The 144,179-nt window shown below is 47.2% G+C and overlaps 1 long non-coding RNA gene across 1 annotated transcript; it reads right to left on the bottom strand.

Moving 5' to 3' along the window:
- Positions 1-68,381: 68,381 nt before the first annotated feature.
- Positions 68,382-125,416, bottom strand: LOC144166138 (uncharacterized). The gene is made up of 3 exons (XR_013321600.1): positions 125,297-125,416; positions 101,840-101,903; positions 68,382-68,573 (listed from the first exon to the last, which is right to left on the bottom strand). It is a non-coding gene; the product is annotated as an uncharacterized LOC144166138 (long non-coding RNA).
- Positions 125,417-144,179: the final 18,763 nt, after the last annotated feature.

Here is a 144,179-nt window from a genome sequence, read left to right as displayed (position 1 = left end):
GAACCCTCGTAATGCATTTTGTAGAACAGAGACGTACGGGACGAGGGATTCCGTAAGGACACATATGAAAGTTGCAGTCCTTATTGCCAGTGCTGTTTGGCGTTTTTAACAGTGTTTTATAGTGCCGAATGAGGTATGATTGCCTTTTTTTTATGCAGGAATAAATAATAAAAATTCAAGTCGAGAAAAAATGCGCCGTTTTTTCCAGAAGCGGGAATCGAACCCACAGCCTCCGCATAACGCGTGCGGTGCTCTATAATTGAGCTAGTTCCGCGGCGTCTCCCCTCTCGACTACACCGCGGGGTTTTGTATTTACGACTGCTCAGAGCCCGGTCAACTAGCGCCGCCCCTCGACCACCGCGGGAAGACGTAGAACGTCTTTTCCCAGCTGCCGCACGTAAGACGTGGTCGAAAGTCGGTGATAGGCAAAGGCATTTCAGACTGCTGAGGCCAGAACCCTCGTAATGCATTTTGTAGAACAGAGACGTACGGGACGAGGGATTCCGTAAGGACACATATCAAAGTTGCAGTCCTTATTGCCAGTGCTGTTTGGCGTTTTTAACAGTGTTTTATAGTGCCGAATGAGGTATGATTGCCTTTTTTTTATGCAGGAATAAATAATAGAAAATTCAAGTCGAGAAAAAATGCGCTGTTTTTTTTTCCGGAAGCTGGAATCGAACCCACAACCTCCGCATAACGCGTGCGGTGCTCTACCATTGAGCTAGTTCCGCGGCGACTCTCCTCTCGACTATACCGCGGGGTTTTGTATTTACGACTGCTCAGAGCCCGGTCAACTAGCGCTGCCCCTCGACCACCGCGGGAAGACGTAGAACGTCTTTTCCCAGCGGCCGCACGTAAGACGTGGTCGGAAGTCGGTTATAGCCAAAGGCATTTCAGACTGCTGAAGCCAGAACCCTCGTAATGCATTTTGTAGAACAGAGACGTACGGGACGAGGGATTCCGTAAGGACACATATCAAAGTTGCAGTCCTTATTGCCAGTGCTGTTTGGCGTTTTTAACAGTGTTTTATAGCGCCGAATGAGGTATGATTGCCTTTTTTTATGCAGGAATAAATAATACAAAATTCAAGTCGAGAAAAAATGCGCCGTTTTTTCCGGAAGCGGGAATCGAACCCACAACCTCCGCATAACGCGTGCGGTGCTGTACCATTGAGCTAGTTCCGCGGCGACTCCCCTCTCGACTATACCGCGGGGTTTTGTATTTACGACTGCTCAGAGCCCGGTCAACTAGCGCCGCCCCTCGACCACCGCGGGAAGACGTAGAACGTCTTTTCCCAGCGGCCGCACGTAAGACGTGGTCGGAAGTCGGTGATAGCCAAAGGCATTTCAGACTGCTGAAGCCAGAACCCTCGTAATGCATTTTGTAGAACAGAGGCGTACGGGACGAGGGATTCCGTAAGGACACATATCAAAGTTGCAGTCCTTATTGCCAGTGCTGTTTGCGGAGGTTGTGGGTTCGATTACCGCTTCCTGAAAAAACGGCACATTTTTCTCGACTTGAATTTTCTATTATTTATTCCTGCATAAAAAAAAGGCAATCATACCTCATTCGGCACTATAAAACACTGTTAAAAACGCCGAACAGCACTGGCAATAAGGACTGCAACTTTGATATGTGTCCTTACGGAATCCCTCGTCCCGTACGTCTCTGTTCTACAAAATGCATTACGAGGGTTCTGGCTTCAGCAGTCTGAAATGCCTTTGGCTATCACCGACTTCCGACCACGTCTTACGTGCGGCCGCTGGGAAAAGACGTTCTACGTCTTCCCGCGGTGGTCGAGGGGCGGCGCTAGTTGACCGGGCTCTGAGCAGTCGTAAATACAAAACCCCGCGGTATAGTCGAGAGGGGAGTCGCCGCGGAACTAGCTCAATGGTAGAGCATCGCACGCGTTATGCGGAGGTTGTGGGTTCGATTCCCGCTTCCGAAAAAAACGGCGCATTTTTTCTTGACTTGAATTTTCTATTATTTATTCCTGCATAAAAAAAAGGCAATCATACCTCATTCGGCACTATAAAACACTGTTAAAAACGCCAAACAGCACTGGCAATAAGGACTGCAACTTTGATATGTGTCCTTACGGAATCCCTCGTCCCGTACGTCTCTGTTCTACAAAATGCATTACGAGGGTTCTGGCTTCAGCAGTCTGAAATGCCTTTGGCTATCACCGACTTCCGACCACGTTTTACGTGCGGCCGCTGGGAAAAGACGTTCTACGTCTTCCCGCGGTGGTCGAGGGGCGGCGCTAGTTGACCGGGCTCTGAGCAGTCGTAAATACAAAACCCCGCGGTATAGTCGAGAGGGGAGTCGCCGCGGAACTAGCTCAATGGTAGAGCACCGCACGCGTTATGTGGAGGTTGTGGGTTCGATCCCCGCTTCCGGAAAAAACGGCGCATTTTTTCTCGACTTGAATTTTCTATTATTTATTCCTGCATAAAAAAAAGGCAATCATACCTCATTCGGCACTATAAAACACTGTTAAAAACGCCAAACAGCACTGGCAATAAGGACTGCAACTTTGATATATATATATATATATAGGGAGTAGTAGAACTTTGAAGATGGTAGAGAACACAAGAGAAGAAAAACTTCGAACAAGGTAAAAGCACGATTGTGGCCTACGTTTCAGAATATATATACATACATATATATATGTATATATATATATATATATATATATATATATATATATATATATATATATATATATATATATATATATATATATATATTTATAAAAGGGGGGAATGCGGTAGGTCATACAAACAGATACAAAACAAGAACGTGGTTGGGAAACAGCCCCGCCGGTAGCGTGGTGGTTATTGTTCCTGACCGGTATTATTCAGGTTGTGGGTTCCGATCCAACCTGGCCGGCATTTTTTTATCACTTTCTTTCTAGTTCAAAAAACGCATCGGTTTTTGTGACCTACCGCATTCCCCACTTTGCTTTCTGAGGTTTTCTTGACTGCCATCCCTTATTCTGTCCTAATTCACCGAGCCCCTCAATTCCCATTTCTGATTCGATACAGGCATAACGAGCGCTTTTGTTCTGGCAGTCTTGGTGCCAATGGAAGCTCAAGAGGGTACAACGCTGGTCGACCACTCTCTGCATGTCGTAGACACTCGAGTCACGGCCCCGGGGGTTAAAAAGAAGGTCCCCTTCACCCCGAGTAGTCCGAGTGGCGCTGGCTACCACCCCCAAGTGCAAGAAACAAAAAATACCTTAACATAAATACCCGAGACAGTGGTGGCGAAACAGCTCCGCCGATATCGTAGTGGTCATCGCACCAGACTGGTATTCTGGAGGTCGGGGGTTCAGATCCCACACGGGCATTTTTCCCCACTTTCTGTCTGACTCAAAGTATTCTTCATGTGTTTTTATGACCTACCGCATTCCCGAATTTGCTTTCCGAGGTTTTCTTGACCGCCATCCGTTAATCTGTCTTAATTCACCGAGCCCCTCATTTCCCATTTCTGATTCGCTAATGTGTGTATACACATACTAGAGACGTGACGCCACATGTTGGCATCTACAGATAATATGGCGGCACCTAGGGTTTCCGCTGGATACTACATTTTTCCCACCCTGGGAACAAACAATCATTAGACAGTTTTGTCTCCGAAAAACAATCACCAATACGGCCATTGTCTGTACGCAGAAACCACCGATACAGTCACTGCCTGTATAAGCCCTGACAGCTGTCATATCACTGCACGTAATCTTGGAAGCGCACTGGAAGCCTGCGATATCCTCTGGGCCGGTCAGGTAATGGCTCGGCATCGAGTGCATTTTCCTCTACCCGTACACTGCACTGCTAAGTGTCAGAGCCAGGAGCCAGACTTTGTGGCTGCGTACCTTGCAGCTGTGGTGGGCTCGATGCCACTTGTGGTGGCACAGTGGTTGAAGACCTCAATTGATCTGCGGATGAACTCGCAGACTGTGTTTGGGGCGGACCCCCCATTATATAAATTCTAGAAATTCGAGCTGAGCTGGTGGTAGATAGCGGCATTGCAGTTGTAGAGGATAAGTGAAGTGAAAAATGTTTTGTGAATGTCACCTGAATGATTTCGGTGCCACATGTTTTGGGACTTACATTGTAAGATGAAGGCTATCATTTATGTTTTAGGCACCTGAAATGCAGCCTAATAGAGCATGGTGTTAAGAGGTGCCCCATACCCTCCACTGCACCACCAAAGTGACGTGAGCCTGGTCCCTGAACCACTTTTAACTGGTACGGAGAATAAACAAAACAGTTCGCAAAGGACAGCCAACAGGTGCAGTTTAAATTTAACGCTCTGTGTATCTACTTTTGCTGCCTACCTTTCAATGGTAGGCATAAAACTGCTTGCTTGTCTGCTTAGCACGTGACTGTTTGCATTTTTGATTAGCGCTCACTTCCTGCCATGCGCATGAAGCTCGGAAACATTATTTTTTCGGTGATATTAGAGCACACATGTTTTGTCTCATGTTTTGGATGTTTTGTCTCATTGTACCTTTAGACGCTGCATCATAGCGTTGATTCTTGCATGTTCTTCTTCCGGCTCAAAGAGCTGATTTTTGCATTACAAACTGTCCTTTAAATTTTCAACGAATTCTATTTGGTAATAAAGGTCTCTTTCTGGATGTAAATCGCTAGGTTTATGCTTTGTCGTTGCTTTAGGCGGGCGCATTAGCCCTCCTCACGCCCGATTCCTGGCTAATCCCCCAAGTGGGTATGTGCCAGGTTACCAGGAACAACAAAAATGAATGGCCCGGTGTGCTTTAGTACGTGTTTTTGCCCGCGGGGATGGAAAGTTCTAGCGCCAAATGTAGAAAAACGAGTGTCCTGGTGTTCTACTACCGGGACTACAACAACGAAGATGACAGGAGACGACGACGACAGGAGAAGCAGATAGCCCAAGACCCTAAGGGGTTTTGCAACCAAAAAAACAAAGTAAATACACATTACCTAGTATGATGAAGTAGTGATTGCGAATTGAACAGAATCATACAATTGGCTCTAACCTACCATAACTGACATTCAGTGTATCAGGTTCTAAACTCAACAGTGTATACGCAGACACTGTGCGAAACAATGTAGCTATCCAAGGTGGCACAAATTATTATCGCACAGCTAATATCCAAGGCAAAAACCTTCCATCGTGTGTATGGACCAATAGCGGTGGTTTCAAACAAGTAAGCCTACAATAAACCGCCGCCACATAAATGCATTTCATCGAACGGCGTTTGGTAGGCGGAGGATTTTGTCAAGACGTTTTGTTAAAATAAATCGCACACATTTGCTGAAACGTCGTTTGCGTGTATGGACAGATAATAGGGAAGGTTGTTGTATTAGCGATCGCTAATATCTTAACGTTTATTGGATTGTAACTCGGTATTTGGACAGCAATCGTGTGTGTTCTTTTTTTCTTGCACACTATTCATACCCAAGCAGCTGATTTATTTCTTGCAAAACAAATTTATACCCTTGAAGGGCTTCCATCTTTAGGCTTCTAGGGGTAGTTGTATGCCTTTAATAGGCGCGGTACTATTGTTTGACTTTTTTTAATTAGTGCCTTTCAAATCTTCTTTGCAAACACGGCTCCAGGAAAACAATAATCGAAGCTCCTCTCAGCGAACGAGGAAGACGGCTGAAACACGATCCTTTCTCTTGTTGAAATGAAGAAAAAAGGCGTTTACGATTAATTTTTTTGCACTCGATATATCGAGAGGTTAGAGTAGCTTGGACTATGATTAGATGGAGCAAGCACGCAGTTCATAACTATTCATTACAGATGTTCTTGCTCGCAATTCTCCGTTATTTTAAGCCAGCGGATGGGTAGGCGACCTTGCCAAAAATGTATATTTATTTGCGGAATATCAGCCAGAATATTTGTATCTTTGAGTTCCTCTTATCGTTCATTATTTTTTCTTGTTGCTATTGTCCCTAGTATTTTATAGAACAAATCAGTGACCGTATCATCATGTTTTTTTTTAGTCGTTTCTTGTAAAGACTTATTACCATAATGTTTACGAAGATTAGGGACAGTAACTATTTCTCATCACTTTGAGGAACCTGCGAGAGCAGCTGAGTAATATCGTGCCACGGCATGTGTAATTGATGTGAGGGAGTGTTGAAAAAGTGTAAAAAAGGTTAAATAATGAAGACCGATCTACAAGCAATCCTCAATACATAATCACAGAATATATGTTTAAAAAAACGCAATAATTGCGCTATTTTAGATGCGACGCATCTCTTGCTCTGAGGCATGTCCCTCCTGCGTCGTCGCGCCGTCCGTCCGCAGCCCTCCTCCGTTCTTCTCTCCCACAGCTGTGTGCAACTCATCCCGCTCATTAGCATAGCACAGCTGGCGCGCTTCTTTGGGCGCGCTTCACTGCGTTAAAAACTGCTCCGGTGCGCGCGGTGTGCGCAAGTACGCGCATGCGCTACTTTCCTCCGCTGTCTCCTCTCCTTCAGGCGCTGTGCATATAAAGCGGGTAGCGCGCTGCGGCGGTTCTGTCAGCGCTCGCTCTCGTTCGACTCCGCGTGTCTTTGCTTGACGACTCCGTGATTGACTTGATTCTTCCGATGAATACGTGATGGAAGCGACGGTCCCTTCAGCGAGCGGGCTGACACAATCCAATACCAGCGTCAGCACAAACGCTCAAGGCACCGTTACGACTAACTGAACCCCCCGATGCGTCGCATCACATCAGGGTTCCCTCCCGGGAAGATGGGCGTAATTTTTTAACATGTTTCTAATGTTATTTCCCCTGCTTAATTATAGCATATGTATAAGATGCACACTTTTTATTTGAGGCAGTCATTTTTGTAATATTGTTCTTTCTGTTCTTGTGGGTTCAAAGCTTTTTTGTACCAACAGTCTCTAGTTACACTGTTAAAAAGGTTTATTTTGACAGTTCGTCTATTTGTGCCTGCTTTGTATGCGTGTATATTTTCGTTGCAGCTGCAAAAGTTTCGGTAGCTTTATCGTCACTGGAACGCCGCAGATGGGAGGAGGTGGGATGAGGGAGTGCAGGTGGTAGCCGAAGCACGCGAGGGAAATATGTCAAAGGAGAAATAACACGACATTTCAAAAATGAGATAACTATGTAAAATGCTTTCTTTTATCAGCAGATATCTCCAAGAAAGTTTCAGCAGTACCCGTTCAGTATACATATTTCCAATCATTTTTTAATCTCTGCCCGCCACAGAAAGCCCAGAGCGGGCCAGGAAGACATCATCTGCTACATGCCCGATACTTTCGACGTCCGTGCTCCCGCGACATAGCCAACGTGCTGGCTGCGCTTGGCGCGCGCTGCTGCACCTTGGGTACACTTCATGGTTTTCGTACTGACGTCATGCTGCCTAGGTGCGCGGGGAGGCTGAAAACCTCGACCGGTGTGGGGTAGCGTGTGCGCTCGCTTGTACCCGCATCCAGATCGGCAGCGGTGCGACAGGAATGCTGCCGTCAGGTGCTAGATGCTGTGCGTGTTTCCGTCTCTAAAACGCTGCAGTGTCGAAACTTCCGGTTACGTCACACAAAAATAAAAAAACAAAGAACATATAAACAGAAGACGTTTATTCATCAAGTAGAAATACCGATGATGATAAAAAGTAAGAATATTGCGCCGCGTGCAAGCATTTGCAAAAAAAAATTTAACGCGTGAACGAATCTGGGGCGGATGCACCAGGAGCGTCTTCTTGTGGTAGCAGCAGTTGTTAAAAAGAAAATAAGTAAGCAGCGGACGAGCCCACTTATACAGGAGGCGATGCCGCGCTGCTTGTGTTTACATTCTCGAGTGACAAGGGTTGTTTTCTTAATGATTTTCAGGAGTGTGCCACACAATTCACATGGACCATATGAGTGCGAATGCTTGCCCCGATCCCGTCGGCTAAGCTGTAATTGTCGATGTAATTATTTATGGTATTTACTAATTAACAATGAGTGATAGCGGTGGGATAATAATGAACACAGAGTGCCCCCACTGCGAGTTGTGTGCTGGGCACGCTGTTTGGCGGAACGCTAAGCAAGGGCTTTTACGAAATCCCCTATGCCGTTCCTAGACATGTTAAAGAGCCCATAGTGCATGTGTAGTTACTATTTTAGTCAATTTACGTTCATGAGCCAATTTAAGTTCACAAGCCTCCGAAAAAAATGTAGTTCCGAATATTGCATTCCTGAAATGCAAGGGTGGAAAGTACATTACACGATGTCGTCTATTATTACTTTTTTTTCCTCAGCCAGCTAACGAACGGCGATATAATCGCAGCAATAATATTGGTATAATACTGCAGCATCTGATGATGGTACCCTTTTTACAGGGTCTGTGCTCACATTTCCCGAAATTTTTACTTACCCAGAACGCGTATGCTTCAAAATTGAAAGGTAGGCAGCAAAAGTAGATAAAGAGAGCGTTAAGCCTAAACTGCACCTGTTGCCTGTCATTTGCTGTTATGCTTATTTTCTGTTCCAGTTAACAGTTGTTTAGGGACCAGAGTCACGTCATTTTGTTAGTACATTGGAGGGTATGGGGCATCTCATAGTACCATTTCCTAGTAGGCTGCATTGCAGGTGCCTAAATATAAATTATAGCCTACATCTGAGAATGTAAGTCCCAAGACCTGTGTCACTAAAATCATTCAGGTGCCATTGACATAACAGTTTTCACCTCACTTATTCTCTACAACTGCATTGCCGCTATCTACAACAGCTCAGCTCGAATTCTAAAATTTCAATATTTCGCGACAGTGCCAGTGTTTCAGTAAACCACTTATGTCCTTCATTTCCACTTTCCAGTTTTCGCTACAGTATGCTTAGACTTTTTGTCCAATTAATTGCAATTTTTTAGGTGAAGGTGTGTGATAGCACTCTCCTTTTTGTAGATTGATTTGATCAATCACGTGGGTGCACAAAAAGAAATGCACATTCAAACCACCTCATTCCATAGAGGCAATTTCCTGTACAAGTCGGCTCAACTTTCCAAGCGTTGATCTGACATGCCAGGAGCATCTTCTAGTGGTAACAAGGGCCGAGTGCCAGGGTTGTACCTTTTTTCCCGATAGGTGTTCGGCACCACCGAGGCACACGAATGCACATGGTGACTTCCACAGCTACGCTGGACACTCTACTCGGTAACCGCCTGTGGTAGGACATGGCGCCAGACTCTTCCACCCCCCCCCCCCCCGGCAATGCGGTGTTGTAGAAGGTGGGGCCCCCACCAGATTGACAAAGGTCAGAAGCCCTTCACAACGGTAAATGCAGCTTTCCAGTGATGCGTTATCCTTGCGAAGGTGCGGACTCGACCAGGGACACCTGTACCCATAAAAGAAACCAGTGGGTGCTCGGCGGTTCGCCGAATGAATCCCCATACTTCCCCCATTCGAGGAAGGTACAGTACCTCAGAGCCATTGCTGATGAGGCATAGCCACATTAAGCCCTATTTACATGGACGCGAAATCAAGCGTCGCGCGAGAGTCGGCGTCGTTCGCCGGCAACGCGCAGACTCGCAGGAGAGGGAGCATAGAGGAAAAAATAATCAGGAGAGGCCCCTAGCATCCCAATGCATTGCAAAAAGTGTGGAGGAAGTGACGTCAGTTTTGTTGAGACCATGGACAATGTTGCTTACTTGTTCACAAGTGCGGCGGCCAAATATGAGCAAATAGAACGGACAAATTTTTAAGGCGCTTAGTATGGGGCTGCCTCGCTACGCTTGCAAATCAGCGCAGTCGCTACGACAAACATTTTTAGATTAGGTCAGTTTGAAAACTCCGCCGTCAGAGGCAGGCTTAACTCGTACCCCGGCCACAGCGGCGCTTATGTCTGGTCAAGATCGGCGGCGCGAGCCGCTGCCCCCGCCGGCGACCTGCCGGGAGCCACAGTTCGTTCTTTGCTCCCTTTGTGTTTCTTCGTTGTGAAGTGAAGTTAAATTTATCCCTGCTGAGACGTAGCGCGAAAAGACCGCAGTGCTGTACGACCCCAAACAATGCTACCGTCGTCTGCGTTCGCCATCTCGTGAGCCTGTTGCTATGACGACGACGAACGCTACTTTGCCAGGCTCACGAGCTGAAAAGCCGTCCTTCTGTCTCAAAATGAAGGCCGTTTTTTGATTGATACTTTAGGTGAGGGTTAGAATGGGCAAATTGAAGGCGAAATCAACAGCTTAGAACATGACATCGCACGGAGGAATTAGCGACGAAGCTGTTTTCGCTTCGAAGTGGGAGGGCAGGGCGACGTCATGTTAGTCAAATCAAGCCGGAGACAGCAAAGGATGATGGGATAGAGTGCTGGGGTCCGTGGGCTCAAGTGATGGTGGGATTTGGCTTCACAAATGTGACGTCAGGGCCTCTGCTAACCTTTTCTTTTCTCCATGAGAGGGAGAGTAACCGCATGGGACCGGCGAAGTCGCGCGCCAGTCGCTGCGTCGGTAGGCGTCGCTAGACACGTATGCCATCTTGTTGAAGTCGTTTATGAGCAGTTATTGTCGATTCTTGAACTGGAATTATCAAGAACCTAGCTTTAGCCAAAAAAGAAAAACTCACACGGCGTTTTTATTCATTGTAAGTATGTTGACAGGAAAATATTTAAATGCTCAGAAATGTATCTCGAGTCAGCTCGGTCAAATCAGAACAAAATAAGATAGGATTATAAACCAAGACGCACTTCGCGCAACTGCTTTACTTGCTACTTGATTTAACCTTCATGTTGTGTACCGACTGCACGTTCGTGAAATCAAAGTGTAAGCAAAACAAATTTCAGCGCTGCCTTGATACCCAGGTTGCCGTCGAACGTCATCTGTGGTTTAAAATGCAAGGTACTTTGGCAAGCTGTCCACCAATACGGTGGGGTGTGCTTAGTTTTGTTCGTATTTGAGAGATTTGAGCAGTGGTAACCATTGTTTCTTGCGCACCGATCTTGGAGCCGAGGACAATAATGCTAGTGCTACAAGCAATGAAACCACAGCTCCCTTATTTGAGTCAAGAAAAGCTACCGCACATCCCCGGTCTCCCCTGCGCAAGCCACGGTAGGTACGAATAGAATGAAATGTGCCGCTAGAATCCTGGCGTGATAACGCTTGCTCGTTACGCACCAGTCTTACAGAAAACCCGTATTATTCTAATAATAGAAGTGATGTAACCAGACCTCTCTTATTTAACCCACACAAAGCTATCGCAGATCCCCGATCTCCCCGATAAAAGCAGAACAAGCCACAAACGAATGAGCGCTAGCGAAGAGAGATAGCTTGCAATTTGTCTCAAGGCAACGGATTACCGCAAGGTAATTAAAAAGCAATTGATTGGATGCTGCCCGGACGGTGCCGGACGCTTTCCGATGCTCTCTCGCGCTGCTTCGAGGCCGATATCTGGCGAGCGTATACATCGGCGTCGCTCGGGCGTCAGCTCGCGTCGCTATGCATTTTTGGCGACGCGCGATAACATGCGTCGACGCGGGACGACGCCGACGCGAGAAAACGCTGAAAGTACGCTGCATGTGGTTGGGTCTTTACGTGTCTGCAGTGCGCTACAGAAAAGTTGTGTCCACGCAATCCAGGAACCCACTGACCGCCAGGCTCATAGGTTAACAGCAGAGGGTTTTCTGACACCAGTGTTTAAGTTGCCGAGGTCCTGCGTATCAAGTTTAAAGTGCAGAGGCCCAATGAATACATGGTTAAAGTGATGCCGTGTCTTGATAAGGCGTGACAGAACATAAAGAAAATTGTTTCATGGCAAGGTATTTGAGTAGTGTTTTCCGCGACATGAAATCTATCCAGGCTATGCACGCAGGTTGAAAACGCCAATACTGAGATAGGCAAACGTGATTGCGGAAGGGTGGGTCCTATATAAAAATTACACTGGTGTGTGCATGAGGAGCACCAAATTGACAATCTGAAGCCTTGCATGAATACATTGTAAAATATTACGATAAGCATCTTTAACTCTAACCGCAGCTTCATGGCTGTAAACAAGAGGTGTGTTTGAGAAGCAGCGGCTTCACAACCCGAGGGACTCACATGAATCCATTCCAATGTACTAAATATGTCTGCAATTCTTGCCGTAGCCTTCCTGCCAGAAGCGACCGCCCACTTTGGCAGATGGTCGGCATTAGCACCTTAACGGACAGACATCCAGCCATTGAAACCTGCCTGGCAACTGTTTCCTATTCTTACTGCAGCTGCTCAGCGAGAATATGCTTGAAAAGCAGCGACATGAAGCACTAAGGTCCTGAACTATTGTGTTATGCCGAATCATTTTCTACTCTTACCGCAGCTGCATAATCACATGCAACTGTGCATGCTTCAAAATCAGTGACACGGCACTCTGAAGCACCTCCTACTGTACTCACAGTTGCTAGAACCATAGCGACATCCAACTGTGTGGAAGAGGTAATGAATCTCAGCAAAGTAAAGATTGATGGGAAGTCTGTGAAAAAATTGGCCCTCTTGGTAGAATAACGGCTCGATCATTGCAAGAGGACTCTGGACACCTGACGACTTGCCAATACACTTCGTAAACTCCTTTGGAAAAATTTATACTCTACTGTTAAACTGCACAAGCACCAAAATGTAATCACAAATCTTCAGCTACCACTATGAAACACAATTAAAAAAAACACATTTTTATCGCTCACTAAGGCACTTCTGCAAACTCTGAAAAAAAATAATGGAAAGACAAATTGCTGGTTCGTTCCTGCGAAATTCACTGCACAATTGGTGGGCTGAGCTCCTTCGGCTACCAACCCCATTGGCTAAACAGATAGGGGTTATTAACTCGAGAAGACCCGACGCCGCGCTACCGTTCGGAACACCTTGAACTTTTATTTCTTCCGATTAAGCACGATCGCGCGCACAAGCCCCTGCGCTTCTTTTTTCTCTTCTTCCAAGTGCGCGCGCACGCGCTCTCCCCCGTGCTCGAGAATCAACATCCTCCCGCGGCCGCGGTTGGCTCCAAAAGGCAGAGCCGCTGAATGACGCGTCGGATTCGCTGTCCATTAGGTAGGAGAATCTCGTGGTAGCGCTGGACACTATCTTCTCCCGTAAATGACTGGACTACACGGCCGATCTTCCAGCTCAGTGGGGCCACGTTGTCATCCTGAACCACGACCAGGTCCCCTACGTGGAGTCTTGACGGGAGCGTTGAAGTGCCGTGATGCGCTGATCCCAGAAGAAGCCGATATTCTTTCTTCCACCTGCTCCATAGTCGACGTACTGTTTCCTCTCTGTGCTTAGCACGTCGGCGCAGATCGGGTGCACCGGACGTTGGCATGATTCACTCTGTTTTTAAGGGCACACTGACCGCGCGCTTCCCGATGAGGAAATCAGAAGGTGTGAGCGCCTTAATTTCGGTACTGTCATCGCTAACTGGAACGAGTGGACGGCAGTTCACAGCCGCCTCAACCTCCAACAGCATAGTCACCAACTCTTCCTAATCAAGACAGTTGTGTCCCAGACAACGTTTGAGCGAGTCCTTGAAGGTACGGATGACGCGCTCCCAAAAACCGCCCCACCATGGAGCACGCTCAGCAATAAAATTCCACTCAATTCGCTTGGAGCGGGCATGATCTTGTATCTCTCGTGTAGACAGCACTCGAAGCTGTCTTGCGCAGCATTGGAAGGTCCTGGCGTTGTGCGAATATACAGTCGATTGTATTCCGCGTCTCGATGTAAAGCGCCGGAATGCCAGAAGGAAGGTTCGTGTGCTCAAATCCGAGGTTAGCTCTAAGTACACTGCACGAGTGACTGCACAAGAAAACACAGTGATGACCAACTTCGTAGATGAATGGGAGCTAGTGCGTGAGTAGAGGGGCCCACAGAAGTCCACGCCTACGACGTCGAATGGTGAAGTCTCTGCTAGGCGATCCCTTTGGCAATGGTGCCATAGGCGCTGACTCGGAACGCAGGCGCCTACGGAGGCACAGTAGACAAGACGTCAGTACATTTCGGACAGTCCGACGTCCCTTCAAAATTCAGAATCGTGAACGGAGGTCGGCCAGTGTAGTCTGAACACCCGCGTGTAGAAGGCGGACATGCGTTGCATCGATCAACAGTCGGGTGAATCGGTGATCATCAGGTAACAAGACGGGACGTTTCAGCTACTCCGGGCTATATAGTTCATGTAGACGACCACCCACTCTAAGTAGACCGTCCTCGTCGATATCGGGTTGTAGAGTGAGCACCCTGGAGCTCGAGGAAAGTGGCTGGCCTCCACCACGTGCGGCGAGCTCGGAAGGAAAGGCAGTGTGTTGAACGAGTCGCAACCAGTACAGTTCTGCCTCGTTAATTTCCGTTGCTTGGAGTGGGCCAGAAACTGACGGCTTGCTTGGGGCGGCATTACGGTAGAACCGCGTAACCCACGCAGTAGCTCCCAGTAGCCTGGAGAGGCGACTATAGTGATCGAGATCTAGCAGGCCGGCCGACTGAAGTTCCGGCCCTCGAACAACCCCAGCTGGGCACACGTATGCAAGCTCTGGAGACAGGTCACTCGTTGGCACCAGTGGTAAAGTTGTATTAGGCCAGTCCTCTTCAGGAATTCTTAACCACTGTGGTCCCGTCCACCAAATCGTCTTTCGCGTTAGAGCCAGAGCCAAATCTCCACGTGTAAGCAAGTCAGCGGGATTGTGAGCACTCGTGCAGTGCTGCCAGGGAGACCGTCTTATTAATTATTGAATGTCCATGACTCGATTTCTTACGAAGGTCTGCCAGCGACTTGAGTTCCCCAAAATCCAGTGCAGCGCTACCGCTGAATCGGTCCAGAATAAAGCAACACAATCTGCGACCTCCGGAACTTGTCGTATGTAGCTGCACAGCCTCGAAGCGAGAAGACATGCTAGTGGCTCCAGTCGGGGAAGGGAAATAGCCTTCAGTGGTGCGACACGGCTTTTACGCATAAGAAACTTCGTTGTAAAGCTGTCGTCCGAGAGTTGTTTCCGGACATAAACAGCCACTCCATAGGCTAGAGGGCTTGCGTCAGCACAAAATGCAACTCGAATTTTGCACGGCCCTGATATTCTGGGTAGCTGACGCATCTGTGAAGTCGCAGAGCAGACAGGGCGGGCGGCTCTGTTACCCACGCTTTCCACAGCTCTCCCATGTCTGGCGGTAACGGATCGTCCTATGCACAGTTGTGTCACCACAGACGTTGAAAGATCAGTCTAGCTCGGATGTGAAAAGGGCTTATCAAGCCTAGAGGATCAAAGAGCCGTGCAAAATCTTCTAGCACAGTTCGCTTGGTGTATGACTGTTTCGAAACGTAGGAAGACACGGCTTGAGTTGTCTGTAGTATTTCGTCCGTTATGTGATCCCAGTGCAGCCCAAGAATCTTCGAAGTTGGCTTGCTTTCTCCAACGTTCTGAAGAGAAACAGAGTCCGCAACGAAACTGTCATTAAGACCTGGCGTTTCGATCATAAGTGGCATTACGTATCGACCATCTTCCTTGTAGAGTCCATTCAGAAACTTCACGAACGCATCGTGGCTTCAGCTTTAGACTTCTCAGGAGCGTCTGTTATCCCTATGGCATCCAACCTTCAAATTTCTGAGGGATCAATAATTTGGCAACTTTCGTCTGGTCCGTCAACACAACCCAACAACAGAGCATTCATGCTGCTGCTCCTCACCAGCGAATTGTGGGTACTGGAGTAAGGACCCTGGAGAACCCAGCCAAACACTGCTTCAACGGCGCAAAGGCAGTCGTTGATGCGCTCGATGCGTCCGCTCACGAGTCTCCAGTAGCTGTCGGAGCCCACCAGTACGCTTATAGTCGGTGTTTGTGTCTGCCCCTTTTCAGGTTCGTCGGCAAGGAGTAACTTGCGGTCGCGAAGTAGCTTTACCACTTCGGTTTCCACGGGTGGACCCTTTACCGTGCAGACCTCTGGCACTTCAAGAGCATCGAGGGTAACTGGACTCGATTTATAGCGGCTTCGTAAGTTGATCGCCACCTTCCGGCACTGGTACGACCGCGGATGGTTCGAGATGCCAAAAGTAAACACGGCCAAGGCCTCCACTCCAGAACCACGCAGGGCCAGCTGACGACACAGGTCACTGTTCACGAAGGTTCGTTGGCTCCCAGTATCGAGGAGTAGCCGGACCAACACCGTCCGACCGCAGTCGCCAGATGCCCGCACTGTACCAGTTTGGACCAGCACCGACGAGGAGCACGTGCTGCTGGCAGGACCTGTCGTCACGTTACGATTTCGTTGTGGAAGTTGCTCACGATCGGTGTCTCCGTCACGGCGATCAGCAGTCGTGCAAGTGGTACCCGATCACTCCCAAATGTCACAAAGGACGGTTATGTGAGGTCCCGAACAAGTATCACACTTGAGTGTCGTGCTAGAGGGCCAGCTGCGTGCCATGTGTCCTTGTATCGCGCATGTAAAACTGCAGCGGTTCTTTGAAAGGCGGCGTCGCGTCTCTTCCACCGTCAAGACAGATGGGCATTTCTTTGCCTTGTGGCCCTGCCGATCACACAGGAAACACATCAGTGGTCCTCCCGGCGGCGGATCCGTTGAACTGGATACAAACCCAGCCGCCAATGCCAAGGCTGTCGGCAAAAGAGGAGATGAATTTCTGGGCGCCTGTCGATCTGGTGACTATTTCGACTCAGAATTTGACCTCAAAGCCCGACTCTCCTCCCTGCTTTCCACCTGCACCTTTAAAAACGTCATGATGGCCTTGACGTGCTGCTCTCGAGGCGTTGGCTCGGCGTTGGCGTCGCTGGCTGTCTCCTTCATGCGCTGGCGGTATTGAACTGCCAGGTCTTCTGGCAGCGAGAGCATGAGGACTCGGTTCAAGATAACCGCATACTCGGAAGCTGGAACGCCAAAGCTCTCGAGACAGCCAGTCCTGAATTGTACCTGCTCGTACAGGTCTCGGAGGCGTGCCACTTGCGTCGAGGATTAAATCGGCGTGATGTCGAGTAGGCTGTCTACGTGGTCGTCCACGAGAAGTTCTGTGCGTCCAAGCCGGTCGGTGAGGATCTTCACCGCCTGCCGGTAATTTGCGTCGTTTAGGCGAATCCATTCAACTGCGTGTTTTGCGTCTCCGGTGAGGTAAGACCTTAAATACTTAAATTTCTCTATGTCGGGTAGGTGCGGGTGGTTATGAATGGCCGCCTAAAAATGCTCCCTAAAGCCCTGCCATTCGCGTGGCTCGCCAGAAAAGGGGAACTTCCAGCGTCGGCAGGACAACCCGCGTTGTCAATGGACGAGAGCCGACGTGCGGCGGCGGGTTCGGATGGGCTGCAGGGCGGACGCCTTCGACCTCCACGTTCTACGGTTGAACTGGTGGTGGTTTCCCTGCAGTTCCTTCGCCGGAAGCTCTCATGGGCGTCCGCAGGTCATTCAAGGCAGAACGCAGCCGACTGGTCGCACGACATATGTTTTCTTGATATTCTATAACGTCGGCAATATACCAGTCGAACTCATCACCTTCGAGTGCTTGCCCGATCTTGTCATCCAGTTCTTTCAGTGAGCGTTCTGTATTTGCCAGATGGTCTATGGCCTCTCGCAGGTCATGCAAAGACTGCGAGGGGCTTTCGTTGATCTCGGCGGCTGCCTTCAGCAGCCTCGTGATGGCTCCACGGATAGCGCCTCGTTGACGGCGGAGCTTGTTTATTGGTCAGGACACGATGCCAGTCTTCTCCCGGGTTTCACGGCACCAGAAATATTAACTCGAGAAGACCCGATGCCGCGCTACCGTTCGGAACACCTTCAACCTTTATTTCTTCCGATTAAGCACGAGCGCCCGCACAAACTCCCGCGCTTCTTTCTACTCTTCTTCCAAGTGCTCGCGCACGCCCTCTCCCCCATGCTCGAGAATCAACGTGGGTGTTACTTCTGCTTCCACATTGTGTAAACTGGGCATTGCAATATTGAACACAACTGTCGCAGATCTCATCACACCTGCCTATGCATTTTTTCTCCTTACAATGGAAGAAAGGGAGGAATGTCTGGGCTGTCCATGATATGCGTGACTTGAAGAGTTAATTGTATATGGAGCGACGGAAGGCGAAGAAAGAGCGATTCCTGGAGAGCGGGCGACGTCGATATGACCGGGACGCGTGGAATGATAAAGCCATCAAGCTGGTTCCTAAATGGTGGCGATAGACGCCAACGATACCAGTCATTGTATTCTCATTCTCTTCTCGTATGGTTTTTCGTTGAGTATTATTTTGAATTTCAATGGCACATCCGTAGCACTTTCATGTTGAATTCCAATGGCAGATCCGGAGCACTTTCGGGGCAACTTTCCTGCCCTGTCTGGAGCAGACGGGTTTCAAAGGCAGATCGGGAGCAATGAAATCCCCTTCCAATGGCAGATGGGGAGCTCCGTCGCAGCCAAGATCGCTCCGTGGAGCAAGAAACGTTGCTCCGCTGAGTTCGTCGGAGTCGGCCCAAACTCATTAAGGCGATTACATTTAGCGTGTGTCCCCGCCAACGTCGCACCCGTCTGCGCTTCCGGCCAGTGCTTGGCTTCACCGCCTCCTTTAGCTATGGTGAATGCTTGGTAGCGGATGCTCTCCGACGCCGAACGAAACAGAGATGCTGCTAGTGGAGTTGCGCTCGCGCTATTTCTGCATGAGGAGAGCGAGTCCGAGGCAAGCAGTTCAAGCGCGGACTCAATTAGCGAGGACTTTAGTTCCGACGATGACTGATATGGACGTGACGTGTGAGCGCGCCTTCGCTCTTTTCTTCCGCATATCTGCGAAGAGGACCGAAAGTAACGGGATTCGTCGAGGCCGTCGTTCATCAGTATTCGGTTCCGGAGGTAAGACACAGTACAAGGCAGGAACAAATTGAAGCGCTAACAGTTCTCATTCAGTTTTGTAGGCACTTCGGAACGTCACGGGCTTCGGCAAGCAAGACGATTCTCAGCTTCACCGCATATCCTCTGTGCCCGTCTAAGTGGACACTGTGGAGTCCCAGCCAAATCAGCGGAATGTCACATTTCGAGCTTTATTTCATGAGTTAGCGTAGGCAGTATAAATTTGTTACATAGGTTGTTTGTATAACATGCTCTGTCGTGTAAATCGCGCGGCCTTTCCACATTGCTTACGTCACCCACGAAGTTGCGTGTATACAATGCTGATTTGTATATTATCTCTCGCATTTTCTTTTGCAATTTTTCCCACCGCGTTTCACCGCCTTGGCTCTCAATAATGTACGTAGGTCCGCGTGTTTTTGGTTTCTTTCTGCGCTGGTATTTTGTGTTCCCACAGACGAAATTTCTGTTTGCTGCCTTTGTATGTAAGAACTGTTTTTTTGGCTTTTTTCCCCTTTCTGTTCATTTCGTTCCATACACGCCGTTTTGTTTGTTTTTAGCAAGCATGTACAGTCGGTAAAACGCTTGTCTATAACAGCGACTTCAACTTCAACTAGCTATATCCGAAAAGTGCTGAAACATACTCGTTCCAAACATGAAGGAGGCAAAAGCGAAGGGCTAAGACTTCAGAGAACCTCAGTAGTTTTATTCAAATCCCGCTCTGGTGGGGCAGGTTAGGGCTGAGAGTGCCAAAGCTGTGTTATAGACAAGCCTTTTACCGGCTGTACATAAGATGTCACGTACCTATTTAGTTAATCTAAATCAGCTCTTAGTCAATCAGCTTATCAATGATTTGTAGTGTAGGATCATGAACAACCCCCTAGGTCATGACTAAATAACTTCAGGCCTTAGCCTACTGAAAGTACTCAAATCCTTTTTTTGTGTAATATTAGGCCAGAAGGTTGGGAGGGGGGACTTGGTTGATAAATTGTAACGGGCGACTAGCACTACAAATGGGTCACGTAATAATTTTGACAGGATACAAACAACCTGACCTATGTTTTGCTTGGTGGTTGTTGTGAGAATGTATGAGCCAGCTCAATCTCGTGCACCTTGTTTAGTGGTAATTAAAAGCTTACTGCACTTTGACATGTCACCCAGTGATCCCGTGTACGTGATGGCTGTGTGTGCATAAGTTAGAACTGTTGTGGCAGAGAAAATATGTTTGCTTGGGTCTTTACAAGTTTGCTGCCAACAAAACAAGCATGCGTGCAGTGGGCGGCAGGTTGGACTTGTCCGAAAGCACAGTCCATAGGATACTGCGGCGGGTGGCCAGCTACATCATCAGCCCCGGTCTGCCCACCCTGGCGTTTCCCACGGAACTGGGAAAGCTTTCAAAATACATTGAAACGGTTAGCCAACAGACCCAAAGTCAATATCTCTGGCAAATACGTGATTTTTTTGCACAGTACATTTGTCAAAAACAAGCAGCTGAAGTAGTTCTCAATCATAATTTTTGCAGGTGTATAAGAATCCGGGAGGGATGGCTCATACATCAGCATTTAGTGCCCCCCCAAAAAGATACCGTCGACTTATTGCAATGCCACCAAACGCTGTCAATGACTTTGGAGGCCGTTTGATAGCACGGGCGTTCGTGCACCACGCCCCTCCAGGTACGATCGCCTGCTGCTGTCTTTCGGAAAAAATGCGGCCACACTTTAATTCGGAACCCACACAGGAGTGGGAGAACACCAAATTTAACAAAAAATGTGAATATAGAAAAAAACGTCAGAAGAAAACAGCGGGTACAAGAAACACGGGTAGGTAGGTAAGACAAAAATCACGGAGCCCGAGGGCAAAAGGAAAACCCGAGAAAAGCGGGAAAATGTAGAAATGAAAAAAAGTTTGAAACAGACCCGAAACAATTGGTTTCGTATGAGCTGACATGACGCAAACATTTTTGTGTTTTCAAGCAGCAGGTGTTCACGAGGAGATGTGGATTGGGGACCCGCGACTGTGGCTCTGTGGCTAAAGCGTTCCGCTGCTGAAAACGAGGTCGCGGGTTCGATTCCCGGCAGCGGCAGCTGCTTTAGTGACTGAGGCGAAATGCACAAACGCCCGTGTGTACGAGATTTCGGCGCACGCTAAAGATCCCCATGTGGTCAAAATAATCCCGAGCCCTCCACTCCAGCGCACCTCATCGCCGGCATTGCGTCGGCGCGTTAAACTCCTCAATAAATCCAATCAGAGACGTTTAGGGGGAACAAGCTCACACTGGTCATGCAGGACTTAGCACACAAAAAAGAGTAGTTGACAGTTAAGCTAACACACATACAAAAAAACACCATGGCCACATGTGGCTCTTGAAGAACATTCGCGGAAGATCCTGTGCATTGCATAAACCAAACAGAGACCAAATAAATAGAATGGTAGGGAAAAACGTGAAAAGGGAAAACAGAAAAGGAGTCAAGCTGTGCGGTACATAAAATTGAACGTGAAACTGTGCACTGCATAAAAAGTCCGACTCTATTTTGTCCATCAAAATATTAGCCTAGTGGCGTCTTATCCTTGTTCCTGTCGATGTTCCATTGACTTGCACCTAAAGCGTGTTGTGGAACTCAGAGTTGTTTAGCTTCGACGCAAGCTTAAGAAGTACTCCGAGCGTTTCCCCATCAAGTATCGTTGTCTTGGGATGCACCATTGCCGCGTTGATGGAAGATATGACGACTTTTAAAGGGACACTGAAGTGATATGTAAACATTGCGGGATTACTAGCGCAAATTGTAGTACGGAATCCCCAGGCCATGTTGCGACCACTCTAGGCGCGTTTACGCGATTTTATTTAGTAGAAAAACTAATTCGAAAATGCTGTCCTCCTCTCTTTACGCTCGCCCATTTTCTGTGGCGTTTTCGTGTGACGTCAGGAGGGGATGAGCTGGCAATTGGCTGCGCCACGGCTGCGCTACTGCACGGCTCCCCGGCCGACAGAGTCAGTCGGCCCAGCGTTTCGTCCGCCGGCCGCCGGCAGGTCGTCGCAATCAAGGAGGTTAAAAAAAATTGCTTGGTCGCAATTCGTTCGCTTAGTTGAAACGAAGCCAGGACACGTTTGTGAATGGAAGAATGTGCCTTTCTTTACTTGGTTTGTTTGTACACTGTATCTCGCTCCAAGTCAAGTTCGCTTCACACAAGTGCTGCACAAGCGCACATGCGACGCTTCGCTGACTGGTACGCCAGTAGGAAAATATAAGGCCACTTGAAGGCGGGAGAAGAGTCAGCGAAGTCAATATAGGTACTAAGGAAAGAAAATCAACTGATATTTTTACCGTACAGCGTAAAACTAGGGCGCGGGAAGCACTTTTTTGCGCTGGGCGAACAAGCACAGCGGCCAGCAGCACGACTACGCATCTGCGAATGTTTTTCCGTCTACGAAATGCAATTGCTAGACGTGAGTGAGCTACTGTGGAAACTCGGGCGACGCTTACTGCACGATCGCAGTACAACAAATAGTCACCTAAGCTGCTTGAAATTCCAAAACTAAATAAAAGTGTAAACCGGTTGTACAATATATACCCTATATTAGCATTGCCTTCGCGTCCCGCTCCGTGGCTCAGTAGTCTGGGGCGATGGGTATGTCACCGTAAATGTTTTGCAAGTCACGAGTTCGAGTCCCCGCGGGTACGTGCTTTTTTTTTTTTGTAAGTTAACTTTTTTGTTTTCTTCCGATGTTTTCTATATTTAGTTCACCTTTTTTGGGCCGCAACGTTCATGGCTACACGAACTAGTTCACAAAACGCGCACAGGCTGGCACATGCATGGCGCGCTAGCGAGTTCTCGTTGGCGTGCTGTTGCCATAAGCACCGACTGCTTGAAGGCAGTGGGCACAGGCCAGAATGAACAGACCCTTGGCCTGGTGCGAACACGCTTTTTACGATACAGGCATGAGGGAGGCAAGCTCCAATTATGGGGGAAAAGCGCATGACATTTGGGCGTCTACGGGTACGCGGAGGGCGTTCATGCACTGCGTAGGTTTCGGCTAGTGAATGCTACGATTCCAAGCCGTCCTAGGAGGCTTATCTTTATGCATTTTTACAGCTGACAACATGGCAGAAGCGCGGTACGATGATTACTGGGTCATTGAGAATGCCCATCCAACAACGCCACCGGTTGTGTTTTACAGAACCGAAACCGAAACCGAAACTTGTTTGGTTGCTCACCTTGGGCATCGTCCAATCACGGTGCCCGCTCCTCCTAACGTCACAGCTTTAGTTGGTGCGGCCGCCGCAAACCGCGCATGGTAGTTTTTCTTTTTTCGCGCTTTGTAAAATAATTACCGATTTGTCAATCGTAAAAACGATGAAAAGTGTGCTAATTTGAGCCAGTCTACACAGTGCAAGCAAAAACGGGAGATGACAAATTCACTTCAGTGTCCCTTTAAGTGTGGAATACTTTTAAGAAGGAAGCAACGTCGAAGGTGTCTCGCAGTCTATCTTCCGGTATAGCTAGATCCGTAATATCAGCCAGAATGTGGTTTGTATATTTCATATAGGAGGGTAGTGTGGGTGAAATGTATTTGAATCCACTACGGATAAAACTAAGATCCTTCCGGTCACCATTCATTTATTAGAAATGGTCGGTATGCCTGAATGCGTTGCTTTTCCGTAATTATTTGTATTTACCAGGTGTCATTATTATCTGGCGTAATTCATTACTGGACGACATCACTGACTTTTGACTACGACGACATTCCTGAAGCACAAAGGCGGCTGATCCATACTTCCATCTATAGGGCAACCGACACCTATCTGAAGTAACGTGCAGCCCCTGTTTCCAATGGCACGTTTTCTCCGCCATGCTCGTAGGTATCGCTAATCTATGCGCGACAAAGTAGCTAGCCGAGCACGCTTTGCAGCCGGAAAGATGCACTCAACCATTGTCTCTCCCGTTGCTTCCAAATCCTATCCCAGCTGTTTTTATTTTGCACATGCTTATCTGGTTGCGTCATAGTGTTCCGCGTACAGAGTACCCCTGTTCGTTTCGCCTATCACGTAAAGCTTCACTTTAAAACCCATCACAAAGGGAGGGAGGTCAACTCAGGTAGTTAGAATGGGAACCAGTGCGCAACCCACTCCGCAATCTTGGCACGGTCGCACAGTGGAACCATAAATAGCCAGATTACGGCCGCGTAACCGATAAAAGCCAAGGCCCATGAGGAGAACAGATTGACGCGGATGATGTGTTTACCGTTGGGCAGCTACCGCGTAAATTGCGGTCAGTTGAACTGTCGGAGTAATTCCTGCCAGAGTACAAAGCAAGAAAAGAGAAGCAACACGATGCAGCTTTAAAGAAGTAGGTTGAGCGCAGGACTTTTGCTATTCGAACCAGGTAACCAAACCTAAACTTCCACAGATATGTTGTGTCTATTTTAGTAATATAAATAAAGACATAGGACGGGCACATGAATGGATGGATAGATGGATAGATGGATGTAATAAGGAATGAAGAGAGAGATAATGAGCGCATCCAAAGTTACCCGACAAATTAATGTTTCATGCGTAACCATGTCCCCGATCAGGCGAATGTGAAACGTTTAGCGGCGTTCAGCCAAGTTCAAAGAATACGCGAGGCACCAGTTTCTCATACTTTAGAGTTTTGGAAAATTTCGCAGATTGCAAATAGCACCAGCTACGAATATAAAGGGAGACGGTTAATATAACTGCCCCAATATATGAGGTGCTTCCACTGCTATATCCCGGGTTTTTTAAACAGTTGAAACTTTTCTGCAAAACATGGTCTACCTAGGTCAGGATTGAGATGCCAGGCGTCATTGAAATTGTAGGATTGCAGATTAACATAACCGCCATGATTCGCTTGCCTAATAAGGGTATAGTGAGCGTACAAAACGTGTCGTGCACTAGTATAACCGAAAAAAAAGTTTATTTGCATATGTAAAAGATTACCCCTCCACCTTTCAGCAAGAAATGCAACGTGCATTTGTTTCTCAGTTTTTTTCTTTCGGTAAAGGTGTGCTGAATTAAACATTATCAGTCGCCAAATCTTACTGACCAATTTAGCCGTATGAAGCACTTTTAAGTGCACAGCAGTTTAGGGGCTCGCCTTGTCGTCGTAGCTCGCTGTAACGGTCGATGTCAAATGACTGCCTGAACCAGGCGGGGCCACAAGATAACGAACCGAAGTAGAGCCCGGCGTTTCGTCATAGGGAGTCTTTTTTTATTTTGTCCTGCTTGGCGACAAAAAAGCGCGTTGCACAGTACACAAATCACTAGCTCCAGCTACCAGTCGGCTGGAGGGGGTGGCTTAAAGCACCTTAAACTCGCTAGCACATGCAGAATGAAAAACCAGTCAGGTTCTTCCGACATGACTTTCCGCCAGTCTCGTATATAAGCAGCGGCTCATGTTGAGGTGCGGTGCATGGGCTCCCGTGTAAATCCGCCGAATCTTCGGTTAAATCTGCAATCCGGTGGATAAATTGGCACCACCCAATTCCTCTCCATGAGAGCCATCTGACAAGCCTGCACTGAAGCCGGTAAGTGGACCACGGGAAATTGTACGACGAGTTAAAATTCTGAGGTGAGGATTCCCACGCCAAGTAGAGAAGCCACCAGAGGCTATTGGCGGTGAGGGCGACCACAGGCGGTGCTCCAAAGGGCGCCTCCCTGACGTCGGCTTAGGGATCCTCGCATTTGTCGTCTGCTTCAGTTGAGCTCGCTCTCCCTGATGTTTCTTTGCGCTCGGTTTACGTCTGGTGCTTGTCCGCACCTGATTTTGCGTGTGCGTAACTTTTTATCATAATAATAGACTTAAAATAGCTTATTCTAGCTCAAGGCGTGAGTAAAGTAGTTTTGGATGCCGCTACAAAAACATTACCGGGGACAATCCTTGCGAAGCCGGTCCTGTGCGAAGCGCGAGGATTCGGAGCTAAAGGTCAGCTTCTGTATTGAACAATCTTTCGAACAAAAGGAACAGCCAGCTGCTAGTAACCGACCGACAACAACTGAAATAGAAGACCAAAAACCAAAACCAATTCCAGGCCTTCGGGGCTGTCGGCTTTGGCCGGAGGTATTACGGTTCCCCGTAATCATATGTAAGGTACCACAGTTTTTTTTACCTTGCCGAACGCTCGAAAGTATTGTATTACATCACTTTATGTTCCCATGCATAAAATTATGCCGACATGTTCTATCGGATGCAAAAACTGCAGGTGGAATTCCAAATAACCCACTGTGTGTATATGCGCGTGCTGGATTTATACCCGGCTTCCAAAGTATGAAGGTTTATTGAGCAAAACGAGTCACGTCTACGGTAAAGAGACACTAACACTACGTTTGTTTAAACCAGGAGGGATATTACGGTACATTTCCCTCAGATATATCTTCCCAATATTCAGAGATGCGTTAGAGGAAACCTGCACCCAAGAGGAGGAGGTGCCGCAGGAGGAGAAGAAAACTTTATTTAACTGTAAAATCTACCTGATTGTGGACGGGGTCCTCAGTCCAGGACAAGAGAGTAATAGTAATTTACTTCAATTGATAGAGCGCCTTCCTTAGTAGACCAGGGTTTGTTCTTTAGGCCTGGAAGGGTTGGAAAACCATAAAGAGCGGCTTGGACATATTCATCGGTTTCAATTCTTGTAAGATATGCACGTATACCATTCATTGCATTTGTTATCGAGCATATCAAGCCTCCAACACCGTAATCATGTCATAATTGTTCGGGTTGACAGTCAGTTCGGTGTAACAATTGCTATGATAGAAATTCCGAGGTCAAAAGCCGCCTTCAAGTACTCTGAACAACGTTTTCCGGGACGCGATTGCGGCTGCGTAGCACAAACCTTCTCATTGTATATGCATGTGAAAAACGCACGCGGTAGATATGCACGTTTTTGCACGCAGCCATTACGAATGCCAATTTGTGAAGAAGGGAATGTATGCCGTACTGCCTGAAGAAAATATCCACAAGATCTTGTGAGCCCCTCAAACATCCCAAACCGACTAATACGACGTTTGTGACGGAGCATAAAAATTAATGCGTTGGGCACAGAAAAAAAAATATCTGATAGAAGTCAACAAGGACAAAATAAGTAGAAGACAGCACTTTATTTCCTGCTCTGCGGAGCGAGTGTAGGGGCCCGCTGCTTGGTACGTAGCATAAAACTATTCAGTCATGATAATAGCATCTTAAAAATACTGTAAGGAAGCTTACGCATTTCGAATACTTATCGGGGTGCTCTGAGCGCTGCACGTCGCGAAAAAGCTAGAAAAGACGAGTTAAACACGGGCTTCTGGCCGATGCTCTGAAAAAATTTGTTCTGTCTCTCCTCGTGTGTTGCTAACTTGTGGGGGATGCAGCTTGAAGTTATTCAGATGTGTCGATAGCTGCAAAAAATAACTGAATTGCCAGAAATAGCCTTTTTAATGCGCTAAAACATCAAAGTGGGTAATTTCTGGCACAGGCACTGCTGCCCCTCACAAGTGGAGTGTAGCAGACGACAGCTGCTCGAGTCCCTACGGCGACGTCAGAGCCACGAGGCACCGCTCACACATCTGACCGCCAATAGCAGCCACCGGGGTGTGCACCGGAGCCCGCCGTGGCCGATCGCCACGTGCTCGCTCTTCAGCCTCCCAACACCCCTGAGGAACGCTTTCGCGCTGAAGTGATGGAGGTCGTTGCAAACGGTAAAAAGCACCCTCCCCCCTTTCCGACGAACTCGCAAGCGAGGAATGAGCCGCCCTTCGGTGCAAGCAACGAGCCTTGAACCTAGAGAGGACCTCAATAGCCGGAAATGCCAACACGTCGCCAGAAGTGGCTTCAGCAAATACCCACAAAAGCCGGCCGCTACGTATCCGAAATCCACCGATGAAGCACTTGTGCTTGCCCAGCAGGGCTCCACGATAAGGGCACGATCTAACGAGGAGGGCTCTATCTAAGGTCGGTAGTGCCCGCAACTATGGCCAGTACCATTTATAAATCGGCAACCGTCCCTCTTCATCTAGAAGACCAAGTTCGGGTGCATCAAAACTCCAACTACGTTCTCATCAGTGCCCCTGACCAAATGCGTGCCTTCAATTTTGCAAACATCAAATTGCTTCTTCTTAACAACAAGCACTACGAGATGTATACGCAAAAATTACCGAATACGATACTACCGAAGAAGTAACCCGGAACGTGGTAGACTTCAACCCAGACCTGCCCATCCCATCGGGCAATCGTATCGGAAGCACAGACGCCGTTCAAATTTTGTCCGACGCATACAAGGGTCCGTTTTGTATTCGATACGGCCACACCATGTAGCGCTGCACACCGTTCCGGAAAAGAAGCTTGCGCGTATGCTGGCAGCAAGGACCCAGAGCTTACGTCTGCCCGAACCCAACGACCAGGTGCCCCAAGTGCGGCATAGCCAACCCCACTGAGAGACACCCGTGCAAGCCTAAGTGCATTGTGTGCGGAAGAGCCCACCTCACGGGGTCTGCAGAGTGCCCGCAGCACGTCGAACCACGTGTCTCCCTGCCGCCGCCAGAAACAACAAAGTACCGGAAAGAAAAGGAAGACGCCCCGCTGAACGCTCGAATGCTGCAAGATTGGACCGCCCTTTTAGGCTGTGAATCCCCCAGGACACAGACCCCGGCAAGGGTAAGAGCCCCGTCGAGATCGCCGTCCAAACACAAGGGTAGATATCCATCGGCCACCCGCTCCAAACCCAACTCAAAGAGGTGGGCCAACCCTCTGTTGACACCACAGAAGACGGCCGAAAACGAAAAGTCTGTCAGCTTCGATGCCGGGGCCTGCCACCACAGCACTTGTCCCCAGCCCCCTCTAAACTTCTATAAACCGCTAATCGATGTAATAACTAACATCAAAGCAGACATGGCAGCTCTTAGGAAAGAAAATAATGACCTAAAACAGAAACTCCTCAGGGTGGGCCACTGGAACGCTGCAATCTGGCAGCCTGATTCCACGGATCAAGAAACCTGCCCGCCCCCCGCACCCAAAAAACGAGGGATTGCGACAGCCTGCGTAAAAATCTCCAACCATGTAGAAGAGGCCCCATTGCAACAGGAACTTGACCATAAAATAATCGCTCTTGGGAGAAGCAATGCTGAACTGCACGAGCACATTACCAGCATGAAGAATAGTATAGAATATTTCCGATCCGAAGTGAACTTGTACAGATCGGAACTACACAGCTTCATGCAAGATATGTTGAACAAGCTCGGTATAGCTTCCAATCTGATGCCCCAACCTAAAATACACAATGGCTCACAGTAACACTAAATACAATAACCCTATTAGGGTCTGGCAGTGGAACGTCCGAGGTTACAAACGCAAAAGGTATCGTTTACGCATGTACCTACAAAGCTTAGACTCGTCCCAGAAATTATAGCACTACAGGAGACACGCCTTCGTCAAATTGCCCGGTTAGAGGGCCTTTCAAACTGCGACAGACCTGAAAATGGCGGTCTTCCTAGAGAGGCATATAGCAGCTATAGGAGTCAATTGGACAGCGTTGCCATTCCCCATGACTTACTTTCCTCCCACGCAAGAGGGGGGTGAAAGACAGTATTTTAAATGTATATTGCACCCCTAAAAAAAGACAGATCGAATCAACCACCTATTCTCACTCACGAGGATGGAGGAGGGCGTAAGCGCACTGACCATAGTTTGAGATGTTACTGCTCGTAACACGTCCTACGGATACCCACCCTGTGAGCCAATGGGACAAGACCTCTGGGGACACATCATTTTACGCTAGAGAATGGCATTCAGACCCGTACACGAATCGGAAACTGCGCACAACGCAACACCACACGGAATCTTCCTGTCTCAATGCACACAAACAGGGTAACATGGGGACCACCCAACCAATACTGGGGAGCGACCACCTTATATATTCGAGATAGTGATTATACCCAAACACCAAATCCCTAGAACCCTCCGATAAAAAACCATGACAGACTGGGATAAATTCTGATCGATCCGAGAATGCAAAAGCAACCTTGCGAATGATTGCGCAAGCGCGGAATACATTGGGGATATAAACGAATGGATACAACAGCTACGTGTAGACATTAAAGCAGTTACAAAAATCTAGATTCCGACGTCCTTCCGATACTGTAAACTTTCGTCTCAATCACCCTTGGGAGACGTTCGATGAGTGCAAAAACGATGGCGCTGAAATAAGACCAATCGCAAACTTCGGCTACGGAGATTGATGCGTACGTGGTCTTTCTCTCGCACACGCAATGGAACCAGATCTGCGAACAGATGCAAGGAAACTTTGGAATGAAGAGGACGTGGCAGATACTTTGACACCTTCTCGACCATGATCAGAACAAGACAGAACAGAGAAACCGCATAAGCAAAATCATCCACACAGACCCAGGCTCTGACGACAAACTCATAGCACAAATCAAAGACACGTACCTTCCGATGGGACCAAAGATAGAACGTACCCCCGTACGTGGGTCAACCCGAAAGCTAGATGCCAAGAGGCATAATTGAAGCCGAGGTCGGATTGGCGGTTCGCAAACTTAGGTCCGGTTAGGACGCAGGTCCTGACCACATTTCGAACGGGGCGCTACGAAACATGGACGATTTTAAAATCACCGCAATCAATGCGTTTCGCAACACATGCTGGAGAGCGGGGCGAATTCCGGAATCGTGGAAGCATGCCAAGGTGATTCAAATCCTTAAGCCAAACAAACCATTCACAATCGAACACCTCCACCCCTTTTCCCTTACGTTGAGATTAGCAAAACTGATGAAGCATGTAATCCTAGCCTGCCTCATGAATGACACGGAACGTTTCCACCACAAAATGAATGGCTTCAAACCTGGTATCTCAATTCAAGATATACTCATACAGCTATCAGAATAATGATGAAACCACCCATCGGCCTAGACACATCGGTGATACTGGCCTGGACCTGACAAAAGCATTTGAACGTCGCGCACGAGACCACAAATTCGGGTGTGGGATTGGTCAATCTGGGTGGGAGAACCTAGAATTAAATTAGGAACTTTTTGTAAAACCGGACAGCCGCCACACATTCCCGCTAGGCAGTCGTGGCACTCCTCAAATATTCGTACTGTCACCATTTCGCGTTAACCTAGCAATCGTAGATATCCGCAAGAAATTGGCGCTGATCCCCCACCTCTACAGGAGCCGCTACGCAGACGATATCACCCTCTGGACGAGCTGGGGGAGTGATGGGCACGTCGAATAAACACTGCAAAGAGGAATAGAAGTGGTGGTTGAGGAGGCCAGGAGAGCGGGTTTGGCCTGCTATCCGGCCAAGTCTCACCTACGTTTCACTCCCCTGAACAAGAAATAAACAATTCCAATGCAGTATTAAACTCCACATTGAGGGTAGCGAGATTCCAGAGTCCTCGGCACTCCGAGTACTAGGGCTGCACATACAATACAATACACCAAATCACAAATTTCTCGAAACAATAGAACGGCACTTAAACCAAAGCATTGGATCACCAATAGAAACTCAGGTTTGACCAAGCAGAACAGGCTTCGCCTAATCGAAGCCTTCGTGGTGAGCAGAATAGTTTACTCGATTCCATGCCTGAAACTAACACCTGCTGAAACCAACAAAATTGATGTCCTTATTGAACGCGCCGACAAGGCAACACTATGTCTTCCACCTGGCACGTCCACTGCCAAACTTGAAGGGTTAGGCCTTCAAAGCAAGGCCAGCGAACTAGTTAAAGCCCACCTAATGGGACACTACAAACACCTTGCTCGTACCCTCAGGGAGACACATACTCAGCAAACTAGGAATAGGAAACCACACACTATATCAGGACGGGAAAACAGTTCCCCCTAGCATTCACTGTCACATTGTAGACAAAACACTTCCCCGCAACATGCACCCCACGTACCAGTCCGAGCGCACAAAACAACGAGCCCGCGCCCTGTACAAGAACTATAGAACTGGTCCGCAAGTCGTGCACGTCGATGGAGCAGAGTACAGACACAAGGAGGTTTTCACTTCAATCGGCGTTCAAAATTACCCCATCACCACCATACTGGATTCTATCACACTCGGATCGCCCATCCCAGAACCCGCGGAAGAGGCGCAATAGCGCTCGTCCTTTCACTTACCTCCACACCCGCAACAATCATTGCAGATTATAAAACTGCTCTCCAAATTTTCCCGCTCGACGCATATCTTCAACGGCGCTTAAACGTTTCCTCAAGAACACACCGCAATCCCCAGCAGAAGTGATGTGGATCCCCGCACATCCCGGCTCGACGGAAACGAGGCTAGGATTTACTATTCGGGGTCAGCAGAACCCGTATGCTTACCACGGAGCCCGGTCCGCGCGGGATCGCCTGACCTGTTTTTATGACATTACCACGTACTACATCTCACCCGCAGGATCTATCTTCGGGGGGAGAAATCCCTCTCATTAGACACAAAGTCACGTCTGGCCCCAACTTAAGATGGGACTCTTTCCCAACCCGGCCACAATGACCCATATTCACCGCAGCCTTTATCCTATCTCAGCGTATGCCCCCATGTGGCGGCCATGCCAACCTGGCCAACATGTTGTGGGCATGGCCCAAGAAGCCCTTCTCCCACATCCCCTCTGAGGATAGGTGGGAGGCCTCGCTTAACAGCGCCGACCCGAACTTACAGGTCCGCCTGGTCAAGGGGGCAGAAGAGGTCGCCGGAAGGCACCAGCCTACGGCTATCACGGGGCCACCAACCTAAGTCAAGGAGAAGAGCCCAGCAGGGGGAGGGCCTTTAGCCCGTTACCTGCCACCACCATTCAGACTTCAAATGTCCTCGAGGCACTTCCTCCAAAAAAGTTTATCGCTCTCTTTCTCTCTCGCTCTCTTCGGCATTTTTAACAGCCATGCGAGTTTACCCCATACAATGCAGATTAAGTATCATGACCATATCGTAGGGCACGCCTCCATAATTGTTTACGGGCTAAAAGCGAACGCCAGAAAATTTAATATGCACGTCTTTTTTTCAAGGTTCGTCGGATGATGTCCCAGTGGAACACCGCATCGCAACAGTCCAGAAACATGTGCTCGACTGTCAGGATTTTTACATAGGCGGCAGCTAAGTGTCCATGGATGAACATATATTTCTTCTTCCTGCCGCCAGGGATTTACTGGTAACATGCCGCTATCGAGTTTGAGGAAGGAGTATTTAACAGATGGAAGTACTGCATTCGTTTTACTCTTTGTACAATATCGTTTCCTGAACCTACTCCAAAAACCTGACAATAGACCGGAACAGGTAAACACAAATCAACCTATCTTTCTACAAACGCTTCCGCGGAACTCTATTCAAATATTCGGAGCGAAACCTAACCCTCAAAATCCTAAAGCATCCACGACTTCACGCAAAAAACCAAGCAGATGTACAAAGCGGATTTCAGAATTTTAAAATATCATACTCTGCAATGAAATTTCTTGATTTATTTATTTATCTATTAGTCTTTACAAAAGTGGGAGGTCACCAGGGTAAAAGCCTTTCTGCGACGGCTTGAGGGTTTAGGAAACAGTTTAGAAAACAGCGATGGAATCGGCATATGACAAAATTTTAGCTTCACTGTTTTTGCAAACGGAACACATGTATATTTTCATTTGCAAGAATCGCTAAACAAGAAGGCTCACGATAATTCGCAAACAAGGGGCTCAAGGGGAACCCCTGCCGCACAACCGACAGTATATGAAAACTTCCACTTTTTTTCACAATAACACTAGCTGAGCACGGAGCGTACGAGATCTTTACACCTTCGAATATGACGGATCCTACGGTAACGTGTTCTAACACTGAGAAAAGAATGTTATGCACAACATGGCCGAAGGCTCTGCAGACCAATTTGATTAACACGCACGTGGCCCCCTAGAGCGTCACAACACTCTAATACGCTTCTTGCGACATGAATATTCGTAAAAATAGATCGTCCCTGGATTCCATATGTTTGATTAGATGGTTGGTTGGAAAACGTTTACCGTACTATTTTTTCCCGCAAAAATACGCCGAAAAATCCCAGGCGCCTTAGAATCGGATACGAAACCGAAACTGCCGAAACAGATGAAATTTTGTTCCACCCACCACCATCGCAATCTCAAGATGGCGCCAAAGCTCTTAGCAACAATTTTTTGGATCTAGGCGCCTAGGCTTTTTTTTGGCGTTCACACAAATCGTCAAATTATTCCACTTGCGCGTTTCATAACAGCAATGGCAGCAGCGGCAATGAAGGTGCGCCGCTTCAGCGGCTTACGGGCGGCTCCCACGCGTTCACAACGAGCGGTTGGCTGAAGCATATGCCTCTGGAGAAGCTCGCGGGATGGGCATAGGACGTGTGGGCCACGATCCCATCGAACATGGTTGAACGTTCGTTCAGAAGTGTGGCATCGCGAACGTGCTTGACGGCACCAATGACGAGATGTTGCGGTCAGCGGAAGGCGACAAGGAGCTCTCGGAGAGAGACGAGGAGTGAGATGAGTGAGATACTTTTGGGAATAAATCGCCCGTTTCTCTCGCATTCGTTTTTCTTGCTCGCCAAGTTCCATGCGCGTTACAAACGAAGGTGCAAGTTTTTTCGGTTTTTCGCCTGGAAAATCAGGTGCGCGTTAGAATCGGGGGCGCATTAGAATCGGGTAATTACGGTATTCAGAAAAAGGGAGAGGGGAAGGGAAAGAAAGAGTTAGGAGCGGTGGTTGGCGATCCTATTCCGGTAGGTCGCGCAGGGTCGCCGCTGCCTTCGCCCAAGAGATCGGGGCTTCCTAGTCCGCGAGCTGGCAACTGCTAACGTGCTCTCCCATCGCTCTATAGAAGAGGGATCGGGTGGTGGGGGGTTCTGTGGGCACATCCATACAAGGTGCAGCGTCGTATAGGGAGTGTCGCAGCGTGCGCAGTTGGGTGCATAGCTGGTGGGGGAGATGCCGTTTAGGGCGACGTGGTTGCGGTGTGTGAGAGTTTGAAGTCTTCGCCATATGCGGGGGTCCGAAACTGAGAGCGAAGGGTTGGGAGGGGGAGAGGTGCTTCGGGAGGCCCTGTAGTGGTACAGGATGTCGGTGTAGATTTGTTGTAGGCGGTCAGAGCAGAGGGACCGTGGTCTAGGTTGGGGTGGCAGGCCTCGTCTGGGAGGGCCCGGGTAAGAAGATCGCGGGCCGTGGCGTGAGCCACTTCGTTCCCAGGGAGGGTTGTGTTTCTCGCTGTCCACACGATGCGGGTAAAGGCTAAAATTGTTTTTTATGAATCCTTGCAGTCTGCTAGCCAAAAACTCTATAAAAATTTTGTAATCAATATTCCGTAAAGTCGTGCGTCAAAAGTTCTATTCCTTTTGGCACTCGACAGACGAGCCAAAATGACTGGTTTATAATCGACAAAGTGGTCACTGTCTTGGTTTTCATAGTTGATAACATGCCTTTAAATATTGCATGCGCCACATAATGTCATCGCAAATGGGTTCAGGTGCATAAAATTATTTCGTGTATGGAACGTTTTTTTATTGCACTGAGAGGTTCAACTCTCAGGATGCCGCTTCAATTGGTGCAAGGGCTTTTTATGAACAGCAAGGCCCGTTTGTATTTTGTATACTTCACTCGAAATATCAATTCTTAACTTTATAATAGTAAAGAAACAACGAAACACGATCTAGAACACAATCGGGGAAGGTGATATCCCTAGCAGTTTATAGTTTTGACACTTGCTGAAAAACTTTTAAGAGTCAAGCTGGCATACACAGGTAGATCATATTGGTTTTGATTTGACATCGGCATTTTCAGTACACACGCTACTATCTTTATGGCTATCAATTACGTGTACCGTAAACCCTCGCTTTGAATGTACACCCTGTAACAACGCCGTGGGGGACTAAAAGTATCCCATCTATTACAAGCCCCGCATGGGCGGGTACCGTTTAAGTTGTGAAGGTGCCTTGCACACATCAGTGCCCACTGGACAGGCCGTACGAGTTGTGCAGGCATGCTAGGGGCACCGTCACTGCAGCCAGGAGATGCTGCAAGAGATAGAAATAGAACATAAAGACTGAAGGAACGTTCACGGAGAAGGAAATAAATTATGTACGACTACCGAAAGCAGACCACACAAGCAGCGCTCCTGCCCTCTATTTTTTCCTGATCATTGCCATTGCATTCCCATCAGTTATTGAACGCCGGCTGGCTTCTCTATTAAACATGAAAATACCTAACGAAGTATCTTTTGGCAGGCATGCCCGGAAACCAAACGTAAACGCGGTGAGGAGGTGAAACAGGCTAAAACACCGTGCTACAATGCCGTCACGAAGATCACGCACTCAAGAAAACCTTGCCCACAGCGTTCTGTCGTGCTGTAGCTTTACGCATAGAAGTCACTGCAAGTTCCGTTTCACTATAAGATTATTATTGGTTAGCACGAAGTACAGTGCCCTAAAATAGTAGAGGATATCAAATGGTCTTATAAACAACCCATTGACAAAGAGACAAAGAAACACCATGGGCGACAGAGTTTGCATTCCAACGAGAGAAATATATGAGACTGGTTTATCGAGCCGTACAAAAACCCGCCAACAGCTTACGGTTCCCGACAGGCGCGAGAAGAGCAACATCAGAAGCGGGGATAATTCGAGACGATGCGAACGTGCCCGCAAGAGTTTCATAAACGTAGGTATTATAGCTGTCCGGAGCATAAAGCAACCTTTTCGATAGTATATGCGAACTGATTGCAAACCCGCCAAAAAGTAGCACTTATTTGGCTCGGCCTAGGCTATATATTGTTGTACGCCCACAGCTGACTGCAAAGCCATAGTACAAGAAGACGCTGGAAATCTTGAATGACGATCGACTGGTCGACAACTAACACCTGGGTAAAAATTCTTGCGCCAACCGCAAGCGTCGAATGCGTATAATAGAATCCCTGTGGCCGTACGCCGTGAAGGGGGTCTTCGGGAAAATGTAAACACACGGCGCGGAAACACTGGAAACAAGTGTAGCGTCACATGTGGCTAGCGGTCCTGCTTACGCTCCGAAATTATCGTTAAATTCGTCCCGTTAAGGGCAGGTGGCATCATGAGGAGTCCTGCTCGCACGGTGCAAAGAGGAAGACAAAAAGAGGGAGAATCGCAAAACATATAAAATAATCCCACTAATACTCATCGTTTTAACGAAAGTCTCGAAGTAGGTAAATACTAGAACACTGGAATAATAGAAAATGTGAATAATCAAGTGTGGACAAAACCTTTCTCTGAGCCCGTTTACCCTTTCGTGGGCTGCAATGAACCTCCCCGAAGCCCTGTTGGGTTTTTGGGCAACGCTTTCTACCTTCACCAGATCATGGGTTTTTCTTGGCGGGCGGGACAATAAACTCCCAACAGGCGGAGGTGGGGGGGGGGGGAGTGGATCACTCAAGGAGGACACGGTAGATGCGCGGTGAATTTACCCAGCCTTCCCCGCGCGCCGAACCTTCTAACCTGTGCGGTCGCGTCTGCGGAACCGTTCCATCGCTTTTGTCGTCTGCTTTAGTGACGGTTGCTTGGGGTGATCGAAGGTCATCTATCCAGTCAAAAGGCCAGACTCAGCCGAACTACAGATGGAAGAAAAATTCTCCTCAAGATAGGGTGGGCGGCCCTCGACGCGATCCCGCACGTACAGATACCAACCTCCTGGCGCCAGTCTTTAATTATTCACCCACTGCCAAGAAACATGCACCCCACCCATCACGAGGCGAGAAGAGCAGCGAGAGCTCGAGCGCTCAACACGAGCTTTGGAAAAGACCCCGGAGTCGTATACACGGACGCCTCCAGCTGTAGAGGCAAGCCATACGCAACAATAGTGGTATCGACCAAGAACAGTCTCCTTGTAAGCGCAACAGTCAAGACCACGGACATCACCCAAGCGGAGGAGATGGCAATTGCTCTGGCCCTCACACAGACGCCGTCACAAACAATTGTCACCGACTCACAGCAAGCATGTCGGAACTACAAATCAGGATGGGTGTCACCAGTGACCCTTAGATTGCTGCAGAACAAAATAGTAAATAGAAAAATCAAATTGGCGTGGACGCCTGCTCACGCCTCCATGGAGGGTAACGAGTTTGCCCACCAATAAGCCTGCGCACTCGCACCCCAGGCTGCGGAGGAAGGCGTGGAGTACTGCCCGCTTATCACTTTCAGAGAAATCACGCATCACTACCGGCTAGAAAGACAGACACTTCCTCCACCTCATCCTAGCCTCTCTAAGTAGCAGCAGACAGCCTTTCGCCTCATTCAATCTGGATCCTTCCCCCACCCAACAAGGCTACGCCTCATGCTCCCGGAGCAATACTCGGCCGAATCCAAATTTTGTAAAAAACCAGGATCACTCCGCCACATAATTGGGGAGTGCGACTTCAGCTCAGAAAATCCACCCCTCCTCCATCCCCCCACCCCCTCTTTTAGAGAGCAATGGGAAATTTTGATGTCCAGCTCCTCCCTGGCGACCCAGCTAGCGCTGGTCGACCGGGCGCAGGCGGCCATGACATCATATGGGCTCCAGTGAATAAGGAACCACTCCCAATTTAGACGCTCAATAAATGTATTCTCTCTCTCTCTCTCTCTCACTCTGTTTTGGTGCAGCTTCGCTTCAATTGCGCACTTTCTTCGCACTGCTTCAATAAAATGTTCGACAAGACCTCCTGGTTAACCCGGACCCGACGGAATTACACGGTCGTTCGGCAAAGATACGTTAAGCATTGAGTTCCAGTGCGGGAAAACAAAATATAAAGACCACATACAGACATCTGGCCGCTGGAGAAACGCTAGAGAAACACACGGCTTGCCACGAATGGGACCCCATTTTCTAAATTGGTGAATGCCAATGAGGTTGTGTTTCAACAGGTATTACAAAGGCGAAGGGAGAAACTGGTTTTGATAAATAGCGATTATAAAAGTTTTCTCACCTTTCTCGTAACTCTCAAACTCACTAAACGAACAAGTTTAAATCGGTATAAATTTGAAGCACTAAGCTCACATCCGCTGTCCCCCTTCGAAAGAGTCTCCTGTTTTCCAATTCCCAACTCACACCCGGACTATAGCGATAGCGTCGCCACTCTAGCCCGGCCGTGGTCGACGCTACTGCGCTGTTCAGGACGCTGCCACCGTAAAATCAAGGTAATGGCTTGCAGAATATCTGGTTTCACTCTTTGTAGAGCCACGTGTGTAAAATCAAGTGACGTCCTATGGGAAAATTGTTGTGGGTGTCGTTTAAAGCTTTTCTTCGAACCACCTTCACAGCGTGGATTGGAGCCGATGTTTTGGGTGGGCGGGGGTGGTCTTTGCTAGAATTGTGGGGTTTTTCACGGGCATGGGGCATGCCTGCTTCCTCTTGCACTGCTGATGACACATTCGATGATGCTGGCTCGGACCAGCCGTGGTGGCTTAGTGGCTATGGCGTCATGCTGCTGATCACAACGCCGCGGATTCGGTTTCCGGCCACGGCGGCCGCTTTTCTATTGGTGGCTCAATAGCAAAACCCGTGTATTCGAGATTTTGGCGCACGCTAACGATCCCCAGGTGGTCAAAATTAGTCCAGAACCCATCACTATGGCGCGTCTCATCGCCTGTGTAGCGCCGGCACGTTCAAACCCACAATCAATCAATCAATCAATCAATCAATCAATCAATCAATCAATCAATCAATCAATCAATCAATCAATCAATCAATCAATCAATCAATCAATCAATCAATCAATCAATCAATCCTGACTGTGAAACTGGTAGCATGCATGATGCATCCTCGTGTGTTGCCTGCTTGTCTGCCCCTTGCACTGTTGACATAGCTGGTACTTGTAGCTAAATGGATGCCAAGAGTTTATATTTCACGTGGCTTCGAGGTGTTTAGAGCAAAATTGTATTTTCTCAACTTTCAGCGCATGCACATGCTCATCTACACAAAGGGCTTTAGCAGCGTAAGATATCCAATACCTCTGACTTTATCATGAAGACCAAGCAGTTATTAGGGGCTTCTTGTTGCCGTGTTGAAGTACCTATATAACCAAAGAGACGATACACACACAGCACACAAGGGGACCTGACAACAATGACAAAGCGCTGTGTTTTAACAAGACGTGACTGTTGCAGCTGCCTTAAAGAAAATAAATTTCACCACACAAATATGGATGAGTGTTTTCAACCTATTCCTAAACACATTCAGTATAACGAATGGATGAAGTCCGCTTGTGTAGTATGTTAAAAATACCCCAAAGGCACTGCTTAGTTGTTGCAATTTAAGCGAGCATCACCTGGTCTGCAAAATTCATACTGATACCTTCTCACGTAATTTAAAACTATTTTCCCTCGGTTCGACACGCTTGTACCGGTGTCACGGGTAAATTACATGAGCCTTCAATAGCGCATGCGTATCCGGCTAAATCGGTGCGGTAAACCTAATTGACACTCTGTCTTAATGCGGGTGGAGACAAGTTATTATAACAGAGTGGATTCGTGGGCGTGTAATGTACACACGCGTGTACCCAATGGAAACAATATACAGTCCACTTCTCAAGTATTATTACCTGCCTGTCAACCTCTCTCAGCACTTCCGCGGCGGAAGTGTGCAGTTCCCGTTAAGGACGTATGAATAACGTTTTCATGCGGGGCCCGGTAAGGTCCCTGCTCGGTACATTTTCTGGCCCCACCATAAAAACTTTACATTCGCACAGAAACCTCAACAGTGCATCGGGACATAAATCCATGCATGAATAGCAATGCAAACAAAGAACTTCACAAACCATACAGTCAGTAAACCATAGTCTACGTGTTAGCGACAAACAGCACTGTCACGTACGGTCGTGTTGAATGTTATCGCTTGTTTGAGGCACCAAAGAAAATGATCAAGGCTTACTCAGCGTAAACTAAGAGCCCCACCACAATTTTTTCTCCAGCGGAAAATAAACCCAAAACAGCACACCCCCTTGCTTCAGCGGCACGCAATTGCCGACTCGCAAGTAAAATACCAAACGCTTTGCCGCTGAATCGGCAGTGCAGCCAAAGTCAGCCCTGCATGATTTTCACGAATCTTTTCTCTTATAAATATCCAATTATTTCAAATCTCTACACGTCGTTTACACGAGTAATAATTTGTACCCTCTTATATTTCATAGTTGTCGTGTTTCAAAAAAATATTTGAAGACAAATCAAGATAACAGCTGGGTGAAGCCAAGTTTGAGAATGACTTACCTTCCAGGCATACCCGCCTCCGGGGAGGTTGTAGCCGCCATTGAGCGACTCGCATAGACACTAGCGCCAGTGTGCCCTCAAGCCTACACTCTAAACGTCCTCCGTCACGGGGTACCCAAATGGGTACTATAACCATAAAGGCAAAAGCTTTCTCCCATTCGATATTCGCGCGTCAAAAATTGTTTCCCCGCAAAAAGCAGGCCTTGCTTTCTTCAAGCCCCCTCCAGATGGCGCTGTGTGTAAAGTCATTTCTGAAGAGGCAGACGGCAAAATTTGCTTTCAACGTCCAAGCGCTCCAAAGCGTCCACAGGGCAAGCAAGACCCAGAGTACCCAAAGGTGTACCATCAAATTTTATTACTTTCGTTTGTTTATTATTTTATTTTGTTTGCGTTTATTTCTATGAATACTGAACCGAATAAAAGTGTATTGTAGCATTTTCTTAGCGTTTTTGAAGCATTGTAGCAGTTTGTTTTGAAAATATTTGTCCTTGCATTCCACCCGCACTTCAACCCAGTGTACCCAAATGGGTACCATCAACTTTTCGTACTTTCGTTTGCTTGTTTGCTATTGTGATTTTTTGCATTTATTTCTTGGATAACGAACCGAATAAAAGTGTGTTACAAAAGATTTTTGTATTTGCGTATTCTTGGGACTAAAGAGGATTTAAAGAAAGGTGGTAGATTTGCTAACACACCACTAACCAGTTAAATGCCCAGCATCCACTAGGTACTTAGTCCTTTTCGAAACTGGCCGTGCATAACCCACCAAAATCAACCTGTGACAATGTGGATCGACTGAGCGCGCAGCACGACATAGAGACATTCAATATGCACAAATCACAGTTACGAAACCAATATATTGAGCGAGAAGGCCAACGGGATTGACAGGGAGAGTGAGTATAACGTTGCCCAGAAATGCGCTGCTAGCTTTTACACCAGGAAGCTGAAAGTCATTTTATATAGTCGGTTGGCTTTCTTGAAAAATAAAACATTTTATCAATAATTTTACAATTACGCATTTTAATGTGAGCATATACAAGTCAGCCTGCGGGCTTGGAAAAATGTTTTATTATGAGGTACAGTAAAAAAAGTGCGGTAGTTATTATGATCAATAACTCATATAATTGGGGTACTATGAATGAATGTTAGTATCACACAAGCTGCAGTTACAAAGTGCACGGTGTAGAATTTTAGCGGTAGTATTTAGTGTCCGCACTTAGTGGTAGGGCCTACGTACCGTTCTGCGGGGTAGTAATGCTCGTAAGGAGCTAATACTAGCTGTTGCTACATCCTTAGTAGCCTTTTTGTTAAAAGTTTATAACAGGATGCAACTCTGTGCTCGCCCTTTAGGTCTGAGTCGTAGCTTCCAGGTGGCAATAATGAGGTATTTCATCGGATGCTTGATGAGCACGTCTGATAGCGCGCGACTAGCTGGCACGGGGGAATAGAAAAATGAACATAATAATGATATCACGTTAATAAAAGGATGCAGCATTGTTTTACTTGATGATGCAGTGGCTAAGTAGTTGAACAATGTGCTGGACGCCAAGAACATGCCTATAAATGGCAAGCATGATAACGGCCCGCATATTACCTGCAGGCATTGTGAGGGTTAGGATAAGTACTTGCACAATTTTAGTATTCACCCAAATTAGGAATTTAGGCAGCTCCAATCATTGTATGGGTCATTTGCCCTGCAGAACAAGGTTCATGGCACGATTATCTTGTTTTTTTCGCCGGCACCTCAGGGCCTCCCGTGTGGGCAAATCTCTCGAGTGGGCAACACTTATCAATGTTTTCGGAGTTACCCAGGCTGCCAGTGTTATTTGCTCATGTTACTGCACCACACGTGCCAAGCTACGTCGCCAATGTGACGACGGCACAGACGGGGACCCGGCACTCTAATGCGCCGAGTGGTAGACGCTCGCAGTTAACGCGTGCCGCATCTCTTACAGTTCTTTTTACTCTGTGGCGGCACGGTGACAAGGCAAGAATGCCAGCGAGGAGGAGGCGACATATCGCGGTAGGGGACGCACCCTTGCTCGCGACATCAGAAGCGTGCACGTCCGTGTCTTTCCCACGGGCGCCGCAAGGTGACAGTACCTCTATCTCCGGATGTGCGATCCGCGGTTCCTATTTGATACAGCACTTTGCTAACCTATGCAGTCAGCCGTAATCAATTTGAAGCACACCAATCCACCAAATTTCAAGAAATGTCATCCCAAACCCACCCAGTACAGAAAAAACAGTGCGCCAAAAATTATTCAACGAAAAGCAGATCAAAACAACCACGGAAAGGTACAACAAACGCCATCTTAAACTGACCCTCACACAACAAAACCCCCCCAAATCAGATATAATGCGCAAACGTGTGAGAAGTAGTTTTGATGCACGATAAAAAAGAACCTTGTGATTAACGTATAACCGACAATAAAAATAACAGTTCACGGGATGGGAACTTCAATTAACAGCGTTGCTACCCAAAAGCAGAACCACAACACCTCGAGACCAAGCGGGCTCAGCTAGGTTAAGTAGATTAGCAGCACGTGCCTACTATTATGAGCAATATGAAAGGAAACACAGGAATGCATAGAAAACACCCTCGTACTCAGCTATGCGTGATACGCAGCAACCGCCGTCGGAAACAAAGTGGTGATGGAGGCGAAAAGCAAAAACGCCCGTGTGTACGAGATTTCGGCGCACGATAAAGATCCCCAGATGGTCAAAATTAATCCGGAGCCCCCCACTACGGCGCGCCTCATCGCCTGCGTTGCGTCGGCGCGTTAAACTGTACAATCAATCAATCAATCAAACAAAGTGGAAAGGGGGACGCTGTTCTAACAACTGTTCCGATCCCCGCCGTGCATCTTATCGGCTGTCAGACGATGCCATATTATAAGAAAAATTACGTAAGCTGCTGCTTTGCAGAAATGCCAGCGAGGTGGGGGTGCCCACAGTTAAGGGAAGAGCGCCCTCCTTCCAACTTTGATTTTCACAGCGCCATCAGCGTATAGCTCCGAGTCTGTTTCGAGGCTGTTTGCCACGCGTTCCTGTGTTCCCTTTCATATCGCTCATAATAGTACATGTTAAAATGAGCCTCTATATGGCGCGATGTGTCAACTGACGGTGCTTACTAGGAAAGGCTATACGCACCAAGGTCGGGTACACATTCCTCGAGATTCACATCGTCTACGCTGAACTCACACAATGGGTGCGTAGAGCCGAACGTGGGAGCAGGGCTCCGCGATTGCCAGAAATGAGCTACCGATGGTGCAAGTGCTATACTTAGACAATTCTCAAATACCAGGCCTTAAGCACGTTCTGAGTCAGCTGTCAATCACGTGAATGCAGCTCTCCGCCACTCTCGAAAATTAGGAGCCTATTCTTGGTACTCCCGAGTATCAGCTTGCTTACAACGCACGCAGAAACAGGGCAGGAAAAATAATTTGTCACGTCGTACGTCAAACTCCATCCGAGGTGGTGCTCGAGAAATGGAGTTGGAACGCCAAGCACAGCATTGTAAGGCACGCGTGTTTTTTTATCATTTATCTTGTACCGACTCAGACAAGTCCACGAGAGCGCGCATGGCGCAGGTTATCAGGGACAGAAATAGCGGAAAGGTAAAAGAAGTCGGAGTTAAATTATGTAACTAACATATCATCACCTTTCTCGTCTTTTTCTGGAGGCTGGCATGCGCTGAAAATATAGCCTGATTGGATAAGAGCTTTAGGCCGAAACTGACAGCTAATCAAAACAGCCTGCGAGCAAGATGACAGCACTCAAGAAGGTTGCAATCAAGATTCAGTTTAAACAAGAACATTTGTGAACACCAAAAGGCCTAAAAAATTTACATAAAAGATTCTTTGAAGGTTCACGAATTTGGCAAAGCTGTATGATCATTTGCATCAACATACAAAGGCGGAACTTTGCTCTGCGTTTGGCGCTGCGGTCGTTTCCGATGAAATTTCGACCGTGGAGACCTGTTGACAGAAAATGTGCGTTGTCTGTGCTTTTGTGTGCGTGTTTTCTGTGCGATGTGCCGTCCAAAAATGCGTTCGTGTTTTGTGTATAAAGCCTGCTTGCCACTTTGGAAGTAGATGGGGTCAAGAATAAGATAAAATATTGCTGCTATCGATCGACGAATGGCGCGTTTTCTGTGCCCAGACAAGTGTATTCAGGCAATTTCGTTTTTCTGGGCCTTTTCTTGCGCGACTAATGTTCGGTGTCAGTAAAGTGTTATGGCTTGTTTTCGCGGTTCCGCTCTTGTAGGCCTAATGCAATTTATTGACGCTGAGCATGTGACGCTGCGCGATAAGTCTAGGTTTGCTTAAGTAGGTTGTAAGCGCAGCGTAAGGCTTTCAGCCGTTTCAAATAATTGCTAGTGTCCTTGATAAAATTGTGAGGAATCGAAGTGTTTTACACCGTGTACGCGTTTTTTTAGGAGGAGCTCTGTTTATAGATGCGGCTGGTATATGTGGGGCTGTGCGAAAATTCAACTTATGGAAGGTAAAATTTTCGTTGAGAAAAATAAAATACTGGAATAGTCCCAGAGACTTAGCGTAGCAATAAAAGCGGTTTGCCTTTTTTCTTTGTCTGGGTGCTGTCTGAAAACCTTTCCTAACGCTTTTTCGGGTTGCGTTTCTTTGAAAAATAAGTGATTGTTTTCATTAAACAATTCATAGGTCAAGATTACCTCGTCTGAGCACATTTCACATTGCTGTAAACATTATCTACGCTTACTTTGTAGCTCTTGATCGCCTCTAGCCGTTTATTTCAGCATTGGTTTTAAGCGCTCTCCATTAGTGCTGTGGTTAAGTCAGTTAACAAGGCGGTCTTGATAACACTAAACGATCATTGAGTAAGGGTGCTTTCTTCTCCGAATGTGTAGCGTACTGTGAAATTATAAATTTGCAAGTAACAATGCTTACGCTTTTGTAACCTTTCTTTGCAATCTTTTCGTTTACAAGTTGCTGGAGCTTCAGGAGGTGGGCTGGGCGGCAAGATAGAAAGCAATACAGGAACAGTACTGCATTTGTTGACCCTTATGTAAGCCCACAAATGAAACTGGGCCCCTACTGTATGCGTTCAGGTGCTGGAAGGCTTTTACTGCACGAATGTAAGCCCGCCCAGCTTGTGAGAGTTGTTTATTCCTGCATTACGAGAGGATAAATATTAGTATGTAGCCCATTAAGTGGTGGGATGTTCTGCATGTCTAAGACATTTCAATTGTATTGAATGTTACCCGTTTCCCTTTTTAGGTGCTGTAAGTAAACTAGTTTCATGATATTTTTTGAACTTGAGGTAATGCCTGCGCAAAATGCGTTTTGTGGATTACATGTCCTTCAACGTCTGGTTCAGTCTGAGTAGCCGTAATGTCCTAATGCTAGTAATGTGAGCAAGCACAAAGTCATGTAGGTGGAGTACCGGTGCCGCAAGCAGTACTTGGAACGCCGGATCTGTGGCCAAACTGCAACCGTACCCTGTATCTCAATCAGTGGTAATTGAAAGCAGCATATCACGAATGCATGCATATCTGCACCGATAACCCCTTTGGCTCTAGGCATTATGCATTCCATGTTGAAAGCGGCGCCAATGCAGTGATAGTGCTGATAGCAGACACATCTGATGGCATATCCTGCATGCTTTGTGTGCATGTGAGCTAGTTAGGCTGAACCTCTTGTGCATACACGAAAGGCGAACTGAGTGCACTGACTGTTCCTATCCGTTACCAGAGTACTGACATCTTTTAAGTTATTCACGGTTACATTATGCCCAAAATCTCGGTTGTACCCCGCACGGGGCACCTTGAGTATTCATGGTGACGGTGAGCAGCGACACCGCGGACCCCGAGCTCCCAACATAAGCCGTGTCCAACCGTGGCGAGGTGTTTAAAGGTGAAGGGTAGAAGCCGTAAACGGTGGCCGTCGGAGCCTTGGTCAAGCTCCGGCCGATGGGCTCCCTGCCTGTCTACCAGGCAGGGAGCTCCGGGACCTCTTTGACTACCAGGGTAAGGTCAAAGGAGAAAGTACCCCCGTCTCCCTGCTTTCCAATGTATCACATGGCATTTTCCAAACCCCCCTCCAAACGTGATCGGCCCCCGAAAAGGGGCCGCACCGAAGCTACATTCCCACCCTTGTTAACACTTGCACACCAAAAGCCAGATAACTATCCGCGATTCTTGATTGTTGAATCTCTTAACAAGTCGAATCCTATCTACTCCCAGTCAGTGTTCCTTATCACCAATTTCCTTGAAGGCATCCTGGGCAAGTCTTTCAAAGCCAAGAAACTGAGAACCGGCGAAGTCCTGGTCGGGGTGAACACTCACCAGCAAGCCAAAAGCCTCCTTACCCAGAATCGCATGGCAGATCTCGACATCAGAGTCACACCCCACCGTTGCCTCAATAGCTCTCAGGGTGTGATCTCTGAGCCAGATCTGATAAATGAGACAGAAGCCGATCTGCTCGAAGGTCTGAAAGGCGAGGGCGTGATGGCAGTGAGGCGCATCACCATGCGGCGAGATGATAAGCAAACCATGACAAAGCATATAATCTTAACATTTGACCGTTCCTCACTCCCCGAATGCATCAAAACAGGTTTCATTCATTGTTCTGTCCGGCCGTACATCCCGAACCCGCGGCGCTGTTTCAAGTGCCAACGGTTCGGGCATGGCACCACCTCCTGTCGTGGAAAAACAACGTGTGCGAAATGTTCATCGCAAGATCATGAGACAGATAACTGCCAGGCTGAACAATTAATGTGCAGCAACTGCATGGACCTCATGCTGCGTACTCCCGCACGTGTGAAATGTTCCAGAGAGAAAAAAAGATAATCAACATCAAGGTAACGGAAAACATCACTTTCCCAGAGGCGCGGAAGAGGTTCGCCTCTTTCCCTCTGGGGAGGTACGCCGACGCAGCCCGCCGGGGGGCGGAGCGGCGTCTGGTTTCTGCGGGGACCCAGTACCGCGAGTCGGACTTGGTCCCGCTCCCCGCTGGGTTGCCTCACGCAGCCCAACCCGGCACCACGCCGCTTGCTGAGGCAGCAGCGGTTGTGGTGCAAACCACTTCTGTCGGCACCGGTGCCGCTCCCGCCTCTGTCTCCCCGTCCTCCAGTCCGTTGGAGGGTACCGAGGGGATGGACACCACGGGCCCCGCACCGGCTCCCACCGTCACCGCACCGCCCGTGCCACCTCTCATGCCCCGGACGCCCTCGGCGGTGGCGGCTCAAACGAAGGGCTCCCGAGGGGGGGCCAAGTCCGGGGGGCCCGGTCCGTCGGGCACCCCTCGGACATCCGACGACGAGATGGATGTCGGGCCGTTCCTGCCTGCAACGCAGCGCAAGGAGCGGCCTCCGACGCCCAAGCCAGCAGCAGAAATGCCCAAAAAGCCAAATCCTGGAGTAACAGCCCCAAAAGACACATGAACACACATACACACAGACTTCAGTAGCTTCTAAATCTCCATAATGGGAAGAGAAAATATTACTCAATGGAACTGTAGAGGCCTCATTAAAAATCTTGATGATGTCCATGAGATATTGCATTCAAACCAGCCAAGTGTGATGTGTCTTCAGGAGACGCATTTGAATCCCAATCACACAAATTTCTTAAATAGGTACATGGTATTCAGAAAGGATAGGGTTGGCTGCACACACTCTTCGGGCGGTGTAGCCACAATAGCCCGAAAATCCCTAGCATGCCATCCTATCACTCCAAACACCGTCCTTGAGGCTGTAGCAATACGCACAATAATTTTTAATAGGTTGGTAACGGTATGCTCAATTTACATTCGTCCTGATTATGCACTTTCCAGCTCTGACTTCGAGGCGCTGGTCGACCAGCTGCCCGAACCGTACATCCTAACAGGCGACCTTAATGCACACAAGTCTCTTTGGGGCTCCTCCAGAACGGATGCCCGAGGTCGCCTGATAGAGAAATTTCTTACATCTTCAGGAGCATGCCTTTTCAACAAAAAGCAGCATACATACCATAACTTAGGACATAATACATACTCACATCTCGACTTGGCTATTGGTTCTGCAATTCTCTTTCCATGTCTTGAGTGGGGCGTGGGCACTGACCCATATGGTAGTGACCATTTCCCCACTTCCCTAGCATATATAGGTAAAGGCCCATGCAGTCCATCTTCCCATAAAAGGTTTAATGAATCAAAAGCAAACTGGAGCACATTCACACAAACATCTCAACTACACCACACATCCATAAAACACCTACACGTGGAGGAAGCCGCCCAACTCGTCACAGCGCACATCCTCGACGCCGCCGAAAAGTCCATTCCCCACGCCTCTGGTGCCCCGCGCAACCAGAGGAGGCCGTGGTGGAATGAGGACTGCAGGCGGGCGCGAGAGGCCCAGAACAAGGCGTGGGGTGTCCGTCGCCGGTAACCACATCAGATAATCTCATTTCGTTTAAACGGGCCAAGGCTTTTGGGAAGCGAGTGCACCGTGAGGCGAAAAGGGAGAGTTGGCGCCCCTTCGTCACTTCCATCAACTCGTACACTGACACGCGAAAAGTATGGACACGAATACATAAACTAAAAGGACAACAGACACACAGCCTGCCCCTGGTTAGTAAAACAGGGGACACACTGGAAGACCAGGCTAACACACTCGCACAACACTTCCAACATGTGTCCAGTTCAGCTCACTACACCAACACTTTCATAAAACACAAAACATCCTGTGAGAAGAAGTCCTTGAGAGACAGTAATAAGTCGACCTCATCTTATAACACCCCCTTCTCACTGCATGAGCTGAAGATCGCACTTAGTACTTGTAAACCTTCAGCTCCAGGCGCAGACAACATTACATACACTATGATTCAACACTTGCACACAGACACACTTGAAACCCTCCTTTACCTCTATAACAAAATATTTCTTTCGGGGCACCTCCCAGGGATATGGAGGGAGGCCATCGTAGTGGCCTTTCTTAAAGAAGGGAAGGACCCTTCCTCTCCCACAAGTTATCGTCCCATCGCCCTCACAAGCTGCCTGTGTAAGCTGTTCGAGAAGATGATCAATAGGAGACTCATGTACTTCTTAGAGTACAATGGTCTTCTCGACAGCTGCCAGGCTGGCTTCAGGGCTGGGAGATCCACCAATGATCAACTGGTTGCATTGGAAACATATCTAAAAGATGCCTTCATTCATAAGCAGTATTGTATAACAGTCTTCTTCGATATGGAGAAGGCCTATGACACGGCCTGGCGGTACGGCATCTTGTGTGACCTCAAGTCGTTCGGTGTTTCTGGCAACATGCTGAATACGCTCAGTAGCTACATGTCGGAAAGGACCTTTCGAGTGAGGGTTGGCAGTGCCCTTTCGAATGTATACGTGCAGGAAAATGGGGTCCCTCAAGGCGGTGTCTTGAGCTGCACACTGTTTATTGTTAAAATGAACTCACTTCGAAAGGCATTGCCACCAACCATTTCCTGTTCTATATATGTAGATGACGTTCAAATATCTTTTAAGTCCTGTAACTTCTCAGTTTGTGAACGCCAAGTCCAGCTTGGGGTGAACCAACTTGCTGGCTGGGCAGACACAAACGGTTTTAAACTGAACCCTGGAAAGAGTACTTGTGTTGTGTTCTCCCGCAAGCGCGGGATTAAGGCAGAACCGGAGATCACCCTTCATCGTGCTTCTATCCCTGTAAAAAAGGAGCAGAAGTTTTTAGGTGTCATATTTGATGAAAAACTCACGTTCATACCACACATCAAACAACTTAAACATAAATGCCTGAAAACACTAAACATTCTCGAAGTCCTCTCCCACCAGTCGTATGGTGCAGACAAAGAACTCCTTCTTCGCGTCTTTACCGCCTTAGTCGGGTCTCGGCTAGACTACGGTAGTGTTGTGTATGGGTCGGCATCAAAAACAGCACTAAAAATGCTTGACCCAGTTCTCCATTTGGGCCTGCGCCTTGCGTGTGCTGCGTTCCGCACTAGCCCGGCCAAGATTCTGTACGTTGAAAGTAACAAGTGGTGCCTGGAACATCAACGAATGTACATTGATTTATTATATGCTTTTAAGGTCTCATCATTCAATAACCATCCTTTTAAACCTGTCCTCAACGATACATCAACAACCCAGCTATTCTCAAATCGTCCATCTGTTCCTTTGCTCTACTCTCTGAGGGTGAGAGAGGAAGCTTCAGGTATTTCCGTTGGGTTTTTAGATGTCTGTACATCATCATCATTTTCTGACGTTATACCACCATGGCAACTGCAGCCTATTTGTTGCGACGTTTCTTTCATGAAAATAGATAAAAACAGGGTTCGGAGAGCTGCGGTTGTGCAGCATTTCTTGTCGCTTCAGGATAAATATAAATGTGCTGAATTCTATAGCGATGCCTCGAAAACTTCAACAACAGTGTCGTGTGCCGCTCATGGTCCCAACTTTATTGCTTGCAGAACCATGAGTGTACACACCACTATCTTCTCTGCAGAAGCATATGGCATCTTACTCATCGTTCAGCACAATCTTAAAAAACAAATTCCTAAGTCGGTCATCTTCACAGACTCTTTGAGCGTTGTGCGTACATTGTCTTCACACAGACCCAGGAAAAACCACATTGTCAATCTTGTCTTAAATTTCATAATGTCAATATATGCAAATAATTTTCAACTGATCCTGTGCTGGGTTCCAGGCCATGCTGGAATCGCGGGGAATGAGACCGCAGATGAAATGGCCGCCACTGCTGCACTTGCAAACACAATGGACATAACAACAATACCCTACAGTGACCTCAAGCCACACATCCGACAACACCTTCGCAAAACATGGCAAACCGACTGGAATACACAGACAGACAACAAGTTACACATAATAAAGCCACACTTAGGACAATACACTAGTGACTCACACAACAGATTCATCGAAGTTGCCCTAGCTAGATTACAGATAGGCCACACACACGCGACACACTCCCATCTGCTCACTGGATCTCCAAGACCCCTGTGTAGCAGGTGTGGGGAGGGCCTATCCGTACTTCACATCCTCATTACATGCAAAGCACTCCAGACAACAAGACGCAAGCACTTCCCTCAAATCTACAGACAGCACAATCCACTACACCCAGCACTCTTTCTAGCGGATGATCCCGTGATTCCTGTGCAGCGCACTTTTATGTTTCTCAGTGACATCAAGTTTTTACATCTCATTTCCTATCAGGCGTAGTTTTTTAAAGCTTTATTTCATACCACGCACCATCACAACCTGGCCCTTTACACCAGCCGTCCTCACTGTCTTTTATTGATTTTACTTTTGTTCTTGCTTACTGATTTCAGTGTCTACGTTTTCACCTCTCATATTTAACCACTGTTTTGGCGCTCTTTGCCCCAGTTGGCCTTGCGCCATTAACATCCAACCATCATCATCATCAAAATCTCGGCTGTAGTGGCATGGCTATATTAATTAGTTGAAATTCATCATTACCCACTACGATTTTTCTTAGTGGAAGGCAAACCGCAACGCATTCTTTGTCTTTTTTTGTTTATTCAAGCTCATTAAGAAAGAAAGATTGTTTTTAATGTATTTAAAGTGACTTAGTACCTCTTGATGCGGTGTCGTGCCTCAGCGACACCGCATCGAGAATGGGTCGCTTACTACTGCTGTAATTACAGGTTAGTCACCTTGAGTGCGCTGTTTGTGTGAAGAGTGACAATCGTTTTTAGGTTGCGGTGTCGTGTCCAGTGACATTGTAAGATTCTGTGAGGCGAACATGCTAGCTTCCAGCACGCTCGTGCCATGCTCTGTTTGAACTATGGCTCATTGTTTGTGGCGATATCGGAACCAACCCTGGGCCTACTCTGAAAAATGTCGCCCCAGTTTTGGAGGTTGTCGGCAGGCTAGAAGCTGGTCAGGCAAGAATACTCAGAGAATTGAAAAGTGTTCGACAACGGCAAGATGTGGCGGACCAGCAGATTAAGCAATTAACGGAAAGGGTTACCGCCTTGGAAACGACTAAGGCTGCAGTGGATTCCACTGTACCTGATTATATGGCTTATGAGTCGTTGCGGAGTATTACGGATAGGCTACAGTGTATAACTATGATATGTGATGACGCGAAAAAAAGGCAAAGGCGGGGCAATGTGCTCTTTTTTTATAGATGACGAAGACAAAGCCGACGGGGCAACATCCGAGCAAAAAATAACTTTCTGTTCTGAATACTTAGCATCTCCCTAACAAATGGCTACTTCGAACGGGTACATAGACTGGGAAAGTACAACGCGGATAAGCAGCGGCTAATCATTGCTAAAATGAGTTTCTTTAAAGATAAAAAGTTCTTTCTGCCGCACATAAGCTAAAGGGTACCGACTTTTCAACTGGTGAGGACTTTTCGCCGCCTACGCGTTATTTTAGGGAAAAAATTAATTGAATCCGCCAAATGCCTAAAGAGGCCGATAAGGGTGTCAGTGGACAAACTGTGCATTGGCAACGAGACCTACGTATATGATCACGCAACTGATTCATTTATACTTCATAAAACATACCAAAGAACGCATGCCCATGCAACCGAACCTAAGCATTCAGATTACTTGAACAAGTCACCATTCATGCAGTTAAGCTTTACTAACCTAAGCAGCCTTATACACAAACGCGATCAGCTTTGCTCGTTCTTAGAAGATAGTAACCCTGACATTTTAGGAATAACAGCGACTTGGCGTCATTCTGATATACCCGATCACGAGCTTCTCCCCGATAACAAAAGCTACAACATATTTTGGCATGGCCGCGTAAACAAAAGAGGTGGTGGCGTTCTACAAGGCATTAAAAAACACAGTCATCCTTTTGTGGTAATACTGACTCCGCTAAGGAAATCGTATGAACCGCGTGCATCACATCAGCAACAAAAATATTGATAGGAGTATGCTATCGCCCTCGCGACTGGGATAACTTGTTAATAGGACAGCTGCGCAAGAGCGTTGATTCAGCGATTCCGCAATGCCCTGATGATAATATATACTTACTCCACGACATTAATTTTCACCAGATTGATTGGTCCCTCTTAACTTCCCCCTTCCACGAAGCAATGAAATTTGTAAGTCTAACAGTAGATAAAAAACTTTTTCAAGTTGCCAAGGAATGAACTCGTAGTACAAACATTTTAGACTTACTTTGAAGCAGCGTTGCTGAGACTGTTAGTCACGGAGCAAGATATAAAGAGGAGCGCCGACTGTGGCCCAGAAAAATTCTTTTGCTCGGGCCGATAATGTCCACGCGCCGCCAGCCACCCAGCTTTCCCTTTGCTCTCTTCCTCCTTCGTTTGCCCTCTCGTCGCTGTGCATCTGTACATGGCTGTTCCCTTCTTCCCTTCTTCGCTCTCCCCAGAGGCGTCGTTTCTTTCGCAACGACGCCTGTCGTATGCCAGTCCTACTATGCAGGAGGAATGCCTGCACGCGCGGAATTTAAACACCTGTGCGCAGCCGGAATAGACGGCGCACATAATCGCACGCCACCGCATCCATGGCGATCGCTTATTCCCTATCGGGAGGCGTTTATTCTGGCATTATGAAGACCCGCTAAAAATATTGTACTAACCCAGCAGATGTAAGACGCAACTGAACGACGACGACTTTAGAATCACCAAAGAATGAGCAAGAGTAATATGAAGCGCCACAACATGCAGTCTAGCGTGATTCTGCTTACGACAAACCGATGCAGCGCAAAAATTACCCTCTGTTGTTGGCCCGCTCTCCGGCTGCCTGCTTAATTATTTTTGCCGCTTCTGCGCACGAATATTGCTTACAAGGGTCGCCCGGAGTCTCCATCGGCAAACGGCAATGAGACACACATTTCTGTGCCAATGACTGAATTGGACGGCTGCCCTGTTGTAATAAGTGTACAAAAACACTGTCATCTTGATAAGGCCCCCAGAATATCAAACGCAACCTTCAATGTAACCCATACCGCAACTTACCGCCCGATGTTCACTGTCGCTCTACGGTCGTGTTATCTCGTCGATAACGCCGTGGACTCCAAACCAAATGCTACGATTTGTATGGCTGCAATTTTGGGCCTACGAGAGTTCCCGGCGTTTTTTTTTTTCTTTAAGCGTCTGACCAAGCAAAACAACCGGGTCGTCAAACCTTTTCTTTTGGCGAGTAATCACCACAGAGAAACAGGGTCCGGACGAATTCAAATACCGCTAAATAAAGGCTTGTGAAACGACCGCACTGTCAGGGCCTCGATCTTGAGCAGATTGCTACGTCGCGGGCAGTCGCGGGTGATGTTATCGCGTTTCTGTTATTTTCTGATGAGCGTGTGAGTGCCGGTCCGTGTTCTAGGCACACTCTGTTTTGGACGTAAGTTGGAGAACCGCGAGAAAGCTGAGGCAACTTTTATAATCGCTAGTGATCAGAACCAGTTGCCCCTTCCGCGTTTTGTAAAACCTGCTAAAACACAGCCGAATTGGTGTTCACAAATTTACAAACGGAGTCACATTTTCGGCAAGCACTGCGCAGAAGGTAGTGTTTGTATAGCAGCCATATGTATATATGTGCGCTCTATATTTTGTTTTCCCGCCATGCAAACTAATCCTTAACGCATCTTTGCCGTGCCGTACGACCACTCAATTCCTTCGGGTTCGGGTTACCCAGAAGGTGCCGTCGAACAAGTTAATCAAGCCGTGCGAAGGAGGAGCGCAATGAACGCGAAGCGGCGCCAACGCAGGCCCAAAGCACTCCGTGCCCAAAACTACCCTCGCCGAAGCAGACGACAAAAGCCGACGGAATGCGTTCCGCCAACGCGCCCGCCGGCGCACGGGGAACGCCGGCCGCTTATCCGCCGGACCATTCGCTGTGCCATTTACATTGCGCTCCGCGAGTGATGGACATTAAGAGCCCGCAGGCGAGAGCGAAGTCGGCGCTCCTGTTTATCCTGCTCCGTGCTGTTAGTGATAATTTGCACTTAGATGGTTTCAGTGACCATAAGCTACTGCAAGTAACAGCCTCCCAACCCACGTAATACGTAGTACTGCTAAATAAATTCGGGACTACAACAATGGTAATTACGAAGGTATGAATGATGAATTGGAAGTGTTTTACGATCAGGTTTCTCGTCCATCTTTTCTGAACCGATCAGTCAACGAAAACTGGGTTTTCTTCAAAAACGACATCATTACTTTGGTTGATAAATACATTCCCCTAATTTCTATCTCTAACGACCATAAAACCCCAGGTTTAACAAAACACTTAGGTCCTATAGATCTCGAAGAAGCGGCTTTACAAGATTGCAAAGCGCACTTCGAGTCCTTCAAATTGGAAAAAATACAAAAATTTCTTGAAAGAATACGGCTCCGGAATAAGCGAAGCGAAATGTAAATATTTTATGCACGACTTGCCTTCCAGGTTAAATAGTAAGCAGAAAAAATTCTGTCAAGTACTTTCCCCTCACAATGCTAACAATTCTCTCAGTATACAAGATGCTACCCATATGCCTGTATCAGATGTAGGAGGCGCTTAAGTTTTGAACTCATTTTTTTCATCTGTTTTCACGTGCGAGGATCATTCCAGAGAGCCCGAAGTTCCCGAGTTTAATTACACTTCAATTGAACCTATTGCCTTCAGCGCTGAAGGATTGCGGATCTTATTGGAACACTTAAATTATCAAGTTCTTCAGGAATTGATAACATAAACTCTAAGGGGCTCAAAAACACGTCCTCCTGCTCAAGTAAACTACTGTACCATGCCTACACGCAACCTTTATATACAGGACCATTCACGGCTGATTAGAAAATAGGTAAAGTAGTTCCCTTATTTAAAAGTGGCAATAGATATTCACCAGAACATGATCGCCCCATATCACTAGCATGCATTTGCTGCAAGATGCTTGAGCATATACTTTCTTCACACATTTATTGTCATTTAGAAACCAATAACTTCTGTTTTCAGAATCAGCATGGATTTAGATGAGGTTTTTCATGCGACACCAAGTTATTCGAATTTACCACTGATCTTCACTTGAATATGGATAAAAATTTACGAAATGACTGCATTTTTCTGGAATTTTCTACAGCATTCGACCGCGTACCTCATTCCCGTCTGATTTACAAAATTAACAGAACTTCGTTTACATTCGCTAACGTTATCGTGGATCAGTCTCTTTTTGTCTTTTCGACAGCAGTTCACTGTGGGTATTAACTCTTTCTCTCCAATTTCCGACGTAACCTCCGGAGTGCCTCAGGGTAGCGTCTTCGGGCCGGGACTTTTTACAGTATACATTAATGATTCTCCTACTAATACTTCTTCTTCAATACGGCTTTTTGCTGATGATGCATTCTATACCGTTCTATAACTAGTAACGATGACCACCTTGCTCTCCAGAAAGACTCTATTCTCATTACCAAGTGGTGTAGTGCATGACAAATGGCTTTAAATTTATCTAAATGTAAAGTAATATTATTTAGTCGAAAAATAATAGCTGTTGCATTTCATTACTACATAAATAACTCCAACGTGTCACGCTCATCTTCGTATAAATACCTCGGCGTCCATCTCACGTTTAATCTTACGTGGGCGGCACATGCAACCTACATAACTGCAAACGCATTAGGAATACTGGAATACTTACGTCAAAACCTACGCAACGCGCCAAATAACGTCCGCAAACAAGCTTACTTAACCTTTGCTCGCCCACAGCTGGAATTCGCATCACCCATATGGTCCCCCTGCCGAGCCTATCTCATTAACCAGCTAGAAGCTGTGCAAAAGAGAGCGTCACAGTTCATCTCATCGTCTCCCTTCGAGCATCACACAAATAAAACACGACCTTTCATTACAGAATCTAGAAATACGGTACACAGTTGCCGTCCTGTCTCTGCTTCACAAATATATTCACGCAACCAGTTCACCACCCTTCCCCCTAACAGCACCATTGTGGAAGTCTAAACGACTACACAATCAACGAAGCATCACACGCATCTTCGGAAAAAACAAATTTATTCAATTCTTCGGCTTTGCTTCATTCCATAGCACTCCGGAATGACCTACCCGACGTCATCGTCAATTTACCTAATCATGAAAGTTTTCGCGCCCAATCAATGTTATATCTATCTCAATTGCATTGTATACCCTCCTTCAATTCTGTTTTGGTTCATTCTGTTTTTTTGGGACTGTTAAATTCTTGTTGTTGCCGAAAACCTCTCCTTGTCATTTGTGCAACAATTTTTATTAGTTCTAGTGTATTACTTTGTAATGTGGCAGCCGTTTCACCCACTAGCATTCTTTCTTATGTACACCCCTTACTCCATGCTCTATATTAGAGCCTGTAAGATCTTTTTAAATAAATAAACAAGAGAGACCACAAAAGTTTACAAGTCAGATTCAGTTTTTAAAAGAAACCTAGCCACATGCTATGATAATCATGAATTTATTTTCTGGGATCATAAGAATTGATAATGTCATTCTTTTGGGCCAGTGAAGTGACAGCACAGGTTTATTGTCTGGAAAGTATGACGCGGGATTCACTGCCTGGTCGTTGTATTGAACATAGAGTTTGATCAAAGTTAAGCCGTCAGGTTTTTTAAAATTTAGGCGCTTAGATTTACGTAAAGACCACGTCTACAGAGAGGTTATGCGCCCAGGTGGACAGAGAACGAGGTGCTAATTGTTGATATCGGTGGTTTAATCAACTAGAACATATTCATTATCTTTTTAATGGCTACAGTGCGCAGGCATGTTTGTACTGAAAAGTTAGGAGCAATAGTGTTTCCACGCAGTTCCGTTTGACAGAATTTTTTTATTTATCCGTACTCCGAGATATCGAACTGTGAAGTTCAATTGTCGTCCCCTTGAATACGCATGCCAGAGAGCGAGGACCGCCGCAAAGCTCCTTCCTTTTGTGATGCGCTTGCTGTGTAAGACGTTTAGTTTGACAACGGGGTGGAGGCATAGGAAAAAGTGATACCTGGCACCATTTCAGTGTTCGCTGGCATTATCGCAATGTGCTGTACTCGGAACCGCTATCGAAATAGAATAAAGGGGAGGAGCTTTGCGCTGGTCTTCAGTGTCTCGCATGCGTGATCATGCGAACGGCAATTAAACTTCCCAGTTTGATATCTCGGGGTACGGATGCGCGAGAAGGATTCTGTGAAATGGAACTAGGTGGAAGCACGATTGCCTCTAACTTTTCTATAGAAACATGCCTGCTTACTGCAGCCGCTAAAAAGTTGTTTATTCCATTTTTAATCGTAGAGAACTTTAGGCGCTAGCCTTGTCATCCTAGCTCGCTCGCTCGAGCACCAAGGCAGTGTCCTGGGGTAACGCTGGTGCTGGCGGCGTACCCCAGAGGCTTCGAAAGCCAAGCGGTTTATATGGTCATAAGCGTTCGAAACTCGTGAAACGCTTTCGCTTGTCATACATCTTCCCGTAGGTTGGTGCAAAGAAATCTATGGGTACATTTTAAGAAAAGCATACGTAATTATCCGGCAGCGCCCGCGTTCCCTTAGTTAATAACGCGCGTTGGGTTGGTTTTTGTGATAGTCAAAATGCGGCAGTGCAACGCTGTCACGTGCGGGGCACGCCCTCTTTTATATGCGCTGGTTCTGCAAAAAACGAATTTTTGAAATTTTGCACTTGTCCTGTCCACGCCTCGTCCTCAGTGTTTTACTACGCTTTTTTTCTGTGTGGCAAGCAAAAAGAGGTAGACAAAGAACTTGAGCCATACGAAGCCCCTGAATGTTTCAAAGAGGAGTTTACCAGGCGCTTTGTATGGGAGGACATCATAATCGACGCAAAAACCAGATTCCAGGGTGCTTTAGAAGAAGGAATCACAACAGAATCTCAGCGTATGACTTGTATTATATCCGGCATCTACGATTCTTAGCTCGTAAAGAAGTCTACGAAGGAGCTGGCAGATATTTGAGGACCGCATCATTCCATTCCGACGCCGAACTGTGTGATTGTGAACCACGTAATAAAGCCATCCCGGGTGAAACCCCACCGGACAATTCACAAGCAGTTAAGTCTTGATCCATTCGTCAGCAGCATTCAGAGAAGGCGCATATTGACAGTGACCAAACGGATTGTGAGCCAACTTCCCCAGATCTCCCCTTGAAGGAGCTACTACAGGATACAACTTTCGACGCGCTTCAACCTGCACTTAGCCCACACAGGGCAGCTGCAAGCACAGGCCCCAATGACCAGCCTCCAAACTTTTGCCTTCGTCAAAAGCCATTATGCACAATTCAGGCCTTTTCTCAGGACCCTGACCCGTTTGACAGTCACACAGCGAAGCATCTTATGTCCGCTTCAGCAGCGCTTGTGTGGAGCGACCCGTACGTGGAGCTTGATACAGTGTACAAAATAACAAACTAAAAAAGTACACATTTTTCCATTCACAAACGTGTCGTGGCGTAGTTTCAACTGAGCGAACGATCTGCGACTACCCGTCCGCGGCCGGCTGACTAAACGCTGGGCCGACTGACTCCGTCACAAGGTCGGCAAGCCGTGAAGTAGCACAGTCAAGCCAAGTCCTTTTTTTCTGACGTCACACAAAAACGCCACAAAAAATGGGCGAGGATGAAGACGGGAGGACATCATTGTGTTTTCGAATTGGTTTTTCTACTAAATAAATTCACGTAAACTATGGCTACCGAATGAAAGCTGCACGCTCTGTCTTGGAGAGGGGAGCGCAGCGGCGTTGTCTTCATCGACCTTCGATTTATCGCAGGCTCGGGAGTTTTCCCCTTTTCTCAGCAACATTGAGGGGTCTATTTCCGGTCTGGTGCCACAAAAAAGTAGGCATGGCTGCCTGCTTGCAAGCGCGCGCTCAGGATGGTAGCGCGTTTGTGAAGCAATAAACGTTTGTTATTGAGTGTTATTGTTGAAAGGGAAGTATTGGATTCGTCACTCAAACTCTGTGCGCACTGAAAGCGAAAGAGACTCCAAAACTGTTTATACATGTTCAGGCCAAGAAGAGGTTGGCACACAGCACAAACGACGGCAGTGAGTCACAGAAAATGTGATCAATAAGCCGTAAAGTTGGCCAGCGACCGCCACCGCTGAAATGACGTAATATCAGCGGTTGTAGTGGTGCATAATGAGGGAACTTGAACCGAGCGTGGTTGGTTTTGCCGCGTAATTCACAGCAACTTGCGTGCTCACCGTTTCACGTGCACGTGTAATAGTTGGCTGAGGTATTCCTTGCAGTATAATATAAACAATGCGCAGCTTTATAGGCACTCATGAAAGCGTGTGGCAGGGTTCCTGTAATCTTGCTTACATTCTGGGAGCACATTCCTGTTTGCTCGACGGGCGGTGAAAACACCAGGTTAACACTTTCCATTCATAACCTTTCTTGTTGTGTGGCACATATTTCGTACGCATGGCACACCTTCATGATTTTTACTTCCTCGCTCTTTTACAGTGCTACTGCTACGTTTACCGGTTCTCTTTTTTTGTACTCTTTGCGCTGATGGGAGTTACTACAGGAATTCCAATTGTTTGGTCCTGATAATCTGCACGTCAAAATGTTCCTTCACTTTGTGGAGGCATGACTTTTCCAGGTTGGCGGAGATATGGGGTCCAGTACCCCTGTAGAAAGCGGAAATATACTGCCTGTACAGCTACACACACGAGAGGGAAATGAAGAAGGCTTCAAGACGAACGAATATGTTGCGTAATAGTCGTGCATTCCGGAGAGTTGAAGCATGAGGAAGCACGTGTTCATTATGTAGTCTGCGAACTTTCCCTATCATATTTTTTTTCTTGCAGGTGCAGCATTTACCCCTGCGTGTGTTCTTGTATTGCGTAATGGTTGCTACTCTGCATCAGGCCTTGTCAGCTAGTCTCTGTGGCTGTCAGTATTTGGCCCTGTTGACAAGTATTGTTTCCAGCCATTGATGCACTCATTGCCAGACACAACTGATGCAAATATCGTGATTCTGATTGTAGAGTTTAATGCGCCAACGCAATGCAGGCGATGAGGCGTGGCGTAGTAGAGGGCTCCGGAATAATTTTGACCACCTGGGAATCTCTAAGGTGCGCCGAAATTTCGTACACATGGGCGTTTTTGTTTTTCGCAACCATCTGAAAAGCGGCCACTGCAGTCGGGACGAACCCGCAACACATTACCTACTGGGCAACCACGGTGGGTGATGCAAATATTCATAGGCAGCATTGTTCAACCAAAGGTTTTGAACTACTAGGATATTGTATACATGAAAAGGCAGGTTAGGGTGCATTGAAAGAGGGGGAGGTTTTGTTTCAAATCAAATGTCTTCAAGTTTGAAGCGCGCGAGAGATAATGTGCCTCTCCTGCAAGCACTATGCAGTAATGTAGTTGCTGCTAAGCTCTGTTGTTTTTGCTTTGCTCGTGTAATGTGAGAAGCGGCAAACTAACCATTCATAAATTACTGCTTGGTATTATACCCACTATACATAAATAAAAGTGGAGAGAGAGGCGGGTGGCTTCTACACGTGCAGATTGTCGTGGTACACGTCAGGTTTTTATAGGCACCCAGAAAAACATGAAGCGCCTATAGAGTCAGCGAAGAATTTGAATAGCCTTTGAGCTTCCCAAACTTAAGATAACGAGGCAGCGTAGATAACTGGGATCCTCAGAAACATAGAAATAATTGGCCACTAAAGGAATAAGCTACAATGTGTCGGTGCCTTCTCCATCACAGTGAGCGAAAAAAACAATAAGCTAAATATTATGTTACGAAATTACAGTTGAATATTGTTCTAGCTGCATCACTATAGCAGAATTTGGCAGTGAACATTATCATTTCGCGGTTTCTTTTGCACAGTCCAGCGGAAAGCAATTATGTTCGCAGCTGCCATATTTTAGTTTTCGTTAGTAATTTTCTTCCTGGAAAGGTCGACCACTTCAGATTTTTACTTTTCTCGCTGGCCGAAATCTTCGAGTGCTCTTTTTAGGTACACTATGGAGATGCAAAAACTGTCTGCTTCTTTGATGTAGTATGAAGTGAAAAGAGAAGCTTTTAATTGTTGCAAGAAAAAGTGGTAAGTTGTTTCATAATACCAAAACTCCGTGAGTGTTGTTCGAAGAAAAATATTGATGAAGGCGGGCGTAATAAGGAGAAAAAAATTTTTTTGAAAGGGTCAGCCTGAGTTTCGTTGTGTCACGTATTCATCAGAAAACCAGATTGGTTGATTTGTAGATGTAATATAAATAGAGAGCAAAAGAATTTCTTTCATTGTGCGCAGCTGTTCTTAAAGTTAGGTAGCAGGGACAGGAAGCTAAAACAATTTTGTACAGAGATAGAGACAAATTAAATCACGGATTCACATTTTCTGCCTACAGGATGTTTCGGGTAGTTGTTAACGTGCATTCAAATGTGTCAACGGGGCTGTTGCATCGTCTTGTAAAGGAAATATTATCTGGATCACCAGTGAATATCCGAAAACATGATTTAAAATGAGGCCGGAGCATCCTCTCCAAACAAATGATGTTCTGGAGAGCTTACGTATGAACCCCCATCTTTTCCTCGTATTGAATGAAAGAAAAAGTAATTTACCATCTCCTTATTTCTTGCTACATTTGTGACTTCGTGGTGATCATCCCTGTACACGAGATAAAATGTTGGGAGGGCTTGTTTAGGTTAGTATAAATTAGAAATACCTCGTGCTGTTTCTGTCCCCAATCTTATTCACACTGAATTTGGGGTAAGTACACTGCCTCTACCACCCAAAACGTTCTCCTACAGCCTTGATTATAGTGTCAGAGAACCAATTGCACAGGTATCTTTACTATTGCAGCATGCTTGTTTTGTCGGAATAGCTGCATACACTTTTTGCACCGAACCAACAAAAGCTGCAAATTGAATCTCTGGCCATTGTGCTCAAAAAAGGATTTCAGGTGTCTTCGCCAATAAAGTAATGCAATTTGGGTTTAAATTATTTAGTTGGAGCATTACGTTGCTTTTTAGCGTTGCAGCTGGTTTGTGAAAACAAATAAGGTACAGTAATTTCAAACACACATTACTTTGTAGCCGTGTCTAGCTGTTGGAGAACCAGCAAAAAAATGTCATTTTCGGTTGGCGCATATCAGTATGGACTGTTTGCCTATGTAGTGAAACATTGAAGCACCAGCCACCGAGCTGTGTGAAACAGTCTCGCTGTGCGTCATCAGTAGTGGTCAAAGATAAAGCACAGTTTAAAGAAAAGCTGTCGTTCAAATTTAGAAACTCTCTCAGCTTTGTCTTGACTCACTGAGGTTGGAAGGCCCTGTCTGCTGAAACGTTATGTCGCTATTGTTACTTTGTAGTATTTAATCTCTTCTGGTTCACTTCTTTGAACAAAGTGCCTCTTCCAACTAGTTCTATCTTTGATAAATGACTTTCGATTTTACATTGCTTTGAACTTTCTTTAAAAGATGTCAACATTCTTTGCAACTAGACAACAATTACTCGTAACTCAAGATTCATCATAAATATTGTTTCAAGAATTTTTTGCTCTCGTAAAGAAAGATGCGTTGTATTTCAGCAGTGTAAATATCTGTAGGTGCCTCGAACTGCATTGCTGAGATTGGTGGTAGTGTGAGCTGTGCCGTGCTTGTGACTGGTTCTTTTTTGTTTTTTTCATCCCTGCAGGCAATCTGTAGCACGGCAGATGCTGTTTCTGTTAAAACAAAGTAGCACTGTTCTGTCCACGACCACAATGACGGCCGCATCAAACAGAGCCAGCATGACTGTACAGGCAGCAATTCAGGGAATAAGTAAAGAAAAGTTTGTAATCGACACAGGGTTTGTCAGTAACTGAATTTATTTTTTACTGAAAACCACGAATGAGGGCTGTTACAAGGTTAGAAATTCTGCAGTTGGCTGTATAAATAGCTCGGCTATACTAAGCTAGGGCTGGAGGAGTGCGAGAACAGAAAAATTGAAACGTCTGCTTCAGTGGAACGGCCGGACAAGAATAAGTTGCACGGAAAAATTTCTACCAATGCTTACTGGGCATAGTTGGAAAGCTGCCCTCCTGGCAAGAATGAACAGCCGTCGTCTCTGAAAGTTGAATGGCCGTGGGTTGGCCAAAGTTGAACTGCCATCGGCCGACAAAAGTGCGGCAGGACGGCGGCAAAGTCTACCGTCCGATGGGTGGTTGTGGGGCCCTTGGCGATGCCTTGTTCAAAGGTGAGCGGCTGTTCAGCTTACACCAAGGAACCTTAAGCCCACGGCCAAGGCGCACTATTGAATATGGGCGTTATACTTTGACGGATGAATGCCGTGCAGAAATTGCCTGGCCAGAGATGGACAGCTGATACTGAGCCGCACATGCTTGTGCTGCATGGCCGTACTCTACCAAGGGCGCCTGTACTATTAAAAAACGGGTGGATGCCCGGCGGTACACCGGTTCGAACCCGATGGCTGCCGCACACGATGCGAATTCTGTACCTCTGAGCCGTCACTGCGGTTTAACGTTGTACATCTTTGCAGCCGTCCCATTTAATAAGGGCGACTTCTCATTAAGGCCTGCTCAAGATGTGAAGCGTTCTACTACCGCATACGGGCCGAGTGCCAGGCCATGGAGTTGCTTGTACCTGTATTACCGGTACGTGGCTGGTGCCACCAAGCCACACGAAAGCGCATTGTGACTTCCAGAGCCACGGCGGATGCTTAACTTAACTTGACGCTTAACGCTTGCATCGGATGTTAAGGAATCCTGCCGGCATATCCATATTCTATAATGAATAGACCATGGACTGGCTTGATCGTCATGAGTCGGTGGCCAGTGAGTTCGTGGGTAAAAGTTGCTTCATGCATGATAGTAGGAAACCAAAAGGAGGATTGATAGCAGAAACGAACACGGAAACGAAATTAAATCTCAAATAATTAAAATTACGAAACACCTGACAGAAATGTTTAAGATAGCGAAAACCGAAGCATCCTAGGGAGGTTTGTTCGCAGTATCACCGGGTGTTGTCATCATCAAAGTGTTTTATATAGGTACCACGTTAGCATGATCTCCTATCCCTAGTTCTATCACCATGTACTCTTTGCTCCAAACCCCACCTCTCCCACACCACCTCCCAAACACCAGCGGGGGTTCGGGGGTTCGTCCATAGGCGAGAAAATGAAGTCCTGGTGGTGGACGTTTCTCGTTTCCTAATGTTGAATAAATACACTCATGCATCACAACGCATGCCCGACCGACGGAGAGGTCACGGCGTGGCTGATTCGATGAAGCGCTCTACGCCATTTCGGGTTTAGGCACGGGGCATCGGGGAGGCATCGGAGAATGTCATCATCATCATGACCAGCCTATCTACGCCCACTCCAGGTCAAAGGCCTCTCCCATTATTCTCCAATTACCCCGGTCCTGTGGTAACTGTTACCAATTTATCTCCGCAAACTTCGTGATCTCATCTGCCCATCTAACTGTCTTCCGCCCCATGCAACGCTTGTTTTCTCTAAGGATACCTCTGTTACTCTCAATGACCAACTGTAGTCTTGCCTTCGCATTACATGCCCTGCACCATTTCATTTCTTCTTCTTAATTTTGACTAATATGTCATTAACACGCGTTTGTCCGCTGACCCACTCCGCTCTCTTCTTGTCCCTTAATGTTACACCTAACATCTTCCGTTTCATTGCACGCTGAATCGTTCCCAATTTAAGGTCAACCCTCTTAGTGAGCCTCCAAGTTTCTGCCCCGTAGGTGAGTACGGGTAAGATGCAGCTGTCATACAGTTTTTTTCTTAAGGGACAATGGTAGGCTGCCATCCATTATCGAAGAGTGCCTGACGTGTGCACTCCACCCCATTCTTATCCTTCGAATTTTCTCGGCCTCATAATTGGGATCCGGGGTCACAACTCGGCCTGAGTAGATATATTCGCTTACTACTTCTACGGCCTCGCCACCTAGCTGAAACCGCTGTGCTGCCCCGAGGTGATTGATTATTACTTTAGTTTTCTGCATATGAATTTTCAGGCCCACGGTTATACTCTGTTGGCCCAGTGTGGTAAGCATGCCTTTCTATTCCTCCCCCGAGTTACTTAACAAGGCAACGTCATCAGCAAATCTGATGTTACTCAGGTATTTTCCATTAACCCTCACTCCCACCTGTTCCAAATCCACTGTTCTGAATACTTCTTGTTAACATGCTGTGAATAACATTGGGGAGATTTTGTCTCCTTGTCTGACGCCCTTCCTTATAGATATTTTACTGCTCTCCTTATGGAGGATGATGGCAGCTGTGGACCCATTGTAGATATCCAATAGTATTCTTACATAATGATCATCTACACTCTGGTTCGGTAATTCCTGAATGACTGCTGAGGAGTGGCCGAGTCAAATGCTTTCTCATAATGTGTGAAGGCTATATATAGGGGTTCAGTATACTCAGCGCACTTCTCTATCACCTGATTGACCATGTGAATATGGTCCATTGTTGAATAGCCTTTACGGAACCCTGCGTGTTCTTTAGGTTTACCTAAATTTAAGGTTGCGAAAATTCTGTTAGAATGTGCCCAAGCGTGAATGCTCGACGGGGCGGCCGCAGTTGCAAGCCAGGGCTCCACCTCCAAAATACCAGGAGCCCACGCTGTTTCGACCAGTGCGTCGCCAGTCCCAGGCACGGGACAGCCAACGAGTTGTCTGGGTCTGTGGAGAGGTTTTTTAGGAACAGAAGCAGTTGAGATCGGGATTTGTAACAGAGCCGCAACCTCCGCGACCTCTGTTCTACCACCCGCACTTCATCCCACTTTCCTCCTCCACTTTTAGGTGCGGAGTACCTTAGTACCGCACAATGTCCGTCCGCGACCATGCGCATAGAATTTACAATCACAAAATCACACAGGTACCGGTAGAATTCAAGCCTGTGTCTGGTAGACCAGATAGAGTTTAGTGTCAGTCATCTTACTCACTGGGCTACGACGGTGAGTTAGTAACCGAGAGCCAAACGGCTTAATCTCTCGTCTGTAACGGTGCGGAGTACCGTAGGACCCCCAAATCTCCATCCGCGTCCATCCGTGCGCACCCCACAATCATGCAAAAATCAAGCAAAATTCGATTTGAGTCTTGAGTTGCAGTTTCATTTAGGGAATAATCAAGGTGCAACTCACGGCTCAAATCGAATCATGGCCGGGGGCACAAATCGGATGTCACTTGGGGCACAACTTGCATGTCATTTCGAGTCCCCGTGCTCCGCACCCCCGCCATAATAAACGGAGTGGAGATGCTGCCATTTTTTGCTAGCTTTATGTCGTCTATCTTGGGTGTCGCCTCTGCTTGCTCGGCTACACCGCCGCCGACGGCAACGTAAAAGCACAGGCACAGGAACTCAAGATGAGTGTTGTAAAAAGTCTTCATCAGTACGTTCGAACCATCTGTTACGTACATTGTTTCAACATGTCTCTGTTGCGACTTGCGGAAAGAGACTTGTGCCAGTACCCAGACAAATTGATATGGAGTATACAGGCTACAATAGGCGTTTATGAAAAGTGGAACTTTTATTTTCCTTATGCATATGTACGTCGAACGGCCTCATTTCTGGTGACGACGCGCACTTCGATTTAGTAAGATGCTCTGGATTTCCAATTTCTGTAGCAATCGCCGGAGCCGTCTTGATTTCCATAGCAGGTACAGTTATCTGGACAGTAATTTCCTGGGTAGCCGTCAGGTGTGCACTGCAACGAAAAACCACTTCTGAGTTAATATACTCTAGAAAGTAAGTTTTTACGTAGTAGCCACGGCTCAGGAAACATTGCCTTTGGTCATTCATTATTGGCCTTTGAATTCTGGGCATTATGCCTGCCAAACAATTAAGTACTGTAAAATGCAGGCCTAATTACACTTGCTAACACAACTATGACTGCGTCAGCCAGATTCAGTCAGTTATGTCATGCACAAACAATATATATCCCCTTTAGCAGATAAGCCGTCGTCTGGAGTCTTTAGTACAGCGACATCTCTCGAAAACATCTCATCGATCGGAACGTATGGCCAAAAAAGTTTCTGCAAACGGTTGCAAAGGATTGGTTTCGGAGGTGTTCAATCTTCGGCTGGGTATGCGCCATTCATCGCAATCATCAGCATCGTCCTGTAGATTTCCTGTGCAACTAAAGTTATCGTCCCCGCTAAGGGCAGCGATGGCCCAGGTCTTCTTTGCGTCGTTCGTCCGCTATATGTTTTGGCGCCGAAACCGGGAGGATGACCGCACGCGACGAAGGAGACAACCGACGTCCCCTCCGGGTTGAGGTTCCCAGAAACCCGCGATTTTGACTGTTTCCCCTGATCAGGTCCCTCCTCAGCCGTAGATCGGCATAACTGCCCCAGACCATCTATTGACGACCGACAGTAATTGTCGAATGGATAAGCTGCACGGGCAGCAACACATCCTTTGCGTCACTACTGCGAGACTGCTCAAGGCAGCGAATGAGCTTCTGGAAGCCCCCTCTCCATCTTCGCATGATTTGCAAGAGGTCATTGACCTCCTTGCAATTAAAGATGCCGCTTTGTACGAGATCGAAAGGAGAATCTTAGAACTGCTGGAACGTGACAAACTGGATTAGGACTACTTCGACGCGTTGGCATGCCGTGTAGATATATGCCGTAACCTCATGTGGCTGCGCAATGTATTGAATGTCCCAAAGTCGCCCGGCATGACAGAGAGATGTGCTCAAGTAGCAGAGCCGTATGGTGAGTTCACACCTATCAAGTAAATGCGCTCGCCAGGAACGGAAGTTACAGAAGATAAAACTGATGATGATGGTTTGATGTTTATGGCGCAAGGCCAACTGGGGCAAAGAGCCGTATATGAGAGGTGATACCTTAAACACTAATAATAGTCGTATATGAGAGGTGATACCTTAAACACTAAGTAAAATCAGCAAAAACAAAAGTAAAATCACAAAACGACAATGAGCATGGCTGGTGTATAGGGCCAGATTTCATGATGCGTGATAGGAAATGAGGTTTAAAAACTTCACGTCCGACAAATACTCAAACACACGTTTCACGGAAACAATGGCTTCGTCACCTAGGAAAAACGATGGATTTAGGGGAATATGTTGTCTGTAGAGTTCTCTGAAGTGTTTGTGTCGTGTTGTGTGAAGTGCCTTGCATGTGATTAGTATGTGCACTACGGATAGGGCCTCTCCGCACCTGCTGCACTGGGGTCTAGAAGATCCCGTCAGCAGAAACGAGTGCGTCGCATGGGTGTGCCCTATCCGCAGCCTACCCAAGGCGACTTCCGTGTGTCTGTTGTGTGAGTCAGATGTGTACCGTCCCAAGTGTGGCTTTATTACATGTAGTTTGTTGTCTGTCTGTTCGTCCCAGTGTATTTGCCATGTTCTGCGCAGGTGTTGTCTTATGTGAGGCTTGAGGTCTGTGTAGGGTATCGTTGTAATGTCTAAAGTGCTCCTGAGTGCAGCTGCAGCGGCCCTCTCATCTGCCAACTCATTCCCAGCGATCCCTGCGTGTCCTGGGACCCAGCAGAGGACCAGCTCGTGCTTTTGTGCATACACGGACATGATAGTGTTGAATACAAGATTAACTATGTGGTTTTTTGGGGGCTTATGCGATGACAGTGCGCGGACAACACTCGAAGAATCTGTATAGATGATGGAATTGGGAATTTGATTTTCAAGAATGTGTCCTACAATCAGTAAAATTCCATACGCTTCTGCTGAAAAAATTGCTGTGTGCACGCTCATGGTTCTGGCTGCATTGAAGTTTGGACCATGACCAGCACACGACACCATAGTGGAGGTTTTAGAAGCGTCACCATAAAATTCTGCACATGTGTATTTAAACTGCAAAGACAGAAAGTGCTGCAGTATTGCAGCTCGTGGTACGCGATTTTTGTCAAGTCTCATAAAAGTCTCATAAAAGAAAGGTCGCACGACACAGGGCGAACTTGCCATGGCGGTAAACTGTTAGAAAAGGTTGTCCTGTACACATCTAAAAACAAAGCACTGAGGTCCGAGGCTCGCTCTCTCACTCTAAGTGAAAAGGGCAGAGGAACGGATGGGCGATTTTCAAAGAGCAAAGATGTTGATGTATCGTTAAAGACAGGATAAAAAGGATGATTATTCAGCGGCGAAATTTTAAAAGCATAAAGCAAGTCCATGTACGTTCGTTGGTTCTCAAGGCTCCACTTATCACACTCGACATAAAGACTCTCGGCAGGGCTAGTGCGAAAAGCACCCGAAGCAAGACGAAGCCCCAAGTGTAGCACTGGGTCCAGAATTCGCAAGGCTGTCTTAGTCGCCGACCCATACACCACACTGCCATAGTCTAAACGAGACCCAACCAATGCAGTATACAAGCGAAGCAGGAGTTCTTTGTCGGAACCGTAGGATTGGTGGGAGAGAACCTTAAGTATATTCATTGTTTTGAGACATTTATTTTTAACTTCCTTGATGTGGGGAATGAATGTGAGTTTGTGATCAAACACAACACCTAAGAACTTGTGCTCCTTGTTCACAGGAAGCGACACGCCATTCAGAGTAATGTCTGGGTCCAGATGGACCCCGCGCTTCCTGGAGAACACAACACAGGAGCTTTTTACAGGATTCAATTTAAAACCATTCTTGTCTGCCCAGCCGGCAAGTTTCTTTACACCAAGCTGGACTTGACGTTCGCAGATTGACATATTGCATGATTTATAGGATATCTGGACGTCATCTACATACATGGAATAAGAGGTTGTAGGTGGCAGTGCCTTACCAAGAGAGTTCATTTTTACTATGAAGAGAGTGCAGCTCAACACGCCACCTTGTGGCACGCCATTTTCTTGCACGTGAACCTTTGACAGTGCACCACCGACTCTTACTCGGAACGTTCTCTCTGACAAGTAACTGACAAGAGCGTTCAACATGTTACCCGAAACACCGAATGACTTGAGGTCCCTAAGGATCCCATAACGCCAAGCGGTGTCGTATGCCTTCTCAAGGTCGAAAAACACAGTTAAACAATACTGCTTGTGTGCGAAGGCATCCTTGATGTACGAGTCAAGAGCTAACAGTTGATCGTTCGTCGATCGCTTCACCCTGAAGCCTGCCTGGCAGCTCTCGAGAAGACCATTGTACTCAAGGAAGTACACGAGCCTGCGATTTATCATCTTCTCGAAGAGCTTGCACAGGCAGTTGTCAGGGCAATAGGACGGTAACTTGAGGGGGATGACGGGTCCTTTCCCTCCTTCAGGAAAGCTACAACTATAGCCTCCTTCCAAGAGTTTGGAATGTGCCCCGAAAGCCATATCTTGTTATATAGGTGTAAGAGTGTTAGAAGCGTGTCTGCGTGCAGGTGTTGTATCATTGTATATGTAATGTTGTCTGGGCCTGGAGCTGAGGGTTTACACGTGCTTAGAGCAGCCCTCAGCTCATGTAGTGAAAACAGGGAGTTGTAAGAAGTCTGTGATTTGTTGTTGTCGCGTAGGGACTTCTTTTCACAACAGGCTTTATGTTTCAGGAAAGTGTTCGTGTAGTGTGCTGAACTGGACACGTGTTGGAAGTGTTGTGCGAGTGTGTCAGCCTGGTCTTCGAGTGTGTCCCCTGTAGTGCTGACCAGAGGCAGGCTGTGTGTTTGTTGTCCCTTGAGTTTGCGTATTCGTGTCCATACTTTCCTTGTGTCTGTGTAGGAGTTTATTGATGTTATGAATGTACGCCAACTCTCTCGTTTTGCCTCACGGCGCACACGTTTTCCTAACGCCTTGGCCCGTTTCAACAAGAGGAGGTTTCCCGACGTGGGGTACCGACGAAGGACACCCCACGCCTTGTTCTGGGCCTCTCGCGCCCGCCTACAGTCCTCATTCCACCACGGCCTCCGCTGGTTGCGCGGGGCACCAGAGGCGTGGGGAATGGACTTTTCGGCGGCGTCGAGGATGTGCGCCGTGAGGAGTTGGGTAGATTCTTCAACGTGTAGGTGTCCTATGGATGTGTGGTGTAGTTTGGATGTCTCTGTAAATGTATTCCAGTTAGCTCGTGTTTCATTGAACCTATTATGGGAAGATGGACTGCATGGGCCTTTACCTATGTATGTAAGTGAGGTGGGGAAGTGGTCACTGCCATATGGGTCAGTTCCCACACCCCACTCGAGAAGAGGAAAGAGAACTGCGGAGCCAATAGCCAAGTCAAGACATGAGTATGTGTTGTGTCCTATCTTATGATATGTAGGCTGTTTATTGTTGAAAAGGCATGCTCCAGAGGATGTAAGAAACCTCACTATCAGGCGACCCCGGGCATCCGTACGAGAAGAGCCCCAAAGAGAATTGTGAGCATTAAGGTCGCCTGTTAGAATGTACGGTTCGGGCAGCTGGTCAACCAGCGCCTCGACGTCAGAGCTCGAAAGTGTAACATCAGGAGGAATGTATATGGAGCATACCGTTATCAACCTATTAAATATTATTAAGCGTATTGCTACAGCCTCAAGGATAGTGTTTAAAGTGACAGGGTGGCATGCTAAGGATTTCCGGACGATTATGGCCACACCGCCAGAAGAGTGTGTACAGCCATCCCTGTCCTTTCTGAAGACCATGTAACTATTCAAGAAATTTGTGTGCTTGGAATTCAAATGTGTTTCCTGAACACACATTACACTTGGCTGATTAGCATGCAGTATTTCGTATACATCGTCAAGATTTTTAAGAAGGCCTCTACAGTTCCATTGAAATATGTTTTCTCTTCCCATTATTTAGTGTCAGAGCTACTGGAGTGTGTTTGTTTGTTTATGTGTCGTCTTTCGGGGCTGTGACTCTCGCCTTTTTTGGCTTGTCGGCAGGCTTTGGCGTCGGGACGCGTTCCTTGCGCTGCTTTGCAGGCAGGAACGGCCCGACATCCATCTCGTCGTCGGATGTCCGAGGGGTGCCCGACGGACCGGGCCCCCCGGACTTGGCCCCCCCTCGGGAGCCCTTCGTTTGAGCCGCCACCGCTGAAGGCGTCCGGGGCGCCAGAGGTGGCACGGGCGGTGCGGTGGCGGTGGGAGCCGGTGCGGGGCCCGTGGTGTCCATGGCACTCTCCAACGCACTGGAGGACGGGGAGGCAGGGACGGGAGCGGCACCGGTCCCGACGGAAGAGGTTGCCACCACAACCGCTGCTGCCTCAGCAAGCGGCGTGGTGGCGGGTTGGGTTGCGAGAGGCAACCCAGGGGGTGTGGGAGGGACCAGGTCAGACTCGCTGAACTGGGTCCCTGTGGAAACCAGGCGCTGCTCCGCCCCCCGGCGAGCTGCGTCGGCGTACCTCCCCAGGGGGAAAGAGGCGAACCTCTTTCGCGTCTCTGGGAAGGTGATTGTGATGAGTGGCTCGGAGGGGGCACGGTGAAAGTAGTGAAAGAAGATTTCACATCGCGGGAGACACCAAGTGGCCGCTGGGAAAAGGACGCCACGAAGAAGAAGAAGACGAGGGCGTGGTGCGAGCAAGCGCTGCGAACCCGGGAAGTGCAGAGCGACCGAGACAGGACACGGTTGGACTGGGCATTCCCACGTCAGACGTCCGGTCGACGTGCCGTCCGCTACGAGACCGTCGCCATCGGTGACCAGGCGAGCTTCCGTCTGGGTGCGGCTCGGGCACGAGTGATCGCAAGGCTCTGCCGCGTCGTCACGTTCCGGCTCGAGCCAGGGTTCCTGCTGCTGCGGGGCCGACGTTCGTGGTGCGTCAGCGGCTCCATGCTCCTGCTCGGACCGCCGGGTTGCTAAGTCCTGGCCACGGCTTCCGGGCCTGGTGTGCTTGGTCGCGGAGGTGTTCCGGAGCGTCCCACACCAGCTCGTTGGTGACCTGTCCGTGAAGCGGCCGGCCAAGTTAGCGAGCCTCACCCTAGACGACCACTTCGCCCCAACGAAACATACCTGTGAGCCGTGCTCAACGCAACTGTTTTGCGGGTCTAGTGACAGCCACTGCTGTGGAAAGCTAACCTAACCCGTTTTGCGAACATTTCTTTTTTTTTGAGTGACCTTCATCTCCTTGAGTGGCTAAATATGTTGTAAATACATTCCGTCCTGTGTGTGCGTCCGGCATTCTTCTCGTTGGGTTCTGCACGATCCTAGCGTAACAAAAGTGGCGAGCCTGCCAGGATCGTGCAGAACCCAACGAGAAGAATGCCGGACGCACACACAGGACGGAATGTATTTACAACATATTTAGCCACTCAAGGAGATGAAGGTCACTCAAAAAAAAGAAATGTTCGCAAAACGGGTTAGGTTAGCTTTCCACAGCAGTGGCTGTCACTAGACCCGCAAAACAGTTGCGTTGAGCACGGCTCACAGGTATGTTTCGTTGGGGCGAAGTGGTCGTCTAGGGTGAGGCTCGCTAACTTGGCCGGCCGCTTCACGGACAGGTCACCAACGAGCTGGTGTGGGACGCTCCGGAACACCTCCGCGACCAAGCACACCAGGCCCGGAAGCCGTGGCCAGGACTTAGCAACCCGGCGGTCCGAGCAGGAGCATGGAGCCGCTGACGCACCACGAACGTCGGCCCCGCAGCAGCAGGAGCCCTGGCTCGAGCCGGAACGTGACGACGCGGCAGAGCCTTGCGATCACTCGTGCCCGAGCCGCACCCAGACGGAAGCTCGCCTGGTCACCGATGGCGACGGTCTCGTAGCGGACGGCACGTCGACCGGACGTCTGACGTGGGAATGCCCAGTCCAACCGTGCCCTGTCTCGGTCGCTCTGCACTTCCCGGGTTCGCAGCGCTTGCTCGCACCATGCCCTCGTCTTCTTCTTCTTCGTGGCGTCCTTTTCCCAGCGGCCACTTGGTGTCTCCCGCGATGTGAAATCTTCTTTCACTACTTTCACCGTGCCCCCTCTGAGCCACTCATCACATCACCCCCACCTTAAGAAAGTTGTTAGGGGACCAAACAACTATTCTACTAATCCCTAGGCAGGGCAAAAAAAAGTGGCACTGATAACAATGCAATCACGGGCAGGATGCCGTCACTTAACAATAAACTACGATGAACGACGTTATGTCACCGTCAAGTTACACACGCGCCCGCACAACACGACACTGCTGGACGCCTGTTCACTTGCGGGAAACTTTGTGTCGTCGGCTTCTCTGGTAGGTGCATGGAGTATGCCACCAGAAACAAGGTTGCGTATCCAGGTGTCGGGGTCTAGATTGTGTATCGTGCTTGCTTGCATCACCTCCTGGGTTGTCGCAAGTTGCGGCATTGGGAGCGTTGAGCAGAAATGCCGCAGCAACTTGCGGTTCAGGCGTTTTCCGGTTGCAGACGTTGCATGATCGCACGAAACGCTTCACATCTCGTCCCAAATCCGGCCAGTAGAATTCTTCTAAAATCCGATAAGTCGTTTTCCGGATGCCGGCGTGTCGAGGCATGAGGCGCTCATGCGCGGCTCGAAGGACTGACTCTCTGAAGGTCTGGGGCATCACTATTTGCTTGAACTCATTTCCATTTGAAAGGCGACAGACCCGATACAAGAGGTCCTCACTTTCGAGGAAAGTGTAGTGGTGGCCTCTTGCAGAGCGAGATTCCTTTCCAACTTTCCGGTAAATAGACCTCAAAGTGGGGTCTTCGTGCTGTTCCTGGGCTAGTTTTACACGGTTGAGGTTAGGCTGCCGGAGGAGTGGCGCTCTTAAGCGTATGTCCTGCAGGGCTTCAGCGCTTGCCACGGCGGAAAACAGGTAGTGCGGTTCCGAAGGCAGCGTTCGCCCTAGGCTGCTCGTACCTGTTTCACTGTCGCCAATAACTCCGTACTCCCACTCAAGATCTGGATCGTGAGGTTCCCTTACGCCTGGAATGTTGCCAAGAACCAGGTCGTAAAGGGGACAGGCCATGCAGGCAGCGCTAATCTCTCCTACAAAATACGGCGTCTGTACTTGGATTTTCGCCTCCGGTAGTTCCTTAGCTGTCCCGTCTAGAAGGACAACACGGCGTGTCTTCCCAGTAAAACAGTCGTCGTCGACCAGATCACGGCGGACGATGGCGGTGTTGCTCCCGGTGTCTCTGAGGACTCTAGCGGCTTTACCGAGCACTCGTCCTGGAACCACTGGCAGCCCCTTTACCAGAAAAGGTGAATTCCTGTCGCTGACGTCCTTAGAGTTGGGACCACTTGCTCTCGCGTCCGACGACTGGGCTTTGTAGGACTTGGTTTTGGCGAACCTCCTTGGAGGCTCGTAAATGACACACGCAGCTACCGTGTCTTTGCCTCCCGATCCACCTCGACAGTTATCGGCACTATGACCTGATCTGCCACACTGAGAACAGGTGGTGTTTCCTCTGGCCACAGTGGGACAGTCCTGTGCGCGGTGTCCGGGTCGATCACATAGAAAGCACTTCTGCGGTGTCCTTTTTTGGGTATCAGTTGCCCCCTTGGGATCATCTCGCACGTCAGCAGGAACCTTCCCTAAGTTCGCAAGGTTTTGCGCCTCCAGGAAACGGTCCGTGACGTCTGCCAAGGCATTCAGGGTGACACATTCGCGTTCCTTGAGGAAGACGACGAGTTTGGGGTGGCAACAACTGTAAAATTGCTCCGACAGTACCAAATCGCGGAGACCTTCGTAGGTTTTAGAAATGTTGGTCATTTCCACCCAATGGTCGAAGTAGCTCGACAGCCTGGCTGCAAACTGTTTTCCCGTTTCGCCGTCTTCTGCCCGGGCTTTGCGGAACTTTTCTTGGTATCCTTGGGCAGTGAATCTGAACCGTTGCAGCAATGCCTTTTTGACCTTGCTGTAGTCCAGTGATTCCTCCGCAGTCATCCTCCCAATCACAGTGAGTGCTTCTCCGGACAAGCACATACTAAGTGCAACGGCCCATTTGTCCTGGGCCCACCCCTGTCCGGCTGCCACGCGCTCGAAGCGCTGAAGATACGCGTGAAGATCATCGCGCCTTTCGTCAAATAGGGGTAGGAGCTTTTGCGGATTCATCACTGATACATTGGGGCTAGTTTCACTGTCGGCAGTGGCATTTGCGGTGTTTCGCGATCCTTCTTAAAGACGGATCTTCAGCTCGAGGATTCGCATCTCATTCTCCGCAGCTTCTTTTGCCCTCTCAGCAGCTTCTTTCTCCCTCTCAGCAGCTTCTTTTGCCCTCTCGGCGGCTTCTCTAGCTCTTTCGTCGGCTTCTCGCCTTTCCTCTCTTTCTCGTTCTGCAGCTTCCTTAAGCCTCTCTCTCTCAGCCGCCCTCTCAGCACGCTGCTCCGCACGCTGCGTGTCGATCCACGCCCGAAGTTCCGACCCCGAGAGTCCTAGCTGCGTCCCTATCTCCAATAATTTCTCCACATCCATGTTGTTAGTACACTCACGTCACGAATATGCGCACGGCATCCAACTCAGTTCTGCGGTTGTTAATGGGCGTATCCTGGCAGGCTCGCCACTTTTGTTACGCTAGGATCGTGCAGAACCCAACGAGAAGAATGCCGGACGCACACACAGGACGGAATGTATTTACAACATATTTAGCCACTCAAGGAGATGAAGGTCACTCAAAAAAAAGAAATGTTCGCAAAACGGGTTAGGTTAGCTTTCCACAGCAGTGGCTGTCACTAGACCCGCAAAACAGTTGCGTTGAGCACGGCTCACAGGTATGTTTCGTTGGGGCGAAGTGGTCGTCTAGGGTGAGGCTCGCTAACTTGGCCGGCCGCTTCACGGACAGGTCACCAACGAGCTGGTGTGGGACGCTCCGGAACACCTCCGCGACCAAGCACACCAGGCCCGGAAGCCGTGGCCAGGACTTAGCAACCCGGCGGTCCGAGCAGGAGCATGGAGCCGCTGACGCACCACGAACGTCGGCCCCGCAGCAGCAGGAACCCTGGCTCGAGCCGGAACGTGACGACGCGGCAGAGCCTTGCGATCACTCGTGCCCGAGCCGCACCCAGACGGAAGCTCGCCTGGTCACCGATGGCGACGGTCTCGTAGCGGACGGCACGTCGACCGGACGTCTGACGTGGGAATGCCCAGTCCAACCGTGCCCTGTCTCGGTCGCTCTGCACTTCCCGGGTTCGCAGCGCTTGCTCGCACCACGCCCTCGTCTTCTTCTTCTTCGTGGCGTCCTTTTCCCAGCGGCCACTTGGTGTCTCCCGCGATGTGAAATCTTCTTTCACTACTTTCACCGTGCCCCCTCCGAGCCACTCATCACAGTGATGTTCTCAGTTACCTTGATGTTGATTATCTTTTTCTCAGTTTGAAATTTTTCGCACTTGCGGGAGTAGGCTGCATGCGCCCCCCCGCAGTTTACACAAGAGAGGGTGTCAGATGAACAGTTGTCGCTCGGATGGTCATGCGACGCGCATTTTGCACACGTCGTTCGGCCACGACAAGAGTTTGTACCGTGCCCGAACCGCTGGCACTTAAAACAGCGCCGTGGGTTCGGGATGTAGGGACGGATGGAGCAACGGATAAAACCTGCATTGATGTATTGTGGAAGAACTGCGCGGTAGAAAGTCAAGATAATGTGTTTGGTGGGAATCTCCTTGTCGTCTCTGCGGATAGTGATACGTCTCACGGCAGTGACGCCCTGATCCTTCAAGCCGGCAAGGAGATCCGCATCCGTTTCGTTCAAGAGATCCGTCTCGGATATCACACCTTGCGAGCTGTTGAGGCTCCGATGGGGTGTGACCCTGATGTCTAGATCAGCCAGTCTAGTCTGAGCTAGAAGCTTCGTGGACTGCTGCTTGTCATTTACCTCGATTAGTAGTTCTCCAGACCTTTGTTTTTTGCACTTATATGATTTTCCTTTTATGGCTTCAAGATATTTTGCGATCAAGGAGACTGACTGAGATGCAAGAGGGTGGGTTGGATTGAGGGACTCCATGACCAGAAATCGAGAGTAATGATCTGGTTCAGGAAATGTCAAAGATGGCAATGAAGGAAAAGATACTTCGGTGCGGCCCCTTTTCAGGGACCGATCACGTTTGGGGGGGGGGTTTGAAAATGCCATATAGCATAGTATAAAAGCAGGGAGACGGGGGTACTTTCTTCTTTGACCTTACCCTGGTAGCCAAAGAGGTCCCGGAGCTCCCTGCCTGGTGAACAGACAGGGAGCCCATCCGCCGGAGCTTGACCTGGGCTCCGACGGCCACCGTTCGTGGTTTCTAACCCTCCACCTATAAACACATCGCCACGGTTGGATCCAGCTTATGTTTGGGGGCTCGGGGTCCGCGGTATCGCCAGTACCGTCACCAAGATTGCTCAAGGTGCCCCGTGCGGGGATTAGATAAAACTCAAGGGAAGGACAACACCGATCTAGGAATACAGCTCGACGCCAAGTCATCCCAGGTTGCTCGCCATCATCTTCAGGTCAATCGCTGCCAGACTGAATGACCTGAAATTTTTCGGGAAGCAGGGCGGAGAGTTCGGTTGTCGTCCGCGTCGCCTTGTCGGCTCTTGGCTGTCCTGAAAGCGGAAAGACGGCGCAAGCACCGCTGGAAACAGAAGAGAGAAAAGATTTCGCAAACAGCCTTCCCTGTACCGACCTGGAGTGACCTGATGAAACTTAGCGACCTGTAGGTCGAGCCACAGAGAGTCATAGCCATGCGTTCGTGCGCACCGACACGAGAAGCATTCGTTGTTTCCAGCTGCTGAGCCGCCACAGAAGAAACCACCGTCATACACAGCGAGAGTCAGCGCAAGCTGCGAGATACACTGAAGGTTGACAAGCCTGTCATATACTTTGCCACCGTTCGGCTCCGTTCGCCCTACTAGGCAGCAAAGGTGTCGCGCCACAGCGCAAACCTTTCAGTGTCGTAAGCCGCAAAGAACAAAAACTATTTGTACTTGAAGACGGCATGGATCCGCACGTTTAACTTGTGCCGCAGCGGGGACGTGTTCCAGACGTGTCAAAGCTGCGCCTTCATGCTTACTGCTACGAGAAGCCCCTTTGCCGCTAGATTTTAGATGGACAGCGGTTCTTACTGCACGAGAATCGTCCCGAGGTGTATGTACTCAAGCAGCGCTACAAGAAACGGCATCGCAAGAACGTGATTGAGACACAGCGCCAGCTGGTGAAGCTGTTGAACAGCTAGAACGTTCGTTGCGTAGTACAGCGTTTATGTTTAAGGCCAGATACGAACGTTGCGGGCGCGGGAGGATATCGAATCTCCCAATGGTCACGCCCCACTCAATCACCATTATCGTGTAGACAATGTCAGTAAAGTGATGATCTCCGTAACGGGCAGCCATGGTTTTGGTCTCTTTTCGGTCATTCTTCAGCTAACAGGAGGATTTGGAATGCACCTACTGGATAAAATACCTGCACAGGTGTATTGGCCAGCTCTTGGTAAATGGCCTATTTACCAAAATGTCCTCATCCGCAGACATGCGTCCTTCGCATGCTGCAGCGAAGTTGTTCGTAAAGATACCATTGTCTGTAACGCATTCAGTAACACGTCTTTCGCAATTGTGCAACCCACAAAAGCCCGGAGTCCAGCCTTATGTTATAGCCTCTGAACTGTCTTTGTTGTGCTTCATAGTGCTTGTGTTGTACTGTGTTAAGCTAAGCCGCGGCAGGCGCCACGCAGGCCACAGATAAGAGAGCGTGTGCTCCTTATTTGAAGTAAATACCAGAGGCCGCTGGTACGTAACACCAATGAATAGGCAGCGCCATGTCGAAACAGAGTGTGTGGTCGCAGCCAAGCTTAGGCGTGAGGCAGCAGTGACGCATAGACAAGACTACGCCGGCTTTTGAAAGCGCAGCTGATACCACCTGTTGACCACCGAAAACGCGCTGCAGAAAAGGTAACTTTTTTTAATGTGATAATCACGGTTGAGGGGACAAAAAATAGGTATGTCCCTGGTCAGTATCGAACCTGCTCTTTCGCGTTATGAAGTCGATGGCTATTCGGCTGAGCCATTCTGGCACTTTTTTTCTTTGCTGCCATAATTTCACCATACAAGCACCGACAAACAAAATAACTACATTGATAAAACAGCCCGCCGACATCTGTGTAGCAGGAAACCGGCTAAACGTTTTGCATGCTTGTTAACGCTTCCATCTCAGGCAACCATTCTGCAGGTTCAGTCTGAGCCCTTCATTCTTCCATAATCAATTGAGTGAAGTCAGAAAATACTCTTTAGAGCGCTTGGCATCAACACCATGGGGCCGTATAGCTATATGGGCGTTCCGAAGTCTGCTCAAGCGTAGACCTATGTCAAGGTGATACGGAATACTGTTACTACTTTCGATGTGTAAGAGCCGTATGCCTTTGCGTCTGGATGGAATTTGTTCTTTGATTTGCTCTCAAACACACCTCAGGAGAATACACCATCTTAGCACTCTGCAAACACATGTTCGATTCTTTAGGCTTTTTGCAAGGAAAACATTGATTCAACCCCATGGAATACAATGGCTTTTCTTTCCGCCGCGCCTTTACGGGTAGCACGAAAGCATGAAGTTTCAAGGAGAACTTCAACCATGGCCGTAGTGCCCTTTTTCGACACACGTAAGCAAATTCTGGCCTGGCCCTGTATGGTACGTTGATCTGTACAACGGCACAGGTGATACCATATTCGCAAGGTCGTGGTACAGTGATTTGCTTGTCACACTCTACAAGTACGCGAGCTGAAAGTGGGCTCGTAAAAACTGGGTTGCCAGTCCCACTTCAGGGAAACGTCCTGTAAGTGCGCCAAGAGGAAAAACTTTAGAGGAGACAAAAAACCCGGGGTGGGGGCCAGCTAAGTTCACCTAATCCACGGGGCGCAAGAAAGGATTATTCACATGGCGAACAGAGAAAAAACGACTGAGAACTTGTCGCAAAACAAAGGTAAGAGTCATAGGCCGCAGAAGTGTACGCGCCGAAAAACCTTCGTGCGGTTCGTTTGTTCCCAAACCTGCCCCAAATAAAGGCTGCAAACACACGATGCAGAGTCTCTGCGTTCTTATGGGAACAGTGCAATACCTGGAGAACGTATGAAAAGTTACCTACGAAAAACACGTTACACACTGAAGCCCAGGGAAACATTGAAAGACCAGTGCCTTTACTTTTTTGTTTTTGGCGTAATTCGCTATCGCCATAGTTTTCTAAAGACACTCGCAGGTACTTCGCTAGCGTACTCTGCCAGCTGACATGCCCAAACCCTATCGTTGCGCTGTCCTAGTAGCCGTGATAAAAATACAACTATTTCTGCCAATTATATCACTGTCACTATATTATCAAAACAACTCCATGGTTTTTAAAGCTACGCTTGTGCTGCTCTTATCAACACAAGCAGGGGCTGTGTAGGCAGCGTACGCTAAAACTCGCACCTGGCATGAGTCCAGGCAAAAGCCGTTGACGCTTTTACTCCGAACTATCTTCAAATAAAATGCTTCGACATATACGCAAAAAAACAGGGGTGCAACGGGCTTCCTTGACGGAAGGCTCGCCGAATTTGAATTCTTATTTAGTGTCTTATTCACGGCAAGCTTAGCGAAGCACCCACTATAGTCCATGCGTACACCCGTAAGAATAACGGCACCTACATTTGCGTGCTTTAAGATGTTTAACAAAAGCTCGTGTGACACCTGATCAAACGCTTTCACCAAATCTAGCGGGAGCACTTCTCCGCCACCTTACATGGGGTCAGAACACTGGAGAACACTTTGGGCAGTGTGAATGGCAGTGACAATTGACCGCCATTTTATTCCACATGTCTGCTGCAGTCCTACAATGTCCTTTATAACGGCATAATGGTCCTTAATCGGGTAGCCAGCACTCTCTTTTATATATCGTAGTTTACATTATTCAGTCTAATGGGGCGACACCCAAGTAACTCCATAAACATAGCCTCGTCCTCCGTTTCAGGTATTACCCGAGTGAGTGATACCAGAAAAGAAGGCGAAGTGGCCCACCCTGATTAGCTAGGCGTATCCTTGCAAAACGCTGGGCTGACGTCATCCTCAAACAGTTTATAAAAGGCTACACTTATACAATAAGGAACCGGTGTCCTCCCTGGGGGTATTTTTTATAGCCCACCGTACCTCCTCCACGGTAATATCCTTTTCGATGTATTAGGAAGCCTATGTGTCCAAACAAGGAAGCAAATGCGCCATAACGGAACCGTCGATGCAGTTAAGGTTTTTTAAACGTGTGCGAGGACGTGCAAAATTATACAGAAAATGCCTTCTCCCTCTAACTAGCCCCATAGTTGAACGCTAGTGAAAGCCATGGAGTGCCCGTATCAGTACAGCTATATAGAGAGCACAATCGCAGCACAGTAAACCGTTATAAAAATAAATACCTGGTAATGGAAGGTGATGTTATTATATGTGAAGGTCATTATGTATGGTAAGGTGATATGATACCCTAACCAAACTAAGAACAAAACATCAGTCGCAATGCAAAACAAAAACACACTTTTAGTTTCTCCGAGTTGGACAATAACTATCCCTTGCTGGACTCACGGAAAACATTCTAATACCATTAGCGCAATTTTTACTTCGTGAACCAATTTCGGCGCTATTTCATTCATGCCTGCACGGCTTTTCTTATTCAGGAGCCAGTGGTGTGGCCACCAATGTGACGCTGTCATTTATTGTAGAAGAAAAACATTCAGGTCTGTAGAACCCCATTTTTGGCTGGAGGCATTTGTAGATTCAGAGTTTTAGTCGAGGAACTCAAACAAAGCTTTGTACCTAACGCTTTATTCTGAAAGATAAGCCAGTTGGTCGTGTTAACCTTCCCACAATGTAAAGTGGCCTGCCCCGACCTAGTGAATAAGGGGTGCCCTACGGAAACGAGTGTCTGGCTTTATCCCTTACAATCGGGATGCCGGCAAAGGTTAGTAACCATTATTCTTTGCCAATATTTTTTTGCATTTCGTCTGCACAAGTGAATATTTGTGCAAATCTTGTTATTCTTCCGCTTGTTTCTCCCCGTAGTGCAAATGCATCAGTATAAGTTGTCTCTGTTATAGTAACATGATGTATGGCTCTTTCTAAAACGCCACATTCAGACGGAACCATTTGCATTATAGCGCTAAATTTTGGCAACCTGCAGTCTACACTGGGCGTTAGGGCAGTTTTTAACACGGAAGTGCTTTATGCCGGGGTCCGCCAAAATCTGTGTGACATCATTTCCGTCACGGAAATGACATCGCTAGAAAAACGTCAATTGATGCGGATGCGCCGGGGTTTGAACCGCAAACTCTTTCGCCGAAACGGGAGGTACTAAACGCGCTCTCGAATGCGCTATGAACAGGCGCATAAACACGACGAAAACAGGCCTTATATCATTCCATTCAGAAGGTGCTGCCGTCAATGAGAAACGAAGCCTAGTGCATCATGACGCCAAGGAGCGTCGACAGATGGCGCCTCGATGACAGCGCGTACGTGCACGGGGTACGCGCAGCGTAACCTGCAATGAAGCCTGTAAGGCAACGACCACGGAATTAGACGCCGACTTGTGAATTTCGGGCTCGTGGAGCGGTCCACTGCTCTTTTCACTACAGCGGACCATGTGTTCACCAAAGGATTCGCTGACAACCCGTTTGGTTTCGTTCCCACGGACGGTTTGCGAGTTTCTGTGGTTTCAGTCGGATTTATGCAATGCTCCGGCGCGCGCAACCCAGTGTTTAACGTTGATGCGTATAATGGTACCATAGCAACAAAATATAAATAACGATGTGCAAGTTCATATCGATGCACAATAAACATTCAACTGCTCCTGTGAAGGCACATATCACTTCCGTGTTTTACCGGTTCTTATGAAAGAAGGATCAACCATAATTTGTTTTAAAGTGTCACAGGCTTTCCCGCCAAAGGAGAAAGGAACGCCATGCATCGACTCATCATATCCAAGATCTTGGGGGAAAATAGGTACCTAGTGCTTGCGAATGGCGGTTGAATTACAAAGACCATTTTAATTAGAAATGGGTTTCAAAAAGTCCACATTTTTAAACATTTTACATCCTTTACATAAACAGAGAGAGAACTTACCTCTCTGTCTCTTGGTGGTGTTGCGATAACATGGTGTTCAGTTTCGGACGATGTAGCTTTGCAAATTATTGACCTCACGTTCCAGCGTTAGCGTTTTTTTGTGCTCTTATCAGTAATTATGGCTCGTCGCATACTCGCATTTGGTTTGCGAAGCAAAGTTAGTGTAAATTGTTCTTTGGCCAAAGACCGTTAAAGGGACACTGAAGTGAATTTGTCAAGCTCCCGTTTTTGCTTGCACTGCGTAGACTGGCTCAAATTAGCACACTTTTCATCGTTTATCCGGTTGACAAATCGGTAATTATTTTACAAAGCGCGAAAGAAGAAAAACTACCATGCGCGGTTTGCGGCGGCCGCACCAACTAAGGCTGTGACGTTGAGAGGAGGGGCGCCGTGATTGGACGATGCCCAAGGTTAGCAATCACACAAGTTTCGGTTTCGGTTTCGGTTCTGTAAAACATAACCAATGGCTTTGTTGGATGGGCATTCTCAATATCTCAGTAATCATCGTACCGCGCTTCTTCCATGTTGTCGGCTGTAAAATGCACAAGATAAGCCTCCCAGGACGGCTTGTAGTCGTAGCATTCACTAGCCGAGACCTACGCAGTGCATGAACGCCCTCTGCGTACCCGCAGACGCCCAAATGTCATGCGCTTTTCCCCCATATTTGGAGCTTGCCTCCCTCATGCCTGTATCGTAAAAAGCGTGTTCGCACCAGGCCAAGGGTCTGTTCATTCTGGCCTGTGCCCACTGCCTGCAAGCAGTCGGTGCTTATGGCAACAGCACGCCAACGAGAACTCGCTAGCGCGCCAGTGCCAGCCTGCGCGCGTTTTGTGAACTAGTTCGTGTAGACATGAACGTTGCGGCCCCAAAAAAGGTCAACTCAATATAGAAAACATCGGCGGAAAACAAAAAAGTTAACTTACAAAAAAAAAAAAGCACGCACCCGCGGGGATTCGAACTCGTGACTCGGAAAACATTTGCGGTGAATTGCGAGCGCCCCAGACCGCTAGGCCACGGAGCGGGACGCGAATGGCTTGCTAATATAGGGTATATATTGTACAACCGGTTTACACTTTTATTTAGTTTTGGTATTTCAAGCCGCTTAGGTGACTATTTGTTGTACTGCGATCGTGCAGTAAGCGTCGCCCGAGTTTGCACAGTAGCTCATGTCTAGCAATTGAATTTCGTAGACGGAAAAGCGTTCGCAGATGCGTAGTCGTGCTGCTGACCGCTGTGCTTCTTCGCCCAGCGCAAAAAAGTGCTTCCCGCGCCCTAGTTTTACGCTGTACGGTAAAAATATCAGTTGATTTTATTTGCTTAGTACCTATATTGACTTCGCTGACTCTTCTCCCGCCTTCAAGAGGCCTTATATTTTCCTACTGGCGTACCAGTCAGCGATGCGTCGCATGTGAAGCGCTTGTGTGAAGCAACCTTGACTTGGAGCTAGATACAGTGTACAAACAAACCAAGTAAAAAAGGCACATTCTTCCATTCACAAACGTGTCCTGGCTTCGTTTCAACTAAGCGAACGAATTGCGACCAAGCAATTTTTTTTTAACCTCCTTGATTGCGACGACCCGCCGGCGGCCGACGGACGAAACGCTGGGCCGACTGACTCTGTCGGCCGGGGAGCCGTGCAGTAGCGCAGCCGTGGCGCAGCCAATTGCCAACTCATCCCCTCCTGACGTCACACGAAAACGCCACAGAAAATGGGCGAGCGTAAAGAGAGGAGGACAGCGTTTTCGAATTAGTTTTTCTACTAAATAAAATCGCGTAAACGCGCCTAGAGTGGTCGAAACATGGCCTGGGGACTCCGGACTACAATTTGCGCTAGTAATCCCGCAATGTTTACATATCACTTCAGTGTCCCTTTAACAGATCTGCGAGGGCAGTGGTAGATACAGAAGGTATAGAAATTGGGAGTTCGACAGGACTGAGCACCGTGAAGCTAGTCTCGACTTCGGTAAAGAGGGTATCCTCTTTGTACTAGGCCAGCACTATGCCGACTGCGTTAACCTCCTCTTAATATCGAATGGTGCAGTCTGAACGATATTGCGTTCTTTCAGTGTGCTTAGGTTATATGAAGTGATGGTGTCAGATACAGAGAGTTTTGCTTTAGGGACACTTAGGAATATCTTGAGGAAAGTTCAAGTTGTTGAGCTTTGAAGTGCATAGAATGTGATCATCATAATCTTCAGCCTGATTGGGTCTATTGCTGGATGAAAGTCGCACTAAAAGGCCTCTAGCTCGGCCTACCGAGCGCAGGCTGAGCGCAACCTTGGGCCCCGAAATTCCGTTGTTCATCCCCTCATCCAGTGTATGGCCGACCCCTACAGCGTTTACGCTGTATTGGCAGCAACGAAGATAACCACACGGCTCACTTGCTGTCCCTCATGCGCATTAAGTGTCCCGCTCACACCCATTTTATCCACGTGACGTGGCTAGATTGTCTTTATCAAAACGCGAGTCTGTTATCCACGCAGCTGTTTTCATATTTGAAAGCGTAACGCCTAGCATTCTTCTTGACATAGACCGTAGGATGAACCTAGGCTTCCTGTGAAGTCGCTTACTGAGACCCCAAGTCTCTGCCCCATACATCATGACCGGAAGAACTCATTGGTTGCATACCAGATTTTTGAGGCTCGGAGCAAAGGTTCTGTACAGGTTATCAAAATGTGCACCAGAAACACCTCACCTTGACCTTACTCTGTGGAGAATTTACTTTGCATCGATGAGAACAGCAGTTATAACTTCAGACCGGACTTAAGGCAAATGCCTACCTTATTCCTTGTACTCCCATCACTCCACTTTGATATATCACATGCATTAGAGGATATGAACGGATAGTGCCTATGAATACCATTTTGGTGTTTTTGCATAAAGTCTCGTATATTCCTATAAATGCCCATTTTTCAAATCCGTGCCACTATAAAAACAATTTAGCGCCATGTTTTGCTTTAAAATGCAGCTTAAGATTGTCGTCTGTGTTACCAGGCAAGGGCGACTTTTCTAAATTCTATGGGCTTCAACATAGCCCTCTAGTTCAACGAATGCCCGGGAAACGAGCGGTAGCACTTGTGAAATGGGTCGATGAATCTCACCCACCACAGGCACAATTTTAAATTCAGAAACCTGGAGAATATATTAGTTAGCCAGTGTTCCCACAATTTCATCAGCACAAACTCTTAGACTACCTCCAGCGTGCTCCCCAAACAAATTTCTCCAAACGTGTGCAGTGTCACCTTTATTTCTAGAGTCACTGAAATTCCACTTTATTTAAACGCAACGATTGAGCTTCAAACACGGCTTGGTTCAAAGATCAGTCGTATATTGAAGCGCCAGCGGCGAAACAACTCCGCGCAGCTACAGTTCCTTGCGCCTTCACATTTACTCTGATAACCGTCTTATAAGTGGTGAATCATGGCCTCCATGGGTGCAGTGATAGTTGATTTCACCCAGCCGACCCAACCGCTTCCGCTCACTGACTAGCTAGCGTCACTGTTAATTATGATAGTCACTCTGGGCAATCATTGAACGGAAGCGGTTTGGCCGATTGGGTAAAATCATGACTAAGTCATCACTTGCAGATGAGGAACGACACCAACTTGGATTAATGATCTGGATGCCAGCAGTCTGTCTTGATGTCCACCCAACTGGCCAAACCGCTTCCCCTCAATGACTCTCCGCCGTAACAATCAACAATTAACAGTGACTGTGACTAGTGAGTGAGCGGAAGCGGTTTTTCCGCTTGGACACAAATACCAGTCTCAATAGTGTTGCGTGATGGTGGCTATGGTAGCAGTCAAAAGTGATTTCACCGAACCGGTTAAACCTCTTCTGCTCGCTGTTTAGCCATGATCACAGCTAATTGTTGATAGTGACTCTGCCTAGTCAGTGAGCGGAAGCGGTTCGGCCGGTTGCATAAAATCAAGACAGAATGATGACTTGCAGATGCGGAGCAACACCAGCGAGGACTGCCGTACTGGATGGGATCATCTCTGGATTTTCACCCAACCAACCAAACAGCTTTCGCTCACTGACTAGCCAGAGTAACTATCAATACGTGCAGTGACCAAGAGGGAGTGCTTTGGCCAATTGGGTCAAATTACTACAGTTAAACGTGGATATAACGAAGTTCACGAAAATTTAAAAAAAATTCTTTATATGCACGTTTTTGTTACATGCAAGTTTCGAGTTAAGTCTTGAGTGAGGGATGAAGAAACGAAACCGAAATGCTTAACATCAGTGACGGTCAACCCACCCTTCAAGAATTTATTTTAGAGTGAAAACTACGTGATTTGCGCCAGCGGCTTCCCCACGAGGTTTTTCACTACACGGCACTCAGCAAGGTCACTTATCTCTGTGTTCTCAAACGTAACTTAAGTATCCCTTTTGCCTTTTGACACTATTCGGTGCCTTAACTCGTTTCATGGACCATCTTATGCTGAAAAGCGGCCTTTTTATGAATTTTATAAACATCGTCCTCTTTTCCGCGCCCTAAATCGGTAAAAGGGTTCTAAGTGGGATACCGTACCCGGTGGCAACGTTCTTCTTTCTATCCCACGGCGGTAAACCGACACCACCGATAGCAGTGGAGACACGCGACTACAGGCCGACAGCCAGGCCTAGCACCTAACCGACACGGGATTCGCACGTGGAAACGAACGGCAGTTAGGGGGGTGGATGATGATGATGATGATGATGGTTGGTGTTTCATGGCGCAAGGCCAACGAGGGCAAAGAGCGCCAGAAAAGAAGTTATATAATGAAGCGGAGTGATTACCACAAAAAGGTAGGTATAAAAACATGTAAACCGAACATAGTAAAATCAATTAAAGGTAATGGTGATGGCTGGTGTATAGGGCCAGATTTGATTATGCGTGATATGAGATAAGGTATAAAACTGAACATCTGACAAATAATCAAACACACGTTTCACAGAAACACTGGGATCGTGACCTAGAAACAGCGATGGATGTAGTGGGATATGTTGTCTGTAGAGTTCTCTGAAGTGTATGTGTCGTATTGTGTGAAGTGCCTTGCATGCGATTAGTATGTGCACTACGGATAGGGCCTCTCCGCACCTGCTGCACAGAGGTCTTGGAGATGCACTGAGAAGGTGCGAGTGCGTTGCATGTGTGTGCCCTATCCGTAATCTGGCCAAGGCGACTTCGGAGTATCTATTGCGTGTGTCGGTGGTGTATGGTCCCAAGTGAGGTTTTATTACGTGTAACTTGTCTGTTTGTTCACTCCAGTGTGTTTGCCATGTTTTGCGAAATTGTGGTGTGATGTGTGGTTTCACGTCGGTGTAGGGTAATGTGGTTATGTCTACTGTATTCAAGAGTGTAGCAGCCGCAGCCATTCGGTCCGCTGCTTCGTTCTCGGCTATACCACAGTGGCCAGGGACCCAGCAAAGAACCAGTTCAAATTTGCGTACATACACAGACATAATACCCTTGACGATCAGATTGACAACGTAGTTTTTGGAAGGCATTGTGTACGACAGTGCCCGCACAACACTGAGGGAATCTGTATAGATAATGGATTGTGGGATGTGGCTTTGAAGTATATGATTGACAACAAGAAGTACACCGTAAGCCTCTGCCGTAAAGATACTAGTATGACTATTCAGAGTTCTAGTGACACTAAGGCCGGGCCCATGCGCCGCGCAGGACACAGAGGTGCAGTTCTAGAAGCGTCCGTATAAAATTCAGAACACTCATACTTCTGCTGCAAATACAAGAAATGCTGCAGAATTGCACATGTGGGAGCTCGGTTTTTATCTACATGTGTGAAAGATGTGTCGCATGATACAGGGCGGAGATGGCATGGTGCTATAAAATCCGTTAGAGAACTTTGGGTTGTATCTAAAAAGGAGACAGCAAGCTCTGACGCTTCTTTTCTAACTCTGTAAGAGAAGGACGCAGAGAACGATGGTCGATTTAAAAGGAGTTCAGTCATGGACGTATCATGAAAAACTGATTTAAAAGGATGGTGAGGCACGGATGAAATTTTAAAAGCATAAAGGAGATCTGTGTATGCTCGCTGACGTTGTAGGTTCCATTTGTTGCACTCCACATGGAGGATTTCGACCGGGCTAGTGCGGAAGGCGCCACACGCCAGGCGGAGCCCGAGATGGAGCACTGGGTCCAGCATTTTGAGGGATGTTTTACTTGCTGACCCATAAACAACGCTACCATAGTCCAATCGTGAACCTATCAAGCTGGTAAAAACATGTAAAAGAAGTTGTTTGTCAGCACCAAAAGAGATGTGCGACAGAACCTTCACGATATTCATTGTCTTTAAGCATTTATGTTTTAGTTGTTTTATGTGTGGGATGAATGTGAGCTTTTTGTCAAAGATAATACCTAAGAACTTGTGTTCCTTTTTACAGGAATAGAGACACCGTGGAATTGAATGTCTGGATCCGGCCGAACGCCATGCCTCTTGGAAAACAAAACACAAGTGCACTTTCCTGGATTAAATTTAAAACCGTTGCTATCTGCCCAGCCGCCAAGCTTGTTCACACCAAGCTGGACTTGCCGCTCGCAGATAGACAAGTTACAAGACTTAAAAGATAACTGTACGTCGTCTACATAAATTAAACATGAAATCGACGGTGGTAGCGCCTTCCAAAGAGAATTCATTTTCACAATAAAAAAGGTGCAACTTAAAACTCCACCTTGCGGCACGCCGTTTTCCTGCACATGAACCCTAGAGAGTGCAGTTCCAACTCGCAGACGAAAGGTTCTTTGAGACAAGTAGCTGGCAAGTATGTTCATCATGTTACCTGTTATGCCGAAGAACTTGAGGTCACTTAGGATGCCATACCGCCACGCGGTATCGTACGCTTTTTCCAGATCAAAGAATACCGTCATACAATATTGTTTGTGGAGGAAAGCATCCCTTATATAGGACTCGAGCGCGACGAGTTGGTCGTTGGTCGACCGCCCCGCCCTGAAGCCTGCCTGGCAGCTCTCGAGAAGACCATTGTACTCAAGAAAGTACAAGAGTCTCCTGTTTATCATCTTCTCGAGGAGCTTGCACAGGCAGCTTGTGAGGGCGATGGGCCGATAGCTAGCGGGAGAGGAAGCGTCGTTTCCTTCCTTCAGGAAAGCCACCACTATGGCCTCCTTCCAAGAGAGAGGAATGTGCCCCGAAAGCCATATGTTGTTGTATTGATGTAGGAGTGTTTCAACAGTGTCTGGGTGTAGGTGTTGTATCATGGTGTATGTGATTTTGTCTGCACCTAGAGCTGAAGGCTTACATGTGCTCAGAGCAACATTAAGCTCATGAATTGAAAAAAGAGAATTGTAAGAAGTGTGCGACTTGTTGTTATCACGCAGGGACTTCTTTTCTACAGATGTTTTGTGTTTCATGAAAGTGTTTGTGTAGTGTGCTGAACTGGACACGTGTTCGAAGTGTTGTGCAAGTGTCTTAGCCTGGTCTTCCAGTGTGTTCCCTGTTGTACTAACCAGGGGCAGGCTGTGTGTCTGTGTTCCTTTTAGTTTTCGTATTCGTGTCCAGACTTTGTGTGTGTCAGTGTATGAGTTGATGGAAGTTAGGAAGGTGCGCCAACTATCCCTTTTCGCCTCACGACGCACTCGCTTCCCAAAAGCCTTTGCCCGTTTAAAAGAAATTAGGTTATCTGACGTGGGGTACCGGCGAACGACACCCCACGCCTTGTTCTGGGCCTCTCGCGCCCGTCTACAGTCCTCGTTCCACCAGGGCCTCCTTGGGGTGCGGGACCCACTGGAGGCCTGGGGAATGGAGTTTTCGGCGGCGTCGAGGATATGCGCCGTTACGAGTTGGGCGGCTTCATCCACGTGTAGGTGTTTTATGGATGTGTGGTGTAGTTGAGAAGTTTGTGTGAATGTGCTCCAGTTTGCTTTTGATTCATAAAACTTTTTATGGGAAGATGGACTGCTCGGGCCTATACCTATATACGTTAATGAAGTGGGTAAATGGTCACTACCATATGGGTCTGTGCCCACACCCCACTCAAGACATGGAAAGAGATCTGCGGAACCAATCGCCAAGTGAAGATGCGAGTATGTATTGTGTCCTAAGTTATGGTATGTAGGCTGTTTTTTGTTGAAGAGGCATGCTCCGGAGGATGTAAGAAACGTCTCTATCAGGCGACCTCGGGCATCCGTTCTGGATGAGCCCCAAAGAGAGTTGTGCGCATTAAGGTCGCCAGTCAGTATGTATGGTTCGGGCAGGTGGTCGACCAGCGCCTCGAAATCAGAGCTCAAAAGTGCATGATCAGGAGGAATGTAGATGGAGCATACCATTATCAACCTATTAAATAATATCGTAAGGATCGCTACAGCCTCGAGGAAAGTGTTTAAAGAGAGAGGGTGGCATGATAATGATTTCCGGGCGATAATGGCCACACCTCCTGGAGAGTGGGTGCAGGCAAACCTGTCCTTTCTGAATACCATGTACCTATTTAAGAATTTTGTTTGTTTAGAATTGAGGTGGATTTCCTGCAGACACATGATACTTGGCTGACTGGAATGCAGAATCTCATACACATCGTCAAGATTTTTAGGGAGGCCTCTGCAGTTCCATTGAATGATGTTTTCTGTTCCCATTATTTAAATTTAAGAATGACTGGAGTGTGTGTGTTCGTGTGTATACATGTGTCGCCTTTTGGGGCTGTTACTCTTGGATTAGGCTTTTTAGGCCTTTCTACTGGCTTGGCCGTCGGAGGCCGCTTCTTGCGCTACGTTGCAGGCAGGAACGGCCCGACATCCATTTCGTCGTCGGATGTCCGAGGGGTGGCCGACCGACCGGGCCCCCCGCACTTGGCCCGCCTTCGGGAGCCCTTCGTTTGAGCCGCCACCGCCGCGGGCGTTGGGGACGCCAAAAGTGGCACGGGCGGTGCGGTGGCGGTGGAAGCCGATGCCGGGCCCGTGGTGTCCATCACCTCGGTACCCTCCAACGCACTGGAGGACGGGGAGACAGAGGGGGGAGCCGCACCGGTCCCGACAGAAGTGGTTTGCGCCACAACCGCTGCTGCCTCAGCAAGCGGCGTGGTGCCGGGTTGGGCTGCGTGAGGCAACCTAGCGGGGGGCGGGGGCGGGACCAAGGTCAGACTCGCTGCACTGGGTCCCTGTGGACACCAGACGCCGCTCCGCCCCCCGGCGAGCCGCGTCAGCGTACCTCCCCAGAGGGAAAGAGGCGAACCTATTTCTAGCCTCTGGAAAGGTGATTTTCTCGGTTACCTTAATGTTTATGATCTTTTTTTTAAGTTGGAATTTTTCGCACTTGCGGGAGTAGGCCGCATGCGGCCCCTCGCAGTTTACACAAGTGAGGGTTTCGGATGGGAAGTTGTCACTAGGATGATCGTGCGCCGCGCATTTTGCACACGTCGTTCGCCCACGGCAAGAGTTCGTACTGTCCCTAACCGCTGGCACTTAAAACAGCGCCGCGGGTTCGTGATGTACGTGCGTATTGAGCACCGGATAAAACCTGCATATATATGTTGTGGGAGAACTGCGCGGTCAAAGGTCAAGATTATGTGCTTGGTGGGAATCTGCTTGCCGTCTCTACGGATGGTGATGCGTCTCACGGCAGTGACGCCCTGATCCTTCAAGCCGGCAAGGAGATCCGCATCGGTTTCGTTCAGGAGATCTGGCTCTGATATCACACCCTGCGAGCTGTTGAGGCTCCGATGGGGTGTGACCCTGATGTCTAGATCAGCCAGTCTAGTCTGAGCTAGAAGCTTTGTGGACTGCTGCTTGTCATTTACCTCGATTAGTAGTTCTCCAGACCTTTGTTTTTTGCACTTATATGATTTTCCTTTTATGGCTTCAAGATATTTTGCGATCAAGAAGACTGACTGAGATGCAAGAGGGTGGGTTGGATTGAGGTACTCCATGACAAGAAATCGAGAGTAATGATCTGGTTCAGGAAATGTCAAAGATGGCAATGGAGGAAACGATACTTCGGTGCGGCCCCTTTTAGGGGGCCGATCACGGTTGGGGGGTTTTAGATAATACCATACGGCATAGTATAAAAGCAGGGAGACGGGGGTACTTTCTTCTTTGACCTTACCCTGGTAGTCAAAGAGGTCCCGGAGCTCCCTGCCTGGTAGACAGGCAGGGAGCCCATCGGCCGGAGCTTGACCAAGGCTCCGACGGCCACCGTTAGAGGTTTCTACCCTTCACCTTAAAAACACATCACCACGGTAGGTCACAGCTTATGGTGGGGGGCTCGGGGTCCGCGGTATCGCCAGTACCGCCACCAAGATTACTCAAGGTGCCCCGTGCGGGGTTAGGGGTGCGGGCGAAATTAGCTAAATTAGTCCATTTCTCCGGCCAATTTTTTAGAAAAAGTGCAAAACAAAAGACTCATAAGCAGGGTAAATTAGTTGCACCATGTGTTAACCTTCACTACGCCTCAGTTACATAGAGGTAAAAAACGCATGGGCTTCAGTGGAGCTGGTAATGGTGAATTGAAAATTTTTGTTGAATTGAATAATATGTTACATTACATAGAGGTTCTTTACATCGAGGTTTGGCTGTCTTACGGCTCCCACGGGCGCTACGATGCGACACTAATGGGAACGTTGCCCTCTAAAATATGTTTTCCCACCAAAATTTCTTCAAATATAAACACCTTTTGAAAAAAGTTTTTCAGATTTGTGAAATTGTATTTGACAGTGTTGAGACGTCTTGCGCAGGAAATTCGGTCACATCAATGTATATTGGAAAATGGCCAGAGTTGTGTGTAACGACATTCATGAAAGAACACCATAATTTCTTAATAAATCGCTGTCTTTTTTGCGTTTATTAGTTGTGTATATTTTGGTTGTGTAGTAATTTATTGCGTGCGGCGGAACAGACAAAGTTAAGGCTTGAATTTTTAAGCCTGTATAACTATAGGCGACGATCGAGCCAGCGACAGTGGCCATTCATCAAAATGGGAAACGTGTTCTTTTTGAATATGGACAATGAATTTTCATGAGTACTGCAGTTTTACGGAACAATTGACGGCTATATTCAACTGCTGGCGCTGTTGTGCCATCATAAACATTAAGATATTCGTTTTCTTGTTGCAGATGCAGGTCCCGCCCGTCTTCGTTTGAGTATTTGCATGTGCGTAAAAATTTCTGGTGTCTATTTTACGACCTTGGAGGCCTTAAACTTTGCTTGGCTTACCTAATTTTGCCGCTTTAAACGCGCTAATTATGCTTAAAGGGGTCCTGAAATACCTTCCGCCGATGCGTGGATGCACATGTAACCAAATAAAGCAATGTATTAGCAATCTCCTCCCGCAAGAATTTTGTTGAAGCGATGAGTATTAGCTGAGAAATCGTAAATCAAAAACCGCGCATTATCGTCGCGCCGCGTTTCCTCCTCCTTTCAACTTACTCTCCGCTGTTGACGGCCAGCGAGCCTTGCCTCCCATGATGCTGCGCTCCTCGGCGGTGAAGTACTTCCGCTATCGCGCTGCTCACACAGCCGTCTGCTACGGGCAAGCTTTGTTGACACCATGAATACCCCACACCGCTCAAGGCTGGAAAAGCGAACGAAAAATCTGGCCCCATGTGTGCGGCGGCCTGGCCTTGCCCCTTCGCGGTGTACGTTGCTGAAATTCATATCGGCGGCGCGTGACTTTTTATCGGCGGCGAACTCGGAGCCGCAAGGGGAGGATCCTGCGCTCGCTCCCTTGGATGCACAGCGCACTGTTTATCCAAAAAAGCGCCGTATCAGATGTGGCCCCGCTGGTGCCGGGTCTTATTTTGTGGCGGTGGTAATTCCTGCCGGCGGCATGTGAAAAAGACATTTTAAAGCGATTCAGAACCCGTGCACAAAACGCCAGTTCAGCTTGGGGCGGCGCGTGGTGGAGAGCGGCAGCGTTGGCAAAACATGCTCCGCCACGGCTCTGAGCTTCCTCGCGCTGGAGCGAGCACCATTTCTTTCACAATATCAAACATCGGTTGTCCTGGCAACAAGGCACAAACCGCTCTAGAAGTCAGTTACGGTTGCGTGATCCCGGTTCAGCTTGGGGCCCCACCTCGCGGCATAAGGGCACTGCAGGCATACTACTCACTCCCATTTGGAAGTGCGAGATGCGTTTGGCATTACAGGAGGCGATGGTGTGTGTGTTGTGTTGTGGACGCCTTTGTTTCGCGATGAAATGCGACGTTGTGCTTCTGCGGGTGGATAGTGCTTCCCATGTTCTGGATTATCTTTCTCAAGCGGCGTACGACTCAACCTCGCATGGGGTATGTGCAGTGTGCGTGGCTAAAAGCCATCTCGGCTTGTGCGCCAGAGTTAAGTGACTTGCTGTTCGTCCCTGCAAACGGTGCGCGAGGTGAGTGCCGAATTTACGAGGGGCAGAAGGAGGCAACCCATCGTCTGTCAATCGCGGTTCGGACTTGCAACGCATGTTGTGACGTTGTGTTCGTTCGAAACGCGTCTCTGGATTGTTTGGAAGGTGAATAAAATGTATGCGTCAAACCCGGGCATTCGGCTCAGGGCGTTCTCTGCGATTGCAAGAAAGAAGTGCCACGGGGCTTCAACGCTTTCTTTATGGAACGTACTCAAGTAAGAGAATATTCATGTCGTGTTATGACCCTGTTGCATTCAATACAAACGGTTAAGCGTTTGTTTACACTTGTTTCGTTTGTCGTAAAATGTCCAAGCACTCCGGCACCCCGCTGGCAGATCAGCCGGCGAGCCGACGCTGAGCAGACGACTCATCTCTTTGCCGGAAGTGCGTGAAAAAGCCGCCCAATAGCAGGATGTCTAGCTCATGACGAACATCTGGGAATCGATGATGTAGACATGTGAAGATGGCGGCGTCCAAAAACATGAAGGAAAGGGTGAGAAAAAAGCGACAAACTTTGCAACAAAAGTGTGAGCTTTCCGCTGCGCGTAAAAGAGTAATACTTGGCACAGATGATGTTGACGACCCAATCTAACGATTGCGCTAGTCAATTTAGTGTGCTCAAAACGCCTTTCAGGGCCCCTTTAAAAGTCAGGCTAATACTTATGAGTTACTGAAGATAGACTTATCGCTCACGGGTTCCAAGAGTACGTTACCTACCCTAATGGCACGTTCCTTGACTTTCTTAGAGACCATGACCTGTATTTTTGGTAATTTATTTTTAAACCTGCAACCAAGCTTTCACACCTCAATTGACGAAGCATTCTCTGTAATTTCTGACTATTTTGACTGAACGATACAATTTCGTCACAAACCTTAAGGCCTGAATACATGGAGCGAACTTTCACGACGAAGTTCGCCCGGCGGAAAATCCGCCGCGGCGCAGTGCCGAGTGTTCGTCGGGCTGCGCTACACGGGGCGAAGACACGGCGTCCACCGCTGCCTCACCGCTGGGTCGCTGTCAGTGTGGCTAGATGAGCCAAATGCTGCGAAATGAAGCGCATCTTAAGCAAAAACTTTCGATACCACTACAACTTTTTGTAAAATTATGGAACATATCAAAAAAGCGTAAAATTATTGTGTAAAAGTAGTTTCTAATCTTGTTATTGTGTTGCCGATATGCATGTGCCGCCGCAGTTGAAGGAAGCGGCGATCTGAATGTGGTCTGGCTGCACTGGGCGAAAATCGTCTGCACTTCATCGTTTGCTCCAACTACGCGGGAAGCTTTTGTCACTACCTCCGCTGAATGGTTACGGTCATTGAATTCTATCCGGGCCGCTTTCGACGACGACAGTGTACCAAGCGCGCGACCGCCGTGAACGGTGAACATCGCCCAGCAGACGACGCAGACAAGCGGAGCAGGCGGAAATGGGGGCGAGCGGCGAGCGCTCCTGATTGGCTAGTTTTGGTAGGCTGTTTGTCTGCCGCTTCCGGTGCCGTCGACGCCGGGCGAACTCATCTTTCCTCGGCAGATCGGTGGCAGACGACGTTTTTTCCACCGCCGGGCGTCTGGCGGACGCCGCCGGGCGCTGTTCGTCGACTTTTCGTCGCATATTCGCTCCATGTATTCAGGCCTTTAGGCGACTCAAGTATTCCCCGTTCAATCATACATGCTTTTAAACTTTCCGGCACTTAAGCTTTCTGAACACACTCGTGAAAAGGGCGGTAAACAGTTTCAGAGATCTTGTCTCCCCTTTTCGACCACCCTTCTAGATAGGAATTTTGGGTCTTTGATGGAGTACTATACTTTGCCAGCATCTCTCGTATATATCTTGAAGCAGCGCAGTGTATTATTTGGCGACTACAGGATCACGTAACGCCTTAATTGCTGCTAAGAGGAGAACTGATAGAAGAACCTTTGAGAACACGGCGCGTGGACTCAGGATCCCACGATTCGTACACGTTGTATGCACAGTCATGTCATTCCCTTGCATGAGTGCGCCCTCCCGCTCCTCAGTATTACAAGGAAGGTTATATTGCACACTTGTGCTCTTTTATATTTGGGAAGCTCTATTTCGCTCAAAGTGCACGCACTCCGCACGCCGCACTTCTTGTCCTTTGCATTCAGGAGTAGTGTCATTCATTGAATATGTGCTTGGGGGCACATAATGCACCCCCACCCGACACGTACTTTTTTAGCCAGCAAAATAAAAAGAGAGGTCTTGCATAAAGTAACACTTTCTAGATGACATAAAGATTGCGCATCAATACAGGGTGCCACGAATCCTTGGCGACTTTGAACGATGGTCATGTACCACCCCCATTTCATCACCAGTTACAGAATGCTGCCTGGTCCAGTCTTAACCTAATCGGATAGCACAGGCGGTATACTTGAGTGGTGTAAACACACTAGGTGAATTACCCTGAGATTTAAACAGCATTCCCTCTCCAGACAGAAATTTGGCAACATTGATTGAGTATATTCGCCTAAAGCTCCCATATTTCCGAACCCATTAGTGCTCCCCTATTTACAGTACAGTATTTGCAAACTCCGGGCGTAGGGAAGGCAAGCAATATAGCAGAAGGTGGTAAGAGTTTGTGGTTGGGTACACGGCACCACTGGTGATGACTTATCGCTACGTTATATACTCGAATACTTGCGAGCGATGCTAAATGTTCCGTTGTTTTAAATGAGCTATCTTGTTATCAGCGGGAAATAGTGGTCAGCCAGGTAAGTATGGTTAGAGTGATTTCTGCCTTTAATGTTTTCCTTTATCGCGAGAATTTTTTATGAACTCAGTTAAGGCTGGCGTTTTTCGTTGATAGGGCTAGAGCAGGGAATGTCTAACAATTTTACAGCACTTATTTTAAGAACATCTACCGGCTGTTGCCATTAGGCTCAGAAAACCACGTTTTATGTGGTACGGGTCCCTGCACCAAAATACACGTACGAAGATCAGGTTGTGGAGGTTTTATACGAAGAGGTTCAATTAGCAATAAATAAACCAAGTACTACGCACTCTATCATCATGATGACTTTAATGCAAAAATATAAGTACAGGATTTGAGACAGCATGCGTTGAAACATTTGGCCTGGCCTCGAAGAACAGTCCAGGAAAATGCTGAATTTCTTTGACGAAATATTAACCTTTACTTATGCAATGCATTTGCCCTTGAATATATGTACAATGTCAGATATCTCCCTTTTAGGAAAGATTTGAATGCTTTCCCAACATATCATACTGTACGGCTTTACTAATATGATCAGTGCAGTTTATACATTTGATAAATTCAACAGGGCTAGCCGACTTCCTCGAGGCCCAGCAGAACGCATTGGAATAGCCTTGATCTGTGGCCAATAATGCCAAAATATTAGCTGGCGTTGTGTGCGTACGAGCCGAGAAATGATAATAATGTGCCACAAATTCTGTGCGACCAGTGCGATTTTAGCAAACTTTCGTGAACAGTGTAGTGAACCGCTGATAGTTTTTCAAAACACCACCGTGCTTACAACTATGCTCGCCAAAATTGTCTCCGTCCGTCATAATTGAATTCGCTACCAGGTTTCCTTTGAAAAACGACCATTAACAATACTACAAAATGCGAATCACGGCACAATAAACGCCGTTGAAGTAACACAATTCCATTACAAAAATTTGTTGAGAAAATTTGTTTAGCGTGCAAGAAATAATTTAATCTCAACGAAACGCATTCTTTCCAGCGCCGCACATATTTTTAAAAATACTCACTTTTACATTACACGGTTCCCATGTGCTGTAGGAGGCTGCCACATTGAATTTGGCGCAAATAATCCTGAAAAAAATTCCGAACCACATTACTTTCAAACTATACAAAGTCTTCTCCAAACAGCATGCTTCGCTTTGCAAAATTCCCTAACTCTTGAGTGCGTCAATTTATAAATAAGAGCTCTGCGCGCTTTGAAAATCTTTTAAATTTAAAGATATCTGCTCGTTTATCTTGCCGTAGGTGATTGACCTATAGTCGTTATGTGAAGATATTGCAGTGCTGCGATTACATAACAGCTATAGTTTCAGGAGAGCGGCGGCAAACTGTGCATACAAAAACGACGTTTGCAATTTTTAGACACAGAGGTGTAATGCGTATTCCGGATAATGTCCTCAAGAAACTCCGACGAATGGCCGAAGACGCATAAAAAACAAAAATGGCATTTTTCAATTGCACGAAATGGGTGATGATTTGTCACTTGCGTAAATGGCTCCCAACTTGAGACCCAAGAAAGGAGAACGAAGTTGTGCGGTGCGCGGATTGATACAGGAAGCGCGAACGAGAACTTTCAGAAGCCAGGCGGTCGGAACAGGGCATGGTGCTGGGGTATCTACCGAGCTGCAGGACTGCTCCCCGGCCACGTTTTTCCACAACCGTGGCAACCAGCCGCCAAAGCTCAAGAGCGCTGTTGCGAGTCGCCGTCGTAGCGCGTGTGCTCTGATTCCTACTTGCTCTAAAGAATCTGCGCTTGCGTCCGTACTCTGGCAATCCTGGCCTTGCATGACCGGGCTCCGGGTGTATCAGAACAACCAGCTTCTGCTCCGTTTGTGCACTTTTACGAACGCCTTACCCTGTAACAGGCGTATCAATTAGCAGCTAATTCCGCATCGGAACGTCAGACCCTTTTCTCATTTGGACACGTGTACGATTCTTTAAAGCACGCGTTAATGCCCTGAAGGTTCATACGAGCTGTTTATTTACAAACTGCGTTCCGCATTACCGAACCCATTGGTGTTACTAATGTCTTGGCATTTATTGTTATGTTGTCGTACTATTTATTCTTGTCTCCGAACCTTACAAATTCCACGTCTCTTCCTGATGAATATAGTTCATTAGAGGGACAACGCATAATTCCCTCTAGTTACGCTCCAGTGGTCGTTTCGCCAAATTCTTTGACGGTGCTATCAAGACAATCAATCCATCTTTCTGTGACGAGAATTATCAAAAAGTCTTATTTGCCCACGTTGGCGCTCAAACAATTGACATCACAGTTGTCGACAAACACATGCCAGAACTACGCATGCGTACGCCGATGCCTCTGTGACTCGTGACTGAGTACAGGTCAATCGCGGCTGTGGCAATTCCAAGCATGAGAGTAACCCGACGTTTCACACTGGACCACAAGACAACCTCTACCGCTACAGAATTGTTAATCATCCGGGAGGCCATTCATTTAGTCTCTTAAGACCATATCAAGCCTGGACCTTGTTTTGTGGTGCCAAGCCAGTGCTCCGGTCCCTCATGTTTGTCGTAAGGTAAGCTGCTTATATCGCACATGATGTATAAGTTGTGAAGCTGTGTTTTTTGCGGCGCAGCAAAGACATCTCTTGAAAATTCAGAGGGTTCCTGGCCCCTGTGGATTTGCAGCGAATGAATGGGCTGACGCGGAGGCAAACAAGGCTTCACAAGGTACAGTAGTCGTTCACCTCCCCTTCTCTACGTCCAGACATGATCGCTGTTCTGAGCAGTATTCTCCCCGACACCACGACAAATGAGTGGTCCACCCTGACCACCACCAGTGATGGCTGTATAAACTGCACAAGGATTGCAGGATCGAGTCGATGGAGCCCTCTGTGCCGGTGGTTAATATTACGCAGCTATCTATTACACAGCCAACAGAAGTAGTTCACAACTTCGCAGTATGCACTAATAACCACCCCAAAACCGACATAACACCACTAGTTTTCCCCAAGGCGTTTCATCAGGTTGGCCATAATAAATAACTGCAAATTGGAAAGCGTGATTAGTAAATGCGTTAGGTCGGGATGTATAAAAAACTTCCTCGCGAATATATCAGAGTTGTTTTCGTAAATCCACTACCACATACCGTACTTGTCACATCCGGTGTTTGGCAGGGGCGGTGCTCATCACGCTATTTCCTTAATCTTTATTATCGACATAACTCCCAATATTGAGTGCATTGTCAAGTTATTTACAGATGAGTGGATCATTTGCAGAGAAATTGGTAACTATAATTACCACGTAATGTTTAATATGTATCTTGGCAATGTAGAGAAATCCTGTTCTTATTGCCAAATGACCATACATATTAAAGAATGCGTATCTATAATGGTATGAACAACAAAATAGCCTCCTACTTTGGTTTACTTCTGTAATGGGATACCCTTAGCTAGGTTTCATCAACATAAATTTTCAGGAATCACGCCTACTTGCGTTCATGCTTGGGATGCATACATGACAAACGTTACTGCCACGGCATTGCGCAAGCTATTCCGTCTAAAAGGGGGTGTGAAAACGTGCCCCACTTCTACTAAACTTTTAGCTCACAGGAAGTTTGTTAGACACCTTCTAGAATGTGCCAACGTGAAATTGTTTCCGCACTCGACCACCCTAAATAAAAGCTGAAAATTGTCCATCGAAAGGCCATAAGAAGAGTCCATAATAAACACAAGCCCACAAACTCGCCCACTAATCATTTGGCTGCTTCGCGACTAAAAACTCTGTAAGTGATAGCGGGGAACGCTCGCCTATAATTCTGTTTTTCAGGTCATTCATAATAGTTGCATGATCGATACACATAAGCACGGTCCTCAGACCGGCCCTAAACGCCGCATTAATGACCGGATCCCATCCAAATATTCATGTAGCAACGACAGGTTTATGTACTGGTTTTTTCCCGTTGCATTACGTGAGTGGAATAGAATGGACTGGGTGATAAGGAACACTTACTAATGATGTCAGTTAAAGCAACTGCTGGATTGGTGAATACCGGCATAACACTAATCCTCTGTTGAATAAAATCAGGCATGTGTATACCGCTTTTAGCAGTTCGATCCGCTTGTTTCTTTGTGTATTTGGCGTGGCTGTAGCTTTGTAGTAGCACTATTTTTGCCTGTTTGATCTGCACGTTTTGTGTTTCTACAGTTACTGGAGTTTGTAGCATACACGCGCATACATTTAAATCTGTGTGAATATTTGTGCGTTTGCGTGCGTACTTGTGACTAAAGAAGGAAGCATGCCCAATTATACGGTCTTGCATGCACGGTATGCAATCCTGCTTGCTATGATCCCTATCGAGAGTGTCAGCATTGTAAAAAAATAAATTATTAAAAAAGAGATGAAAAAATAAAAACAAAAAAATGAGCTAGAAAAAAACAAACAACTGTGATCATTGTGAATTGGGAGGTATTAAAGGTACCCAGTGTATGTAATAAATTATTAAGTTGGATAAAATAAAGCAGCGGGAACCTAAAATACTTAGCATGAATGAAATATAAAGTACGAAAAAAGAGAACGCAAACAGTGACAACTCAATGCGAATCAAAAGGCATGGTCCTAAATTATTTGAAATAAAATGAAGTAAAGCATATCGCTTCCATTAGAAAGAATCAAACCGTACCAACAGGTTTCAAAAGTGCACTAATATAAATACAAGTGCATTAAGAAGAACTACGCAAACCAAGAGGAGCACGTTTGAATTTCAAATAAGTTCAGTACATATTTTAGCTAGACTGAGTAAACTAATTTAGATCGATGTGAATCAGCAGGAATCAAAGCGAACCAAATGAATCCGAGTGGATAAGAAACAAAGGTAGAGCGAAATGAAAAGTAGGAATGTGTATATAAAGGAATGAAGTGAAGAAAGTAAATTAAGTAAATTACGATAGATAAAAGAGAAATAATGGGAACTGTGGTGAGTTAAGGCGAAAGGGAGTACACTGCAAAAACAGTAAACAAAATGAAAAAGAATCAACGTGACTGAAGCCGGATAGTGTTTGAATATTTTTAACCGATTAGAAATATGCGGGTAATTTATTGAAATAAGGTGTTTAGCTGTTTATTAGGATAACTAAACTTAACAAAAACGAACCTTTTGTTATATAAATTTTATTATATGCCTTTCAAACCTTTTCTTAGGTAACTTATTCACCTAATTGTCATGTGCCCTATTGTTATATACTAAAAATATTGGGCTGCCATCATGTATGGCAGCGTTGACCACCCCTGAGCACAGACTGCTCTCGGTTGTGTTTGTAATGAACACATAAGGGAAAGTGTTTTCTAGATACGCTCGTGGAATTATTTATTGCGCTTTTCAGACAATTCATCATCCTGTCCCCACATAGGTCAGTTTGCGTTGAAGATATCGTAAGAAAATGAACCTTTAAATCGCCTCCCCATATTTAATAAAGTTGCGGCTATTATTCGAGCTCAGCCAGCCATCAAGAAAGCATATATATTTGACACCACTCCCAATTGGGGGCCTGTATAGGACCCAAAAAGAGTATTGCCGTGATTGTAGCGCTGCCAAGCGCTCCGTGTACCGAATGCCACAGCTGCGCTGCAGTTTAACAGACCAAAAGGCAGCGACGTAGTCTTTAGCTGTGCCATTTAGCCAGCGATGTGCTCCCCTCACGACAGTTCCTTATTGCGATTAGCAAAGCAGCGCTTCGCGCTTGCGCTGCCGGCAGCAACAGGTCCTTCACCTCACCGGTCGCTTTCTAAGCGGCTTTGCACGTGCGATTCTTTGTAGGCTGAACGCTTGGGAGTACCGCATTTATGACGCGCATGAGGGCATACCACGACGTGTTTTTCTGATTTTGTGGGCTTCATATTCAGCTGGAAAGCACCAACAGTTCAAAGATTGAAAGACAAACTGCATATTCAGAAGATTTGGAAACTTCTGTGCAACTTTCTAATTGCAATTCTTTGCAGCCTCGGTTGCTGCAGAAGTTGGCAAAATAAAATTTTACATATTTCCTAATTTCGCAGAACACAAAACATTCCGTGACACACTAACTACAAAAGCAGCGACATGCATTTGGTTGCGTCGTTTTAGAGAGCATCGGTATACTTTGAAACTTTCGCTAAAATTTGCTAAAACACGCTGTATATGGAAAGCCATTTTGGGGCATAAATCTTGTGGCAGTGCTTATATTTCTCAACAATTTTGCGAAAAAACAAAACGTGACGCATATCTGAGGGAAAACATCAATACATAAGTCACATTCGCAGTCTTAGTTTATAAAAAAAGCACGTATGCTTGATTTTTGTGATAGAAAATAAAATACTGGCCACTGTTGAACTAAGAAACGCGGGGCGCACCACCGAGGATACGGGTGGCGCCACAGGGCAGTGGCCCTGAGTGCGCGTGTTGATGTTTTTCAGGGTCGGTGCCTGTTGGGGCCACCAGTGTTGCCACCAGTATCAACAGACGGTGCGCTCCGCGGTTGGTACTTGCTTTCTCTATGACTTCACGTGGCGAGGAAATTGTACGCAGCCGTGCATTGGTGAATACATTGTGTGCGGAGTTCACATAACTATGGAAAGGACAGCACCAGACCACACAGTTTTACACCCTTCAGTGACTATGGCAGGGGTTGTTGTGCCAGGTCTAGACACAAACACATGTCCAGAAAACTAAATGAAAACACTGAGGAGGACATTGCGCCGCAGAAGCGCTGGCGTGTAAACCCTCATGCAGCAGGGTCCTTTACTGGATTGGTTACTGTAAGGCAACAAATACGGTAATTTGTAATTTAGCAAATCCATGTAACAAATCCAGTAACAGATCCAGTGATTTCTTCTTGCTGGATGTGTTACTGGATTTTTTACTTACCTTAAGGGTCGTACTGAGCAAAGGTTCGTTACTGGATTTTTTACCGATGTACCGATGTAACTGCTCCAAACTGCCTTGGCGCAAGCCCGAAGCGTGCGCCCTTTGGTGCAAAACCGGACACCGCAAAAACATCTGTCCTACTGCACAAGGGTCCCGCAGGTGCTCTTCTTGTGGCACTTTGAACCCGTTACACAGTCATCAATGCCACCCCCTGTGCATCGTGTGCGAAGGCCCATTCCTTGCTGGGCATTACGGACTGCTCCCGAAAGTTCAAGCCTCAAACACGGTCGCCCACGTATGCCTAGTTGGTCTCCATCAGCCGGCCAAGATAGGCCGAATGCCACCCACCCCCAAGGCACCCATCGCCAACAAAAGAGACTCCGCACCTACATTCAACCCGTCCGCTGCCAGATTAGCTCCTCAGGCCTTTCCCCGTACTTTTCCCCACCCAGACTGCTAATTTCACCAGCCACCTCGTTCCTGGAACAATAAATTACAAGAAATGCTTAAATACAAAAAACTCCGTTGCTAACTGCTCCACACCAATCATGAGAACGAGAGGCTCGACCGCGAAAATGCCCTTCTGAAAGCTGAAGCCACGACCACAACCTTCCTACCGGATGCGCCGCAAGCGGAGTTACATCGTAAGTGTAATACCGTAATCCAATATAGTTTTACTCCACCCGCATCCATAATACCTTAAATACCGGTCAGCCTAAATTTAACTGGGGACGCAGACAACGGCGAGAGAAGAAGCAGAAGCACAAGTTGGTAGTCACAGCGCTGGTGCTTCGTATCTCTTCTATGTCTGCGTCCCCAGGTAATTTTAGGCTGAGCAGTATTTAATCAAATATGATCCAACTACCTCAGATTCTGCCTGTTCAGTAATAGAGTTCATCCGCGTGAAAACGGAAAAGGTTGTGGGGCCATCACAGTCATCATTTTCATCAGCAACACCATCATCATCTTTGTTAACTCACTCACTCGGCACCCGGCCTGTAGAGGCACCCCGTTCTACGCTGCTCGCCTCGTCATTTGCATTGCACAGCCAGCGCAGCCGTAATAAGCGAGGGGTCGGCCACACTACCTTGGTCGGCCGCCTACAATTTGACGACGCGGACAAGCGGCTTCGCCATGGCATTGCACCGCAGCTTCCCCAGCCAAAACGGCGATGACGGCACGCGACCAACGTCACCCGCCATACCAATTACCCAGGCTGGTTCAGTTTGAATCAGTCGGTAGGCACACAACGCGGTTGGTGATCCTGGAGAGCCATTTTTACATCAAGAACATACACTCCCAGGATAACAGGTACCACGTCACCTTACAGAACCTTCCTGCCGACCTCACTGTGCGGGTCCAGCTGCCGGCCCTAGGCCCTAGTGCATACGATGATCTGAAGGCCGCTGTTATGAACCACCACGGTATATACTTCTCACCTATGCGGACGATGTCGCGGTGTTTTGTCACAACAAGGTAAGTGTCGTTCGCGTAGTCGAAATCGTCAAACGGTTTGGAGTTGTCCCAGAAAGCCTGTGGTGAACTGAAGAAAGTGTGTCGGGTTCTGGAACGGCGATTGGTCAAGAACGCCAAAGTTTTTTGCCATCATCAAATGGGTTACTCATCCCGTCAAGTACTTGGGCACTCCACTGGAGTATTATAGAGGCAGTGAGCCATATTGGCGTGCGCAAGCTCAAGAGCTGCGCGAGAAGGCTGACAATCGGAGGGGCTCTGGTTTATCAGCGTTTGCAAGGGCAAACGCATGCGACGTATTTCTTGGCAGCAAATTGTGGTACGCGATGCAAGTTCTACATTGTTCGCGAGTGAATGTGCAGAAACTTCACCGCGTGTTCGCGGTATTTGTTTGGGCCTCAAGTTGGGAGAGAAGTAGCCGAACAAATCTTTTCAGGCGAGTTCAGGAGGGTGGGCTAGGGCTGACCCACTTGTTCGTGCGACCGCTTGTTAACAGATTTTTATTTTTTCGCGATGTATACGATCCTTTATTGACGACTGTGTGTCAGTTTCGACTCGTACGAGTTTTGCCCAATTTTGTTGTGACGAGCGGCCGCATGAGTGGTGGTTTTCACGGCTATTAAAAGGAAGTAGTCGACGCGGTGAGGTTTCTGAGCTTGCGTTTTTCAAAAGAGTATTTGAGTACTGTTACACGGAGGAAATTGTATAATGTTGTGAGTAGCGTTATCCTCCCGGTTCCTATGTACCGAGCCTTATACGCTGGAGGCCCTGGGCAAAACGTTCTTAAACGCGTGAAAAAAATCATAGTACCTTCAGGGGTGAAGTCTTTCTTTTTTAAACTTCACACCAACACATTAACCACAAAGACATGGGTGGCAGAAAGGGGCTTCTTTGTTCCCTGGGGTACGCACTGTACACTGTGTGAAAAGCCCGAAACAGCAGATCACGTGTTCTTACACTGTTGGGAAGGTGTCGTCTTCTGGGACGTTCTTCAGAGGACTATGCGCAAAGTGCTCCCCTGAGCCCACACGGAATTCGTTACCTGGCAGCAGATGACGATGATGGTATGCCATTGGACATGCTAATGTTGTTTGGCTTCCAGAGTATTGGCGAGCACGCTCGGCTTATGTCTACAGCGATGTATACGCTCGGTCGTCGCGGGTGTATTTGGGGGAATATATTTCAAGGTATATAGAAGAACAGAAATTGCATGAATGCGTGCCGGAATGGCGTTCAAGTGTCCAGCCACTGGCAACGTTAAAACCCTTTTAAATGACAACGGCAGCCCTGGTCGTGTTGGTGGCGTTATTTTTCAGTTTGGTGTCATTCATGTGTTGAACCCTGCATGTATTATGTTGTAAAATGCAAGCCTCGTAATAATAAAAAAAACGATTATAGCACAATGAATGAGACGACTGACAATAACTGTGTCTGGTCTACCAGTCACAGGCTCGAATCCTGCCGGGGCCGGCGTGATTTTTTGCGATTGTAAATGCTATGCACAGTGACGCAGATGGACATTGTGCGTTCCTAAGGAACTCCGTACCTAAAAATGCATCAGACAAGCACTGAACATAAACTGGTATTGTTTCATCACAAGCATACATACAAAATGTGCAAGAGCCTTTGCGAAAAACGGGAGAAATCAACACTGGAAATTCTTCGACGAAATACATAACAAGTTTCCCGCACGTGGACAGCGCCCATTTCGACCAATAATTTTCTTCTTCCACCAGGCTATATGCATTATCCATATCCACCAGGCTATTTGCATTATATGGGCAACGAGCCTCATGCACTTAACGACTGCCGTGCTATTTAAAAACAGCGTAACACCAGCATCTCTTAAAACTGAAGAACTTACAGCCACAGGCGGCAATGATCAGCTATGCAGCTACCCCCCCACCCCTACAAGATCAAAGCCTGTGCAATAGAGCGTTTTTTTCACAGCCTGTGGATAACGTACCTAGCAGTCTTGCCGATATAACATTTTTCCTAAAAAGGAGACCCAGTGTAACCGGGGCTTTTCAACCAAAACTGCATAAATAGCACCTTGTGCGCACGAGCAAACCGATGTTTTCGTTATTTTGTGGGAAAAAAATTTACTTCCCCCCAAAAATTAGCAACGACAGCTCAGGCCGCTGACGCGCCAGGCAGCTCGCGAAAAAATTCAAACTTCTACCGCTTATAAACGAAACCTTCCACAGCTATCGCGTTAGTACTTTTCGTGTAACGATTTTGCATAACCCCAAACCATCAGCCGTATTGGTACTCGGCTTACTGTGGGAAATAGTTTTAAAGGAGCCATGAAGAGAAAATACAACTTCGTTTATTTTGAAAGAACTAGGATTCAGTATCTCACTCAGCGCCATTACAGCCACAAAAGATGTTTTTTAACGAAAAAAAAGCAAGAAGTATGTAAAAACTTTCAAATTTTGCGCCACAGTGACGTGTTATGAGCAAGAATGACGTCATACGGGCCAACAATAAAACATAATTTTTAGTGCGTTAACTGCACGTTAGCATTTAAGTGATGCGGTCAAATGGAACTAGAGGCCCCATTACAGACGTCCAGTCATGTGTCGTCGCTACAGGTGAGTTAGGCGGCCGCCAGTTGCACAAACAAGATTCCGTGACGTCATGTGAAAGTTGTGGGAAATGGGCTAGCGGGTCGCGACTGCTTCACACGTTTTCTTTAATATCTTCGTTATTTGTTCGAAGATTGCGATGATATTGGTATCATTGTTATCGGGAGTAAGCAGTCTTTCTAATAAACCCAACTTGTATTTTGTCTTCATGGCTTCTTTAATAATTCAAAATAAGGAAATTTCTCGAAAATTGCCCAAATGTGGGCCATTTTTTTGCTGCATATAATCAAGCTTGAATATTCATTTTTTTAGTGTTATTCTTCTGTTTGTGTTCAATCTTCATACCAATTTTAGTTTATGTGGTGAAGAGGGTGCATTTTCAAAAACGCGTTCTTCTGCAGCTACGTAACGCATTTTGCTATATTTTGAAAGCGAATGAAAAGAAAAAAGGCAATCTTAGCTTTTTCCAAACTTTCAAAAATTAAAGATAAGTTGTCCTCTATCCCCTGCATCAAAAACGTGTTCAACTATTGTTTTTTTGTTCCAGCTAAAAAGCGAGAAGTACGGCCGCGTAGCATTGTTGGGGTGACATACTCAAGTGGTTTGTAAGCACGTATGACCAAATTGTAGGCCAAAAAATGGCTCTTACAAAAACAAAATTATTGAAAAATCATTGCGGTGAGCCTGCCCTGTTGAAACAATTAGTGTATCCTCGGTATTCAATGGTGTGGAATGCATGCAGGCAACCAAGTGTGCGCCGCCATATCTGTGGCCAAGGGTCTGTTGCTAGGCGACGTTGTGCGCACGGCCCGCAGATCAGCCACCCCTCTTCTCCTCCATGCAACCGTTTAAAGGAGCCATGAAGACAAAATACAAGTTGGGTTTATTAGAAAGACTGCTTAGTCCCGATAACAATGATACCAATATCATCGGAATCTTCGAATAAATAACGGAGATATTAAAGAAAACGTGTGAAGCAGTCGCGACCCCCTAGCCAATTTCCCGCAACTTTTCTATGACGTCACCGAACCTTTTTTGTGCGGTTGGCGGCCGCCTAACTGACCCGTTGCGACGACACATGACTGGACGTCTGTAATGAGGCCTCTAGTTCCATTTGACCGCATCACTTGAAGGCTAACGTGCAGTTAACGCAGTGAAAATTATGTTTTATTGTTGGCCCGTATGACGTCATTCCTGCTCATAACACGTCACTGTGGCACGAAATTTGAAAGTTTTCAAATACTTCTTGCTTTTTTTTTGTTAAAAAAACATCTTTTGTGGTTCTAATAGAACTTAGTGAGATACTGTATCCTAGTTCTTTCAAATTAAACGAAGTTGTATTTTCTCGCGATCGGCGTCCGGCGGCGCGCTCGTTACGTCGGGCTACGCCGACGTAACGTAAACTTAAGTTTAAGTTTACGTTTACTTAAACTTAAGTTTAAGCCGACGTAAACTTAAGTTTAAGTTTATGGCGGCACTTGTCCGTCCTAACCACGACTGTGAAACACATGACTGTGTTTCACGTTACGAACTCTTCGCCGAACGCAAAGTATTGCGTCGAGTTCACGCTGAGTGCGATTAATAACATTTCTGTTGGCGCCACGTTTAGAATCGGATTGGAACGGAGCAGATTACGAACGCCGGTGTCTTTTTTTTCTTCGGCGTGCGGCCGCAGTGCCTCAGGCTGCGCCGTGTCCGTGGCGCATCGGCCATGTCTGTGGCCATTTGCAGTGTTGCGAAGCGAAGAAATTGACCGCTAAACTTTTCAACGAATACCGTCTATAGGGTACATTTAACCAATATGTCATATTGAAGCTCCGGCTTCCGAGTATTTGCTTAGTGGAATATATAATCTTGAATTCACACCGCAAACAAGAAACGAGGACAATAGGGAGAGCAAGACACACAGGTGCTGAACAACAACTGAAGTTTATGGCTGTGACGTCTGGCATATAAATACAGCAGAAACCAAGGCAACAAAGAAATCGACACATAACATGTGAAAATAAAATATAACAATTCCGCCACGACATCACTACCACCATGTGCTTACAAACCGTCTAGATGGTTTATTTCTTTTGATGATAGCGCAACGAAAGGGACGCTTATCCACTTTTCTTCTCTTTTTGCTATCTTATAAGCCTCAATAATTTCCCTCGTCAGTTTAAGCTTATTTCTACACAATATTGCGCTACTACTGTAGATAGGCTCGCAGCCAGGACAGTCCCTACAATGTACTCCTACATGGCCGCTTTTGCTTTTTTCCACGTTGTAACTGAGTTTCTTTAGCCTATCATTACCGCATGTCCCCGTTTGCCCAATATATTCTGTGGCACGCAATAAAGGTATGCTGTATACTACGTTTGTGGCCCATGGGATGAACTGTCGTTGGTGCTTCTTCCTACAAACCTCAGAACTTGGGGTATCGCTGTTCACGTGTTTACATAGTCTGGAAAGTTTATCTGGGGCTGGAAAAACAACACTTACATCGGTACGCTTGGCAATTATTTTTAGATTATGCGACACACTATGTATACGTATGTATGCAACACTGCAACCTTCCCTTTCTTTTTGTTATTATGATCATTTTTTTGCCTAGTCTTCATTTTATTCGCCAAACCTTCGGCTACGGACGTTAATAGATATGCAGAATAACCTGCATTATTAGGCGATTAACCTTATCCATGAAACTAAAGCGCATCATATGAACGTATGACTTAACACGTGAATTTTTCAGGCAAAGATTCGCAATTCTTCTTTTAACAAATTTCGAATGCGCCGAGTCATACGCAAGAAGCGACGTCTTGCCTCGAGGTTCGTATTTCCAACAAATGTGCTTATGAATAAAAGAAAGGTGAAGATCGAGAAAACGGATACATCATCCAACAGTTAGTTCATAGGTTACTACTAGAGGCTTCAAGCAGTCAGTAAGAATTGTTAGGAGTTGTTGCATCAAAGTATTAGTGCTCGGTTTGTCATATGGAAACACTACAAGGTAGTCGTCAACCAATCTAAAAATATCTGCTGACATGGCTGTCTTCAGTCGGTCTGCTAAAAACCTATCTTTGCGAGCTAAATAAAAGTCACTTATAACTGCCAAACCAACACCAACACTGCCAAACAGGGACCGGGAAAGGAGAGAGGCGCAGTTTTATTTGTCTCATTTTACCATCCTTTAGAGTTAAGTGGCACAGCGGAATTGCTACATGTTCCAGACTCGTATGCGCGTGCCCGGACACGAGTTCGCGAACAAAACATGTTTGCACTGCTGTACTCACGAGTGGAAGCACTCGCAAATACAGTACCCTTAAGTATTGTACTTATGAGTACTGTGTACTCATGGGTACCGTGTATTCTTGAGTACTCTGTACTCATGAGTACACATACACATGAGTAGTTCAATTATAAGTGCTGTACTCTCGAGTACTCATACTTATGAGGGCTGTACTCATGGGTGCCATACTCAATGGTACTGTACTTACGTCTGTACTCACTCGCCATCGTACTCTTTTTTTGAATGTGGGTGTGTACACACTCATCATACTCACTCATGACTTTGCATGCAATAAGCACAAATCAGTGTACTCGCGAGTGGGTACGCCCACCTAGGCTCACAGGACGCTCACCGAACTCACCACGACTGCTCACTTTCATAACTCGAATTCGGACATTCCCTGCTAATTTTCTGTGCTGTACCTACAAGCAGAGACCGTTTTAATGCATTCTTCTTTTCCTATATTATCTTATACCGTGCTCCGCGCTACGGGAGCTTCCGCAGCCTATAAATGTCAGAGGTCACAGATCACCGAGTCCACGGCACCTTTCTACAGGTTGAATAGTGAATCACCATAGTGCAGGTTGGACAATTAGGCCTTCCATGACGAGACGTCATAATTAATTCTGAAATCGTCTACCAATACGCACAGCTCCAGAAGCTCGTAAATTAGGAACTCAAATTGTGATATTTATAGAGGGTATGTTCGAGGTATGTATTGGGGGCAAGTAATAAAAACAGAGTTAAATACATTCAACCTTACATTCAACCTTACAGGAGCTTTACATTGAATGGAGTTCTGCATAGCTACAAACTGAAAACAAGAAGGGTGATGGCAGTTTGCTCTATCTACCGGAAATATTGAGCAAGGTTTAGCAAGTTGGTATATATATATATACAGTTTACGTGCGTTCTTTGTAGCAAGGAATAATTGATTAGCTTCTCAGAAGAATTTTGCCTACACAGTTAAGCTTTAATTTGGCACCAGTAGTTTTACACTGTGGTGCTGCGGGCTACTTTAAATGTATAAAAAAATATCAAGTGGCACTGACAAGGGCGCTGAAAGGGAGTTTCATGTGTGGCGTTCATCTGGGATTACCCCTTTAGCCCTAGACAGCCTGTTTCTTCCCTCTTTGAGACATACTGTATAGTCTTTTCCCCATGTGACATTGGCAGCTGTTGTGTGACATTAAGCTATTGCAAGACCAATACGCTCGCCTGAATACTACGAGAAAAAACCGAGTATTTTTTGGCTTTTGCTCGCATTGTGTAGCGGGTTCTCATAGCTGGCGTTTTTCCAAAACCTCAGCATACACAAAATAAAGGCTGTCAGGACGCCTGCCACATGAACGTGCGTTACTGCATGTGATGTGGAGGCGAGAGGAGAAGAACCAATTGTGCAACAGTCACTGCCAACGTTTCCTCTTCAGAAAAGTTGATCGTAGTGTAGATGCTGCATCGGCTCTTTGGGTTGCTGTGGGTAGCATCATAGAGAGATAGGGTGACCCCACTGCAGTCTCGCTGATTTTGGTAAACAGCGAAGAGAGACAGCACTCTACTCCCAAGAGACCCATGGGCGTAACCTGAGACAACAGATTCCGGAACCCCTTTCAGTGTTCCGGGTTAAAGATGTTCTTGTTATTGTCAGATTGATGTTGCGTCTTGTCTTGCAGGCTTTTGAACATTTAAAAATAGGCAGGCTTCGGCTATTTTAGGTGAGGTGAATTATTTCTGAGAACAAGGTCAGAGTATATGGATTTGGTGCATCTAACCTTGCTAACACTTGTGCTACTGCCCCATCCACACCAGGGCATCTCAGGAACAGGCTTGTGTAAGGCACGAAAGATGTGACTTCAAATGCGGTCCCCAGTTACGTATACCAGGTAGCGATGGGCAGTAGATGTCTTTCTGGTTGCCGTTGCGCCGTATAATATGTTGCATGAACTTTGTTTTCTTGTTGTGAAGCAGGTAGGAATTACTTTTAAAGATTTAAATAACAATTTCTTTTAATGTGTTCGGCGTGTAGAGAATAACTTTTTGATGATGGCCGATAATGTTCTGCTCAAGGAGGTTGTTTGGCTCTGATTTATACCTCGAGAAGTTCGTAATTTCGTTTCATACGTTGCACTACAATACTTTCTATGGTTCTAATGAAAAGTATTACTCACTTCGAAGCGCGCGGTCAAGTTTGTCTGCTTAATGAATTATGAGGAACAGAGGAAGGTTTTTAGGTCTTTTGAGGACCTGACACGTATTGCGAAAAATTACCATTTGGTAATCGATATTCGGGGGACTTTGGAAGAAACAATAAAGAAATAATAATAGAGCATGTGTTTAAAGGCCTGCTGAGCTGCACCCTGGCGATCAGTGATGTTTTCGCGGTTCTTGCCTGCAAACAGACAAGGACCGTTTTGGCCAGTAATGGAACAAGGCTCTAACAATCCCGGTTCGTTATTTCAGCCCACCATGCCAAAAATGTTGGCCACGGTACACCAGACCTTTCATGTAGATGCTCGTCGCACGTAGTATCGGCGCTCAACATACACAGCGGTGCTGGATGTTACCCATGCGATGCGTGGAAATGCAAGCATATCTGCGGGCTGTATGCACCTCTAGAGCCAATTGCACAATTTGGTATATTGCAAAATGGTTGGAAAACAAAAACAATAAAATGCCTTTCCAAGCTGGGAGTATTCATATCGATTTTTAGGAATGCCGCAAAGCACTGATATGTTGCTCCGCATGAATAAACGTCCTTATTCTATCCTTTCATTTGCCAGCCACAGAAAACCCCAACCTGGCGCTTTCCAGATTGCGACATCTGCAGCCAAGCGTTCTCTACACATCTCCTGGACGTTCCTAGAGGAAATATTTAGGTCGAGAAATTCCGCCTCCTCCACTGGAATGCCGATAAAAAGAAAGGGTTCGTCGCACAATAGCCGACGTGGTGAGAGTGAGACGTTGGAGACAATGTTGAATCTGGGCGGCATTTAGTGTAAAATATCACCATCATGAACACTGAAGACGAAGAGCAAGAAGATCTGCTCCTCGTGGCGTGAGCGCGCGATCGGAATTCTGGCAGCCATCAAAGAAAGGATTCAGATGGTTCCTCGGTCTCTCTCGTGTTTACAAGTGGTGCCGTGACCAGGATATCTACCTCCACGCCACGAAAGCAAGCAGTCTGCCTTGGAGCAGCGGAGAAGACGGCGTCGTCGGAGCAGCTGATCGACCTGGTCCAGATAACGAGGAGACCCCCGCGGAATCAGCGGGATCCGCCGAGCGGACAGAAACGTAAGAGGACTTCCGACAACCCTCTTCCAATATGAGCAAAGAGATAGTAACAAAGAAGAGGAGGGCGATACGCGCGCAAATTAGGCAGCTAATCAACGCAGCCGAACAGCAAATAGCAGAGAGAGCCGAAAGGACAACGTTATGCTTCACTGAAGCACAGATCAAGGGAATGGAAGCGCGACTTAAAGAAGCAAATACCCAAATGGAGCAATATTTACCAGACGAAATGGGGGACAGTGAATTTGAAAGAATCCTGGAATACGACTTGAAAATATTGGCTATACTCTCGAAGCTTGAAGTGAGCATTGCGGAGTCCATACCAAGCAACATAAATAGCCCGCCGATAGCACCACTCCCACAGTGCAGCGCAAGGACAGATGAATCGGAGTTGGTCAAATTGCCAAAGCTAGAGCTTATAAAATTCGACGGGAATATGCTTGAGTGGAACAGATTTTGGACACAATACAAGTCATCAGTTCACGGCAGGCCTAACATGAGCAAAGCTCAGAAGTTCAACTATTTGATGGCGTCATTGGACGGAAAGGCAGCTGCTGAGATAGAAGGCTTACAGTTTTGCGCGGAAAAGAACTACGATCATGCAGACCAATTGCTATTGGAAGCTTATGGAAGACACGACAAATCGGTGGATCTTCACATGAACGAGCAGGCTGTTACAGGCGGTACAAGTGAACATGCTCGCCCTTGAATACCTAGATGTGAAACCCGAGTGCTATGCACCAATGCTAACGCCGGTGTTGAAGAGGGCTATTCCTGCAGAACTGTCAGTAGAGTTCAAGTTGAAGGAGTTGTCGCAGAACACGCGGAACAGGTAAGGGGAAGAAAGACAACAAAACGAGTCAACAGAAAAAAAAAGCGCCGAAGCACTAACCCGGTTGCTTGAATTCCTTCGGCATGAAGTAAACTTACGAGAGGAGACAGAAAAGGAGCAAACAACGGTCTCTCAAAAACAGTCAAAAGAAAGCACGAGACAGTTTCCAAGGACAACAAATTTTTACAGCTCATCCGAAAGAGTGTGCGTATTTTGCAAACAAAACAACCACACGACTGAGGATTGTCGGCGCAATATGCAAATGGAAGAGAAAAATGCAGCACTAACAGCTAAGCGGGCATGTTTCAGGAGCACACAGTTAAATCACACTGCGCGTGTCTGCGGAGCCAGCGTGCGATGCAAACAGTGTAAAGGGAGGCACGCGACATCAATGTGCAGGACAAAACGAGAAAAGAAAGCAGAACAACATGCCGCGATGGTACAGCCACAAGAATCGACGGCCTGCACCATGCAAGCCATTGAACGGCAGGAAAGGCAGTGCGTACTGCTACAAACTGCGGTAGCTTGGATTGAAGGGGACTCCTCAGGCAACTACGCACGAATCTTACTTGACAGCGGCAGCCAAAGGTCATTCATCGCAGCTGGATTAGCAGAATCAATTGGTGCAAAGATCATCAAACAAGAAAAGTTGACGATTGGCTCGTTCGGCGGTAATGAAACGGTGAAGACAATGGATGTGGTGCAAGTAACAGTAGGGCTGGAAACCAAGAGCTCGACCACCACAATCGGAGCACTTAAAGTAGACGTGATATCCCGTAATTGTCTGCCAGGACCCAGCAACGAAATCAGCGAAGAGATGAAGAAACTAGATTTGGCAATTGCCGACGACACCCGTAAAACAAGAACGCAAAAGTCGATAGTTTTGCTAATTGGCTCAGGTTTTTATTGGGAATTCTTCACGGGAAAGATAAAACGAATAGGTGACAAATTAATGGCTGCGGAAACAACGCTTGGATGGGTAGTGCAAGGACCATACCATCAAAACAAACTGAAAGTGACAAAAGACCAGGCAGTCATGGTACTTCATGTCGAAGCTAATGATAAAGGAATACAGGATGAATTGCAGAAATTCTGGAATTTGGAGTCAATAGGCATCACAATGAAACATTGTCTACCAAGTAACGAAGATAAGGTGTTAGAGGGGTTCGAGGAGAAAATAACGATGGAAAATGGTCGCTACGCAGTAGGTCTGCCATGGAAAGAGAACGTCAACCTGGACACGAACAGAGAAATTCCAGTTAAAAGGCTACGGCAATTAACAACGAGGCTGAAGAAGAATGGTGCTCTCAGAAGGTATAACGAGGCAACCTCAGAATATTTCACCTCTGGGGTAGCGGGAGAGGTACAGGAGGGAGCAGGAAAAACAAATACCCTTTGCTACTATATGCCCCACCACGCAGTCATACGAGAGGACCGAGCAACCACAAAAGTCAGAGTCGTTTTTGACGCGTCGTCAAGCTCGATGGAAAACAGATCGCTAAACGACAATTTAGAAGCCGGTCCAAACTTTCACGAGGACATACTGTCCATGCTTATAAACTTCAGAAAAGAAAAGATTGCACTGGTCGGAGACGTGGAAAAGGCATTTTTGCAGATCAGCATCCACGAGGAAGACCGAGATTCTTTGCGGTTTCTGTGGTGGAAACACGACGACCAGGGAAAACTAACTGACGAAATAAAGGCGTGGAGGATGACAAGAGTGACATTCGGCACTACACCGAGCACATTTCTACTGGCAGCCACAATTAAGCACCATCTAAAAGAAATGACTTCTGAATTTCCAGAAACAACAAAAAGGCTACAGAGGGCAATTTACGTCGACGACGTGATGCTCGTAGCGGACACTGTCGATGAAGCCATCAAACTGTACAACGAGACGAAAATGGTCTTCGACAGAGCCTCGATGAACGTGAGAAAATGGACGTCAAACGACAAGCGAGTAAATGAAGTGTTCGACGCAACCGAAAAAGACGAGGGTGCGCACAAGGAGCTTCGGTCAAGCGGCCGAACGAAGTTGTTAGCAATGATATAGAAACACCACGAGGACGTTCTGTGCTTTCCTGTGCTTTCCAGTCAGACCTAACAATGCTCCCACTGACTAAAAGAACGGTGCTGCAGGCAACTGCTAAAATATTTGATCCACTTAGACTATTATCGCCATTCACCATACGAGCGAAAATAGGTTCCCAGAGCCTATGGAAACTGGACACAACATGGGATGATCCTTTACCTGCTGAAGAAAACAAAAAGTGGAGAGTTTTAATTGAAGAGGCATTAGCGATGAAGCATCTCCAAGTGCCCAGGTGCTATGCTGAAAATCAAGGTATGATACAAAACTCAACGCTGCACGTCTTTGCCGATGCAAGCACACTAGCATATGGAGCAGCAGCGTACCTCGTGACATCAAACAGCAATGGAACAACCACGGCAACATTGATGGTGGCGAAAAGTCGTGTGGCTCCGATCAAAGAACTCACGTTGGCTCGATTGGAACTGATGGCAGCAGTGCTAGCCGCAAGATTAGGAGAAAACGTACAAAAACACTACGTGGGAAACCTGGGGAGCAGTCACTTTTGGACTGACTATGATAGTGTTGCACTGGATTAACGGAAGCAGCAAGAGAGAAGCATTCGTAGAGAATGGAGTCGCGGAAATACGGGCGAAAACGAGAACGGGAAGCTGGTCATTTGTACAAGGAGAAGATAACCCAGCAGACCTACTAACGCGGGGAATCAAAGCACGTGCCTTGATTGAGTCACAACTGTGGTTGCGCGGACCCAGTTGGCTAGCGTCACAAGAAATTGATCGCTACAAAAACTGCGGTGTAGACGACCAGTTAATGATTGAAGAACATAGGATCGAATGCAACAAGTGCACAGACGGAACAGAGAGACCGGCATCATCGATATTGAACATCGAGAACTATGGATCATACAATCGCCTTCTGAGAACAACTGCTTGAGTATTTAGAGTCGCCAAGAACCTTAAAAAAGAACATTAGAAGGGGCCATTGGGAACGCAAGGAATAACCTCAGCGGAAAATTACTGGATTAAGAAAGCTCACGAAACATTTACAGGGCACAGCCATTCACACCGAAAAGGAAAAAAACGTGTTTCAAATACAAGGACAAGACGTATTTGTTGACGATGAGGGGATTATACAGCAAAAAGGACGCGTTCAATATAGCAATACGATAAACAAGCACGTCATCGTGTTACCGAAGCAAGGAAATTTCACGGAGTTGCTTGTGAATCAAGTTCACCGTCTGACGATGCATGGTGGAGTTCAAGCAACGCTTGCTCAGCTGCGAACACGATTTTGGATCTTGCAAGGCCGTCAGACGGTCAAACGAGTGATAAACAAATGCATCATTTGTAAAAGACACAATGCAAGACCACTGAGCCAAGTGACACCTCCCTTACCAGCGGACCGAGTCACGCAAGCCACGCAATTTCAAGTCAGCGGAGTAGACTTTACAGGACCGGTCTACGCAGCAGACAAGGGACAGTGCCTGGAACAGTATGTCGTGATTTTCACCTGCGCTGTCTCAAGAGCAGTTCATCTGGAAATGGTCAACAACATGTCAACACTCAATTTCTTGCAAGCATTCCGCAGATTCACAGCGCGGCGAGGAATACCAGCAATAGTGTATTCAAATAATGCGAAAACCTTCAAGAAGGCGGCGAAAGATATCAATGATGTACTGGGCACCATTCAATGAGAGAACTTGGATAATTACTGCAGCTCACGTAATATCAAGTGGAAGCTGATAGTGGAGGGCGCACCGTGGTGGTGAGGGTTTTATGAGCGTCTCATACGCAGCCTTAAAACCTCCCTGTGGAAAATCATCGCGAGGATGACTATTACAGTAGAAGAGCTGCGAACCGTCATAACAGAAGTGGAAGGAGCTTTAAATAACCGACCGTTGACCTACGTGTACGGCGAGCCTGGCGAGCCTATGCCAATAACCCCTGCGGATATCATCGGAGGGAGACAGCAACTTAACGATTCACAACGTCTCATCCTCGGGAATATCGAAGAGGCCTGGAGAAGTAGCTGTCGGATCGTGCGGGCTTGGTGGGCAAGATGGCATCGAGAATACCTGAAAGAAATCGGAGCGACAGCGCGCACAAAAGCAACGGCCAGTAAAGCGTTGCAGGAAGGCGACGTAGTTCTTCTCGGAGGAACCGGCCCGAGGACATTCTGGGAAATGTGTAGAATAGAGAAGACGTATACAGGACGTGACGGTGTGACTAGGGCGTGTCTTCTGCGGAAAAGCAACAAGGAGCTTATACGGCGGTCTACAAAGCACGTTTACCCGCTCGAGGACGGTTTCAAATAAGCGCGCCACTGATCCTTCAAGCGCACTTCCGGCGGGCGGGACTCTGTAAAATATCACCATCATGAACACTGAAGACGAAGAGCAAGAAGATCTGCTCCTCGTGGCGTGAGCGCGCGATCGGAGTTCTAGCAGCCATTAAAGAAAGGATTCAGGTGGTTCCCCGGTCTCTCTCGTGTTTACATTTAGAGAGGGCGGTGCGGCCAGAGCCTAGGCGCCGTAACGAGCGGTGTTACATGTAGAAGAGAGTATTAGCTGACCGTTTACGAAGTTCCGCTCCGCTACCATCGGCCCACTCAGCTAATGGGGAGCGTCAGGAGCCAATGCGACTCACGGCCAAGATCGTCACCCATGCGCAATGGCGCCCCCACCTACTATCAGGGCGGGGCGGGCCGTCAAACACGGTTAGCTAAAACTTCCCAGTTTCATGTCACGACTCGGCACTGCAATGAAGTCGTGGAAATGGGGCTACGCGGCGCTAGAGAAAGGGGCGGGGAAGGACACAGACTGTGTTGTTGAATAGTAGACAGCCATTCTCACTACCAGTAACGTATAAACCACCGTCTGGCAAGGCACAGATATGTTGTTCACTTGCTTTTACTGCGCCCCGCCCGGTAACGTGTTGTTCTGCGGACGTGTGCAATACAGTTAAACGAAAACAGTAAAACCTTGTATCCCGCATGTATATGAAGAGTTTGGGCCGACAAATATTTTGTTTACACGCTACATGCAGAGCCTAATATATTAGAGATGGGTAGTCCAATAAAAAAACACAATAAGATGGTTAGGCAACCACAGTTTCAAAGCCACTAATTTAACAAAACTCAAAGGAGCTCAAATAAAATACATATGCCTTGAGAATGCTAGAACATAACAAAAGCGGGCATCATGCTTCTGCACACTAACAATATCGCCAAGTAAGCGGTTTCAGTGAGTGACAGTTTGAAGATGAAAAGGTCTTTGAAACACGTCTGTGTTACTTGCGTATACCTGATGCTCAGACTAGCTACTAAAACGCTAAAATATATAGTCGGCTTGCAGTAGGTACTGGTCTATTGGAAGATATGTAGTTGAAGGGTACAGTGAGTGGAAAAAACTTAACAAAGCAGTCTATTGGTGGTTTTTCAGTCAATCGTTCTAATTGTACACTTCATTTATGTTGCCGTTCATTTGTCGTGTGATTTCTGCATCAGAAACAAGTGGTTCGGTGTTGTAGCTGTTTGGGCTTGAGATGGTTTCACCTCTCCGAGGGCCCAAAAGCATACAGGCGTAATTTATTACTGATCTGACGCCTATTAGTGCAAAAGCTCTGTACAAATATCGCGAAATATTTTAGCATTTTTTGAACGAAATGGAATGCCCAGGAGAGGTGCGCCATGAATGATGCACATGGTGGTTTCTAGTGAAATTTCTCGCTAATAATTCCGCAAAAATATATTCTGAGGCGATGGTATTCTACTACATACATACATTTCTCAATTTTGACGGCAGCTACACACACTACCAGCTCAACGGCACACTTTATGGTGAACTGATACCATTCAATACCGAATACATCTTCGTAAGCACACAATAAATTTAGCAAAAACTTACATATACTTTTTTTTTTACTCTCTAGAATTTTTTTCTGGCAATAGCAAGGATATTTCAGTTGTAGTTTTGGGAATACTTGCATGTACAGTTAAAAGCAAGACATATTCAATACTGTTTATGTCTGTCATTTTACACGGCAACTTCATTCACAATTTCCCCAACAAAATACCGCAATAATCATTGTACTTACAATGTCTGCAGCAGGATAATTCCTAAAACAGTACATCGCGGAAACCTCCTAAGATTCATTTCGACAAGAGACAGTAGCGCGTCTACAAGTCCCCCTGTTGCGCCGTAAATCTAGTACAATGTGTGCCGCACCGTGGAAACTTTAAATCAGTAAACACAATGTGCAACCGTTGTCAAAGTGGAGCTCCTTTGTTCTTATATTCACCGTTATATTTTATGTTTCGATGCATACGACACACGTTTATTCATTGTGCAAAGCAGTTACTAAACTATTTTTGACATTCTATTGTATGATAAAAGCAGGGATTTGTGCGTGGACATCCACCCTAACAATCGTCGGTACCAATTGAAAAAAAAAATGAGCTATTGCACATTGTCTTTCTTTGGAGCGAAATAAACCGGGTATCCATCTGCAATAAATGAAAAACTGTTCGCATGAATCTAGGTTTTAGCTACAACAATACCATGTACAGCTTAATCGAATTTGGTGTATTGGTACTGTTTCTAGAGTTGCAACTGCTCTGAGAGATCACAGCTCGAGCAATCTGGTTGAAACTCTAAACTTCACGTATATATTTTTCCTCTAGTCATGAAAAAAAAGAAAGCAAACTTTCTAAATGGCTTGCTTGTATAAAATGGTTGTTGACCTCTTGGTAAGGAGTTCATGGTCACGACCAACTACTGTTACTCATTGGCGTTTTATATACAAAGCAGCAGAGTCGCTGCCCAGTATTTGTATACAAAGTACTATTTACCATGAAAGTTGTCTTTCTATGTTTAAAGTTATGGTGCAATTCTTGATTGATTGATTTACTTATTTAGGCAGAGCACACGTACATCGCAAAAACGTTTCAATTTTCAATCTTCTGCCAAGGTAAACGGTGCAAAAAGCGTTTGAGCCACCTCATGAGGTCCGATTTTAAAAGCTACACATTTCGTCGCTAAGAAATAGTTATTAGCATTGTTGGTTGAAATAAAAACACGAACATTAGCATGGGAAGGTTATTGAAGTTGTTTTCTTTAGTTTGACTGACTGTCGAATGTCCATAGATAATACGATGCAGAAAAGTAATACATATTTTAAATAACATGTGGATGTCAGGCTTTTCATCTGCCCTTGTATTCCAGCAGTTCTGGTGGAGCATTTTTGTCTTTACGCTAAAAAAATAAAAAAAAAATCAACAGATCTCAATGTTTCTAGCTTTAGAAGGCTGACATCTTTACAATTCTGGTAGCATTAAACAACCTAAAAGCGGTACCTTCTGAAGTTTGGAATCGTAAATTCGTTGTGGGTGTGTACTCTTCACACCATTACATTGCCACGATGAGGGCAAAGAGGAGAATGGCAGGCAGGGGCCGAATCTTTGGCCGTGGAGCATGGCCTGGATGACTGTTGTGAAGGCAAACATCTTGTTAGCAGATGACTTCACCCTTATCCCATCATTCCCCCCCTTTCTCATGCCACGACGTAATGGTTTGAACGTTCCGCGCTTTTCCATATTCTGGCCCTCATATTTTGCCTTGTCTCTTTCTCTTTAACTGCGGTTTCTTGGATTCTGTCGGCTTGCCCCAGAACCGGTGCTTCCGGGGAACACGCCCATGTCTCCATGCCCGTGCCTCAGCCGACTTCCCTCCGTGACCAGCCGAGACACTGTAGCCATCAGCAGGCCCGACGATGGTGCAGCGTACCCCGCCGAGGGAAACAGCTCGCCTTCAAGGGCCTTCAGCGTTTTTAGCTGCCTTGAAGGCAAGATCTCTTCAGGTGCCATTCGTTCTCTCAACACTCGCTTATCAACTGTGGCCTTGACCGGGGCGTCACCCGATACGGGGCATGTCATCATAAGGGGGGCATGTCACGCGTTGTTTGGCTTAGCGGTGTCACGGTCAACATATTTTAAACACACTGCTTCACCCGCGCCCGTGATTCGTGTCTTTTACCCTTTTTCCACGCAAGAACATCTAACGTCTAATATAAATAGAATGTCTGCGATGCGCATCAGACGATACATCGGTAACAGCACAGCGATGAGGTTTAAGTCCAGGAAAAGTCGATGCATGTGCAGTTGCACTTTTACGGACCCTAAAAGCACTTAAAAATGCAGCGGGTCCATGTCAAATTCTTGATTTTTGCTTTTCACAGTTACCACACCAGAAGACCATATTATGCACGATCATGCCATATTTCGAAAAAAGGCCGTTTATGTCGTTGATACGGCTACAAGAATGAATGGCGATCAGCACGCAAGGCGGATGCTGTCGTTTCCAGAGGGTGGCAAATAACGCAGATAGAGTGTGATTTCGACTGACATGCCTGCAGCTGAATGCATTCGTCATCTCGCCTACCATTTTTCACTTCATTTGTCCGGTAGCCAGAAAAAAAGTTTGACATTTTCTATATTTATCACTCGCACACGCCACAAGCCGACAGCAAGTGGATTGTCGTAGCGACAGACTACATCACGCGCTACGCAGAGACCGCCGCTCTGCCGAAGGCCACTGCACAAGAAGTCGCAAAGCTCTTCGGCCACTTAGTTGTTTTGCGACCTGGAGCACCTGAAGTCCTTATCTCTGATCGCGTTACAGCTTCAACAACAGACCTGCTGTAAGGCGTCTTCAATTCAATTCAATTCATTTGAGTTGTTATTCACTGATGTATGCATATTTACAAATGGGTTCTGATACAGACGGAGGTCCCAAGGCCGACGCCGTACGCGGGACCTCTTACACTAGAACAATGCGGACCACTCAACAATGACAGAGTACCAGTCCTAAACGAATGGACTAACTTTACGCCCCAACAAAGCGATCATGTAAAAAAGCTGCAGGTCCTGGATTGCTTTTAGTTTATTCACTTCACAAGGCAAACACTGGAAAATATTGCAGCCACAGGTTAACTATTCAAAGGCTCAACTGAAAGTCAATGTATTATTGCAAAATGAAAAATTTTAAAGCAAGCTTCCTTTAAATGCAGGAATTTTTGCATATGCCTTTAGGTGCGTCCTATTTTTAACTAGTCGGGTGACCCTGTCTTATAAGCATACGGTGCTTATGATGGAGCAGCATATCGTCTTGCCAAATACGTCATCTATGTGCTCGTTTTAAAACTAATTGTATTTCATTTGTCGACTTCCTGTAACCTGTTGCTTGCAGCCTGCCTGGCTGCAGAGCCCGAGTAAAAGAGTGGTCGGTGCGTTTTAATGTCTGGTAAACAACGTCTGGTCTAGCTAGAAGGAACCCTAAATACAGAACCCAGGGTGGTGGTGTGGTTGGCGGTGTAAGTGAGGTCCTGTCATTCTATTAGGCCAGATCTCCGCTGTAGCGGCGTTTTAGCTTCGTGCTCTGGAAAATGTGTGTTACCTGTACTTGATTCTAAAATCTAAGGCTCCTTAACTTGCAACATCAACAAGGGCCACAAAAGTTTGTTAAGCCTTTTTTGGTGCATACTGTGCCCACAAGAAAGCGTGTAGTCTTAGTATGGCTTCAATTTTAAGGCTAGACAGCTCAATGCGAAGAGAAAAAAGTACACAAAAATAAGCAGATAAAGCATCCACCCCTGGTACACAGCTGCCGAGAAGGTTGAATGTTCCCAATGTGCATACAGCGGACTGTGCACAGTCGGAATTAGCACCCAGAACATCATTTCTCTCGCGGTATAACATTTAAGCATCACGGGCATGACTAGAGTGTGGCTACTGGTGAACGAAGTGTAGTTTTATGCATTATACAGAACTGCTAAAAGTTTCCCCTCACAACGGCAATATTATTTTTTACCTAATATACTGTCCTGTTTTGATGACTTCACGGCTTCAGTCAGTTGGGTCATTGCCGCAGAATGCTATAAAACTAAACACAATTAAAATAAAGAAGATTACCGGCTAGCTGAAGAAGGCAACTGATATGCCTGTGTCTAAAGACAGTGTTAAGCCCTTTTTAGCAATAAAACATTTGTTTATAGTTGTTCCAAGTTGATATATCTAAAGAATAAGTGGTTTGGCCAGCTGCGTACCAAAATAGAGGCATAAATCACTACTTCTCCAACATTTACGTGTGCTCGGCTTGTTTTCTTTTTTCTGCAGCTACCGAAATTCTGAGCTTTGTGAACACCAAAGGGGCAAAAAGTGCCTTTCCAAAGAAGTCTCCAAATCGTGATGACATCCCATCTGTCCACAAAACCAATGGCGGACCTCTTAGTTGGTACAGATGGAAAATTGCTTATCCTGTCCTCTTAAAATTATGTTATAGTGCCATGAAAAAATATAGCCTAATAGAGAAATTGCCCTGTGTCATAGGACAAAACTAAACAACACTGAAAAGGCTTGTCTTCTGTAAGTGGAAGTGCAAACCTTCCAAAATTAACTATGGAAAATTTGTTTAAATTGTAATATTTAGCTTGAGAAATAGCTTATAAGCATCGAAAACGTAAAAATTCCAGAAAGCCTGCCAAAAGAACCATCACATAAAAGTAGAATACTTACCACCAGCTTGATTCACTGCTGCGCAGCCTTTGCAGCCACTGCATCCCATTTGAGTGCAGAAAAGTGCCAATTATTTCGCCGCTTGTTTAGTTGCTTCCCGCGGCGGCTTAAGGTTGAACAGCTACGTGGAATAGAGGGCAGGCATGACTGATTTTTTTCTTGTGGCTTATGGTATTGCTGTACTGTATTCTATAGGGCGTAACCACTGGCTACTCGGCCACATGGTACAGCGAATTCCATTTGCGTGGTTGGAGAGGCGCGCGAGCAGTGCCGTGGATAAAGTGGTTCCTTTCGCGCTACCTGGGTGTCGTCGCTGAGCGTCTGTTTCCGTATGTCTTGCATTGCTTCAAACGACCGTGGCTGGAGCTGCAAAACATGTTTCTACGAAGGCTTGCGACAATATTGTGCGTGGTGGCGGCAATGGTGTTAGCCGCTTGCGTTACCACGCCACCGAGGGGTTCTGCGTGCTTCTTACGGAGAGTGAGAGAAGTTGAAGAGCTCCTGGGAAAGTGTTCTGTGCATTGAATGCGTGGCCATCCTCAACCTGGGCTTCCAACGAAGTTAGGCGAATGTGGAAAAGGTATGGGGTGAAGCGCTAGCGAGGTGTGTACGCATAAAATTAGGTGCGGCGGTGATGATTCGCTCAGTTGGGCAGACGAAGATTTTACCGCTAGGTTCTGAGTGTTTTTTTCTGATGTGCACAATGTGAAAATTACAAACAGAAAAAACGCACAGTACAGCCTTCGTGATTAGAAAAACATGCAGGTGAATAAATCGTAGAAAGCACGCGATTGCCAGTGGCTTTGGACAGCACATTCACTTCAGAACACTTATAATAGCTCAGCTTGATGCTGAGTGCGCTCATGGGTTTGTTTAATTCTTAAAGTCACCCTCGGTGAACCATATAGCGAATGTTTCGAGCACTACGTAACGCTTCAAGTACGTAACGTAGCATGAGATGGCAGCGTCAACACCGCATCCTCCTTACCTGAAATAAGAATGATGATGATGGATGGTGTTTAATGGCGCAAGGCCAACGAGGGCAAAGAGAGGAAAGAAGTTATTTAATGAAAAGAAGTGATTACAACAAAGGTAGGTATCAAACGTGTAAACCAGACATAGTAAGATCAATAAAGATAACGGTGATGGCTGGTGTATAGGGCCAGATTTGATTAGGCAAGATAGGAAATGAGGTTTAAAAACCTAACGTCTGACAAATACTTAAACACAGAAACCATGGCATCGTCACCCAGAAACAACGATGGGTGTAGGGGAATATATTGTCTGTTGAGTTCTCTGAAGTGTTTGTGTCGTGTTGTGTCAAGTGCCTTGCATTGTATGAGTATGTGGACTACGGATAGGCCCTCCCCACACCTGCTACACAGAGGTCTTGGAGATCCCGTAACCAGGTGCGAGTTCGTTACATCTGTATGGCCTATCCGTAATCAAGCTAAGGTAACTTCAATGTGCCTGTTGTGTGAGTCAGTAGTGTATTGTCCCAAGTATGGTTTTATGACGTGTAGTTTGTTGTCTTTCTGTTCGCTACAGTCTGCTTGCCAAATTTTACGGAGTTGCTGTCTTATGCGTGGCTTGAGGTCTGTGTAAGGTAGTGTTGTTATGTTTACTGTGTTTCAGAGTGCAGCATTGGCGGCCACTTCATCCGCCAATTCATTTCCGTCGATGCCAGAGTGGCCTGGCACCCAACACACAGTCACCTCAAGGTTGGAAGAATACGCCAACATAAGTGATTTCAAGACAAGGTTAACTACATGGTTTTTTGATGACTTTCCGGTTGACAATGCATGGACGACGCTTAGAGGATCTGTATAGATGAAGGATTTAGGAATATGATGTTCACCTATCTGACTTACGACCAGAAAAATGCCATATCCTTTTGCCGTAAAAATACTTGCATTAACAATCGTGGTTTTTTATGCTTCAAAATTGGGTACACACACAGCACAAGACGCCGCAGTGAACGTTTTAGATGCATCGCTGAAAAACTCTGCAGCCCTGTAATTATCCTGCAGATACATAAAATGCTGCAAAATCCCACTTCTTGGTGTCTTGTTCTTATTGTATCGTATGAAAGACAGATCCCATGACACAGGACGTAGATCCCATGGTGCTACAAGATCAGTGTGAGATGATTTGAATGTGCCTAAAAAGGAGACCTCATCAATAGTCATCTCGTCCCTCCCTCTCTGCGAGAAGGGAACAGATATTGATGCGCGGTTTAAAAAGAGTTTAGTTGTAGACGTATCATTAAAAACCGGTTTAAAGGGATGGTTATTCATAGATGAGATTTTGGAGGCATATAGAAGATCAACATAAATTTGCTGGTACGCTAAGCACCATTTGCCGCACTCTCCATAAAGACTGTGGACAGGACTGGTACGGAATGCCCCAAAATACAGGCGAAGCCCCACGTGAAGCACTGGGTCGAGCATTTTAAGTGCTGTTTTTGTGGCTGACCTATACACAACACTTCCGTAGTCCAACCGTGACCCCACCAACGCGGCATGAATTCGAAGCAAAAGTTGTTTGCACCGTATGATTGGTGAGATAAGACTTTCAGAATATTCATTGTTTTGAGGCATTTTTGTTTGAGTAGTTTTATGTGAGGGATGAATGTGAGTTTATCGTCAAACACCACACCCAAAAACTTGTGTTCTCTTTTTAGTGTAATTGAGTCACCAAAGAGGGATCGGGTCGGGATCGGGCAGGATGCCCGAGGGTCGGGATCGGGCAGGATGCCCCGCCTTTTTGAGAACACAACGCAGGTACTTTCAGAAGGATTAAATTTAAATACATTTTCATCTGCCCAGTGGAAAAGTTTGCTTACCTCAAACTGGACCCGACGTTCACAAACGGATATGTTACATGATTTGAAAGATATTTGAACGTCATCTACGAACATCAAGCATGATATGGTTGGTGCCAGTGCCTTTCTGAGGGAGTTCATGTTAACTATAAACAAGGTGCAGCTCAATACGCCACCTTCAGGCACGCCATTCTCCTTCACGTGAACGTTTGAAAGTGCCGAACCGCCTCTGACACGAATTGTTCGTTACGACAGGTAACTGGAAAGAGTATTCAGCATGTTACCTGTGACACCGTAGGATTTTAGGTCTGCAAGAATGCCATAACGCCATGCCGTATCTTAAGCTTTTTCTATATAAAAAAATTCGGTTATGCAGTACTGTTTGTGTATAAAAGCATCCTTAATGTAAGATTCCAGTGCAAATAATTGATCGTTTGCGGATCGCCCTGCCCGGAAGCCTGCCTGGAAGCTTGCCTTGAAGCTCTCAGAAAGAACACGAGCCTACGGTTTATCATCTTCTCGAGGAACTTGCACAAGCAGCTTGTCAAAGAAATGGGCTGTTAACAGGCAAGAGAGAAAAGGTCCTTCCTTCTTTCAGGAAAGCCACTACTATGGCCTCCCTCCAAGAGCAAGGAATGTGCCCCGAAAGCCATATGTTATTGTATATATGGAGAAGTATTTCAAGGGTGTCTGAGTGTAGGTGTTGTATCATGGTGTATGTGATTCTGTAAGCACCTGGCGCTGAAGGCTTACATGTGGTCGGGGCTGCCTTCAGCTCATGAATTGAAAAAGGAGAATTGTAAGAAGTGTGCGACTTGTTGTTATCACGCAGGGGCTTCTTTTCTACAAGTGTTTTGTATGTCATGAAAGTGTTTGTGTAATGTGCTGAGCTACACACGCGTTGGAAGTGTTGTGCGAGTGTGTTAGCCTGGTCTTCCAGTGTGTCCCCTGTTGTACAGATCAGGGGCCGGCTGTGTGTCTGTTGTCCTTTGAGTTTGCGTATACGTGTCCATACTTTTCGTGTATCTGTGTAGGAGATAATTGATGTTATGAATGTACGCCAACTCTCTCGTTTCGACTCACGGCGCACACGTTTTCCGAACGCCTTGGCCCGTTTGAACAAAATGAGGTTACCCGAAGTGGGGTACCGACGGAGGATACCCCACGCCTTGTTCTGAGCCTCTCGCGCTAGCCTACAGGCCTCATTCCACCACGGCCTCCTCTGGTTGCGCGGGGCACCAGAGGCGGTGGGAATGGACTTTTCAGTGGCGTCGAGGATGTGCGCCGTGAGGGGTTGGGTAGCTTCGTAAATGTGTAGGTGTCCAATGGATGTGTGGAGTAGTTTGGATGTCTCTGCAAATGTATTCTAGTTAGCTCTTGCTTCATTGAACCTGTTTTGAGAAGATGGACTGCATGGGCCTTTACCTATATATGTTAGTGAGGTGGGGAAGTGGTCACTGCCATAAGGTTCAGTGCCCACACCTCACTCGAGAAGAGGAAAGAGAACTGCGGAGCCAATCGCGAAGTCAAGGTATGAGTATGTGTTGTGTCATATGTTAGAGTATGTAGGCTGTTTATTGTGGAAAAGGCATGCTCCAGAGGATGTTAAAAACTTCTCTATCATGAGACCTCAGGCATTCGTGCGACAAGAGTCCAAAGAGAATTGTGTGCATTGAAGTCGCCGGTTAGGATGTATGGTTCAGGAAGATGGTAGACCAGCACCTCAAAGTCAAAGCTCAGAAGTGCAAGATCAGGAGCGATGTAGATGGAGCACACCGTTATCAACCTATTAAATATTATTGTGCGGATGGCTACAGCCTCACGGACGGTGTTCAGAATGACAGGGTGGCATGCTAACGATTTCCGGGCGATTATGGCCACACCACCAGAAGAGTGCGTGTAGCTATCCCTGTCCTTTCTGCATACCAGGTAACTGTTCAAGAAATTGGTGTTTAGAATTGAAATGTGTTTCCTGTGCACACATTACACTTGGCTGATATGCATGCAGAATTTCGTATACATCGTCAAGATTATTCAGAAGGCCTCTGCAGTTCCATTGTATTATGTTTTCTCTTCCCATTATTTTGTGTTCGGAGCTACTGGGTTGTGGCTATTTATGTAGCGTCTTTCGTAGCTTGGACTCTTGGAAGGGGTTTTCTGGCCTTCTCTACTGACCTGGAAGTCGCTGCCCGTTCCTTCCGCTGCAATGAAAGCCGGAAGGGCTGGACGTTCATTTCGTCATCTGAAGGCAAGGGGGCGCCCAGCGGACTGGGCCCCCTTGACTTGGTACCCTTCCGGGTGTTCTTTTCCTGCGCCGAGGGCGGTGCAGCTTGGAAGGGCGCTTCTGAGGACCCTCCCGTCTCCATCTCAGTGCCCTCAGGTGTCCCTAGGGCTGGTAGAGAGGAAACAGTGAGAGGGGCAGAGCTCTCTGCGGCGATCACAATCGCCACATTCGCTGGAGTCGCCACACTGGGCGATTCCTGACACCGCTCGACTACCGAAGGCAGTCCAGCAAGAGAAGAGGCCCCCGCAGCCTCTACAGGCGTTGTAGAGGCAGCAGGTGGCTGCTCAGCTGTTTGACGGGACAGCAACACATCAGCAGCCAGGGTGCACTGTGTCGCTGTGCTGACCAAACGCCACCCCATCCCCCGGTGGGCAGCGTCTGCATAAAATTTGGCCGAAAGCAGCTTCTGCTTTTGGCATGCCTCAGCAAAGGTGATGTTTTCTCTTACTTTCATTTGTAGCATTTCTTTTTCGGCTTTGAATTTTAGGCAGGTTCGCGAATAAGCAGCGTGTGGGCCGCTGCAATTCGGGCATTTCACTGGGCTGTTTCGACAGTCATCCGACGAATGGTCAGACTCCGAACATTTAGGACAAGTCAGCTTTCCTCGACATGATAGTGTTCCATGGCCGTATCGTTGGCATTTAAAACATCGCCTGGGATTAGGGACATACAGTCATACATTGCAGCTTAGGAAGCCCACTTTGACCTTTTTGGGTGGGGTTGTGAAATCAAATGTTAGGACAAGATGTTTTGTGGGGATTTCTTTATTTGCTCTACGGATTGCAATTCGTTTGACAGAAGTTACTCCTTGAGGTTGACGCGCCTGAAGAAGTTCCACCTCTGTCTCAGATAGTAATTCCTTTTCTGAGATTACACCTTGAGAGGAGTTGAGGGTTCTATGTGGAGTCACAGTAACAGATAGGTCAGCCAACGTGGTCTGTTTCAGGAGGTTTTCGCTTTGATTTATTTCTTTTTACTTGAACAAGTCGGCCACCGGATGAAATCTTCTTAGCATCATAGCCTGAGCCGACAACAGCCTGAATGCATTTGGCCAAACGAATGACTGATTTCTTGCCAACAGGGGTGTCCCCTGTGGAATGAACTACAAGATGTTTATGGAAATGTACTGCCTTCTCTTTAGCAAGTACTTCGGTGCGGCCTCTTTCGGAAGGCCGATCATTGGAGGGGGGTGGGTTGAGAAGATACCATACAGCATGTATAAAAGCAGGGAGACGGGGGTACTTTCTCCTTTGACGTTACCCTGGTAGTCCAAGAAGTCCTGGAGCTCCCTGCCTGGTAGACAGGCAGGGAGCCCATCGGCCGGAGCTTGACTAAGGCTCCGACCACCACCGTTAGAGGTTTCTACCCTTCACCCTAAAACTCATTACCACGGTTGGTTACAGCGTGAGTATGGGGGCTCGGGGTCCGCGGTGTCGCCAACACCGTCACAAAGATTGATCAAGGTGCCCCGTGCGGGGTCACCTGAAATATAATGAGCGTCTCAGATTTGGTGCTGATTCGCCCCATCATCAATACCTTCCTTGTGAATTCGTTGTACGCGGCCATACGGTCTTTAAGCAGAACCCCAGGTTTCGCTTTGAAACATTTGAAAAGCAGGCGTGTTTGCTTTCATCACGCATCCTATTGGTCCGCGGTTTTAGGAAGCATGAACAGTGCAGTACGGCATCCCGAAGCGAATGGGCCAAAAAAGAGGAAAAAAAAGAGGAAAAGTTGCACCAGACACGTATGCCCAGCACTGAGGCACTGACAGTGATTGACACTGGAGGCGTTCAGTCTATAGCCTAGTGTTCAAGTTCGTCGCCCGTAGAAAACGTAATAGTTCCTTAGTCGCCTTCTGAGCGGATGACTGAGAAGGCCAGTGGCACAGAATCTTCTCCTCCGAAAATGGCCGCCGAGAGTCTAAGTTCCTCAGTGCTGATGACAGCTTCTTCTTTGCAGGCGAGTAGCGTGGGCATTCGCATAAAACGTGGCGTATCGTCTCCGATGTGCCGCACGTTTCGCACTCCGCCCTTGCTGCCATTCCTATTAAGTACGAGTAAGCATTTGTGAATGCCACCCCCAACCAGAGATGGCAAAGAAGAGCTATTGTCATACCGTGGGAGGCCTAGTGCAAGGGGACGTTGCAGGTGCGGGTCAAAGGCACCAATGCGTGCACATGTGAAATTTTCTGGAGACCATTGGGAGATAGCTGTTTCCCGGGCAATAATGCGGAGGACGCTAGCTGCGTACGTCCTAGACAATGGGATGAGTACCGTTGTCGCTGTTTGATGCGCCAGCCGGGCGGCAGCGTCCGCACTTTCGTTGCCGACAATGCCGCAGTGGCTAGGAAGCCACTGTAGGGTGACATCATGACCCGCCTGGGCAGCACGGTTGTACACAATTCTTATTTCTGTCAGGAGCTGTTCGTAAGGTCCCCGGCATAGCGCTGACTGGAGTGACTGAAGTGCAGGCTTAGAATCACAAAAGATAGCCCATCTGCGGCACGAACTTTGCTCGATGGTGTGAAGAGCTGTACGGATGGCCGTAAGTTCTGTAGCCGTGGATGTTGTAAGATTGGGTATCTTGAATTTGCTGCACAGTGACAGTCGTGGTATAACAACAGTTCCGGCAGAACCAGACGATGTTACCAAGCCATCAGTGTATACGCCTCGAGCGCAGGCTGTAGAGGCGCAACTGAAATCCCCCTAGCGGCCCGTTTCGAAAGCAGCCGCGGGAGTCTCCGTACCGCTCCCCACTGTCACCGCTGCTTTCGGGGCCCGTTCACGACTGAGATTTACCGTTTGTAGGCGCTGAAATGCATATTTATGTGGAGCAGTCACTCTGTTCGCAAATGTGGCACGTTTACGAGAGTGATAAATGTGTCTGACGCGATCTTAGTCTGGTACATTCGGTCTGTACAAGCGCCAGGTGTGCATCACAGGTCGGCGTCGTGAAACCGGGATATGCATATGGAGATGATCGTGATTCCACTGCTCTGAAATTTACTAACAGTGTCTACGCGTAAGCATAGTTTCCTCAAATGGTCATGCTATGGCTGTACACTACGATGTAAATCAGTTTTGTGCGCTTATACGACCTAACGGAGCACTCATACCTGACAGCACGCCCGTTATGCTTGCAATATCATACCTCAGATATTGATCGCTACCCTGGACATAAATTTCATGAACATTCTACGAAATAAGTACGATGGATAATCTAAAATTATACCCGGGATCAGCGCACGACAAAAAAATTAAAGCTGGGGCGTCTTGTCGTGAGCTGAGCGCCCGCAACATTCATATATGCTTCATATATCCTCGGCGAGCAGCGCGGAGAAGGGCTTTTACAGTAATGTGCGTCCGCGACTAAACTTTTCTTCGAAGCATAGTCATATGACGCAGGGAGCCTGCAGAATCCAGCACAAACGGAAATCAGAGGGCCTTATCAGATATCCGGGCCCACTCTTCTAACGGGACCTTTTATCAGTTGTCAACTTGTATACCTCAATAAATGCGTCCGCCGAGTGATCCGCTGTTCGTCAAAGTCTAAAAACTAAAGTAAGGTGGACGCGTAGCTTGTGTGTGTGATTACTAAAACGTTCATTCCTTGATTTCGCTCCGCATTGGTACACAACGATAGTTAAGCGTCCCCCTCCCTCCTCCCCATGTCTCGCGAAATAGCAGCGCATTTCGCACACTAGTTGGTCTCGTGAGACATACCCGGCTTAATTTTAAACGAACGTCTTTAGCATTTCAGAAGCTGCACTGAGCTTTTTTTTATTTCCGTACGAGCTATTCTGCTCCTTCCGGAATTGCAAACCATTTATTTTTCCGTGGTTTAATTAACTTTTCTTGGTTATTGCTATAAGACATGCAAGAGTGCACATCTTTCACGAAGCACAGCCTTGGAATATACTTAACATTCTCGCGTGGCTTATATTCTTATAAAAGGCACAAGTTATTGTCCGGGGTTGGGTAATCACATCCCCGAAACGTATGTTTCTGCGACGTATAGATTCGAAACGAGGCCGCATTCGTTGTCCGCGCTGCAAAACGAAACACACCGCTCACTGTGCCAGTATCAGGTCTAAATGAGGCTGCAATAAAATTTACTTGTGCGACACGTATTCGGAGGTGACAGCGGTGGTATGCTGCAGCCGTCGCCGACGCCCATAACAGCGGCAAAGAAGGGCACAAAACCGCGTTCCCGAATAGATATTGTTGGCGTTTGAGCACCCTACCAAGACGCAGCGGCTTTCGAAGTGCCCCAAACGTAGTATTTACTTACAGACGTCACCATCACAAGTTTTTTAGGGCGCGAAAGGGCAAAAAGAAGCGAAAGAGAACCAAAGCACTGCAAGAGCCCCTATCAGCCACGAAGCGCTAATCCCGTCGACGCTGCGGAGAAGCGGCGGCAGGCGGCGCAGCGATCGCAAAGCTCGAGGCGTATACATGCGTTCGGTCACTGTATTTCTCGTGCATGTACGTCAAAGCGAGCTGTTGCAGGGCCGGAATTGGAATATCACGTTTTTTTGTCACTCCTGGGATATCTAGGCACACTCGGGGCTGCATCACACACCACAGCGGAAAGAGCGGTCTCATCGCCGGTGTGTAGTTCGATGGAATGCTGGTGTTGTGGGCAGCTACCACCCTTGCAATTGACGCCCAGGGACGGGTCGCTGGTATTCCCGCGAGGTGATGATCAGGCAGACGGGTGAGGTGCCTGATATGTGTCCCGAGTATTTCAACGTCCACAAAGGTTGCCAAAGGGTGATTTCGAGCCAGGGAAACGGTCGCTGCTGTGGACGTACATCGTGGTAGGCCAAAACACGTTCGCAGGGCCTGAGCTTGTATGCTCTGAAGTGACCGAGTGGTTGTGCGGCACGCTCCAGAAAGGACAGGGGCACTGTATCGCAGACAGCCCAAGAACAGCGCGTTGTAGAGCTGTAACGTCGACTTCAGTGGTGTTCCCCACGTCTTGCCTCCGATGAGTTTGAGCACATGCACCACTGCAGAGAGCCTCTTCTTTAGAACGTTAACATGAGCGCTCCAAGAAAGGCCTCTGTCGACAACTATGCCGAGAAACTTGTGATTTCTCACATAACACACCCTTTCTCTATTTAATATACAAAGGGTATGCATACATAGGCTTTTGTGTAAACGGAAGCACGGCGCATTTGCTGCTGGATATTTCCAACCCTTGTCCTTGTAGATATGAGTGCGTCAGGTCTGCGGCATTTTGCAGTCGGCGCGCACGTGCAGAGGACTCACGCCATCTGCCCAAACACATATATCGTCGGCGTATATCGACACGTGAAACCTCCTTGGAAGGCGAGAAGTCAGGCCAATTAGTGTAAGGTCGAACAGTGTCGGGCTCAGGACGCCTCCTTGGGGAACGCCACGGTGAGTATAGTGAGCTGATTTCGGCCCATCTGCAGTCATAACAAAGAATGACCTCTCTGTTAGGTAGTTCCGTATCCACTGGTAGACCCGGCCACCGAGCCCCACAGCCTGGATCGGGCCTACGATAACGTGGAGCACGATCGAGTTCATAGCTTCCACAGAAAACCCATGGGCACTGACTGCTTGACTGAATAGGGTGGCACACAATATCTAAGAAAGAAAATGTGTTAAAAATTAAAAAAATCATATCTCTCCTGCCTGTTCATGTTCAGCCAAGAAAATTAAGGGCATGAGTTCAAATGAACTGAGCACCTATGCATAGAGAAAAAAGAAAACATTTCTAGGCGTGCTGAAAATATACGTCTCCTCTGGAGAAATTCTATTGTTGCCCCCCTCAGGTTGGTCAGCTCCATGAATAGCGCCTTTTGCTAGCGAAAAACAGGAGCCCCCTGGTAGGTCTCGCCTGCAAGCAATCGAAAACACTTGTAATAAACCTTGCCTTCAAATGTTTGTGTACCAGCTTTTGATTATACGCAAATTCGGGCTCAGCGCACGACCATTCACTATGAAAGGGTCCTATAGTGCAACACTCCGGAACTGCATTAAAAATGCAACCTCTTGAAAACCTTACTTTAATTTCTTCTGCTTAGAAAGCAAAAAGAAAGCACCAGAAAGCAGAAAGAAAGCACCTGCTTAGAAAGCTTAGAAAGAAAGCACCAAAAGCAATATACCAAATATGACAGCGGAAATATGCCCATGCATGGCGCAAGCGAGCATCAAACATCGGTGACTCTGAAACCAACATTTAGAGGAGTAGGGTCAATACAGCCAGGCCGAAGTGACGTCGCAGTCGGCCAGCCGGAGGACACCTGCGCACAACCGCATTACGTTTGCAACTACGCCCACAAGAGCTCAACCGCTTCCCTTGGCTGACTCGGGGACCAATCACCTGGTAAACCACAATGTCCCTTCCGCTTTAACGCTTTTGCACGATGTGCCAGCAAGTCTGTCTGCGAGGACGCTTTTTAAACATTTGAAACTGATTAACAAGGCATTTCCCAGGGCTACCAGAAATTTCCCGGTTGGTTTGGGCATATGCGCTGTACGTCAAAATAATTTTGCCGAAATTAATGTCACTTTGATTGGTTTTTGATTGGCCCAGCTCTAGTTTTTCAACGTGCACATAGCATGTACACAAGTCTTTTACTATTTCACGTTCACAGAAATAGGTGTTACAGCCACATATAAAAACCTGTAACCTTGTGCACAGCAGCATCGTGCCTCAGCCGCTTAGCTACTGGCAGGTCAACATATTATTCTGAGGGGTCTGAAGAAGGTAAACGCTCATGCAATTCACCATGGAAGCAAATCTCCAAAACAAAATTTAAAAATACAAAAATATTATAGGGTTTAATCCGTCAAAGGTATACCTGCACTATGGGGTGTGCTTTGATGAACGGCTTCAAATAGATTTCGACCACCACGAGACCTTTTAGGTGGTTCTTTTTTGACATAGTCATTGTTCGCACAGTTTCTCTAGAAATGTTATCAGATAATGTACATTCACGAACAGCCTAAGCTATAATAACGGTACAGTTACGAAGAGATGCCAAGAGGGCAGGAAAAACGCAGTATATTGCACCTCGTTCCACCCAAGTATATCTACGGGTTTCCATTTATTTTGTTCTCTTCTTTGTATGCTTCTTGTACAGATACTAAATCAAGTACCTCTGAACACTCCTTGCTGAAGTTGTTTCTGGATCGGTAGCATGAGGGGAAACAGTGCAAAATTATCTGTGAAAATGTCGCCTTTGCACTGGTAAACAATGAGGTCTCTTCGTGAATCAATGTGAATGGGCAGCCCCTGTGAGAGCTCTAGGGCAGTTTCCAAGCAGTAGAGGCCGATTGCCAATGATTGGAAACCCCATTGGGCCCCATTGGCTTCCAAGCTATCGGCCACTCATAGGTGACTCGGCTGAACGGTTGATACAGCGCCAAGCAAACGGCAACCGGAAGTTACATCACACAGAAAGTCCATCAGAGGCCGAGCTTTATCAGACCAATAAAAGCGCATTTTGTGAACGCGCTTACCGAGCACGTTGCGTGTGCAAACATGATGGTTAGACGGTGAACAAACCACAACGCACCAAAAAGTAGTTACCTAAATAGCCACAGAACCATTCCACGAAACAAAGAGTACTCAAACTAAAGTACAGCGTATACAAAATAGCGTGCGAGATAGGGTTACAAGTTCTGTAGGAATAGGTCATTTGTGTGTCCTAGCGCAACGCTGTCTGTCGGACTACTTGAGCGTTATGCCTTTGCGCGTTCGTTTTTTCTGCGGCTGGGCTGGCGGACGGACGCGTCGCTCCGACGTTTGCGTCTCTTTTGTAACCTGCAAACCGCCGTAGTACGTGCCTGTGATGTTCGTTTTGGTGTAGGCGGCGGTTTTTGAGCTTTACCTCACTGGTGGAACAACATCGTTTGCCCGCTCCGGACTGCCGTTGAAAACTTGTGTCACCATTTCATTTTTTTGCGCAGTATGGGAGAGCTTGCTCTCGTTCCTGCCAAAACTTCAGCTGTCGTTTACAACAATTGGCACGCGTGAGTGCTGCTTAGTGTTGGTTCTTGGGAAGAATAAAGTCGTCACATACATGTGCTGCTATTTGGGTGGCGCCAGTTCTAGCTGTCCTCTTTCCGGCTTTGTGTTTTCCGTACAAGCGGCCATGCACCACTGCAGGTTCACGACGTTCAGCATGCGTTGAAGCAAGACTAGCGTGCAGTATAAGGGTTACGGGTGTGTTAGGCTGGCTTCAATAAATTCTAGCTATAAATGAAGCTTTTGTTTCGTTATGTTCTTCAGCAACGTGAAGATATTGTCGAGCGAAAAAGTAATTACCCTGCCGCTGAGCTTCTCCGTCGGTTCCGCTCGCATCTGGCGCGTCCGATGAGGCAGAAGAAGCGAAAGCGACAGTAAACCGTAACCAGTTAAATATCCAATCAGTTTGGTTTGCAAAGTAGCTTTATGTGGTTACTTGTTAAAAATATAACGCATTAAAAGGTCACAAGAGCCCGAAGTCGCGGGTTCGATTCCCGGCCGCGGTGGCCGCTTTTCTGAAGGTGGCGTACAGCAAAAACGTCAGCATCAGGCGTAAAGGAGGCGTAAAGCAATGAACGGAGACATGGTATCGACGCGAACAAGAAGTGTTAAAACAAAGTGGGTATGCCTCTTATTTTTAAACCGTAGCTCCAAACAAGGAGGTGGCTTTTGCAATCCTCACGAAGAACATTTTTTCTTGCTCCATTGTCACCAGCTTTTGAATATCAGCCCCCGACTACGAAATCTTAACACTGAAAAGCGACACTAACATTTTCAGTGTGATGTATCGCCCTCCTAAAGGGGCACTTTTGGACTTCCTTGCGTTTTTTGAAACATATTAAAACTGGATAAATGAAAACAATTACTCTGTAACCCTAGGGGGCGACCTTAACATCGACTTCTTACAGCACTCGTCGGTTCAAGGAGAGGTCATGAGAATTATTGAGGCATATAGTTGTAGTAATGCAATTCAACTAGCGACACGTGTTACATCTAGAAAGGAGACCCTAATCAATGTATTTATTACGAATTCTGAAAGGGAAAAACAGAGCGCCTGTGTTATTGATTACCACGTGAGTGATCACCTCCCTATCTTCCTCGTGCTAGATAACCTAAAGCCCACTAATCCCTTGAACATGCCTGTACCAGCTGTAACTTCCCGTGATATTAATCCCACTACACTAGAGCGTTTCAGCACAGAACTAATGCGAGTTGATTGGACAGAGGTTTTCCAAACCTTGAATCCAGAAGAAGCTTACAACAGTTTTTAGAAACCTCCAAAGCGATATATTTTAAA

This window comes from Haemaphysalis longicornis, unplaced genomic scaffold (genome assembly GCF_048455015.1).
Source record: "Haemaphysalis longicornis isolate Haplotype H1 unplaced genomic scaffold, Haemaphysalis longicornis Haplotype H1 scaffold_16, whole genome shotgun sequence".
Taxonomy (NCBI): Eukaryota; Metazoa; Arthropoda; class Arachnida; order Ixodida; family Ixodidae; genus Haemaphysalis; species Haemaphysalis longicornis.
The sequence above is the reverse complement of the archived record's forward strand: the minus strand, read 5'-3'. Positions and strand labels throughout refer to the sequence as shown.